The 126,940-nt window shown below is 41.8% G+C and overlaps 1 protein-coding gene across 2 annotated transcripts; it reads left to right on the top strand.

The window, feature by feature from the left end:
• The first annotated feature begins 17,097 nt into the window (after positions 1-17,097).
• Positions 17,098-116,383, top strand: LOC144502996 (sarcoplasmic/endoplasmic reticulum calcium ATPase 2). Of its 2 annotated transcripts, XM_078227465.1 has the most exons (21): positions 17,098-17,776; positions 18,513-18,530; positions 18,621-18,703; positions 28,757-28,861; positions 35,510-35,648; positions 63,233-63,313; positions 70,894-70,979; positions 78,706-79,170; positions 80,219-80,307; positions 84,236-84,338; positions 85,131-85,262; positions 85,353-85,478; positions 85,914-86,132; positions 90,278-90,613; positions 93,019-93,239; positions 101,955-102,157; positions 104,181-104,266; positions 108,095-108,228; positions 109,601-109,718; positions 111,095-111,215; positions 115,583-116,383. In XM_078227465.1, exons 1-21 carry the CDS (start codon positions 17,659-17,661, stop codon positions 115,609-115,611), a joined length of 3,012 nt encoding a protein of 1,003 aa, XP_078083591.1. In that variant the 5' UTR covers positions 17,098-17,658; the 3' UTR covers positions 115,612-116,383. The 2 variants fall into 2 exon arrangements, with proteins under 2 accessions (XP_078083591.1, XP_078083590.1); XM_078227464.1 differs by lacking the exon at positions 115,583-116,383 and having other exon boundaries at positions 111,095-112,245.
• Positions 116,384-126,940: the final 10,557 nt, after the last annotated feature.

The following is a 126,940-nucleotide window of genomic DNA, read 5'->3' as shown; positions in this document are numbered from 1 at the left end:
TTGAGCACCGTATGCAAGGACTTGTTAACTGTGGGTCAGTTGGTAGCATTCGAGCCGCTGTCTCAGAAGGTTGTAGGTCCAAGTTGAACACAAAAATCAAGGCTGACATTCTTGTTTATTACTGAAGGAGTACTACGTAGATAGATCTGTATTATTTAATGATCATTTGATCATAGCACAAAGTTTCACCTTATTTTGTTTCACTTGCTGCTAGTTCCTTGATAAAGTATTTGCACGACCACCTGGAAATGCCCCTCCAAGTCACTCACCATCCCGACTTGGAAATATATCGTCATTCCGTCACTGTTGTTGCGTCAAAATCCTGGAACTCTCTCCCCAACAGCACAGTGGGTGTGCCTACACCACAGGGACTGTGGCGGATCAAGAAGGCAGCTCACCACTAACTTCTCAAGGGCAATGAGGGATGGCAATAAATGCTGGCCTAGCCAGTGACACCCATTTTAATAGTATAACAATACTTCCAACAAACACAAATGCGACGTTGAAATGTGGGGAGTTCCAGTGTTCAGTAAGTCTGTTTTTTCACAACTTCTTGCAAAACAGATTGAAATTCTACCTGCAACGTCAAAACAAAATTGACCTCAGCAGGAGGTAGTGCACCAATGCAGAATTGGGCAATCTCCCTGTAGCGGACGCTGAAGCCATGGGGAGGGAAGGGTTGACTGTGCAATCTTTCAGGTGAGCAGTTCAAGAGTGGTGTTTTCAGAAGCTGAGCATAAGCCATTCAGTCAATCTTTCTGTTGGGGAATCATGTGAAGAGTTGGTCTCCCTGTTACTGGGATGAAATAAAGTGTAGAGAGCCTTGTGAAACAGGATTGATGCACAACAGAGTAACAGGATTATAGATGTTCAGTATCTTTCTCCCACATAATAAGTTCACTATTCCAGCTGTTACCAGTGCAAAAACATTTGGGCTCCTTAGCATTGCTGATGTCGGAGCTACAAAAATGCCAAAGGTAAAAGAACTGACATCTGGAACAGTTCCAGCCACCGCTGGTGCAGACCCTGCAATGTGCCCTGACTGCCAGGGCACTAATGCGGATGTGTTGTGCATGTGCCAGAAACACGCAGAGAGAGTGGGTAGATCGTAACGACAATCAGCCTCTTTGGCTGATTTTATGCCTGTTATGTATTTTGAACTGCCTTTGGAGCCATTAATGGCCCCTCCTTTTCATTCTCCGCTGAACTTGCATTCTGTTGAACATGGGAATCCCCCACAAATGATGTTACACCATAGCGCCAGCTACCCATCTTGAACGTATGGTGTTTCTGACATAATTTTGCCCAATGCAAACTTAAAGTTCTTGGAGGTGTTTTGGTCACTTTGATGGCCACTGGCAGGGCATGGCAACCAGTGCTGCAATGTGTGGGATCCTTGGTGATGAAGCCACAGATGTTGGTGACTATCTGTCTGGAGCGTTGTAGTCTTCTGAGGCACAGTTTTCCCATCCTGCCCGCCACGGGAATCGTAGTGGGCCGTGGGGGACAATGCAAAGGTGCATTGACCTCTGCGGGAATTACCAAACTTGGGGCGAGCCGGAAAATCCCTCTCTTTGGTGGTAGATTCTGTGGTGAGGATATGGCCCTCCTTGCCTTCCAGCCTTAAATTTCTCTCTCTTGCCCTGCTGCTGTTTGGGGTTCCATCCTTCCTGCAGAGAATGTTGCCCCTTATTGAAACTGGGACCAAAATCTTAGAATTATGCTGCCATTGCCAGCTGCAGCCGCCTTTTTGAACAGTTGGCCACTTTACAGTGATTGGCAGGCTTTCCTTCTGCCCCACGATTCCAGAGGGATAATGACCCCATTCAGTGCCTGACACTGAGTGCCCACTCTCCTTGCCGCCTGTGCAGCTCCAAGGGTATCTCACCAAATACCGAGTTCCCCTTTGCCTTGCTGACCCGCTTATGGGGCTGGGGTGAATCCCTCGGCAGGTTATGACTGGTCTCCACTCGGTACCGCCTTCCTTCAGCTGCTTAGCTAAAGTTAACAGTTAAAGTTTATTTATTAGTCACAAGTAAGGCTTACATTAACACTGCAATGAAATTACTGTGAAATTCCCCTAGTCGCAACAGTCCAGTGTCAGTTTGGGTCAATGCACCTAATAGCACGTCTTTTAGACTGTGGTAGGAAACCGGAGCACCTGGAGGAAACCCACACAGACACAGGGAGAACGTGCAAACTCCACTTTTCTTTTCATTTATTGTCACAATTGAAATGTTATATCTCTATTACTTTGAGAAAGCTTTGATTATGTGCAAGATCACTATTCATGCTTAAGATTGATCACTTAGCAACAATAGTGAACTTAGGTTATGACTGAATTACTATTGTTACCTTGACATCAGAGGTAGAATTTGAAGAAAAGCCAAACACAGGAGATGGATTTGTTTGTTAGTCATAATTCTATGAGTACAAGAACATTCGTTTAACAAGTTGTCCAAAGCATCAGGAAAAGGAAGCTGAATTATTGCCCCCTGCCCCCATTTTGGAATGAAGGTGGGGGAGCCCAGAAATTCCAGGCAACACTTAGTGTGTCAGTTTCAAGATGCCAGTCCTGGGGCTGGCAATGTTCAGCAGGCAGGGGAAAGATCCTGACTACCACCTGATTAAGGCTAATTAAATTACTTCAACAATTTGAATGACCCAAGCCGGGAATTGAACTCGGGTCCCTGGCTCTGTGAAACAGCAGTGCTAACCACTATGCCCCACAATGGACAATGTGTGTAAGCCGTACGCCCACTGCAGAATTGGAACTTCCTGCTCTAACAATCTCTTAATGAGTTGTTGAAGTAATTTAATTAGCCTTAATCAGGTGGTAGTCAGGATCTTTCCCCTGCCTGCTGAACATTGCCAGCCCCAGGACTGGCATCTTGAAACTGACACACTAGGTGTTGCCTGGAATTTCTGGGCTCCCCCACCTTCATTCCAAAATGGGGGGTGGAGGGCAAAAATTCAGCTTCCTTTTCCTGATGCTTTGGACAACTTGTTAAACGAATGTTCTTGTACTCATAGAATTATGATTAACAAACAAGTCCAGCTCCTGTGTTTGGCTTTTCTTCAAATTCTACCTCTGATGTCATGGTAACAATAGTAATTCAGTCATAACCTAAGTTCACTATTGCTGCTAAGTGATCAATCTTAAGCATGAATAGTGATCTTGCACATAATCAAAGCTTTCTCAAAGTAAAAGACATGTAACATTGCAATTGTGACAATAAATGAAAAAAATAGTTTATCTCTGTCAATCACAACTGTTAGAACTGGGGCGGCACGGTGACACAGTGGTTAGCATTGCTGCCTCACAGTGCCAGGGACCCAGGTTCAATTCTGGCCTTGGGTGACCGTGTGGAGTTTGCACATTCTCCCCATGTCTGTGTGGGTTTCCTTTGGGTGCTCTGGTTTACTCCCACACTCCAAAGATGTGCGGATTAGGTTGATTGGCCATGCTAAATTCACTTAGTGTCAGGAGCAGTGTCTGGTTAAGGAGATGGGGCCTGGGTGACATTGTTGGTGGTGCAGGCTTGATGGGCTGAATGGCCTCCTTCTGCACTGCATGTATGGAATGGTAACTGAAATTCTGGAATGAAAAGGTTGCATCAAATTTTCTCTTATGGGGTTACTTAATGGGAAATATAAAATATTTTTATTGATTGTTGATTGGGGAAGACCACACATGATGAACAGATGACTGGATCTCCCTCAAAATGTTGCATAAATAATTGCTGGGATTCTCCGATCCCACTGGAGTGAATGGAGTTTTGGCCGAGTGCCAAATTCTCCATTCCTGCTAGCAGCGGCGGAGGGGCAGACCAGATCGGAGAACTGTGACCAATATTTCACACTTACCCATCGAATATCCAAGCAATGGAGAATAAATGAAATATTACAAATGAACATTTTTAACAGTGATGTGAAATTCTAATATAGATCTCACTGAATGACAGAGCAGACTCGATGGGCCAAATGGCCTACTTCTGCTCCTATGCATGGGATTTTTTTCCTCTCTGCAGTGTGCGTCGCGGTGATGGGAGGCGGTCTGCTGCTCATTAGAGGTGGGATCTTATGCTCCCGCCATTGTCAACGGGTTTTCCCGTTGAACGCACCCCTCCACGGCAGGGGGTGCACTGCCAGCGGGAACGCAAGATCCCACCAACGTAAATCCCAGCAAGATTTTGGCATCTGTCTTATGGTGTGGATTCATTTTATGCTGAACCCATGGTGTTTGTTTCTTCTGTATATTTTTGTAGTTGTAAGCAAGAAACTTTATAATTCCACTTTGTGGGAGCGTGGTAGTGCTTGGGTAGTGTGCACAGGCAATGAGATTATAGGATGACACATTTATTCCGTAGTCTTTTCTAATTTTCTCAGCTGTAGAAACAAACGATACTTTCCGTTGTACAACGTGTAATTACATCATCTTGAAGAAACACTATTCAAATCTTATGGCTGTTGACATCACAGGAAACAGTTCAGAATGATATTCTTGAAATGAGTTCATAATCTACCACTGGCATATTTCATATTTAAAATTAATACTTATATCTAACTGAAATTATTTCACACACAGTATGAATAAAAGAAGCTTGAGGAGATGCAGGATACAATTTGTATCTCATTCACGGTGATGGACATGACCCACTCTTATCTTCTGCTTCAGTGATCATTTAACAATTAACACTTAGAGAAGGAATAGAGCAGGAAAGTGATCCTGCTACCAGCTACCACCTGCTACCAGTAAGGCTACGTTGCAGCACTGACAATATTTCTATTGATGCAATATGAACAATGTCAAAGAGCTAGGGCAGTAAAATTTCAAGTAACCCTCGATTTAGAATGGTGTCGAATCAATATCCACCAACAATGTATAATTTCAATCCTTGCTAACATGACTTCAGGATGGCATGTGGAAACCTCTAGTGACAAGCATAAGCTGCTGCACAAAGTAAAAATAAGCAAACCAAACCCTATGTTTATGTTGCTTTTTATATCTTGGTACTAGAAATTATCGAAGATAAAGAATGCAAACAATCTATTGTAGAAAACTCTGGTGTAAGGACGTCAAAATAGGTGTGTCTAAATGACAACGTGGGGGCTACTGTGCCAAAAATAACTGATTTTGTTTAATTGATTTAATAATGCCATGAATAGAATGCACAACGAACCAAAAATATTGCATGAATAAAAGAAACCAATTCTCTTACATACACGAGGGGGAAATGTCCCTTACTTTCTTCCATTTAAAAGTCTCAGAATTTTGAAAAGAGATTTTCCTCTAATTTGTGTGTTCTGATGGGAACACTACAGAAAATATGGTCCTTTACAGCAGAATAAAATAAGGGGGTAAAATTTTCAGCGAGTATAGGGAGCCCTCATAGAAGCCACCTCCAGCACCTGCAGGACTTTGGCCTTAGTGGGGAGGCCAATGGTAGACGGGAGGGCCTCCACAGTGTCCCCAGCCTTCTCACAATTGGATACTTAATTATTCTATATATTGTGTTTTTGTTTGCTGGTTTGATCTTGTAGCATTTCATGTTGGGTTTGGATACCTGATATGCAGCCATTTACATCTCATCTGGATACACCTTTGGTGTCATAGAAACATAGAAACCCTACAGTACAGAAGGAGGCCATTCGGCCCATCGAGTCTGCACCGACCACAATCCCACCCATATCTTTGTAAATGATATCTTTACCATATCATTTACAATCTTTAGCATATCATTTACAATTTTCTTTGGTTGTTGTACCCTGAAACGTTTTGTCATTTATTCTCCCCTGCTCTCCACCCTTTCACAGACCTTTCCTCAGTCCCGATGAAGGGTCATCGAACTGAAATGTTAACTCTATCTTTCTCTCCACGGGTGCTGCCTGACCTGCTGAGTATTTACAGCATTTTTTGTTTTTATTTCATATATTTTCAGCATCTCTAATATTTTGCTTTAGTGTTTGACTTAATTATTCAAATTGGCTACCCCGTAGCTGCTGTCTTTGATGACCTGCCTCTGGCAAGATTGTAAGAAGTTTAACAACGCCAGGTTAAAGTCCAACAGGTTTATTTGGTAGCAAAAGCCACACAAGCTTTCGGAGCTCCAAGCCCCTTCTTCAGGTGATTGTCCAGAGGTGTGAGTGTGTTGGACCACTCGCCCAACGCCTTCAGATCAAAATTTCTTTCTGGGAAAGACTGCCTTCAAGCCCGCCTCCACTGAACTGAGAATATTCCATCAAAAGTGTTCCCAACTTTAAAATCTACTAATAGTTTAACCTTCAGATTCCACTCTATATACAATTCTAAATTTTGATTAAGCTTTTAGGTCATAGAACCACTCACCATGAATATTCACAAATCTGTAACAATTCAACAATAGAAAATTAAAGTTTTGGTTATTATTTAGATTGAATGTATTTATTCTAAACAGTCTAAGTTAGCAATGTTACATCTATAGACTAGACATTCTTATAACTATGTTCTTGGACAATTGAAGACATGACATAATAAACTGTGATGACTGCTAATCTTTGTATAGATTATTTTGCTACTGTCTCAAGTATTTCTGTTAAGAGCAGTATGGGTTTACAATGAAAAGCCTATACTTTTCTTGTCCTGCAGTTTAGCATTGCTTAAAAAATCCTAACCTGCACAATACAAATGCATTATAATCTACACAAGATATAAAGTGCATGCACATCAGTAAAATGGTGATCAACACATCAGGCCACTCCTGCAACTAGTGGTTACAGAATATTAATGTTGGTGATCTGGGAGGTTACTGTCCTCTCAGCTGTGTGATGGTACATGAAGCTGCACATCTAAAGTGGGAAGAAAATAACAATATGGAGCATGGTCACTACTTTCATAATTTAGTATCTGAAAGAACCTGACATACTGTGCCCTGTAATTTTGTACCAGCACCAAATGCCAGGGATGGAAAAGAAGCAATGATGCTGGCCGGTTTAAAAATACAAAATTATTGGACGAAGGCAGAGGACTGCCAGTAATTCAATCTGCAGTTCAACCTCACAGTTTATAATGTCATTCAAGCCTCTTGATTGGATTACCCTCTTGTAATCTTACTCTGATCCATCCAGTATCTCCTACGTAATTTAATACTTTTGTTACATGTTCGCTCTGGCACTTTAACACCGTCTTTCTTAAATGTGTTTAGCTTTTCTTGGCTTTCGTTTTATGTTCACAAAATAAAAAGATTAATGTCTGTGTTAAAATATCAGACAGCAGAATATCATACAAAATTTTGTAGCATTCAACTGTTTTCACCAATACCAATTTCTAGGTTGTGATGTACTAATTTCCCACACCTTTGTGTTAATCGTACATTTAACCAAATTTCATAGTCTTTCACCTGGCATTGGATTATTTAAGAAAGATCATACAGGCCGCTGTTGCATACCATGTTGTCACTTTGTTTTTGTCTCCTCAAATGCTGACATACTGATTAATTAGCTGTCCCCTGGCAATACTAAACCAGTAAGAAGTTTAACAACACCAGGTTAAAGTCCAACAGGTTTATTTGGTAGCAAATAAACCTGTTGGACTTTAACCTGGTGTTGTTAAACTTCTTACTGTGTTTACCCCAGTCCAACGCCAGCATCTCCACATCATGAATACTAAACCATCCAGGGAGGGAAGGTTGTTTGGGGAAAATAGGGATACAAATGGGATATAAAGCAAGTGCAGTTGGAGTACCAGCATGCAGTGTCATCATGCCTTTCCTCCTCATCTTTTGTCTTAGTTGAAGGTCACTTGAAAATATATATATTTTTCCCCCGTGGTAGTATTAGTGCTCTTGTGGCATCTCTAATAGGGGCAGAGGGTGGTGGGCAACACAGATGACATTTTTCTGCTCCTCCTTGACTCCCAGTAGCTCCATGAAAGCAACATGCACCAAGAGTTTGAGGATTGCATACAGACTCTACAAACGTAACAGTATGGCAAGAAAATGATGGTCCTAACATAATTGCAGCCATCTCATGCCGTTTTTAAAAATCTTTTTTCACTTAGTTTAGGCATTTTCACAAGGATATTTAAGAATAAGCTTGTTATGGAGTCTCAGATAATCAAGTATGCCTTTAAGTGGCCATCGTAATGTTTCTCTGAGCATTCACCAGGGATAATTACATGAGGCATCTGTTGTCGTAGTTATCTCTGGCTGCATCCTGTTGTTATGCCACCTAAGATGCAGACCAAAAAAAGTGCATAAGAGTGTAATTACAAATGTTAATTACATAGCAAGGCTGTTGAATGAACTGGGAAAGTACATTTTAAAAAAACTGAAAATGACCTGGTTACAAGTCAGTAAAACATTAAATGTCATTCCAACCTAAATAGCTGATAATCAGCAAGTGGGTTTGGGGGCCTGAAGTATACATTGTAATTTAACAAAAATGTGCTTGACAAGCTGACTTATGATCTGCATTGGGGAAAGAAAGCCCAAAAAAGTTTGTATGAAAAAGTAGGATTGTGAGCCTATCGTACAAAATATATGACATACAGTGACTTTTCACAATCTATTAAAGACTATTTATAATTTTCTTAACTATTTTGCATGAAAGCTGCTGCAATTTAGAAAAACAACTGATGTCAATTCTTCTCTTTGGCTGCAACGATACTGTAACTACTGTGAATCTAAAGAAGGCCTCACAACTCCCCAAGGGAAGAGATAGTGAAATTCCCTGGAAGTGGGAGTTTCATTTTGCTTTGATCTGAATTTACTGTAGTCAGTGATTCTGGATTTACATTACAACTTCTTAACATTACTGCAAAGGAAAACCACTTTACACTGATACTGCAACTGCAGTGCAAATACTACAGACCAGAAGCTCTGTAGGAGAGAAACCATAGTAGCACTGAGTGGAACTTTGAAATCCACAACTTGGATCATAGAATCTCTACTGTGCAGAAGGAAGCCATTTGGCCCATTGAATCTGCACCAACTCTTGGAAAGGGCATCCGACCCCCCCCCTTTGAAACCCCACGTATTTACTCCGCTAATCCCCCTAATTCACAGACCCTGAGACACTAAGGGGCAATTTAGCACGGCCAATCCACCTAAGGAAAAGGGAATTATTTTAAATAAAATTGGGATTATAGTAGAGAATTATACTATATGATCTATTTTTAAGGGAGATTTAAAAGTATTGATTCATGTTGACTCTAAATATGGTTTGCTGTAGTGCAGCATTTAAATAAACTATTTGTTGAGTAAGTAGACTTTGTTTGTTGTAAGATAGACTGTTTTCTGAGCCCTGCCATAAATCCCATCATGCCTCCAACTCATTGACTCATAAAGTCATGCCAATAGACACCAATGATTTTATTGCCAATATATTATGTAAAAAGCCAAAACTCTTTGGGTACATTTGGAAAAAGTACATTTTCTCTTTCCTCAACTTGGTGAATCATCATGAGGTGTGATTTCAAGAGTGCTGACACCTCCCTGGCAGGTTATCCATGTGATTGATCTTCATAGGTGAGGCCAGACAGTAAATGTTAGTCGGCAAATGGATAATGTGGGTGGGCATCCATACCAAGCCGAATCATGTCCTCATTGGATGTCTACACATAGGCCGGGATTCTCCAACCTCGCCTGTGGCTGGGATTCTTCGGTCCCACTGCAGTGAATGGAGATTTGGCTGAGCGCCAAATTCACCGTTCTCGTTGGCAGCGGTGGCAGGGCGTATGAGACTGGAGAATTTCGGCCATAGACTTTTCAGCAGAGCTTACTGAACAGCAACTAGTGGCAGGATACCATGCTTGATATTTTCCATCTCCCTAACTTGCAGATTCTGAAGGAAGTTGCAATGTTGCCACCCCTGCCCCAGCCAAAATCCACCAACACAGGAAAAAGGAATGAAGTCTGAGACCTCAAGACTTTATTGCTGAGAAATAAGCACAGCATAGTTGTGCATGTACCCAATGTACAGCAATGAAACAACACATTCTTAATTATGTACAAGTGTTTGATGTTTTACTTTGATACAATCAATGGAAGATATTTTGCCATCTGCTACATAACTTAGAAGGAAACTTCTAGCCTAAAACTTCTAGCCTAAATACTAACTTAAAACCATCATGTAATTGTTATTATGTATGATCAAGTTTCAGAAATGGAAAGGTTTGTCAAATGCAGGTAATCTAAACCCGAACACTCTGCTGTGAATATCATGTTCTCCTTTACATGTTTGTATTTTTAAGGATATTCTTTGGGTCTGTGATGCTGTTGTAGTGAATGTACAAGTGAGAACTGCAACATTCTAGCTGTGTGACTCAAGGTCAAAGCATGTAATTTTGTATTATTTTTTAATTTACTGAATACTATATCCTAACTATACCACATCTTTCAGTACTTGGTTTTAAAAAAAATCAATTTTCAGTGGCACTTTTAAATAATCCAACAAAAAAGACTGGCAGCTGAATAATATCACTTTTATTAAATGCTTCAAAAATACTGTATTGCAGTACAGCTATAATTGGCTGTAAAATGCTTTGGGGAGTTCTGAGGTTGTGAAAGGCATTATATAAATGCAAGTCCTTTTTTCCAGAAAGTTCACTTATGGCAGTCAGGTGACTCTTGTCAAACAGCCAGCGAGCACTCACTGTCCAGAATCCATTTATCAATTTTTTAGAGCATAAGAACATATAGACCATCTTATATAGAACATAAGAACTAAGAGCAGGAGTAGGCCATCTGGCCCCTCGCACCTGCTCTGCCATTCAATAAGATCATGGTTGATCTTTTCGAGGGCTCAGCTCCACATACCCGCCTGCTTACCATAATCCTTAAATCTATTTATCTTTGCCTTAAAAACATTCAACAAGGTAGCGTCAACTGCTTCACTGGGCAGGGAATTCCACAGATTCACAACCCTTTGGGTGAAGAGGTTCCTCCTCAACTCAGTCCTAAATCTGCTTTCCCCTTATTTTGAGGCTCCGCCCCCTAGTTCCAGTTTCACCTGCCAGTGGAAACAACCTCTCTGCATCTATCTTATCTATTCCCTTCATAATTTTATATGTTTCTATAAGATCTCCCCCTAATTCTACTAAATTCTAGTGAGTATAGTCCCAGTCTACTGAGTCTCTCTCCTCATAAGCCAACCCTCTCAACTCCAGAATCAACCTAATGAATCTCCTCTGCACCCCCTCCAGTGCCAGTATACCCTTTCTCAAGTAAGGAGACCAAAACTGTACATGGTATGGCCTCACCAGCACCTTGTACAGCTGCAACATAACCTCCCTGTTTTTAAACTCCATCCCTCTAGCAATGAAGGACAAAATTCCATTTGCCTTCTTAATTACCTGCTGCACCTGCAAACCAACGTTTTGCGATTCATGCACAAGGACCCCCCCAAGTCCCTCTGCACAGCAGCATGCTGCATTTTTTTACCATTTAAATAATAATCCATTTTGCTGTTATTCCTATCACACTTACCAACATTGTACTCCATCTGCCAGACCCTCGCCCACTCATTTAAACTATCTATATCCCTCTGCAGACTTTCAATGTCCTCTGCACACTTTGCTCTACCACTCATCTTAGTGTCATCTGCAAACTTTGACACACTACACTTGGTCCCCAATTCCAAATCATCTATGTAAATTGTAAACAATTACAGTCCCAACACTGATCCTTGAGGCACACCAATTGTCACTGATCGCCAACCAGAAAAACACCGATTTATCCATACTCTTTGCTTTCTGTTAGGCAATTAGTCCTCTCTCCATGCTATTACATTACCTGTAACGCCGTGCACCTTTATCTTATGCAGCAGCCTTTTGTGCGGCACCTTGTTGAATGCTTTCTGGAAATCAGATACACCACATCCACTGGTTCCCCATTGTCCACCACGTTCGTAATGTCCTCAAAGAATTCCAATAAAATTGTTGAACATGACCTGCTTTTTATGAACTTATGCTGCATCTGCCCAATGGGACAATTTCTATCCAGATGTCTCACTATTTCTTCCTTGATGATAGATTCAAGCATTTTCCCCACCTCAGAAATTAAGCTACCAGCTTATAGTTACCTACCTTTCGTCTACCTCCTTTTTTCAACAGTGGAGTCACATTTGCTGTTTTCTAATGTGCCGGAACTGCCCCAGAGTCCAGCACATTTTGGTAAATTACCATTCATGCATTTGCTATTTCCCCTGCCATCTCTTTTAGTACCTTGGGATGCATTCCATCAGGGCCAGGAGGCTTGTCTACCTTTAGCCTCATTAGCTTGTCCAACATTATCTCTTTAGTAATAATGATCGTTTCTAGGTCCTCACCTGTCATAGCCTTCCTGTCATCAATTTTTAGCATGTTATTTGTGTCTTCCACTGTGAAGACCAACACAAAATACCTGTTAATACTCGGCCATTTCCTCATTTCCAGTTATTAAATCCTGCTTCTCATCCTCTAAAGGACCAATAAGAAGTCTCACAACACCAGGTTAAAGCCCAACAGGACGAGCTTTCAGAGTACTGCCCCTTCATCAGGTAAGTGCAGGATTGGGTTCACAAACAGGTCATATATAGACACAAACTCAATTACAAGATAATGGTTGGAATGTGAGACTTAACAGGTAATCAAGTCTTTACAGGTGCAGACAATGTGAGTGGAGAAGGGGTTCAGCACAGGTTAAAGGACCAATGTTTGCCTTAGCCACTCTTTTTCATTTTATATATTTGTAGAAACTTTTGCTATCTGTTTTTATATTTGAGCGAGATTACTCTCATAATCTATCTTACTTTTCTTTATAGCTTTTTTCGTGGCTTTCTGTTGACCTTTAAAGATTTCCCAAACCTCTAGTTTCCCACTAATCTTTGCCACTTTGTATGCATTTTCTTTCAATTTGATGCCCTCTTTTATTTCCTTAGATATCCATCCCTTTTCCTACATGCAAACTCCACATGTAGTGGTACTGGTATATACTTTTGCTGAGCACTGTGAAAAATCGCCTTGAAAGTCCTCCACTGTTCCTCAATTGTCCCACCATAAAGTCTTTGCTCCCAGTCTACCTTCGTCAACCCTTCCCGTATCCCATTGTAGTCTTTGTTTAAGCACAAGACACTGGTACTGGATTTTACCTTCTCACCCTCCATCTGTATTTTAAATTCAACCATACTGTGATTGCTCCTTCCAAGAGGGTCCCTATTTGAAGAACAGTCTGTTAGGTAAGTACTGAAGGGCTGCTAATATCTGTAGCAGTATACCATAATATGATTCACAACCTTAAAGATTTAAATAGCTGTTACTGAGGAAAAGAGAGAAAATATAAATTACATAATCTGAAATAGCTAAATTGCCAAAATCACATGGAGTCTCCAAAGTCTGTAAAAATGTTATGGCATTACATTATACAAATAATCACTGAGTAGATTAATTTTATGAATGAAATAGGCTGGACGAAAATCAATTCCACTGCATTTTAAGATAAGAGAAAGACTTTAGAGCCAAAGGGTGGTACAATGGTTAACATTGCTGCCTTACAGCACCAGGGACCCAGGTTCAATTCCAGCCTTGGGTGACTGTCTGTGTGGAGTTTGCATATTCTCCCTGTGTCTGCAAGGGTTTCCTCCCACAATCCAAAGATGTGCAGGTTATGTGCAAAATTGCCCCTTAGTGTCCAAGAATGTGTAAATTAGGTCGATTAGCCATGGGGTATTGTGCAGGGTGACAGGGAATGGGCCTAGGTAAAATGCTCTTTTGAAGAGTTGGTGCAGGCTCGATGGGCTGAATGGCCTCCTACTGCACTAGAGGGATTGTATGATTCTTCTATGAGTACTTTAGAAGCACAGTCACTGTTGTAGCGCAGAAGCCAATTTGTGTATAACAAGTTCTCACAAACAGCAGTGTGATAACAGCCTGATGATCTGTTTTTGTTTGGTGGATAAATATTGGCCATTACACTGCAGTTACTCGACTCCCCTACTCTTCCTCAAAATAGTACCATGGGATCTTTTACATCCACCTGAGATAGCAATTGGGGCCTTGATTTGCCTTTATATCTGAAAGACAGAAGCTCAAACAGTGCAGCACACCCTCAGTACTGAATTAGAGTACATATCCTGATTTTTGTACTTAAGTCTTATATGGCAAGCATAACTAGGTAGAATTAAAGGAAAGGGAACCTTTGCCAATTTTCCTCCATAGAGGGAGTGCCAAGTAGGATATCACAGCCAAGCCCAATCCTGCTGTCACACAATGTCCAAAGTTCACACTTTTTTTTAGCAGAGATCACAAGATAGGAATCAGGAATAGGGATTACATGTGATTTTACATCCCCTTTTCCTTATCAAGGGCAATGAGGCCAGCTGCTGTATATTCGGCACAGACTAGGTACATAACCTTCTTATCTGTATGGCTCAGTCCTTATATTGGGAGTGCCCGTACTCACTAGGTCAGCAGAATTATAAATTAGTTGCAAAAGCTTTTTTTGCATTTCAATATATAGGCTACATGGAGACTTTTTAAAAAATTAATTCTTAGGACATGGGTGTCGCTGGCTGGCCAGCATTTATTGTCCATCCCTAAATGACCTTGTTTAGAGGGTAGTTGAGAGTCAACCACATTGCTGTGACTCTGGAGTCACATGTAGGCCAAACCAGGTAAGGATGGCAGATTTCCTTCCCTAAAGGACGTTAGTGAACCAGATGGGTTTTTCCGACACTCAACAATGGTTTCATGGTCATCAATGGATTCTTAATTCCAGATTTTTAAAATTGAATTCAAACTCTACCATCTGCTGTGGTAGGATCTGAACCTGGGTCCCCAGAACATTAGTTGAGTTTCTGGATTAATAATCTAGCAATAATACCACTAGGCCATCGTCTCCCCTCATGTTGGTTGCATTTTAATACAGCAGATAATTAGGATTTGGTATATTCTATTATGTTGTGGTAACATTGTTGTTAAGGTAATGGAACAACAATTGCTTGGATTGTCGCAATGGTGCCATTGGAAGTGTGTGACTACCATATAATACAAGAGAACAGTGAACTCACTAACTTATTTCACAAGGAAGGAAAGGACCTGTTGACACCTAAGTAACAAAGTCTTAAGCAGGTGTATATTTTATGAACAGAATTAAGAATAAATTCAAATTCTATTGTTTCACATTCCAGAATCTTTACTATAAGCAATATAGTAATATATTTTTGATACATTGAGAATAATCACCTAATTATATTTCTCTTCTGAAACCTACATGTTATATTGGTGGCCATTTTCAAACAGGATGAGAGGGAAAACAAAGGCAACTGCAGTTTCATTGCACTTACCCCATTCCACAGTGAATCACATTCATTGAACTGATGATCAGATATATACCAAAGGATTATCTTCAAATTAATAACCTAGTAATAGATATCATTCAATCCGAAAGGGAAGATTCTGCCTGACCAATGTTTTTGAGGAAGTATCATCGACCTGAAATGAACCCATTTCTCTCTCTGCATATTTTCCCAAACCTGCTGAGCATTCTCGGTATTTTCTGCTTTTCTTTCAGACTTCCAGCACCTGCAGTATTATGCTATTCTAAAATGTCTCTCAATCCACTAATCCATCCCTTTCTCTGTTATTGCTTCCACAACCCTCTGGAATCTCTGCACTCCTCCAATTCTGGCCTCTTGCACATCCCTTGGTCTGCCATTGATGGCCATGCCTAGGTCATAAATGGTCATATACCCTAATAGCTGCTGTGGCTCAGTGTCACGTTATGTTTGATAGTGTTCCAGTTAACAATGACTTGCACACATAGTGTTCAACAAAGTGGAATCTCTTAAAGCACTTATTCCATTGGAGCATCAGTGTCTTTCACAATTTAGGTTCCAAAATGCTTTATAGTCAATGACGTAGTTTTGAATTGCATTCATGGCATTAACAAAGGGAACGCAGCTGCCAATTTGAACACAGGATGCTCCCACAAATCACAATGGGATAATTTTACTTGCTGTTAATTGAAGGATTAATATTGGCCATGACACCAGGGCTAACTCAACTGCTCCTCTTCAGAATAGCAGCATGAGGTCTATCTGAGAAATCAGACCAGACCTCAGTTTAATATCTCATCCAAATGATAGCACCTTCAGCAACACAGTTACTCAACATTGCCTGAGTGTCAACCTAAGTTTTTGTGCTCAAATCTCAGAAATGTGATCAATTCCCAACCTTTTGACTTATAGAGTAAGTGTGCTGGAACTGAGCCATAGCAGACACTCAGTACCCTAGCAAAGTCTGTGAAAAGAAGAAATTACATTTAATACCTCACTAAATTCTTGGATGTCCCAAAACATTCTACAAACAATGGATTCATTTTGACGTCCACTCCGTTATGAAGTAAAATAACCCACAAATGAATGAATGGCAACCTCAAAAAAAGGGTCACAGGTGAAGGAGGTGTATTGGCCAGGAGATTTCTCCCGTGGAAGAATTATCCTCAGAAGTTGGGGGGGGGGGGGGGTGCAATTGATGAGAACAAAATCGAGTTGGATATTCTTTAAGTCAGGGCAGTTACAGAGGCTGTTTTCAGTTGAGCATGGCGCAGAGAGAGCAGAACTCCCTGAAAAATGCCTGAAAGTAACAAAATCGCTGCATTAACCAGGAAGTAAGAAATCTGACATGAATGAAGTGTGACATTTCCGGTTACAAAGTAGCAGGGTCTTTGCTTTTTTGTGTGTCTCTGCTGGGATTTATCCAGACACCTGTTGTATAGAGGAGGAGCAGGTTCCGAAGTTCTGAAACTTTTGAACGAAAATAAAAGTTGTTTCACTCTTAAGTGACACGTTTTTTTTTTGGGGGGGGGGGGAAGGAGTTGGATAATGTGAGCTCTATTTCAGCATGAGCCCTGTTGCATTTTACACAGTGGTGGTGGGTGAACGTCACTGGTTTTCTCAGGCTGGGTTGCACTCTAATCCCCCCCCCCCATCTCTCCTCCTTTTCCCGGGAACTCTGGAACATGAGGAGGAGCCGCCGGGGAGACGTCAGGCTCTGCGGGGTCCTGACGGCTGTTGGGCTGCTCCAATGAGCTCTCTCCACATGCGGGCCACTCCAGGTCTCGCCGTGAGAAAGGCCGCTGCCACTCGGCTATTATAAGCGTGCTGCCGCCGGTGGCTGGTCGCTCACACTCACTCACTCAGCGGAGCTGCCTCTGTTCCCCTCCCCTCCCCCGGACCGCTCCCGTTCTCCTGCCGGCTTCCAGAGCACCCACAACCCGGGGGCTCCTGTGTCGCAGTCCCTGCGGGCTCCACATTAAAACCTTTCACACCAGGAGAGAGGAATAGAACCAAGAATTTCTGTTTGAATTAATTCACGAGAGAGAGAAAAACACATTGAGTGTTTTTAAAAAAAAAAATCATTTATATTTAAAGAGGTCGAGAATCAAAAATCATTTATAATATTTAAGATTGAGAGTGTTTGAAAGATCATTTATTTTGTTTTTTTTTACAAAAAGACCCCTGTTGGAAGGTTGACCTGAACCTTTCCTCCATCCTACTTGTCTTTTCTTCCCCTCTTCCTTGTGAGTGAGTGTCAGCTTGTTCCTGGTGAGGAAGGAAGACTCTCTCCCTGTCTCCCTCCCTCCCTCCGGCCGCGGACAAGAAACCGCAACCACTGAAGCGGGGAAACCTGGAGTGAGAAGCATGGAGAACGCGCACACCAAGACCGTGGATGAAGTTCTCGCCTATTTTAACGTCAACGAGACAACGGGTCTGAGTTTGGAGCAAGTCAAGAAACACAAGGAGAGATGGGGACCGAATGGTAAAATGTGGCTGGGATGCTTCCTGTCCCCGATGCTGCTATTTTTGTTTTTTTTAAAATATTTTTTTTCCTTTCGGTGTGTGGCGCGTTTTTAATTTTATTTTTGAGGGGGGTTGTTGAAGTGTCTCCCCTGTCTCTCCCTCTTTTGTGTGTGTGTGTGGTGTTGGGCCTTGTGTGTGAAGCCGGCATCTCTGTGAGGCAGAGTGAACATGGCTGACTCACCGCCACTCTGAAGCAGAAATTGTCTCAAAGTCACATTTTGTGTGTGTGGGGTGGGGGGGGGGGGGGGAATGCAGTATCGCCTCGATTTTACAATATCCCCCCCCTCCCTTCTGCTTTCCAAATTAATAAAAAATAGAAATCTTGAAGGTGGCAAAGCCTCTCCTCATGTCAGAAAGCAACATCTTAAACCGGTTGCAATCATCCAGTTTTAAGTTTATCCTGCCGTCATGCAGCGGAAACATTGTAATTTGTATTCCAACATGTAATCTCCGGAGTAGTTGTAACGCAGTCAGTTGGGAGAAGCATCGGTTTTATTCTATTTTTTAAAACTCTGCTTCCTCCTGGTGTGTAAACTCTTCGTGACACCGTGATCTCAGGATACTCTTAGTCTAAAATGCTTCCCTTTTAAAAAAAAATTCGAGCGTGACTTTGTCTGGAAGTCCAGTGTATTTGCATGTTTTAACGCAGTTTTCTTTTTCTCGCATATTCCATGGCGGCGCCACTCATTCAACAGAATTGCCAGCAGAAGAAGGTACAGTGGCTCACTTGCTCTTGGCAGTACATAATTTTTTTTCGAGCTGTGATTATTTTTAATGTTGAACTGAGCTTCCTCCTGTTTCAGGCAAATCGTTATGGGAGCTTGTGGTAGAACAATTTGAAGATTTATTGGTCAGAATCCTACTCTTGGCAGCTTGTATATCATTTGTGAGTATTTTATCTTATCGAACTGAATTTGTATCAATGTCAAGTTATTCTGCCAGTTAAGGTGATTATTATTTCTTGTAGGCCCATTTATAGATTTATTAGGAAATTGAGTACTGAGCCGAGTACAAACTAATCTCTACCCTTACACAGTAACATGACAGGAATGGTGTGTGGTATTTCAGTCCAGTCTGTCTTGATAAAAGTAAGGTGACAATTGCAGCTTTTTGACGAGGGCAAGACTGATGTCTGCAAAGATGATACACTTCTGTTGACCAAATTTGGCCAGTGACCTTCATGGGGACATGTGGTATCTCTTCTCTCCTTGACTTTTAAGGTTTATAGCATGCCAGTTAAAATGGTTTTGGGTCGGCATGACAATAATAGAAAACAATGTTCAGTCCTGGATTGGGTTACACTACTTAACGCAGTAGCTGTGTTTGTTGTAATGGTTACCCAATGGCAGACAGAAATAAATGTTCTCGGCACATGTTTGAGTACCAAATGTTCTGCTAAATTGAGTTTTAATTGAAGTAGTTATCAGTTGCTGCTTTGACGTGTAAAGCACCATCTTCATGAGGTTATTTGCATTCATGTGTAAGTAGTATTAAGTGCCACTTACAAAAAGAGAAATGCTGACATACTTTGGACATCTTGGTGATAACCTGTTCAAACCTGTTTTGTACAGTTGTCACAATTCTGTAGAGAACATGAATCATTTGCAGGAAAACTCATTTTTGTGCGTGATTGATTTGGATATGAAGTAAAACTCCCCTCATTGGAATGAATAGGCTTCACATGATATTAACGCACAAGTTTTCATTTATCTGCACTGTTGCCATAATGGATGGCACTCTTATCAAAGAGCTGTGGTTTACCCGTGAATCTCGCAAGTTGCATTGAGGTATAGAAATTCAGGTACCAAGGTTGTCTAGCTTATCCTGGTTGAGAGTTTTATAATCTCCGACTAACTGATTCTAGGTCACTTAGTTCCAGTAAATTTTTTAACAGGGCCTGGGTGCTGCTAGCTAGGCCAGCGTTTTTATTGTCCTTGAGAAGGTGGTGGTGAACCACTGTGGTGCATGTGTTGAATTAATGGGACACCTCTTTTCTGTCCAAGTTTTGTAAAAATACGAATTCTAAAGAATAATAATGCTTTGCAAACATGATCTTCAACTAGTTTCAAAAATTACATGAGTCCTTTGCTGTAATGTACAGTAATGACTGTCAGGAAACTTCCAACAGTAAGGAATGCAGCTTGTATATCATGGGGATTGGGATGCCGGATATCTAATAGTTTTGGCAAAGGAAGTGTTCTAATTGGTTGGGGTACAATGGATTGAGGTTCAAACACAAGTTAATTAAACCTTTTTGAAAAGAGGACTAGAAACTGCGAGTTATTTATAGTCTACATTATCATACATGAGTTCAAGGAAGGTGGTGCAGTGTGCAAGAGTCTCTGAACATCTTGGGAATTCTCAAAATCACACAAATGAAAATCCAATACAATGTGGGTGCAGTGAAGTACAGTCCTGCAAAAGATGGTGAGACAGACATGTGCTGTGAATGTACATGTACTTCCAGTTTCTCAAGGGTGTGGCAACTATGATACGTGTCGTACTTTCAACTAATAAACGAACCGGAGTTTAAATTGCATTTTCTAATGCCAGAGGGAGTCAGAGTCATACAGTACTGAAGAGGCCCTTCGGCCCACTGAGTCTGCACTGACAAAATTACACTATATCTACATTAATCCCACATTTCGAGCACTTGGCCCATAGCCTCAAATGTTATGACATTCAAAATGTTCATCCATGTACGTTTTGAAGGTTGTGAGGTTTCCGGCCTCTAGTACTATCCCAGGCAGTGTATTCCAGACTCCCACCACCCTGTGGGTGAAAAACCTTTTCCTCAAATCCCCTTGAAACCTCCAGCCCATCACCTTAAAATTATGCCCCCTTTTTATTGACCTTTCAAAAAAGGGAACAGCTGCCTCCTATCCACCCTGTCCATACACCCAATCAGGTCCCCCAATTTTGTACATCTCAATCAGATTTCTCTCTCTTCCCCACCTCAATCAGATTCCCCCCGCCCCAACTACTCGAAAGAAAACAACCCAAGCCTATCCAGTCTCTCTACATGTCTCAAATGCTCCATCCCAGTCAATATTCTGGTGAATCTCTTCTGTACCCTTTCCAGGCAATCACCTCCTTCCTATAGTGAGGTGACCAGAACCATGCACACCACTCCAGCTGTGGCCTAACCAAACATTTTGTGATTGTCCTTTATTGGTGAAAAACGCTCCCTTTATCCACCTTTCTCCATGTATTTTTCTTCTCTTATGAACATATTAATTCCATGCAGGGTGATGTGATGGTCATCCTCCAATCTATTTCCAAAGTAGCCAGTCAAGTGTGAGCACTGGCAGAGCACAACTTCTAAAGCAACTACAATGGAGCTCAATGTTGCTCTTGTTAGTCAGGAGGGTTGACACGTGTACTTATAGGAGGGATTGCTGGGTTAGGAAACCAAAGCTGGCTTTACCCTATCTCACCCTGAGGCTCTTTGTAGCACTTCCATGAGTATTGCAGTTAAACCAACTATTATGTTGAGTCTGTGTATCTGCTGCGAGTTTGGATTCAAGCCTCCTTGAGAAATGAGATTAGCGTAGTGGGCATTAATGGAGAAAAAAGCTTGAATTTAAAAACAACGGAATAGAACAAATGATAAAATAATCAAAGTAGCTCCTTTTAAACTTCAGGTCTTTGATTCAAAGTACGATAGTAAACTAGTGCTTTATTTGAAAGAGACTGGGAAGAAAAAAAACACAGGTTATGATTTTGGGTGTGGGTGATTAGTCAGGACCAAAAGGGGGGAACAATTTACTGGAGAGAACCAAGGGAATGGGGAAATAGAATGACTAAAAACATTATTTGCCTGAAAAGAGGTGGAAGTTGTTGGAAAATCTTGGTGAGGCAGTTGACATTAAAGAGCAACAACAGAAAAGATAGCTGACTGAGCTGGTGAAACTTCAAGAAGAAATATTGCAATATTAAGATGATGCAGCAGCCTCCAAAAACAAGACCAACATTGGAGACCCTTTGATATAAAGTGTGTTCTGATGAAGGGTCTACACCCAAAACACCACTGCTCTCGTTCTCTCTCTCTCTCTCCCACCCCCTCCCCCCTCTCTCCATTGATGTTTCCTCTTTTTTTTTGCACTGCCCTCTCTTTCACTCTATTTCCCCACCATTTCCTTGCCTTCCCTCTCTCGCTGCCTCTTGTTTTTCTGTTGCTCTGTCTACACTCAAATTATTAACTTGTTTTTTCTCTCCAGATGCTAATGGACTTGCTGTATACATTTTGAATATTTTCTAGTTTTTATTAAATTTGCAATTTCTTTATTTTGGTACCAATGATGTCTGCTATGACCCACACTTGCCAGCACATTCCATCATTGGTATGTGTGGCTCCTGTCTTGGTAACAGTGGAGTCTAATGCAAGGCTCCTCCAGTTCTGATCATGATGTTACAACTCCTTTAAAAATAAATTGGATCAGACTGTATAATTTTAATACCATACAAAAGTAATTTTTTTTGGCATTGCTAGCATTGTACCAGATAATGAGTAATTTGTTTTACCTGAAATAAGTAACCTGGTGATCAATTACTTAGACTTAACCAGGTGAGTTGCTGGGTCAAAATCCTAGGATTCCTTTCCTAACAGTAGTGTTGGCGTAACTATACCACATGGACTGCAACGGTTCAAGAAGGCAACCCACCGTCATCTTCTTGAGGGCATTTGGGGGGTGGGCAATAAATGCTGGCCTAGCCAGCAAAGCCCACGTCCTGCAAATAATTTTTTAAAAAAAGTACAGGAGGACAGCAACAAGAAAATGAATGAAAGGATAAAAGCAAATAAAATTGGGATTTGTGAGGAAATAATTTGGTGTCCTTCTTTCTGCATTGCAAAGCTAAAGACAAATCTATGGAAAACCAAGTGCTTGTATCTAAACCTGCCTGTAGAAAAAAAATTAACACTTTCTTTTGTTTGAGGCTATGTCAAAGCCGCTTATCAATGAAAGTACACGTTATGTTTAAGGTTAAGAGATGCAGTCCCCGTAGCATACAAATGCTGGGAAGGTATTGTGGAACGACCTGTTGTAGTTTCGGGTTATCTTTGTTCTTGGAATTGAAGTATGCTGTAATCCTGCACTGCAGCCTCCAGGAAGTCATCCCATTAGATTTCAAGTCAAGTACAAATGTTTGGCTTGTAATAAACTAACCCAATTTTATCGTCCTTTGTGTGCAGTGAGTTCATTGCTGAAGCACACGCCAGTGCAGCTTATTATGGTTGTCTGGAACTCAACTTTTGTGCACCCAGATTAAGGAAACGATGACAGGCTGAAGTAATGTGATTAATTATTTGTTTCAAAGTTACTGCATTCTTTTTCCTTCAGCCCAAATGAAGTGTTTTTTTTTAGTTCTTACAACTTCAGGAACTTGAATGTTCTGTTTTTTTTTGCAATGCAGTAAGCTGCTGATCGTTTCAGTACAGTGAAGGCGCATGGAGGAGGAAAATTGGTGTCAGTTGCATCCGACCCTCTCACAATGTCTAGCAGTTGGATGCTTAAGAGATATTGATGGAGATCTGGTAGCAGGTTCACCTGATTGTGGAGGAGGCGCATTGTGCCAGGAAGATGAGAGTGGGGAAAGAATGCTGTGCCTGTATAATTTTTAAAATTGTACTTCCCAGTGGTATCTAAGACGGTATCAAAAGAGTATTTTTGTACTCCACATTTCAGATTTGTAGTTTGAACCATTTCATAGAAACCCTACAGGACAGAAATAGGCCATTCGGCCCATCGAGTCTGCACCGACCACAATCCCACCCAGGCCCTACCCCCATATCCCTACATATTTTACCCACTAATCCCTCTAACCTACGCATCTCAGGACACTAAGGGGCAATTTAAGCATGGCCAATCAACCTAACCCGCACATCTTTGGAATGTGGGAGGAAACCGGAGCACCCGGAGGAAACCCACGCAGACACGAGGAGAATGTGTAAACTCCACACAGACAGTGACCCGAGCCAGGAATCGAACCCAGGTCCCTGGAGCTGTGAAGCAGCAGTGCTAACCACTGTGCTACCGTGCCGCCTGTATGACTAGCAAATTCATGTTCAATCTGTTACCTCCAGTAGGGATGGGAAGCTGCTATCCTAATGTGGTTGGGTGTTTAAGAATAGTGGGGGGGGGTTTTGTATACCGAATACTGATGTTTTCACATTTTCCTGTACCTTTCTGATGGTATGTGTACATGTATTGAGTGGTTATTGGTGCATTTAATCTATGTTGGCTTTACTTTTTTTAAGCCACCATTTACTCCTGTGGTTGTAGCTTGGTATAATGTAATATAAATTGTTTAACCAGGGAAACCAGAATACAAACTTCTCTTTTTATGCTTCAGCTTTTGGTCTCGGGCCGGGGTTCCATCCAGCAGTATCTGTTACGATTATGTGGCTATAATTTTTAATTCTTCTGCTCATCCAGTGCTCTGTATGTGGATGGTTAAGTGCATGTTGTTTCTCAGCAGTTTGGGTTGAAGTGTTTATGAAGTAAAGGTGATAGGTTTATACTTGCCACATTTTAATTAACCCCAGATAGTTTTAAATAGTGTCCTGGATGCCTCCAGGATCTTCCTTTAAACTTGTTTTCTACCATAATGGAGCTGTACTTGGATAGCTGAAGGGATTTAAACAGACTGCAATCGACTGTTCCATTGTTTATACGTGTTTTTGGCTTTGTTTTCACTTGTTACCTTTTTAGGAAGTCAATTTTTCCAGGGAGCTTTTCTCCACTTCAGTCTGCATTCAGTACAAGTCCTGATTCTAGATTTGAACCCACTTTAAGTTGTGGTATAAATGTACGTTTGGAACAACTCAATTGCTCTGTAGTGTTGAGGTATTGGTGAGCCTTTTCCCCCAAAATATACTTTATTCATGAAAATGTGTCAAATTATATTCCATAAAGTTCAAATTGGACATCTCTGCAAGTGCAACACAGCTAGAGTTATTTTCATACATCATGTGGTACTCTCAGCTGCTTCGATACAATTGCAACTACACAAATTTACAATGTACATTCCATGTCACAGATACTGCCTGAGGGTTTTGCACAATTTCCAGCATTTCAGTTAACTGTGGTAGGTGAACCTTAGACAATATCTCCTCCTCGTTGAGTCTTTGCAGCAGCTGTCAAATGCTTTAGTGCATCCCTCAGCATGTGGTCCTAGACCTTTTGAATGCGCCAGTCTGAAACATACGGTTGTAGACAGCTGGAAGACCAATATGTTTCAGGCAGGCCGAAGTGTCTTTCACTCAGTTAATGGTCCTCCAGCAGTGGTTGATGTTTGTCTCGGAGTGCCTGGGAATAACCCATAGAGACGTCCATCATGGAACTGCTTGGGGTGAACCTCAGACACCCCTTCATCTCTTTACAGACCTTCCTTGCCAAAGTTTATCCCAGAAGGAGATGGGTGATAGTCTGCTTTGAGGGCAGTGTGACGAGCGATGAGACTCTAGGCGTGCAGGAAGGATCTGATGCTGAGAGTCTCTCGTCACCAGGCGAGCTACATCCTGGTGCTTATTTGAAATTTGTGGCAATGTAAAATTTTGCCAAATAATGGGCCATCTGCTCAGGGAACTATCCGATAGTTTTTACTTTTCAAATGTAAGGTGCTTGATAAGTTGTGATCTTTGCTGCCTGAGAATTCCTTCATGTACTTTTAAACCTGGTGGAAAAGGCCAATGTAACTGAAGCAGCAACAACAGTTCCACACATTCAGATATTATGCTGGAATGCGTCAGTAGTTCCTTGAGTGACGAAGCCCATATGGGGTTAATTTAATAGCACTCCTTATAGTGTAAGATTGCATTCAAATCTGACATAATTATCGTTAAAACATGTACCTCAGGAAAATGCATGCATCTGTAGTGTTTGTGCATCAAACATATACCCAAGGAGAATAAATACTGTCAACAATAGTGCTTGAGTATCCAAAGGGATTAAAACAGTTAACGGAGTTTTACTTTCGCATTGTTTATAATCTAATGTTTTGGCTTGTTACCTTTGTGGAAGTAAACTAAAGGGAAAAGTTAATGAGTTGGTGCAGCTGCTATTCAGAAATAACATATCAAATGAAGCAATGTTGAATCAACAGTGGGTATGGCACTGAATAAAAACATTTTGAATGGAACAATGTGAAGCAACTTGGCAACACTTCTTCCTCTTTTGCCCCCAAAGTTAAACAAAGTTAAGAAATAAACTATTTCATACCACATGCTCCCAGATTCTATACAGAGTTGGAAGTTGGATTGGAAATGGAAATCTCTGTCAGTTTGGAATGGCTAAAATGGGAGTTAAATAAAGATGAACAGCCAAGACAGTGGAAGCACCACTGAAGTTGGATTAGCAGTAAGCAGATCTGAAATGCATTCATCTTCTGGGGGGGTGGTGTGGATGTGTCAGTGGTGAGATTTATGTATCTATGTTCACTGGAAAAAAAGAAAGCAGTTAGTTTGGACACAATTCTCCCTGTGTAACAAAATGAAATGTTTGTTTATGAAGAATGTGCTTGTGACCGAGTTCCCTCGGTGTATTGCCAGGAAAAAAAATCCAAAATGGGCTATTGTTTTGAGGACTGAAGTAAACTGAACTAAAATGATAAAAATTGGAGCTGAAAGTGTGGTCAACCTAGGTGTGTCTAGTTCCGACCTTTTTGTGTAAGTTTTAAAATTATCTCTAAGCTTTGCTATGGGAACTGAGATTGAGCCCTAATAGAGAATGTAGACAACATGAAGGGTAGGGAATTTCTAAACAGGTCTGTTGCAAAAGGCGGTGGGCATAAATTATACGGTCTGTTTCATTTAGATTGTACTTTTCATGTAGATTGTACTCTTGAGGTACCCCATGAATCTTTAATTGATATGCTCAGAGCTGCAGTAGCACTTGCACATTTTCATTTTATTTGTGATCTAGATGTATGTACATTCACCTGTACCCATATATTCCTGTCATGTGTCCAGGTTCCTCTTGCACTTTCTTTCCGATTTTTGTTTGGTTATGACCCACTTTTTGGCAAGTGACCTACTCATGGTGTGATTCATCCAGTTTTTTCTTTTGCTGGTGAGATGTGTTTAATGCCATAAGATTATGACTGGGCTATGATTATACATTACCACACTGTGGTGTATTCTAGTGGTTCCTGCCCAATCGTCTTGCCTGGTATTTAATGCCTGTATTTCTCATAATCTACATGATTGACAAATCGCCCTTAACCAACAAAGTTGTAGGCAACTTCTCTGAAGTTGTGTGCCGGTTTGCTTTCTTTTGTGAGGAAGTAATATTTGGCATTTTTTCCAATGTTTGATTGAGAGAAACTCGACAATTAGGAACCCTAAACGGAGCTTCTAGTATGTTGTCATCACACCTGCCATTATGTGATTTTAATAGCTCTCAGTAATACTTCTTGCTTTTGAGTTTGTTATTATACATTTGGCATGACTTTATTTTGGAAAAGTGCACATTTTTAGGGGAAATAGGTGGTACAGGTGGTTGGCAAATTCTGGAATCTGGCTTCAAGATCTGCATCAAAATCCGAGTGAACAAGACAAAATTGACTTCCAACTACAATGGCCAAAATAGGGAATGTTATCATACTGTAATATCACTGTCCTCTTTGAGTACAGAATAAGGTAGTTTTATTTTTTTAATCTTGCTTTTCTGTAAATGGCTGAGGAGTCATGGGTATGGAAAGTAGGGAAGTGCTGCATGCTCCAGCATGGTAGCACAGTGGTTAGCACTGCTGCTTCACAGCTCCAGGGTCCTGGGTTCGATTCCCGGCTTGGGTCACTGTCTGTGTGGAGTTTGCACATTCTCCTCATGTCTGCGGGGGTTTCCTCCGGGTGCTCCGGTTTCCTCCCACAGTCCAAAGATGTGCGGGTTAGGTTGATAGGGCAATTCTTTTTAGCATGGCCATAGTGTCCTGAGATGCCCTAGGTTAGAGGGATTAGTGGGTAAATGTGTAGGGATATGGGGGTAGGGCCTGGGTGGGATTGTGGTCGGTGCAGACTCGATGGGCCGAATGGCCTCTTTCTGTACTGTAGGGTTTCTATGGTTTCTTTGCCTGAATCAGTGCCAAAGTTAACCAAAATAATTACAACTGCATAATTTTCAAGCTGAAGTATTCCTCCTTTGGTTTGCTGCATAACTGATTCGTGCAGTACACGTGTTGCTCCACAACATTTTCCCATTAAGGCTTGAAATTTGTTTCACTCAGGAGAATATGTTTCTTTAAGGATCTGTTGTTGGAAGAATTTGGAATCAAAGTCAATTTGTGCACTCCTTATATGACATTCAAAGAAATACTGATTAGTTTTCTATTTTAAGAGTGTATTTAATTTTGAAATGACCATATTGAGTTGATCTGATAATTCGCAAGTGATGCTTTTAAGCCCTATGATTTTTGCGTTTTAACTTTGTTTTCCACACATTTAGTAGACACTGCAAATTATAAGCATTTTTAAAATCCTTAGGTCTTACATTTCAATTCAGACAATTACAAATTGGATGTGATGGTTTTGCCACAAAAGAAACCTCATTTTATAAATTAAATGTATTCTCTGTTCCCCTTTCATCCTTTTAATTGTTTTTAATTAAATGCACTTTTATGAAGGGAAAATGCATTTGAGAAAACACTATTACAAAAGTTCTAACAGTTCATTTGCAAGTCTTTGAGCTTAGAGTTCTGCAGTTTTCACTTGTTGAATGTATTTGACCACAGTAAACGAGTGTGAAGAAAGGGCACTTAAAAAAAAAAATCAACAGGTGCTCCTAGCATTGCTTGATAAGGTAAACCAATACAGTCTGAAGATGCTTAAAAGACAAGTTGTGTAAGAAAAGCACTGACATGAGTTAAATGCATGCAAATGTTGTGATGCCACCTTATTAAAGTAAACCGTACGCTTCACAAAAATTTATCTGATTGTTTGCAGGTTCTGGCCTGGTTTGAAGAAGGTGAAGAAACTGTAACTGCCTTTGTGGAGCCTTTCGTAATATTATTAATTCTAATTGCAAATGCTATTGTGGGTGTTTGGCAGGTAAGTTATTTAAAAACCACTTTGTCATGGATGTTAGGAATACTTAGCATTGCATTTTTTAAAATTAAAATTTACTTCATGCAGTAAAATCATTTGAGGAGAGTCCGTACAATTGCATTTTTCCCAGTGATTCTTTCATGGATTTGGGCATCACTGACCAGGCCAGCATTTGTTTCACATCCCCAATTGTCCTTGAACTGAATGACTTGCTAGGGCATTTAAGAGTCAACCACCTGACTGTGGTGCAGAGTCACATATAGGCCAGACCAATTAAGGAGAGCAGATTTCCTTCCCTAAAGGCCATCAGTGAAGTAGATGGGGTTTTTATAACAATTGATTCATGTTCGCAATTACTGAGACTAGCTTTTAGTTCCAGATTTTATTAGTTGAATTTAAGTTCCACCAGTGGTGGGATTTGAACCCATGTCCCCAGCGCATCAGTCTGGGCCTCTCGATTACTAGTCCACTAACATTGCCACTATTGTCCCCTTATCTGAGCATGCATGTGTGTGAAATTAGAGTGGGCCCACCTTTTCCATCCCTGCTCTTCCTGTTCAAATTGGTATGTGCATTGCCACCTTGGAGGGACAACCTGGCAGCAGAAGTATTGCTAATATTGATCTTATCAACTTGAGGACAAAGAATCACTCTGTATAAAACAACCCTGTTTCTTTTTTCCACTTTCAGGTTTTTTTCATAATTCTTTTAACATTATTTTGCTAACTTTATAAACTGGATTCCAAAATTGAGCACATTTTGGTCTCTCGGTCCTCGCAGTAATTCTAACTTGAAGGGTGGGGTGAAGGACATTATATAGAATTAGATCGAAAACAGTTAGTGAATCAGGAAGCGCCTTTTCACAGTACTAGCAATCTTTCTCCCCCATAAAGGCTGTGCGCTGTGGCGTCAGTGAAATGGATAGGTTTTTGTTGATGCTGGTATCCAGCGATGTGGAGCAAAGACAGGTAAATGGAGCTGATTTTTGAATTGACCGCGATCGAATTGAATGGCAATGCAGGCTGGAGGGGCTGAATGGCCTGCCCTGTTCCTATGTTCCCATTATGCAGAGAAAGCAGAAGATACTTCACAGCAAAATAACATGGCACACAGTACTGTGTTACTAAGATACTGGTTCTAGGTTTCTACAGCAATGAGGTGCAGTTGAATTATTGTACTTTGAGCCAAAATCTGCATTCATCAAGTTCATGAAGGATGGCTGGCAGCTCATTTTAAATTGGGAGTCTGTCTTGGGGAGGAGAAACGCCAAAGATGTTCAGAGAAGAAAGGCATCAGAGATTTTCTGTCCAAACCACCAAAGGTGTTCAAAACCAGTTCCATGAGGTATGTCACCCAACATCCCACCTGCACTCTGCCAGGCTCAACCCTGAAGTTTGTTCCAGAGGTCAGTGATCTTCTGAAATAAAAATTACTGATTCAAACCTAGGTCTCTGCTTAGCTATCTGCATAAGTGGAAGGATAAGATGAGAAGTTATACGTCACTAAGATGAGCAAACTACCGTGGGTGCTGGAATCTGAAAGAAGGACGGGCGATGCTGGAAAAGCTCAGTAAGCCTGGCAGCATCTGCAGGGAGAGAAAACAGTTAACATTTTGAATCTGACTCTTTATCAAAACTAAACACTGGGAAATGTGCTGGATATTAAACTGTAGCTGGGAGAGGTTGCAACAAGATGTAGCAACCTCAAGGAAGTTGTAGAGACAGTAGGCCTGGTGGAGGGAGTGGGGGAAGGCAGAGAGGCAATAAACGTATGAGATTGTTTTTTTTAAAAAAAAGCTTTTATGGCCGAGAAGAATCATCACGGTCTAAAGTTGATGAACTCAATGTTGAGTCTTGAGGGCTGTATCGTGCCTAATTGGAAGATAAACAACACCAGCTGCAAGTTTCCTGCCAAGCCATTCACCATTCTGCATGTATCGCTGTTCCTTCGCAGTCGCTGGAATTCCCTTCTGAACAGCATTGTGGGTCAACCCACAGCACGTGGACTGCAACAATTCAAGAAGGCAGCTCACCACCACCTTCTCAAGGGCAACTAGGGATGAGCAATAAATGCTGGCCAGCCAGCACCGCAAATGGATTAAAAAAAAATTAGATGCTGCTGCTGCTGCTCCTCCAGTTTGTGTTGGACTTCACTGGAGCATTGCAGCAGGCTAATGATGGACATGTGGGTCTATTTGCCTTCTCAATTGCTGATAAACATGAGTTAATAACATAGCTTGAAATTGGTAAACATTTATGAAGACCGGGACAGTTGGTGTGAATTTGTGAAAGGTCAGTTATGTTTGATTGAATTTTAACTTTTAATGGCATCTGTATTTTTCATTTTCTGAAAACATAATTGAGACATCACAAATATTGAGGCATATTGAGTGGGGGGGGGGGGGGGTGCACAAACCAAAGCTTGGTGGTAGGTAGGCATTTTTAGGATTGATTGGAATGTAGGTAGTGATGTGCCTCAGGAAAGAGTCCAATAACGAGTTTTGTTTTCAATTTACATATTGGTTATTGAAGTATTATCGCAAATGGACATTGAAGCAGAGACTATGATTTTCTTTAAGGAAAATTGATGAGAAAGAGAATATAAAGACTTTGGAAGAAAAATAAGCTTGGACTAAATAGGTTTACAGAAGAATGCAAACATGAGTTGAGTGGCAGCCTCAAAACTGGAACTTCATTGGAAATCTACAGCCATCAGCTGAGATCTTGCACCATATATTATCCTACTGGTTCTCCCAATTTATTGGAACAATTATACCTCTGCATAGTTATTTTAAACTTGCTCTTGAAGGTTAAGCAGGGAATGGTAGATTTGCTGCAAATAACAGGACACTGCTGGGTCGTGATTTCCTCTCCTTGCGTTTTGTCTCTGCCTCTGATCTACACTTGCTTTAGAAGGGGGCCACAGTTTTTATTTGTTTGTGCTGAGTGAACTTCCTGCAGGACTCAAGGCAATATCAAAACTCTTGAGTATTGCCTCCTTGTTAGCACTTCCTTTGACCACCATGAGAGCGCACCCCTCAAGATCCAAGTCGTGGAACCTTCCGAGCGCATGTTGGCCTTGGCAGTTACCTAATTATCCACTGGAGCCCTACCCAATACCTCAGATGATGAGCATGGTCATCTTTCCCTCAAAGGATTAACAAGAAGAAATTGAATGACTTGAGTATTAAATAGTGGTGAACCAGCAAGGCACAGTCCTAAAACAAACTGAGATGCACTAATTTGAAAGGCAAATACCTTTTTGCAAGATCTAGAAGGGTTCAGTTCAACATTTTCAAATCGCTTATGATTTAAAACATTTGTGCAAATAAATTTTTTAAAATGGGGATACGTGGTTCAGTGTTGAACCCTCGGATTTGCTTTGAGAAAAGGTAATGACTTGTATTTGAAATGGTTTATTTTTCTTGTAACGATTAATGACAAAGATAGGTTTACTGTGAGCAATGATCTATTGAATTTATTTTGGCTCTCGCATTGCCACTGTTGCTTGCCACTACACTATATTAGGGTCCTCCTTTCACAGGATTTGCCACGTGATCCTGTTAGCTGGGAGAATAGTTCTAATTATCATAATCCAGGCTTCTGACTCAGATTTAAGTAGATGATTTTGATGACCAGAAAATATGCAAATTCGCTGGTGATTTGCTTCAAGTGGTTTTCAGTTGGTTGCTATGGTTTGCTGTTGCATTAAAAATGATTACTTAATTATGAAATGTGGAAATTGAGCACACAAACGCAAATGTTTAACTGTTGCACCACTGTAACCCATTTTTATTACTGAATTTATAGGAACAAGAATAGGTTGTTTGTCCCTTGAGTCTTTCGATTTTGTGACCATTTTTTAGGTAGCAATCTTTCAGGTGTTTGATGTTGATTTTGTTGCAGTGAATTTAAAATAAGTCTGACCACTCCCGAGTTGTGTGATTGTTGTCAGTGCAGGCTTGATGGGCTGAATGGCCTCCTGCACCAGGGATTCTATGATTCTAATTGTATCGGCACATTTTGAGATGTACTTGTGCTGTACGATAAAGCCAAATACCAAATTATAATGTTGCCAAGCCTAGTAAGGTGTCTATAGGATATTACGGAATTTAAAAACATTAGCACTCTCTTAGTATTTGGCATAGAAAGACAGGCGAGTAACCAATGCATACTGTGCCAACAGTTTCATCTCTCATTCGAAATAAAGGGCCAGAAAAAGGGGACTCGCTCTTTCAGTTCAAAGAATCATCCATTTTAGTTCAGTTCGCATCACCTTATTGTGCATATTTGAGGAGTCTCATTTGTATTCACAGCAAGGTTGTCCTGATGTCCTTTTTGACTGACCTTATTGTTTTATTAGTAGGATTGATGACGTGCTCTGACTAGCAAACTTTCATTCGTGGCAGTTTGTGGATACTTTTGTAAAGGCACCTAATTGTTTTTAAAGGGAAAGATTTTGGAATATATAAAACATACCAGTGTTGCTTCAATTAACTTGACTGGCACTGATTCTGGTTCACGGTTAAATTCGTTCCATTATGGCAGTTTAGCCGGGCAATGCTGAAAGCAAATTATATACATGTGGCGCCCTTTCTTTCTGTCTCTTCCCCCCCCCCCCCCCCCACCGCCCTGGTCTGTCTGTCTGTCTGTCTGTCTGTCTGTCCCTCCCCCCCCGCCCTGTCTGTCTGTCTGTACCTCCCCCCCCCGCCCTGTCTGTCTGTCTGTACCTCCCCCCCGCCCTGTCTGTCTGTCTGTATCTCCCCCCCCGCCCTGTCTGTCTGTCTGTATCTCCCCCCCGTCCTGTCTGTCTGTCTTTCTCTTCCCCCCGCCCTGTCTGCCTGTCTGTTTTTCTCTCTCTTCTCCCCCCCCCTGCCCTGTCTGTCTGTCTTTCTCCCCCCCCCCCCGCCTGTCTGTCTGTCTCTTCCCCCCCCGCCTGTCTGTCTGTCTCTTCCACCCCCGCCCTGTCTGTCTGTCTCTTCCCCCCCCCGCCCTGTCTGTCTGTCTCTTCCCCCCCCGCCCTGTCTGTCTGTCTCTTCCCCCCCCGCCCTGTCTGTCTGTCTTTCTCTCCCCCCCGCCCTGTCTGTCTGTCTTTTTTTGAAAATCGATTTTGTATATTGAGTTTGTCTTTATATGCCCTGTTTGTGAACAGAACTCCCACTTACCCGACGAAGGAGCAGCGCTCTGAAAGCTAGTGGCTTTTGCTACCAAATAAACCTGTTGGACTTTAACCTAGTGTTGTTAGACTTCTTACTTTCTTTCTCTCCCCACCCCGCTCTTTCCTTTTTTCTTTTCTCTCCCCCCCCCACCCCCCGCCCCGCTCTTTCCTTCTTTCTTTCTCTCTCTCTCTCTCTCTCTCTCTCTCTCTCTCCACCTCCCCCACTCCATGCCTCAGCTGAAATTTGGCACATTCGATGCCTCTTACTGAGTTGTTGATCGGGCAGAACTGTGAAACGTCATAACTTTCAAAAGGTTTGCACGCAGCAAACCATTTCAAGTATCTGCTTGTTCACAAAGAGATAAAAGGCCATTTGGAAACTTTCCCTTCTGCATAATTAGCTTACAGCAAAGGCTTGGTGGCTGTAAACTGTCTTGCCTACCTTTTTTAAGCCTTGCTTGTTACATATGGGCACTTCTGGTGGAAAGCGAGTGGAATCACTGGCCTTTTTTTCCTCTCAGCTGCTCTCCCCATGTCTTGACGGTCAGGCCACTTTATAGTGCTTCTCTCTACCCATTGCCACTTCTTCCATCCCCCGATCGAGAATGAACTAGACCGAGAAGGAACCCTCCTGGTGTAAGTGACTCAGTGCCATATCAATGAAGCAATTACTCAGGCAGTCACTTCAACTTTATTTGTAATTATTTGATGACGCCAGAGATTTCATGGTGTCGTCAAGTGAATGGAATAAATGGTCTGGCAATTGGAAATGCCATTTGCAATCCAATCAATTTTTAAAATCTAATGTAACTAGGATCTATGTTGCAATGCATTTAATAAGGGGTAAATATTAGGCATAACTTGAGGGATAATTAGTACATGGGGGGTAATTCCTGCTCTTTCTGGCTATTCCAAAGGGCAGAAGGCATGTCTGTTTAATGTCTAGTCCAGAAGACTGATTGAAAAAAGTATTAAGAATAAACAAAATTTTTCAACTTCAGTGCAGTCAGTGAAATTAAACACATGTCATGAAGATGGTTTTGGACATAACATTGAGTCAGGAAAGTTAATATTGTTTTGACAAATTAGGAATTTTTATAATCTGTTCCTACGAGTACCAGTGCTTCAGTGGTCCTGAGAAGTAACATATATTTGAGCCCTGTTTTGATTGAAAGTTAACCTTTGCCAGATGTTATTTTTAGGTTCAACAGGATGTCATTTGTACTATTCCCATACTCTCAAAGATTTTTCTTCGTTTTCAGTGGCAATGATGGACACAGCCAATGATGCATTTTGTGGAATGGGCTCCTGTGTTTATTTCTTTTGGCACTATTCCACATTGTAGGATGCTAAACATTGGCCCCAAATCTCTCTGGCTTCTTTCTGCAGAGAAAAACTGTGTTTTGCAGTATTGGTATGTAGTATGTGCTGAAAATCTGTTGTTGACTAATTTTACTAAGTAATGGACAAATTTTCTCTCCCTACCCCTTTCAGGAAAGGAATGCAGAAAATGCCATCGAAGCCCTTAAAGAATATGAGCCTGAAATGGGGAAGGTTTATCGACAAGACAGGAAGAGTGTACAGAGGATCAAGGCCAGAGAGATTGTCCCTGGAGACATAGTAGAAGTGGCAGGTAAGTGATGTTCAGTACGTTAATGCGAATGCTGGTGTATGGTTTGCTTAAAACTTTATAAAATCAGATAACTGTCACTGTATTCTGAATCACATGTAACATTAGCATGTGTTTATACAGGCAGATCAATATCAATCTTGCAGCATTTGAATATTAACAAGTCTTGATTTTGTGTCTACAGGTGTACACCTAAATCGGTGCAAGTCTAAGTGTTTCCAGTCTTGCTATGTGCCAATATGATTTTGTACAACAGGTATCATAACTTAAGATAGGCAACAGAAAGTTGTGTAGATAACAGCAGGAAATTACAAAAGGATGAGGGTAGGCTTGAGCAAATGGGCAAAATTGTGACAGGTGGAGAAGAGTGTCACCTCTTTAAAAATCAAAATATTTTCTTATTGGCAATGATCTAGGAGCTTGGTACTTGCTAAGTTCTCTTTCTGTAGTCTTCCACCAGGGGATTTCCACATGCGGTGAACAAGAGTGCAGTCAGAAGTCATTTTGATTTTAAAAATATTTCCCTTAAATGAATCTTTGGGAGGCATGGAAGTTAATGTTTGTGGAAGATTGTTCCAGTCTTTGATTGTTCTTGGAAAAAAGAGTTGGGGAAGGAAGCGCGTTGGGTTGTACACTCTTGGAGCAATTGGTTGTTAGCTCTTTAAGCTAAGGGCTTAGGGCAGAAAATGCTACTTAAAAATATTTAATTGGTCATTCAAAATTTATTGAAGTATGTAGTCCTGTGGGCTTCAGTTCTGGAGACTGTCAGCCTAGTGAGGTGACCAACTGGGACACTAGAATCTGGAGTTGTTTGTAACAAAGCTAGCTGCCTGATGTTGAATTTTCTCAAGAAGGGGAATGTTTTTAGAAATATGAGTCCCAGGCAACTATGCTCTGCTCTTAAGTATAGTCTAACCAGTGTGTGGTACAGCATTCCCTTTATATATTTGAAGAGTGATGGAAGTTCCACTTCATGAACCCAAGAATTTCGGACATGTTGAGTGCTGTGTATTGGCATTGCATATTCCACTTTACACTATTTTGGATATGGATTCCTAAGTAATAGCATTCTTAGCTGTGGAACAGTAAAAAAGATTTGGGTGTCAATTACTGAAAGCCAGTGGACAGATATAGAAGTCCTAAATAACAACTAATGGAATAGGAAATGAGGAAGTGATGCTTCAATTATGCAGAGCCTTGGACAGACCCACTTAAGATATTCTCGATTATGAAGACTGGACATATAGAAAGGTATATTGACATTAAGCAGCAGAAGTTCACCAGAATGAAACTAGTGTTTAAAAGATTAAATTATGATGGGAATACATAAACATGATTTGTACTCTTTCGACTTTAAAGATTGATGTGTGATCGAGCAAGTCTTTAGAATGTTAAAGGGGTTTAACAGAGCAGGAGGATCCAGAATAAGGGGGAAAAAATCTTTAAAATAAAGCATGGCTGTTTCAGAATGAAATCGGGAAATGTTTTCATGCAGAGTGGAAATCTTCAACTTCTTTCCAGGGGAGTTGTGGATGCTGGGTCTGTTGACATTAAGACAGTGGTGAATAGATTGTTGTTAGGTAAGGGTGTTAAGGGACATGGAACAATGCTAGATAGAGTTGGGCTGCAGATCAGTATTATCTAATTAAATGGCAGAGCAGGCTCACGAGGCTGAATGATTTGCACTTAATCCTTTGTTCCCATTTTAAGTACTGATGTGATTTCTGCTGGATTAGCTGCATCATTAATTGGGAATTGGAATGTGAGCAAAATGTTGCTGAAAATCGACAGGCTGGTGTGTCTGTCGTTTGGTATGCTTGTAATATAGGCTATACATTAACAATGCCAAACATTTAAATTTGTTAAAAATTGGATCAAAAATTTTAGTGCAGGTTACAAAACAGTTTAGCAGCTGTATTGTATAAGTTAGCTCATTGGTTAGCTTGCTGTTGCTGTATTTTTTTTTACCAGTAACTGTAAAGTATGACTGACAGGCAAAGCTGCTTAGAAAAAGACATTGCGGCTGTGTTCTAGGAGAAGTAAGTCAAACTGAAGGTTGAGGGCTAAGAGAACATAATTGATCAATACTGGTTTATACTAAGAATAAACATCTTAAAACTTGGAACTATAATCTTCGTGTTCACTGAGCTGATTCAAAGTGGAACGAGCCATTTATTCAGTTAATTTGGTGAGGGTGGGAGGAGGAAAGTTACCATAGATCTTGCAAAATGCTGAACTGTGTTTGTGGTTTTTTAATATCGGCTAGTGTGGGGAAGGGAAGCTGTGCTGATGATTTTGAGAATATTTAATTCCACCTAATGGAAATTTTTCCCCACTGGGGATTCAGTTTTCAATCGTCCTGCATCATTTATCCTTTGCTGTGATGGAACTGTGCGAGTACTTTGCTTGGTTAGAGGACATTAGGTTATTGATATTCAGTGTATCCTTTTATTGCGTATGTGATGAGAATGTGTAGTTAGTGATTGAAATGTGATGGTGAGTGGGAAGGGAAGAGGGAATGGGGAAACCAAGCTTGGGATTTGGAGGATATTCGGGAGCACAAAAACAAGAAATGACTATTTAAATTGCCCTAATTTGTTGCATTTGTCTTATTCTCTCTGCTTTCTTTTCTGTGCTCCATATTTGCATTTTTCAAACTTGATCTGAGTTATTATCCCTAAACTACGTGAGAAATGGAAGAATGACTTTGCACACGAGTTATTTTGAAGAAATTGAAATTAAACTCTTGCTGGTGAAAGAGACAGTGTCGCTGTCGTGAATGCTAATACAGCAGAACAAAAATGTCAAAAAAGAATTGTAACATTTAGAATTGCACTATTTACTATAAGTGATCAAGTTCAGAGTAGATATAAATTTAAGTATTTGCCTTTGCAAAATAGTTTGATATTGATAAGCTTCACCTTTTAAGCGTTCCCAATTTAGATTGAGGAGAATTGAGGCTAATCTGCATTTCCTAATTACTGTAAATCACCTTATTAAGCATAGTGGCTCTTAGTTTCCCTTTCCCCATTTTTAACTCGAGTCTTTCTGGGTTGGGTCGTCTCATCTTCCTTGAGAGCATCTTCAGTGCTTGATGCTTCCCATAGTGGTGGTGCTAGCATAGGAGGCTCAGATGAATAATGGATCAAATTTCCCCCCCTCTGTTGTGTGTCATTGGCAAGTAGAACAGGACAAAAAGCAGTAGAGGGGAGGCAAACAAGATGGGCACCAGAATAACAACAAAACTCAGAATATGAACGTAAGGAGACAATCAAATGTCTGTTCCCTAACTTACACATTTAGACAGTGAGCTACACAGCATCTTTTTTCTACTTGAGTTTGACTCTCTTGGAATTACCCAAGTGAAAAACTGGTTATGTTTCATTGAGATGGCTGTAGACACTACATTATTTCCCAGGCTTCTGGTACCACTGGTCAAGATATTTGCTTCACATTGGCAGCTGAAGCTTTTGACTCCTGGTCCAGTGACCGTGTACTGTGTTTTTGTTTGTTTGTTCTATTCCCCTGCCTCCCCTAGCTGGCAAGCATTGAACTTTCTTTCAGCTGTTCAGAGGGTGAAGCTGCTAAATTTCCCCCCTTTTCCCTCATTCATCTTCCCTCGCATGATGGATGTATGGGGATGGAATAAAGACTGATGAGCTTATAATTTAAAATCAGCTTCTGTTTTGAGGCACTGCTCAGATGTCAAAAGCTTTGCTGAATAACCAAGTAGATTTATATCAGCCATGTTCCAGTTTGATGTGTTGTTCTCGTGTCCCTCAAGTGATTGATTTTGATTAAAATTTCTGCCAGCACAATGTCAGTACAAGTATAACAAAAAAGACAAATGAGCAGCATTTTAGCCTAGCACACTTGTTTATCTTTGCATATGGATAATACACAAGGAATGTAAAATATAAAAGCTTGCAATTATATAATGTCTTTAACATAATGAAATGTCCAAAGGTGTTTCACAGGAGTGCAATCAAACAAGTCATGTAGAATGTTTGGACAACTGACCAAAGTATTAGGCACAGAGGTACATTTTACAGAGCATCTATGAGGAGAGGCAAGAGGTGCAGAGTTTTGATGAGGGAATTCCAGGTAGTAGTGTTTTGGCCTGACAAGGCCACTAGTTAATCGCGACCGTCCTTCCAAATCTCTAATGTTTCCTTGCCTTGATTGGGTAGTAAGTGAATTTTGCTGCTTTTTAAAAAAAAAACCCTGCCCTGACTTTTGTCCACAATCTCCTAATGGTCATCTGTTCCATACACCTGCCTTCCCTTTACTAAAAATCAAAGTTGCCTAAACTTCCCAATTTCTTGGCTTCCTTAACAGTGCATTGTACCTCCTCGAGTCATTGTAATTGTACTGAACTTTTCTGGATCCGTCGTCTTGGGTGACTCCTTTTGTGAGCAAAATCCTGCCATTGATGGATTTTCTTTGGTGCCAAGCCCTCTAAACTCAATCTGCTTGCCCTGGATTCCGCAAATAATTCTATATCTATCCTGTATTGCAGAGGCCTTGCGCAAGTCAAATCCAACTTGAATTATCTTTAAACTTGCAAGTCATGCTATTCAAATGTTTTGTTTTGCTTTGTTCGTTAAAAGCACGATTCAATGTTCATAGTTAATGGCCTATTCAGTTCAAAAAAAAATCTTCCATCCTGCTCTGTTGTCTTAAGCATTTAGCCATGTAATATGTAACATACATTCTGATGACTTCTACCGAATCTGACTTGAAACAATCTGTGTGGGCCTCCATTTTCCACCTCTGCTCTGTCCATTAACCTTGTCGGTCCAGATCCCTTTTGTGTAAATGCCACAACCAACATTTCTGATGACGGCAGTCCATGAGAACGCTCATCAGGTACAACTTTCATCAAATCTTTTCAAACTCCTTGTATGGTAATGGTAGAGTTGCTGAATGTTTATTTAAGCTCAAACAGCTGTTTCCCTTTTATACACGCTGAAGAAAATCCCACTGTAAACAAACATTGCTCTAGCAACTGTACTGCCACCAATAAACAGACCAAAACTGATCAATTAAAATAATCCCTGCTGATTTAAGCAACTTTTTTCTCTCTCATAGTTTTGTACATTGTCTCTGCTATGATAAGGATGTTATTCTATTATCCCAATTTGGAATAAATCTGCCATGTCTTTTCTAACTTGTATTTCACGGCTTATTCTAAACTCTTAACGTGCCTGTGTTTATGTTTGTGCCTTGGGCAGCGTAGAAAGAAAACTAACTGTGGGCCTATTGATGCTGTATTTATCTGGCGGTTTAGCCTGGCATTTGGCTAGCAGTCAAATAGTGTTTTTTTTAAAAAAGTTACGTTGTTCATTGGTTTGACATTCTTTTGTGTCCTTGCGGCAGAGCTGACATCACAACATTGTAAAGAGTAACAAAGTTTTTCCATTATTAGTATGCATAAGTAGAAAATTCTGTTTAGAAGGGAGGCACAATGGGTGATCTTTAAATTTAAATGTATGCATATAAAATCTCCTGTAATTATGTGCACTCTTGCTTCGTCTTGGGAGATATCCTCCGCTCCTTTTTCCTGACTTAAATGGCAAATTTAACACGTTCCTTTAATTTTTCATGTTGCTGGTTAGGCTAGCATTTATTGCCCTTGAGAAGGTGATGCTGAGCTGCTGCCTTGACCTGCTGCAGTCTATTTGGTGCAGGTACACCCACAGTGCTCTTAGGAAGGGAGCTCCACGGTTTTGATCCAATGGTGTGGGTGGCACAGTGGTTAGCCCCACTATCTCACAGCGCCAGGTTCAATTCTGGCCTCAGGTCACTATCTAGTGGAGTTTGCACATTCTCCCAGGGTCTGCGTGGGTTTCCTCCACAATCCAAAGATGTGCGGGTTAGGTGGATTGGCCATGTCAAATTGCCTCTTGGTGTCAGGGGGATTAGCAGGGTGACCTTCTGCACTATTAAGGATTCTATGATTCTATGTTAATGAAGGAACATCGATTATAGTTCCAAGTCAGGATGGTTTGGGGCTTGGAGGGAAACTTGTAGGTGGTGGTGTTCCCAGATGTCTGTTGCCCTTGTCCTAGGTGGTAGAGGTTGTGGGTTTGGAAGGTGTTGTTAAAGGAGCCTTGGTGAGATACTGCAGTGCGTCTTGTAGATGGTATACAATGCTGTCACTGTGCATTGGTGGTGGGTGGGGTGCCAAGCAAACAGGTTGCTTTGTCCTGGATGTTGTTGGAGCTTTACTCACCAAGGCAAGTCAAGAATATCCCATAACACTCCTGACTTGTGCCTTGTAGATGATGGTTGGCCTTTGGGGAGTCAGGAGGTGAGTTACCATCCATAGAATTCCCATCCTCTGACCTCTTTTAACCATGGTGTCTATATGGCTAATCTCGTTCAGGCTTTGGCCAATGGATGTAGATGATAGGGGATTCAGTGATGGTAGTGCCATTGAATGTTAAGGGGCAATGGTTACATTTTTCTTGGAGATGGTCATCGCTTGTCACTTATCAGCCCTAGTCTGAATGTTGTCCAGAATTTGCTGCATTTGGAGATGGACCTCTTCAGTACCTGAGTGTCAAATCGACTTCTGACCTTATAATGGAGGGAAGGTCATTAGTGAAGTAGCTGAAGATGGTTGGGCCTAGGACACTCCCCTGAGGAACTCCTACAGCAGTGTCCTGGGATTAGGATGATTGGCCTCCTACAACCACAATCATTTTCCTTTTGTGCAAGGTATTAACCCCAAGCAGTGGAGAGCATTTCCCCTTGCTTCAGTTCTGCTTGGGCTCTTTGATGCCACACTTGGTCAAATATTGCCTTGATGTCGAGGGCTGTCACTCTCTCATAACCTCTTGAGTTCAGCTCTTTTTAGTCCATGTTTGCTTGGACCAAGGCAATAATGAAGTCAGGAGCTGAGTGACCCTGGTGGATCCCATATTGAACATCAGTGAGCAGGTGATTTCGAAGCATCCTCTAGATAGCACTGCTGATGACCCTTTCCATCAATTTGCTGATGATCGTGAGCAGACTGGGGCGGCAATTAGCAAGGTTGGATTTCTCTTGCTTTCTGTAAACAGGGCATGCCTGGGTATTTTCCATATTGCTGGGTCCCTATCAATGTTCTAGCTCTGCTGGGACAACTTGCTTAGGGTTGTGGCAAATTCTGGAGCATAGGTCTTCAGTACTATTGCCAGAATGTTGAAGGCCCAGAGCCTTTGCAGCCATTGTACTGGCTGTTCCAGTTAATGGTAAACCTCAAGATGTTGAAAGTGGGAGATTCAGCAATGTTAATATCATTGAATATACACACAAAAGGCGGCCATTTGGCCCCTCACACATCGGCTCCTTTTGAAGAGTAATCTAGTTAATTCCATTCCCCAGATCTTTCCTGATGTATTTATCTAAAACCCTTTTGAAAGGTGCTGTTAAAGATGAGCAGTGAATTCCAAATCCTAACCACTCGCTGAATTGCAAAAGAGATTTTAATTTTGCTTTTGTCTTTTTAAGGTTTTAATAATTTTATAGGAAAAGGTTTACTGTATTTTCTGCTGAATTTCCGTTGTGTAAAATTTGTTTTTTTCCCTACCAGTGTTGGTTAGTTTATCTCTAGTTGGTGTTTGGTTTTGGTATTTGCAAAGTAGAATTCAAAACATTTTTTGTCAAATGTTTATGATCCTGAATGACATTGTAAACTATTTGTGCTACATCTGATATTGAACACCTAACGTTTTGAAGTTTATTCATAGTTCTGTAGAAGAGCTCAATATGTGCATTTTTCCTATTGGTGGTTCAGCTCCCAGGTTCTGACAGATGCAGTTTGCTTGAAGCATTCACTCAGGTGCATGTCAGACAGACAATCCTATTTCTCAGAGGAATAATGTTTCAAGGATTTATTAGTTGAATTTACTTCACCAAATTTGGGTATTTGGAGCAACATCATTGTGGCCAGAATTCCATGTGCCAAATGTGGGCACACCCGACCCGGAAGCGTGTGAAATCGCATGAAGATGTTGGGCATGCATCCCAACATTACACATAATATTTCAGTTGGCAGTCACATGCGCGAGTAGGAAGCGTTCCCTCCAATAGTCAAGCAATTCAGCCCATTCAAGGACCAATTGACAGATATTTTATGTGGTCCATCAGCCTTTGCGGCTGATGGCTGGGCCCATTGGACAGGCGACCTTTTCTTTTAAGTTGCAGCAGGACGAGGTGGCAGTTCAGAGCTGAAATGTATCTGGGGAGAGGTTTGTGTACGATTGTGCTGCCTAGATACTCTTTGCATTGTTTTTCCATTGCTATTTATTTTTTATAGGTCTGCAGCCCCCTGAGACAGTCTGCAGTGGGCTGTACCTCTGAGGGAGCGCTATCCCACATCCTCCATTTCTCAGCACCTGCCCTCATCCCACCTTGGAGTGTTAAGTATTTCACATTGGCTGCCTGTTAATTGGCCGACCACGTGAAATTTTATTTTGTGGCTGGAAGCGTACTTTGCACCCATTTTTGTGCCCACAGTGTGTGACTGATGAGTCTATGTTCGTTGCAGGATTTGCCATTTCACATTTCTCAAAATTCGCTATCTTAATCTCTTGAGATCTAATGTTGACACTTTGATACGCTGTTACAAGCGTCTGGGTGACTGACCAACATGAAAGTGGGATTATCAACTCATGAACACATCCTGGTAACGCTTCCGCCTTCAAGAATGTGATCCCTTGGGATGTCCAATGGAGCTATGGCCAAAGTGTGGAATTTATTATCCTCTACTCGTCACAGATCTTCCCTCAAGGACACGTGCATCTGGAAATTTCGGTATTGGCTTCAAACCTGTGAAGGTGCTTGTTGCAAATTTTCAGATGTGCAAGCTGATTTTAAATAGTTTTGTGGCAGCTTGGTCCAGACAGTTGGGGCATCAATGTCTCTGTTTGTTTACGATGGATTTATCTGCCTAGCTGTGAAGGACGTGGAGGCTTTGAAGAGAGCGGAAAGAAGGTTCACCAGGATGTTGCCTGGTCTCGAGGGTATTGGATATGAGGAGAGGTTGTATAAACTAGGATTATTTTCTCTGGAAAGACACAAGCTGAGGGGAGACCTGATAGATGTCGACAAAATTGAAAGGCATAGACAGGGTGGACAGTTGGAAGCATTTTCCAAGGGTGGAAGTGTCAATTACAAGGGGGCCCAGGTTCAAGGTGAGGGGGGAAATTCTAAGGGAGATGTGCAGGGGAAGTTTTTCAGGCAGAGTGTGGTGGGTGCCTGCCAGAGGAGGTGGAAGCAGGCACATTAGCAACATTGAAGAGACATCTGGATGGGTACGTAAATAGGGAGGGAATAGAGAGATACGAACCAAGTAAGGGCAGAAGTTTTTAGTTTAGTTAGGACATCATGATTAGCACAGGTTTGGAAGGTCGAAGGGCCTGTTCCTGTGGTGTACTACTTTTGTCCTTAGCCCTCATCGACCGTCTCAGCTCCTTGTGTTCTTGGCACTTTGCTGAACCAAATTCTGACGCAACTGTCCTTCCTTGGCCCAGTGCTCATTTAAATCAATAATGGCTTCATTTCTTTGGCATTGTTCCCTGCTCTTCAAAACTGCTGTGCTCACTTTGCTGTCCAAAAGGCTGATGCTTGACCCATCTGCTCTTTACAGTTGCCACCACTTTTCTACAGGGTTCTTGGTTTTGTTACTGCTATGTGGCCTGGCACTGGTCTTTGCCATTATCCTTTATTTTGGATCTCTTGATCCAGTTAGAGTTGGATTTGAGCGCGTGCGCAGCCCAGAAAACAGTGTAAAATGTGCCGTTTTAGAGGACCATCTATGATGAAAGACCAGCCCTCTCCCACCACCAAGCTGCTGTTACACTGCCAGAAAGGCTTTCAACTTGGATGTCATAGATAATACCGAAACAAAGCATCTGTATCCAGCAACAATTTCTCTGAAGCCGACTGCACTGATTCTATTAAATTGTGGCCGTCAGTGCCGGACATTAACTTTGCTGCCTTAGCCAAAATCTTCTATGCACATGCTCTCCTTCCTGCTTCAGATGTTCTTCATGAATTTCTCATGCTGAAGATTGCTGCTTTCATCTTGCCATGATGTGGAGATGCCGGCGTTGGACTGGGGTAAACACAGTAAGAAGTCTGTCAACACCAGGTTAAAGTCCAACAGGTTTATTTGGTAGCAACTGGCTTTTGCTACCAAATAAACCTGTTGGACTTTAACCTGGTGTTGACAGACTTCTTTCTTCTTCTTGCCATGCAGAGCTTGATGCACCAGATGGCAACATAGAACCATCTTCATTTTATCGAGACTGTGTCATTGAAGATCTGACTGGTTGCCGCACATGGGGCAGGACTTTGGGTTTAGGATTGACACACTGGTGTCAGGGACAAAAGGGGGTCATGGAACTGCACTCCATGTGGGAGATAGTCACCAGGTGGTGGTTTTCCCTGAATTAGCCAGTTAGTGGCTAAATGGTGGGCTCCTTGTCTAAGGAAAGTGGGTGGGCTCTCTCTGAGCTGGAGGGTCAATTGAAGGAATGGTAAGCTTGCCATTCAGATGAGAGAGGGGTGTCCCCCTCCAACTTTCAAGTTAAGCAAGAACACTTCCATAGGATGGCCTGTGGCTGCAGCTGTGGTGAGGTAGGAGAGGAGGGCCTAGAATGCTGGCTCCCTGGGAGGCCTCCTACAGGCAGGCTGCCTCATCCACGATACTTTGGAGATCCACAGCTTGACAGGAAAATTCCAGTTGATTTCTTCAACACTTGCCAACCTAGCATGGGGCAAAAATTCAGCCCTAATGTCTGTGGAGGAAATTCAGGAAGAGTAACCAATTTAGCAAAAATCTGTAAGATAGTTCCCTCTTTGTTTAAGTGGCAATTAATCTCTCAACTAGTTTAATGTGAGAATTGGACTTTTGTCATACCCATTTATCCATTATAAGCCTCAACACTAGCCTAATCTACTACTTTGGGATTTTTAAAAGAATTACTTAATGATGGACCTGATATGCTCATTCTGCACAGTTATTTTACAGTTGTATATGAGATGCCTGAACAATATCACTCTTGAGATGGAGGTAGTAGAGAATGGCAATAATTTATTCCAACACTGAAAGCTGTAGAAATATTCAAATTCTTGATTGAACTACAGAAATGGGAGTTAAGATTGCTATGCATAGATATGTTAGCCTGTGCCACTGTGGATCTGCTGTCTGACTGTAGTGGTGAAAATGAACATGTACAGCACTTTGTTGCCTTATTGTTTAAGCAGGTGTTAGTGTGGTGTGACATCCCTTGTCTTAGTGACTGTAGACAGCTTGTCCATGTAGGGAAATGGCACAGGACCTAGCAGCAGGGTGCATCTTTGAGCCTGGGATTCCAGGCAGACATCCAATGACATGTGTGTCCTGGTGAATATCTTTGTCACCAGAGACACTGCCGGAAGCATTTGGCAAGTTGGGTTCCTTTGTGTGTCATTGCAAGTAATTGCAAACTCTGTGCTATCTTGGTAATTGACTGACAGAAAAGTGTACAAAAATAGCAGCAATGTGTTGCGTCAATTTAGAGTATATGACATTTGTTAAATTAAGATCAAAATCAATGAGGGGGAAGATTGATCAAATAACGGCAAGAGGGTTGTATTGAAGTGTGGGGGCGAGGGGTTGTTTGAAGTATTCTTGACAAATTAAATTGAGGAGGGATTAAAAATCTCTGCCATTTGAATAACAGTCATAACTTTCAGTTTTTGTATGTTCAATTAGATTAAGTTTTGCCTTGATGAAAGAAGCTGATTTGGAATCTCATTGTTGGGATTAATAGAATACCTGACCTGTACTTTCAAATGGATCTGATGCCTCGGCAGGGATTTATTTGTAGCACGTTGAGTGCTACACAAAATGTCAGGGTACTAAAATACAAAAATACTGCAACAATGATGCAGGAGACAAAATTTTCTTGTACAGTATTCAAATCTGAAGATGATATGGAGGTGGCAAATCAGAGCTGAGTGCAGCTGGAAGGTTCAATTTGGAAACATTACCTTTTGGAGAATTACTGAGTGAGCAAAGACTATTCCAGTGTCCTTTTGACTATTCCCTTAAACATAAAAACAATTTTGGGAATGGGTTGGCTGCAATTTATAACCACCCAAAAGATTGGAATGTAACATTTAGTTTTAAATTAACTGCACGCTCATGGATTGTTGGGGAATGTGGGTTTCCATTTCCCCTTTTTCCTCCTGAGTTGTGTTCAAATTGATTGTTGCGCTATTGTTTTATTCATGTGCAGCCCCCTCCCAATCTGACACCTTTTTCAACTAAAAATCCCGGGACGACTTCTGTGGGTTTAATTTAATGCAAATGCATTCAATTAGCACCTTGATCACAAGTTGCGTGAGAGTGCATTGTGTCGCAATTTGTCAGAGTACCGTCACAGAATGGTTTACAAGTTCATGTTTTCAGTTCATAATCTATTTAAAGGATGTTAAACTCAGGAACGGAAAAGTAGTGGTTGGGAGTTGCTCAATCATCCAAAGCTGAAGTAACCAGTAAAAGAGGTTGTATCCAAGAGTCACTGTCTTCAAATTGTGTTCACCAACACTGTTGTCAATGGTGTAAGAATTGCACATCTGTAGTTGATGCCCCCACTCCCACCTCACCTCATATGTTTTTCATTCTTGTCTGGCTGTCTGAGCCTTCACGTAATTGGAAGATGTGGACAGACAAGAACTACTTTATAGAGGAGCTACTCCAGATTGTATCCCCCCCCACTTCATGTCAATAATGTTGTCTGATAGGACGTAGCTCCTCCTTGAGGGTTTCCATGTCTTTAAAATGCTTTAATTTACAATATTTGTATGGCGAAACTGACTACTGACAAACATGTTCTTATTCCAGATCATTCCCCAGGTCCAATTGTGTGTGTGTGTTAATACTCAAAAGATCAAATACCTGAAATTGATTTTTATTTTTGGATGCATTTGGCTTTGTTTGTTTGCTCTTGAACCATTCTTCTCCCAGCTCTCTATGGTTCTCTCCTCGATTCTCCTTGCAGACACTTGCCTCTCTTTCTCCCCAAACTCTCAGCTGATGCACCACGATGCATCCTTAGTCAACAGCAGGAACAGAAGAGTAAAGAGCTACGGGTTGGCCAGCCCTTTTTCCTAGGTGCTGATTCAAAAGTAAGATTGTCAGAAGTCTGCTAGTGGAATGTTTTCTGATCTTTTGTGTTATCTGTATTTCCATGGCTTGTATGGATCTTGGCTAACTTTTAATCCGATCACAAATGGGATTTGCAGTGCCAGTCCTGTATAAAGAACAAAGAAAATTACAGCACTGGAACAAATCCTTCGGCCCTCCAAGCCTGCACCGACCATGCTGCCCGACTTAACTAAAAACCCCTACCCTTCCGGGGACCATATCCCTCTATTCCCATTCTATTCATGTACTTGTCAAGACGCCCCTTAAAAGTCACTATCATATCCGCTTCCACTATCTCCCCCGGCAACGGGTTCCAGGCACTCACTACTTTGTGTAAAAAAAATCTGTCTCATACATCTCCTTTAAACCTTGCCCCTCGCACCTTAGACTTGTGCCCCCTAGTAACTGACTCTTCCAACCTGGGAAAAATCTTCTAACTATCAACTCTGTCCATGCCTCTCATAATCTTGTAGACTTTTATCAGGTCACCCCTCAACCTCCGTTGTTCCAGTGAGAACAAACCAACCTCTTCTCCTAGGTAATGCCCTCCATACCAGGCAACATCCTGGTAAATCTTTTCTGTACCCTCTCCAAAGCCTCCACATCCTTCTGGTAGTGTGGCGACCAGAATTGAACACTATATTCCAAGTGCGGCCTAACTAAGGTTCTATAAAGCTGCAACATGACTTGCCAATTTTTAAACTCAATACCCTGGCCGATGAAGGCAAGCATGCCGTATGCCTTCTTGACTACCTTCTCCACCTGCATTGCCACTTCCAGTGACCTGTGTACCTGTACATCCAGATCCCTTTGCCAATCAATACTCCTAAGGGTTCTGCCATTTACTGTATATTTCCTATCTGTATTAGACCTTCCAAAATGCATGTAGTTAAATCGAAGTTGGTCTCCAAGCTGAAAGGTTGAATTTTTGTCCAGCTGTGCGCTACAGTGGGCAGATTCTAAAGGCAGCACAGTTGGTACCAATGATTGTCACATAAAGGTCCAGTGTTCTAGATCATCTGTGAAACAAGTGCAGTAATGAGACCAAATGGATAGAGGGTGAGGGGAAAAGGAAGATTCACAGTTGAAGGAATTTTTTGGAGCTGTAGCTTGAGCCAGTTTTTAGAGGAAATTGGGCTTTTGTGCACAAACTACATTCATGGTAAACCTTTTCAGAGTTTGAATATATTATGGGCTTTTACAATTGGTGAATTTCTGTGACTTATTCTGAAATATTGCAAACCAAGAAGCACTGTGACTTAAAACTTTTATATGCGATAAGTTTAAAATAACTATTGAGCAGAATCAACCAATCTCAATTGCCAACAGCAAACCTTTTCAAAAGGGGAATTAAATTGTAATGCGTAGGAAGGCGAAAATCCTGGCTAACTTGTCTAATGGCCTGCTGCATCCTGGCTGATGATGAAATGTTCTGGTGATGATTTGCATTGAATTGATAATGTGTTGCAGGTAACCTTTATCCAGATGGCTCTTTTTAAAATACCTTTTTTGTGTCAACAAGGGAGTAATTTTTTTTAGGTGACAAGTTTTTCATTTGCTGAATATGAAGATTTTTTTTTCAGCACTTGTTATTTTACTGTAACTCAGATTTGTGTCAGCCAAACACGCAACTGTCTTTACACAAGTTCGTGTTCAATTTACATGTTTAGTTTGGCATTTAATACTTGGTTCTCGAATGCGGTTGTCAATGAATGTTGTAGGTCTTGTGTATTTGTCGTCTACAATTGTATTAAAGCTATTTTGGAAATCTGCTGTCCTGTTGTGGAATGTCATCTCATCCACACACAATAGAAACATAGCAGGAGTAGGCTATTTGGCTCTTCGAGCCTGCTCCGTCATTCATTTTGATCATGGCTGATATTCAATATCCTGATCCTGCCTCTCTCGCCGCCGCCCCCCCCCCCACACATCTCTTGATCCCTTTAGCTCCAAGAGTTGTATCTAATTTCTTACATTTAGTTCTCTCCTCCAAACCATTAATATAAGTGAACAGTTGGGGTCCTAGCCCAGATCCCTGCAGTACCCCCCTAGTCACTGCCTGCCAATTGAAAAAATATCCATTTATGCCAACTCTTTGCATCTTATCTGCTAAGCAGCTTTCGACCCATCTCAAGACACTACCTGCAATCCCATGCACTTGTACTTAGTAGTCTGCAATGTGAGACCTTGATGAAAGCCTTCTGAAAGTCTAAATAAACTATATCCACCGGTTCTCCTTGGTCAACTCTGCTAGTTACATCCTCAAAGAATTCCAATAGATTTGTCAAGCATGATTTCCCCTCTATAAATCCATGTTGACATTGTCTGATTATACCACTGCTTTCCAAATGCTACGCTATGAAATCCTTGATGATGGACTCTAGCAACTTCCCCAGTACTGACGGTAGGCTCACTGGTCTTTAGTTCCCTGTTTTCTCTCTACCTCCCTTTTTGAATAGTGGGCTTACATTAGCTACCTTCCAATTTGTAAGAGCCAGTCCAGAGTCCAAAGATTTTTGGAAAATTACCACCAATGCATCTACTGTTTCCAGGGCTACTTAAGTACTCTGGGATGAAGATTATCAGGCCCTGGGGATTTATCCACCTTCAATCCATCAATTTCCCTAAAACCATTTGTCTACTAATAATTTCCTTCAGCTCCTCATTAAAACTTGTTTCTCTCAGAAATTCTGGTATGTTATTAGTGTCTTCCTTTATGAAGACTAAAGCAAAGTATGAATTTATTTCCTCCGCCATTTCTTTGTTTCCGGTTATGAATTCTCCCTTTCTGACTGTAAGGGGCCTACATTCGATTTGTCAATCGTTTTCTCTTTACTTACCTGTAGAAACTTTTACAGTCAGTTTTTATGTTCCCCACCAGCTTACTTTTGTACTCTCTTTTTTTCCCCTTCTTAACCAATCCCTTGGTCCTCCTTTGCTGAATTTTAAACTACTCCCAATCGTCAGATCCTCTACTCTTTCTTGCCGATTTGTATGCTTCTTCCTTGAATCTAATCTCTAATTTCTCTTGTAATCCATGGTTTGGTCACAGTTCCCTTAACACTTTTGTGCCAAACAGGAATAAACAACTACTGGAGTTTACCTACTCGTTCCTTAAATGGCTGCCATTGTCTGTCCACTGTCCTTCCTTTCAGTACGTCAGGACCATGTACTGAATTGATGCTTCTCCGTGTGCTACACTTAACCCTTCATTTTCTGCAAAGATTGTTACTTATACATTTTGATTTGATTTATTATTGTCGCGTATTAACATTGTGAAAAGTATTGTTTCTTGCGCACTATACAGACAAAACATATTGTTCATAGAGAAAGAAGTGAGAGAGTGCAGAATGTAGTGTTACAGTCACAGCTAGGGTGTAGAGAAAGATCAACTTAATGCAAGATAAGTCCATTCAAAAGTCTGACAGCAGCAGGGAAGAAGCTGTTCTTGAGTGTCCTCAGACTTTTGTATCTTTTTCCCGACGGAAGAAGGTGGAAGAGAGAATTATGCTGGCTGCTTTGCCAAGGCAGCGGGAAATGTAGACAGCATCAATGGATGGGAGGCTGGTTTGTGTGATGGATTGGGAAACATTCAAGACCTTTTTGTAGTCCCTTGCATCTTGGGCAGAGCAGGAGCCATACCAAGCTGTGATACAACCAGAAAGAATGCTTTCTATGGTACATCTGTAAAGGTTGGTGAGGGTCATAGCTGACATGCCAAATTTCCTTAGTCTTCTGAGAAAGTAGAGGCGTTGGTGGGCTTTCTTAACTATGCTGTCGGCGGACCAGGACAGGTGGTTGGTGATCTGGACACCTAAAAACTTGAAGCTCTCGACCCTTTCTACTTCTGCCCCGTTGATGTAGACCGGGGCATGTTCTCCTTTATGCTTCCTGAAGTCGATGACAGTCTCCTTCGTTTTGTTGACATTGAGGGCGAGATTATTGTTGCCGCACCAGTTCACTGGATTCTCTATCTCATTCCTGTACTCTGTCTCATCATTGAGATCCGACCCACTACGGTGGTGTCATCAGCAAACTTGAAAATCGAATTGGAGGGGAATTTGGCCACACAGTCATAGGTGTATAAGGAGTATAGTAGGGGGCGGAGAACACAGCCTTGTGGGGCACCGGTGTTGAGGATGATTGTGGAGGAAGTATTGTTGCCTATCCTTACTGATTGTGGTCTGTTAGGAAGTTCAGGATCCAATCGCAGAGGGAGATGCCGAGGCCCAGGCCACAGAGTTTGGAGATGAGTTTCATGGGAATAATAGTGTTGAAGGCTGAGCTATAGTCAATGAATAGGAGTCTGACATCGGTGTCCTTGTTATCTAGGTGTTCCAGGGTTGAGTGCAGGCCCAGGAGATGGCGTCTGTTGTGGATCTGCTGTTCTTGGGTACTGGGATGATGGTCGTTGTCTTGAAGCTGAGAGGGACCTCAGATTGTTGTAAAGAGAGGTTGAAGATGTCTGTGAATACCCCCGCCAGCTGATCCGCGCAGGATCCAAGTGCTCGTCTGGATACCCCATCCGGGCCAGTCGCTTTCCGTGGATTGACCTTCGAGAAAGCTGCTCTGACATCTGCAATGGTGACCCCCAGATAAAGGTTCTTCCAGGGTGGAGGGCATGCTCTCGCTGACCTCTTGCTCAAAACGGGCGTAGAATGCATTGAGCTCATCAGTATTGTTAGGGGAGTAAAGTTTGTCCAGGAACAGAGAGCCTAATTAAAATCTCCTGAATGTTTTACGAAAGTATATTAACAGCTTGTCTGGGACAGTCACTCGTTGCAATCAAAACCTTCCCAGAAACTTAGCTGGAATGAAAGGGTCAGATTTGAAGTGTATAATGGCAGATTTCTTTGTTCTGTAAGAAATTCGACCCTGAGCTAACTCGAGTTAGAATTGATCCAGATTTTCAGTTGTACCTTTTTGGCTTTGAGATCTTTGTGGGTCTCTGGTCTTGGACTTTTCAGCTGATGTCAATCTAAGTAGGCTGATTTTCTCATCCTTTTTTTTTGCATAGTTTGGGATATCACTGTGACAACAAAATACTCTCTGGTTCTGTCCAGCCCTTTTGTTTTATTTTCCAAATGCTTCAGATCAAAAAATTCTTCAGCAATGCATTGAGAATTTAGCTGTTGTGTAGACAGATGTAGTGGCTGTTCTGTGCACAGTTAAGGACATGAGTGATTGGTTGTACCAAACTGCCCATCCATCCAAGAGGTATTAGTTAAGCAAACACTGTTGGTCAGAATGTTGTCAAATCCCCCTCCTGAGTGGTATTGTGGAATCAATAACATCCACCAGCACATCCAAGTATAAAGTTCCACCTGGGAGTCAGCACCTGCTGACCTTGGCGTTCTTGGTTTTCCTACTTGATATATGGCAAGTTCCAAAACCAGCTTTTGGTGAATGTTTTGCAGTGTAAATCTCATTCATGTATGTGAAGTATTTATATGGAATGTCATGGTGAGTGGAGACTTCCATTGGAAAGGAAATACTAGCGTGGGACTCGGACTGAATTGGTGTGAAAGAGCGCATCAGATGATGTTGTTCTGGTCAAGACTCAACCAGCTGCTGTTCTAATTTTGTTATGGCAAGTAACCATTTCCACTTATGAAAGTCTTGCAAGCATGCTTGCAGCCTTTTTGTGAAAAGCAATTCTATCTCAGAACTGTTCCTGTCTCAACTGTAGAGCACATTTTGGTGCTTTTTCCAGATGGATATTGGTACAGTTCTTGGATATTCAGACTGTCACATGCTTTAAGTTGCAAATATTTTTGTCTGCTGAATAGATTCCTATAAATGTACTCCTTTTGAGAACTGTGTGGGATCAATTTGAATCATCCTTTATGGATTAATTTCCTTTTGAAATTCCATTTTGTTGAGGGGAAGGCGGTATTCGGTTTTCCTGGTATCCAATCCAAAACTGGATTTAGATTCTGTTATACAAAAAATTCAATCTGATTTTCCAAGAATTGAGTTATTACATATCTTTCCCTTCTCTCTCTTTCCCTTTCTCTCTCTCTCTCTCTCTTTCCCTTCTCTCTCTCTCTCTCTCTCTCTCTCTCTCGCCCACCTCCCCCTCTCTCTCTCGCCCACCTCCTCTCCCACCTCTCTCTCTCTCCCCCTCTCCTCTCTCTCTCTCTCTTTCCCCCACCCCCTCTCTCTCTCTCTCTCTCTTTGGGATTTTCTGGTACCAGGGATTTCCACCTGAAGTCAACAGACCTTTTGCTGGTCCATCAAGTTACGATTACATTTCCCCCCCCCCGCCCCAGCAAAAATTACAAAATAGTATCTGATCTACAGTATCACAAGTGCAGTGAGATGAAGATAAATTTATTTTTAATTAAAATCCATCTTTTTCTACATTCAACTTGCCTCTTTCTGTATGCACGATGCAGCTGGAAAATACTTTTGGAACAATTGTCACTGAGTTGTGAAACTATGCAGCAAGGTATTATCCCAATGCTCCTGTGGAGTTGTGATTTGCTGGAAACCAGCTGCTATCAGATGTCCACATTTAAAGCTCCTCACTACATCAGGGGAGCACATTCAAATAGTTTTCCCATTTTTGGCCTTGCTCATTGTCTGAGTATTGCTATTTGCTCTCTGCTCAAGGACACAGAAGCTTAGCTTACTTTTCATTTGGTAACTGCCATCAAAGAAAGAAGACTGAAATATGTTTTATACTAAGATGCATTATCTGTATATGATTAAAGTTATGTTGCACTTTATTGCTTTTTAATTCACTGTAATCTCCTCAGAAATCAAATAGCTGATATTTTGACTAGAAATTGCTGTGAAATGATGCTTATTTGTTGGCTTAATAAGAAACCTTCCCTTATTGGGGAAATTCCTTGCAGGGTGTAGAACTGATTGGTAGATAATTCACCCTTGAATCTTGAGTTTTGTAAATCAGATATTTATAAAGCAAATGATTCACTGATTACAGCATTATAATAGCAGTCTGTAATGGAAGCTGCTTTGTGGTTTGTGCCTACGTGGATTGGTTATGACATAGTGCAAATGTAATTTTGTATTGCAGATATAACAGCTGATCATGCTAATCTTCTAGTGTGACATTAGAATGTTCACTGAACTCTGTCCCTGATGTAGTTTAAAAGTTTAATCATTCCGGTAATATTATCCACTCTCTATTTGACAAAATTAAAATTGCACAGGTGGCCATGTCCCGCTATTTAACAACGCCATGTTCATATTGGAGCGAGGGGTGGTGGGGGTAGGAGTGGAAGAGGGCAGAGGAAGACAACAAATGCTCTCCTCACTGAGTGTTTCTCGCTTATTTTTGCATCTAAGGATTTAACTCGCACCGTTTTAGTTCTTGCTGGAGTTGGGTGTTATCAGGAGCAGTCACCAGAAAGCTTGAGTGGTGATTCAGACACTTCTGAAACCTGTTTAATTCTGCTGTGGACGGAGGAGCGTCCATCCACTTATTTCTGAGATGAGAGCTAAATTTTGAAAAGATCTGCTCTTTTATTTGGCATGGAAAATTATGTCCTCCTAAAAACATGGAAATTAGGAGCAGGAGTAGACCATTTGTCCCTTTGAGCCTGCTCCTCTGATCATGGCTGATTTTCTATCTCAGCAGCAAACTCCTGCTCTCTCCCCATGCCCCTTTATACTTGAGTCTAAAAATCATATCTGTTTCCTCCTTAACTAACTATATTCGGTGACTTGGCCTCCTGTGGTAGAGAATTCCACGGGTTCACCACTCTCCAAGTGAAGAAGTTTCTGTAGAATGCCAATACTGTTTTAAAGTCCATAACCAGTGGTCCGAGTCCACTTTCCTCTATAAAATGTTTTAGTTGTCAGTGTGTGAAATCTGAAGTTTGAAAGTCAAGATAAAGCAAAATTTGTTGCTTGGTGTGCTGGGATTAAAATTGTCATTTGAAATTGAGTTAGTGTTATGGAACCCGTATCTTTCCATGGGTCTCTTTACAATTAGAGTTACAATCACTAATGATGGGTGACTACATTCAAGACCATGAGCGAATGAAATTATTGCTAGACATGGCATTGAACAGCTGATGGAGCTGTAGAATATCAACTCTCATGTCTGCTCCTAACTGATGGCAATGAAGACCTGGTTTTTGTTGCTGGTATCACTGCTTCCCACACTATGCTCAGTAAACCTACTTAGCTGGATCATCATGTTAACATTTCTGTGTTAAGCTGTAACCTTGCATCTTCACGTTGTGCCTTCATGTAAGGTGCCTTAAACCGACTACGTTTTTTAAAATTCCTTTATTGTACTTGGTTTTTGAAATGGAGAACCTTTGCTACAGGCTTGTGACCCCACATCAAACTGTGCACCAACTCATTGAGAGGAAAGGTTTGCAGCGTTTGTTCACTGTTCATGGTTCATTTGATCTTGAGGCAACAGGCATGTAAACTATTGATGGAATTTTGTGTTTGCAAGGAGGCAGAAAATGCTTTTTGTTGAATTCCAGTCCGGCATCTTTCTCTGGCAGCTGCAAGAAATGATGTATTTTTAGATGTGAATTTCAGTTGACCAAATTCCCACCTGTTGACCGCCTCTGGGCATGTGTCCAGCACAGGTACCGACGTCAATCTTTCATTGGTAGAAAACCAAATTCACATTTATCCTGAACGTTTTAATTTTATAGATTTTTCTTTTTATTTCCCTGGCGTTGAGGTGCTTAAAATTTCTGTGATTTCTAAAGGAGGGAGCTCAATCAATGTAAAGCATGCTTAATGCTGTATTTGAGAAATGGTTCTGGAGCAGTTTCTCATGAGACTAGTTAAAGATGTACCGCACCGTTAATATATTGGAGTAGCTGTCGTGCCAGCTGGAAGAATCAACAGGCGTGTACAATTAACAGAAGGTTCTATCAGCAGTACCTTCCATAATATGGCAGGGATGTGGAGGCTTGTATGAAGATAGAATTATTTCCCTGTCCTGTACTTGTGTGCTGATTCACTTCCCTTTGGTAACAGGAAACACATCATCTCCCAGGCATATTAACTTGCTCCCTAGGACTTCTCTTCAGAGTTATTTTAGTCTCCGGCAGCCATGTTGCTGTGTCAGTTGTTAGTGACAGATGGTAAGGTAAAACACTATCGGGACTCTATTGGTTACATGATGTCGAATTTTAATCCAGTATTTGGGTAGGTGTTACTAATCAGGGTATAGACTCCAACTGGGGCAGTTTTTCCTTCCTTACCCAGAGCCAGCAGTTTTTATTGGAATGCGACATGTGAACCCAAATGTATTTTGGGTGCAAGAAGGATGAAATAGTGAGAAGTCAGAAATCTGACAAACTCTCTCTCCCAAAGATTCCTCCAGTTATCTGTTAACCTGCAATTTCTGTGCAATGTCCTTGCTTGTTTATTTCTTCCAAAAGGTCTACCTTGATCTCTTCCATTCTCCATTGTCCAATTCTGGGGCTGCAGTTGGTTTGCATTCCTACCTATATGCAACAGTCGTGTCTCTGACAAAACTGCCTGATATAGTCATTGTCTATATATAAAAACAAGTCACAACTCCATCCAATTGAACCAAGGAATTGTATTCAATCACAACAGTAAACTCCATTCTCTTGCCATTAATTCCATCCCCTTCCTTGAATGATTGTTAGTTTTTAGTTTAAATTTATTTATTAGTGTCATAAGTAGGCTTACATTAACACTGCAATGAAGTTACTGTGAAAATTCCCTTAGCTGAACTAAGCTGGTGCAAAATCTAGGCAAATTGTCCAACCCAGAGCTGAGTATCTGACACTACATACCCTCTATTATGAAGATATTTATTTCCACATTCATAGCATTATACATCCATTCCTCTGAAATTGCTACTCATGGTTTTGTTACCTCGACCCTTGATTTCTTCAATGATCTTGTTGCTGGCCGCCCTTGCTTCACTTTCCAAAAAATGTTCCAACTTAAACACGATGCAACTGTTGAATTTCTGTTCTTGCTAGTCTGTACTGCCTACCCAAGCCCCAACATGTTAAAATTAAAATCGTCATCTGACTTCATCTTATCCCAACTGTGGTTTTTTTTTCTACCTTGTATCCATAGTTTGGTCTTCTGATCCTAAACTTTTTGTACAATTTTCCACTCTCTCCTCCCCATCATTGGTAATAGTCTTCAGTTTCTTTCCGAAAGCCCTGTGCCTCTTCAACTTTCTCCTTTAAAAATCTTCCAAAACCATATTTCCACCAAGCATTTCTTCATGTGTCCTCATCTCTCCCTCCATGGTTTGACTGTTCCTTGACCTTTTTTGTGTATGTCATGTCTTGGCATTATAAGTATGTTTTTAATTGCTGGTACCCAAAACCTGAGTATTAAACAGTATATTTTGAGTTGTACAGGGCATTAAATGTCAAATTGTATTGGACTTTGTTTTTAAAAAAAAATTGCTTTGAATTATAATTACATGATACTGCACTGAAGTAAGATAAGATAATTACATGGAGTACTTCTGAATAGCTTGTAAATCAAACATCATGCTGCAACCACAAACCTTTTCTTTAGCAACATCAGTAAACCCAGAACTAGAACATATGCCATTTTTAGTCTTTGATATAATTGTATGCATTGCTAATGGGTGTGTACATGTGGATTAAATGGGGGGGGGAAACCAAGAAGGTTTTTGAAGAGGGTACAGAAGATTTACCAGGATGTTGCCTGATATGGAGGGCATTAGCTATAAGGAGAGGTTAGAGAAACTTGATTCGTTCTCAATGGAATGACAGAAGTTGAGGGGCGACCTGATGGAAGTCTACAAGATTGAGGGGCATGGGCAGAGTGGATAGTCAAAAGCTTTTTCCCAGGGTGGAAGAGTCAATTACTAGAGGGCATAGGTTTAAGGCATGAGGTGCAAGGTTTAAAGGAGCTGTACGAGGCAAGTTTTTTTTACACACTGGGTGGTGGGTGCCTGGAACTCACTGCCAAGGAAGGCAGTGGAAGCAGATACGATAGTGACTTTTAAGGGCGTCTTGACAAATACGTGAATAGGATGGGAATAGAGGGATATGGCACCAGGAAGGGTAGGGGATTTTAGTTTAAACTGGCAGCATGGTCGGTGCAAGCTTGGAGGGCCGAAGGGCCTGTTCCTGTGCTGTAATGTTTTTAGTTCTCCACTCCAATGTATTTTCAAACTAATTTATGAAGATTCAACAATATTTCTGAACTTGGCGAGGAAATTCCATTTCCCGGACTGGGCTGATGAAATGTATTATTTCTTTCTACCTTCCTTCCAGTGGGAATTCTAACTCTGACTGTCCATCGTGGAAGTTAAAATCAGTGAAATAGTCTACTTTGTTTTGTTGCTGTAAATAAGCAGAATTCTGGTGCTGGAATCTGAAACAACAACAGAGTGCTGGAAAAACACAGCAGGTCTGGTAGCATCTGTGGGAGCTCTCATGCCCGCATATCTGTCCTTGGCCTGCTGCAATGTTCCAGTGACAAAGTCCCACATAGAACATAGAACATAGAACATTACAGCGCAGAACAGGCCCTTCGGCCCACGATGTTGCACCGACCAGTTAAAAAAAAAACTGTGACCCTCCAACCTAAACCAATTTCTTTTCGTCCATGAACCTATCTACGGATCTCTTAAACGCCCCCAAACTAGGCGCATTTACTACTGATGCTGGCAGGGCATTCCAATCCCTCACCACCCTCTGGGTAAAGAACCTACCCCTGACATCGGTTCTATAACTACCCCCCCTCAATTTAAAGCCATGCCCCCTCGTGCTGGATTTCTCCATCAGAGGAAAAAGGCTATCACTATCCACCCTATCTAAACCTCTAATCATCTTATATGTTTCAATAAGATCCCCTCTTAGCCGCCGCCTTTCCAGCGAAAACAATCCCAAATCCCTCAGCCTCTCCTCATAGGATCTCCCCTCCATACCAGGCAACATCCTGGTAAACCTCCTCTGCACCCTCTCCAAAGCCTCCACATCCTTCCTGTAATGTGGGGACCAGAACTGCACACAGTACTCCAAGTGCGGCCGCACCAGAGTTGTGTACAGTTGCAACATAACGCTACGACTCCTAAATTCAATCCCCCTACCAATAAACGCCAAGACACCATATGCCTTCTTAACAACCTTATCTACTTGATTCCCAACTTTCAGGGATCTATGCACACATACACCTAGATCCCTCTGCTCCTCCACACTATTCAAAGTCCTCCCGTTAGCCCTATACTCAACACATCTGTTATTCCTACCAAAGTGAATTACCTCACACTTCTCCGCATTAAACTCCATCCGCCACCTCTCGGCCCAACTTTGCAACCTTCTTAACCAACCTGGCAGGTTGGTTAAGAAGGTTAAGGCTCCTGGGATACAAGGAGAAGTGGCTAGATGGGTGGGGAACTGGCTTGGCCATAGGAGACAGAGGGTAGTGGTCGAAGGGTCTTTTTCCGGCTGGAGGTCTGTGACCAGTGGTGTTCCGCAGGGCTCTGTACTGGGACCTCTGCTATTTGTGATATATATAAATGATTTGGAAGAAGGTGTAACTGGTGTAATCAGCAAGTTTGCTGATGACACGAAGATGGCTGGACTTACGGATAGTGAAGAGCATTGTCGGGCAATACAGCAGGATATAGATAGGCTGGAAAATTGGGCGGAGAGGTGGCAGATGGAGTTTAATCCGGATAAATGCGAAGTGATGCATTTTGGAAGAAATAATGTAGGGAGGAGTTATACAATAAATGGCAGAGTCATCAGGAGTATAGAAACAGAGGGACCTAGGTGTGCAAGTCCACAAATCCTTGAAGGTGGCAACACAGGTGGAGAAGGTGGTGAAGAAGGCATATGGTATGCTTGCCTTTATAGGACGGGGTATAGAGTATAAAAGCTGGAGTCTGATGATGCAGCTGTATAAAACGCTGGTTAGGCCACATTTGGAGTACTGCGTCCAGTTCTGGTCGCCGCACTACCAGAAGGACGTGGAGGCATTGGAGAGAGTGCAGAGAAGGTTTACCAGGATGTTGCCTGGTATGGAGGGTCTTAGCTACGAGGAGAGATTGGGTAAACTGGGGTTGTTCTCCCTGGAAAGACGGAGAATGAGGGGAGATCTAATAGAGGTGTACAAGATTATGAAGGGGATAGATAGGGTGAACGGTGGGAAGCTTTTTCCCAGATCAGAAGTGACGTTCATGAGGGGTCACGGGGTCAAGGTGAGGGGCGAAGTATAACTCAGATATTAGAGGGATGTTTTTTACACGAGGGTGGTGGGGGCCTGGAATGCGCTGCCAAGTAGGGTGGTGGAGGCAGGCACGCTGACATCGTTTAAGACTTACCTGGATAGTCACATGAGCAGCCTGGGAATGGAGGGATACAAACGATTGGTCTAGTTGGACCAAGGAGCGGCACAGGCTTGGAGGGCCGAAGGGCCTGTTTCCTGTGCTGTATTGTTCTTTGTTCTTTGAAATAGCAGCATCTCCTCTTCCGATGAGGCGTGTTACGGCCCTCAACTTTAGACTGTGAGCTTTCTTTGCCATCTTAAACCCGCTTTTTAAAAATAAATCCCAAACATGTATTGTCTCAATGCAAACTCCCCACCCCTCCTACTCTTTTGTTCTTAAAGTTGCTACATCTTCTAGCGATTTCTCAACTGCAGTTTATTGTCCAACACATTCTCCCTCTCTCTTGTTCTGATGAAAAGCCAAACAGGCTCAAAATGTTAACTTTGCTCCCTACAGATGCTGCCCAGACCTGCTGAGTCTTCCAGCATCCTTTGTTCTTGTGTTACTGTAATGACGAGTTGGTGGTTGTATTGTTGTATAGAAGAGTGTTAGATTTTAGATGCAAGACAGACTTGCATTATAAAGGCTTATTGCATTTCTTTAACCTCAAGTGCTGTAAGTTATAAGAGCACACAATAGTCATTGTGTATACAGCAAGGTCACGCAAACTGCAGTAGACTGAATGACTAAGTAATTTGCAGCCCAAAGATGTTTGGATTGGATTGATTGGCCATGCTGAATTGCCCTTTAGTGTCAAGGAGATTAGCAGGGTAAATATGTGGGGTGACGGGGATAGAGCCTGGGTGGGATTGTTAGCGGTGCAGGCCCGAAGGGCCAAATGGCCTCTTTTTGTGCTGTAGGGATTTTATGATTCTTTGCAGATGGTTGAAGGAGGAATGTTGGTCAAGGACAATTTCCTTTGAATATTACTGAGGGATCTTCAACATTGACCATCATTGAAAAATGAAGCTTTGATTTAACATCTCGCCTGAAGAATGAGATTTCCAGCAATGCAGCATTATCTGAGTGTCATTCTAGGTTATATGCTGAAATCTTGGTATCAAGTGTAGGAATGACGCAGTGAAACGTTCTTGATATTATTAGGCTAATGATACTGATCTGAAATTTAATGCTCTTCTCCTGTTTGTCTTTGTGCAGTTGGTGACAAAGTTCCTGCTGACATCAGACTGACTTCAATTAAATCAACAACTCTACGCATAGATCAATCGATTCTTACAGGTAACATGTTGAAGCAAGCCGATCAATCCATAAGACCATAAGACCATAAGACATAGGAGCGGAAGTAAGGCCATTCGGCCCATCGAGTCCACTCCACCATTCAATCATGGTTGATTTCAACTCCATTTACCCGCTCTCTCCCCATAGCCCTTAATTCCTCGAGAAATCAAGAATTTATCAATTTCTGTCTTGAAGACGCTCAACGTCTCGGCCTCCACAGCCCTCTGTGGCAATGAATTCCACAGACCCACCACTCTCTGGCTGAAGAAATTTCTCCTCATCTCTGTTCTAAAGTGACTCCCTTTTATTCTAAGGCTGTGCCCCCGCGTCCTAGTCTCCCCTGTTAATGGAAACAACTTCCCTACGTCCATCCTATCTAAGCCGTTCATTATCTTGTAAGTTTCTATCAGATCTCCCCTCAACCTCCTAAACTCCAATGAATATAATCCCACGATCCTCAGACGTTCATCGTATGTCAGGCCTACCATTCCTGGGATCATCCGTGTGAATCTCCGCTGGACCCGCTCCAGTGCCAGTATGTCCTTCCTGAGGTGTGGGGCCCAAAATTGCTCACAGTACTCCAAATGGGGCCTAACCAGTGCTTTATAAAGCCTCAGAAGTACATCCCTGCTTTTGTATTCCAAGCCTCTTGAGATAAATGACAACATTACATTTGCTTTCTTAATTACGGACTCAACCTGCAAGTTTACCTTTAGAGAATCCTGGACTAGGACTCCCAAGTCCCTTTGCACTTTAGCATTATGAATTTTGTCACCGTTTAGAAAATAGTCCATGCCTCTATTCTTTTTTCCAAAGTGTACGACCTCGCACTTGCCCACGTTGAATTTCATCAGCCACTTCTTGGACCACTCTCCTAAACTGTCTAAATCTTTCTGCAGCCTCCCCACCTCCTCAATACTACCTGCCCCTCCACCTATCTTTGTATCATCGGCAAACTTGGCCAGAATGCTCCCAGTCCCGTCATCTAGATCGTTAATATATAAAGAGAACAGCTGTGGCCCCAACACTGAACCCTGCGGGACACCACTTGTCACCGGTTGCCATTCTGAGAAAGAACCTTTTATCCCAACTCTCTGCCTTCTGTCTGACAGCCAATCGTCAATCCATGTTAGTACCTTGCCTCGAATACCATGGGCCCTTATTTTACTCAGCAGTCTCCCGTGAGGCACCTTGTCAAAGGCCTTTTGGAAGTCAAGATAGATAACATCCATTGGCTCTCCTTGGTCTAACCTATTTGTTATCTCTTCAAAGAACTCTAACAGGTTTGTCAGGCACGACCTCCCCTTACTAAATCCATGCTGACTTGTCTTAATCCGACCCTGCACTTCCAAGAATTTAGAAATCTCATCCTTAACGATGGATTCTAGAATTTTGCCAACAACTGAGGTTAGGCTAATTGGCCTATAATTTTCCATCTTTTTTTCTTGTTCCCTTCTTGAAGAGGCCATTCTTATAAGTAATGCGTTGAAAGCATGCTTTTCAAAGGGTTAAGTAGCTTTAGAACGTGACCTCTTGTCTGTGAATTCAACTGCTGACAGTAAATTCCCTTTGCTAACATTATTTTATAGTGACTTTTTTTAACCTATTTACGACAGTGAGCAGGGTTCAGTATTCAACAAAGATGTGTGTGTATGAAGACCCGGTAATACGAACACCTGAAACGAATCCCTACCAGTTCCTTTTGTTCTATATAATGTTCCAAATGGATGTTGGATCCACACGCTGAACTCTTGTTGTATTTAGAACAGCACTCCGAACCTTCTGAGCTTATTAATAGAATCCTAGAACACAGATGGGGAGACCATCGGTCTGTAATGCCCATGCTGACTTTCTGCAAGAGCAGTTTAGTTTGTTCCACTCCACATCTCTTTCCCTATAGCCCAACACATGGCTTCCCTTGCGCGTGTGTCCAATTCCCTTTTAAAAACCACAGTTGAATCTATCTTTTCAGGTAGTGTATTCCAGATCATAACTACTTGTTGCATTTAAAACAGAGGTTTTCCTCAGGTTGCTTTGGGTTAATTTGCCAATTGCTTTGAATCAATGACCCCTCAGTTTTTCTCAATCTAGTTTTGTCTTGACCCCTTGTGATTTTGAGCACTTCTCTCCAATCTCCTCTCAATCATCTTTCCTCTGAGGAGAATAGCCCCAGTTTTTCCAGTCTATCCACACAATTGAAGTCCTTTATCTCTGGAATCATTTGCTTAAATATTTTTCTGTTCCCTCACTAAACAAAAATATAAGAAATGGGAGCCAGACGTAGGCCATTTGGCCCCTCAAACCTATCCTGCTGTTCAGTGGTGTTGTAGCCTGATCGCCCCTTCATTGCTTGCCCACCATCACCCCCTCTGCCACGCAGATCAAAAATCTTCACAACCTTCCTAAAATGTGCCCAAAATTGAACACACTACTCATTTGAGGCTAACCCAGTATTTATAACGGTTCATCATAACTTTCTTTTTTGCTCTCTATCCCTCTGTTAATAAAGCCCAGGATCCCATTTGCATTACCTAGCTGCCCTGCACATCATTTGTGCACATGTACCCCCAGGTCTGTCTGTTCCTGCACCCTTTAGTTTATATTGACTGTCCTCATTCCTTCTACCGAAATATATCACTGCGCACCTCTGTTGTTATGATATCTGTGGAGACTTGGCGTTTGAAGAGAAACTTGAACAACTTGTGACTAACTGAAGATTTCACATTTTTAAACAAAAACAAGCTTTACTGTATATTCAAGTCAAACGAATAACCTAACATAGTTTGTCCAGACTTTGAGTATAAATCCAGTTCCCTCCTTACTCCATAATTCCAACCCTTGTACATCACAAAATTGAGAGTGCTCATTCACTTCTGGGACCAAACAAGTATACCACAACTCTGGAATTCACTTTGATTTCTCCTCAGTGTTCCAGATATTCGCCGAGGTACGAGATTTAATGCAAATCCTTCCATCAGTTGTTAGTTAAGCAATGCTCCAACTCTTCTTCAAAGCACCTTCAGGGGGGTTTAAACTAATTTGTCAGGGGAGTGGGAAAAGGAGTTGTAGTCCAGAAGTCAGTGTTGAGGATGGTGAGGTATTGGGGAAGGTATCAAGGTCAAGGGTGGGTACCGGTAGACAGGAAGGTGGGTTGAAGTGTGTCTACTTCAATGCAAGGAGCATCCGGAACAAGGTAGATGAACTTGGGGCGTGGATTGGTACTTGGGACTACGATGTTGTGGCCATTACGGAGACGTGGGTAGAACAAGGACAGGAATGGTTGTTGGACGTTCCGGGGTATAGATGTTTCAGTAAGTGTAGGGAAGCTGGTAAAAGAGGTGGAGGAGTGGCACTGTTAATCAAGGATAGTTTAACGGCTGCGGAAAGGCACTTCGAGGGGGATCTGCACACTGAGGTAATATGGGCTGAAGTTAGAAATAGGAAAGGAGTGGTCACGTTGTTCGGAGTTTACTATAGGCCCCCAAATAGTAATAGAGATGTGGAGGAAGAAATTGCTAAGCAGATTATGGATACGTGTGGGGGTCACAGAGTAGTTGTCATGGGGGACTTTAACTTTCCAAATATTGATTGGAACCTTTGTAGGTCAAATAGTTCGGATGGGGCAGTTTTTGTGCAGTGTGTGCAGGAGGGTTTCCTGACACAATATGTGGATAGGCCGACAAGAGGTGAGGCCACATTGGATTTGGTACTGGGAAATGAACCAGGCCAAGTGTTAGATTTGGTTGTGGGAGAGCACTTTGGAGATAGTGACCACAATTCGGTGTCTTTTGTTATTGCAATGGAGAGGGATAGGGCCGTACAGCAGGGCAAGGTTTACAATTGGGGGAGAGGTAATTATGATGCGATTAGGCAAGAATTAGGGGGCATAAGATGGGAACAGAAACTGTCAGGGAAAGGCACTAATGAAAAGTGGAACTTTTTCAAGGAACAAATACTGGGTGTCCTTGATAGGAATGTCCCTGTCAGGCAGGGAGGAAATGGCCGAGTGAGGGAACCATGGTTCACGAAAGAGGTGGAATGTCTTGTGAAAAGGAAGAGGGAAGCTTATGTAGGGATGTGGAAACAAGGTTCAGATGGCTCGATTGAGGGTTACAAGTTAACAAGGAATGAGCTGAAAAAGGGGCTTAGGAGAGCTAGAAGGGGACATGAGAAGTCCTTGGCGGGTCGGATCAAGGAAAACCCCAAGGCTTTTTAGTCTTATGTGAGGTTAGGGCCGGTCAAGGACAGTAGTGGGAACTTGTGTATGGAGTCAGTAGAGATAGGCGAGGTGATGAATGAATACTTTTCTTCAGTGTTCACCAAGGAGAGGGGCCATGTTTTTGAGGAAGAGAAGGTGTTACAGGCTAATAGGCTGGAGGAAATAGATGTTCGGAGGGAGGATGCACTGGCAGCTTTGAATAAACTGAAGGTCGATAAGTCCCCTGGGCCTGATGAAATGTATCCTAGGATTCTTTGGGAGGCAAGGGATGAGATTGCAGAAACTTTGGCTTTGATCTTTGGGTCCTCACTGTCCACGGGGAGGTGCCAGAGGACTGGAGAGTGGCGAATGTTCCTCTGTTTAAGAAAGGGAATAGAAATGACCCTGGTAATTATAGACCGGTTAGTCTTTCTTCGGTGGTTGGTAAATTGATGGAAAAGGTCCTTAGGGATGGGATTTACGACCATTTAGAAAGATGCGGACTAATCCGGGATAGTCAGCACGGATTCGTGAAGGGCAAGTCGTGCCTCACAATTGATTGAATTTTTTGAGGAGGTAACTAAGTGTGTTGATGAAGGTAGGGCAGTTGATGTCATATACATGGATTTTAGTAAGGCGTTTGATAAGGTCCCCCATGGTCGGCTTATGATGAAAGTGAGGAGGTGTGGGATAGAGGGACAGTTGGCCGATTTGGATAGGTAACTGGCTATCTGATCGAAGACAGAGGGTGGTGGTGGATGGAAAATTTTCGGACTGGAGGCAGGTTGCTAGCGGAGTGCCACAGGGATCAGTGCTTGGTCCTCTGCTCTGTGATTTTTATTAATGACTTAGAGGAGGGGGCTGAAGGGTGGATCAGTAAATTTGCTGATGACACCAAGATTGGTGGAGTAGTGGATGAGGTGGAGGGCTGTTGTCGGCTGCAAAGAGACATCGATAGGATGCAAAGCTGGGCTGAAAAATGGCAAATGGAGTTTAACCCTGATAAATGTGAGGTGATTCATTTTGGTAGGACTAATTTAAATGTGGATTACAGGGTCAAAGGTAGGGTTCTGAAGACTGTGGAGGAACAGAGAGATCTTGGGGTTCATATCCACAGATCTCTAAAGGTTGCCACTCAAGTGGATAGAGCTGTGAAGAAGGCCTATAGTGGGTTGGAGTTTAAGAGCCGTGGGGTTATGCTGCAACTGTACAGGACCTTGGTGAGACCACATTTGGAATATTGTGTGCAGTTCTGGTCACCTCACTATAAGAAGGATGTGGAAGCGCTGGAAAGAGTGCAGAGGAGATTTACCAGGATGCTGCCTGGTTTGGAGGGTAGGTCTTATGAGGAAAGGTTGAGGGAGCTAGGGCTGTTCTCTCTGGAGCGGAGGAGGCTGAGGGGAGACTTAATAGAGGTGTATAAAATGATGAAGGGGATAGATAGAGTGAACGTTCAAAGACTATTTCCTCGGGTGGATGGAGCTATTACAAGGGGGCATAACTATAGGGTTCGTGGTGGGAGATATAGGAAGGATATCAGAGGTAGGTTCTTTACGCAGAGAGTGGTTGGGGTGTGGAATGGACTGCCTGCAGTGATAGTGGAGTCAGACACTTTAGGAACGTTTAAGCGGTTATTGGATAGACACATGGAGCGCACCAGGATGATAGGGAGTGGGATAGCTTGATCTTGGTTTCCGATAAAGCTCAGCACAGCATCGTGGGCCGAAGGGCCTGTTCTGCTATGTTCTATGTTTTCACCTCAGCTGTGGACTCGGCTAAAGTTTGGGCCTTGCTGCATTCGTGCTAAGTGATTTAAAAATCAGGAACACCCCTGGTTCCTAATGGCCACTTATGCTCCTTGGACTGATGCCTCACTATTTTCTCCCACAGCGTCTGTACAACCATTGGTCCCACAACTTCTTTACAACTCCTGGGCAGATTACTCCTCTCTGATCAATACACTGGTCCCAGTCACAATCCTGGGAACTTCACTGTATACCCTTCTCCGGTTCACGCACCAGCCATTTACTCATACTGCCCTGTTTCCTGTAACTTAACTTATTCACGCTGTCCATGACCCGTGCCTCCTCTCTTCCCGAATCAGCCTTCCTCCTCCTTTTACAGAGCAACACAACGCAAGAGATAAGGGGCCAAAATAAGAACTGATCATGATGGACTGGAAAAGGCTCATTTTTCTCTTATTCCGTGGGCTTCAACATTGTTGAGTTGAACTACTTGTTTTCTATGAAAAATGCAACTGTACCTTCCCTGCATCACCCACCTCCATGGCAACATGGCATAATTTAAGGTGCTCCAAACAAAAAGATAAACAAATTATCTTCTGCTGTCAAAACAACCCATTGATTAGCTAATCTGGTTGCTTACGTTTAGCTTGTTTGATCTGGGAACTACATGAATAATTTAAATCCCTTATTAAAATAACTGTAGATCTCCTGTCCCTATCAAACTCAGATGGGTCATCCATTGTCTGACTCTATTTAATATTGTCTTTGTCTGTTTTCTCACTTCTGACTGACTAAATAGAGCTTGCCCTAACTAAATGCAGCTTGCTCTTTGACCTATATTACCCAAGGTTTGTTTACACGTTTCTCAACCAAATGCCTCAATTAATTTCTAAACAAAGTTATTTTCTAAAACACATGAACTATGAAATGAGGTATTCACAGCAATTTGCAATACATCTGTCACATGTCTATCTATTCCACCGGCCCATCAATGTACTCTTGAAGTTGATCATTATTCTCCTGACAGTTCGCTATACTTCCAAGTTTGGCAACATTTTCAAATTTTGAAATTGTGCCCTACACACCTTGGTATCAATGTGTTGATCAATACACTGGTCCCAGTAACAATCCTGGGAACTCCACTGTATACCCTTCTCCAGTCCAAGCACCAGCCATTTACGCATACTGCCCTGTTTCCTGTAACTTAGCTAACTTATTCACGCTGTCCCTATCTCTTTTATTTCATGGGCTTCAACATTGTTGACGAACTTATTCTATGACACTTTATCAACAAGCCCTTTGACAATCATCTGCTTCAAATTCACCTCATTACCCTCCTGAACCCCCTCTACTCATTAAAAAAAACTTAATTAATTAAGTTAAATATGATTGTCTTTAACAAGTCCATGCTGCTTTCCTTAATCTACATTCCTCCAACTTCACTTCTGAATGTTTTCCCACCAGTGGTTGCTGGGTTTAATGGTTGCAATTCTCCAGACCTCTGGAACCAGAGACGAAATCGGATACTCAACAGTTTCGTACTTAATTGTATGCTTAAAGTCAAGCTCATAAAAGCATCTTGTACCAGGATGGCAATGTTAAGTAATTCTTTCTCATGTGTTGTTCCTCTTGCCTAGGTGAATCTGTATCGATCATCAAACACACTGACCCAGTACCTGACCCTCGTGCTGTGAATCAGGATAAAAAGAACATGCTTTTTTCAGTAAGCAACTTGACTATGCGTGGATTTAACTTCAACTAGTGAAGTCAACGAGAATAGGCCATGCTGATGCAATCCAGTTGGAACCCTCATCCCCATTCAGTTATCAAATCAATGATTGATTAGAAAGAAATTCTCTCATTAGATGGCTAGTGACATTTTATCCCCAGCGCAATGTCATTTTGAATGGAACTTTAACTACCCTCAAAACTTCAGATATAGTTTTTAAAAACTTGGACAAATCCGATGTGTTTGAGCTTTCCTAATATTTTTGATCCCTTGCCTGCCTCAGCAGACAGAAATTATTGGCGTCAAAACTACTCCAGTACCGTTGCACTCAGTGTTACTGCTTACACCTACAAAGTGAAAACCACTCCGTAGTAAAGAGCTCTTAATTTCTTGGCGTTAGTCCCCGTTGTTTTGGCTCAGGGACTTTGTTGTCGCATTGACCTGCTGCCATAAGCTTCTGGACAGTATTCAAATACAATTGAAGGTTAACATGTTTTACATTTTTGTTGCATGTATAGTGTAGGGTTTTGTGCAAGTGCCACTTTTAGACGGGAGAACAGAATGAAAGCTACATTGGGAACAGAAGATGGGCGAGTTGAACAGTGGGTTATAAGGCCAGTTGAGATTAGAGGTTTAATTGCTTGGAATAGTAAGTTAACAAGAATAGGCCATGCTGACATCCAGTTAGAACCCTCGTCTCTATTCAGTTATCAAATTGATGGTTAGAAAGAAATTCTCTCATTAGATGGCTAGTAACATTTTCTCCCCAGTGCAATGTAATTTTGAATGGTTTTCTTTTAGTTGTAGAGTTATTTGAAAAGCTTGGGACAGTGTCGCCAGCTACTGACTCATTGGTCTTCCTCAGCAGTGGCAACACCAAAATAAAAGTGCCAGATTCAGCAACTTGAGAAACTGTTGAATGTTTTAAACAAAGGCTTTTTCCCAATTGCAGCCCTTTTTGTTTCATTAATTTTGCCAAGGAAATTCTGATTTATGATCCCATTGTTTCCTTGCTGATGGAAAATAATTTTCTTCCTACTTTTTGATATGATAGTGTTGCGCTACAACAATGCGGATTGGGTGCAGATTTGAACCCTCACTTGATTTTTGATCTTAATTTGCTGTCTTAGTGGATGCCAGGTGAGTGTGAACGATACAGTACATCTTTATACTGTGTGCCATTAAGTTGGGTCGTTAAGTATGTTCAAAGCTGAGACAAGACAGATTTTTTTAATCCGTAAGGGAATTCAGGGCTATGGGGATATGGTGGGAAAATAGAGTTAAGGATTATCATATCAGATCAGTCATGATCTTATTGAATGGTGGATCAATGGGCCGAATGGCCCACTTCTGCTCCTACGTCATATGATATTGTATACAATGATTCATTTATCCTACTAATCCCCTTGGCATCCCCCTAATACTAAGGAGCAATTTAGCATGGCCATTCGACCTAACTCTCATCTTTGGACTGTGGAAGGTAACCGGAGCACTCGGAGGAAACCTATGCAGACACTAGAGTGTGCAAACTCCACATAGACAGTAACCCAAGGCCGGAATTGAACCTGGGTCCTGACGCTGTGAGGCAGCAGTGCGAGCCACCATGTCGCTCCGGTTCAATGTTTTCTGTTAAAAGTCTAACAAACTTTAAATAGGTAAAGCCTATTTTCGTCCTTTACAGTAACATACTGTATATAATGGACTGGTGTCGCAACAAGATCCATGGCAGCCAAGTTGACTTAATCATGAGGACCCCCGTGCCAGTGTCCCGGCGGCAGGACTCTTTGCCAAGAGACTGACATGATTCCCTGTGGAAAATACATTCCGCTTATTGATTAGCTGACCACAATTTAGTGGTGGCTCAGGGATTAATTGGAGGGCACACAGGTCTTTTGCACCCTTGGAAGATTGCCCAGCAAGATTTGCTAGCAGCCTCTTCTGGTGGGGGGTTAGGAGCTCTCTCAGGCACTCCGTACCTGACCAAGGGACCCGGCATCAGGCAAGGGTGTGTCCACTTGCAAACCATCACTCTCCGAGCCTCTTGTCTTTGTACACAGGCTTTCTGCTAAGGACACCCCAATTGTGAGGAAGACCCAAGAACAGCTAGTTATGAGTCTGAAGGGCAGTTGATCCCTTGGGTAGTGCCCTATAGAATCAGGCAAAGTAAAGAGGAGGCAGAAATAAGTCCATCAATTTGAGCTTTTAATTGTCATGCATATTCACCTTACCTCGCCTTTGAAGTGATACTTTTGTACAATTCTAACTACTGTGTGATTTTATCGTCACATGATGCCTAGCAATGATAGTCCTTCTACTCTGAATTCTGAACAGAGTATACTAGAAATGTAAATCATCCTGGAGTTCAGTTATTAGTGGTGTACCGCAAGGATCTGTTTTGGGGCCACATCTAGGTCATTTATAAAAATGCAACAGCAGTTTCAGCAGGGGTGTCCATGTGCATAAATCCCTGAAAGTTGGCACCCAGGTTGATAGGGTTGTTAAGAAGGCGTGCAGAGTGTTAGCTTTTATTGGTAGAGGGATTGAGTTTCGGAGCCAGGAGGTCATGTTGCAGCTGTACAAAACTCTGGTGCGGCCGCATTTGGAGTATTGCGTACAGTTCTGGTCGCCGCATTATAGGAAAGATGTGGAAGCATTGGAAAGGGTGCAGAGGAGATTTGCCTGGTATGGTGGGAAGGTCTTATGAGGAAGGGCTGAGGGACCCGAGGTTGTTTTCGTTACAGAGAAGAAGGTTAAGAGGTGACTTAATAGAGGCATACAAGATGATCAGAGAATTAGATAGGGTGGACAGTGAGAGCCTTTTTCCTCGGATGGTGGTAGCTAGCACGAGGGGACATAGCTTTAAATTGAGGGGTGATAGATATAGGACAGATGTCAGAGGTAGGTTCTTCGCTCAGAGAATAGTATGGGCATGGAATGCCCTGCCTGCAGCAGTAGTGGACTCACCAACATTAAGGGCATTTAAATGGTCATTGGATAAACATATGATATTGGAATAGTGTAGGTTAGATGGGCTTTAGATTGGTTTCACTGGTCGGCGCAACATCGAGGGCCAAAGGGCCTGTACTGCGCTGTAATGTTCTATGTTCTATATGTGCATAAATCATTGAAGGTGGTAGGATGAGTTGAGAGCACAGTTAATAAAGCATGAAGTATCCTAGCCTTTGTTAAAAATGCAATAGACTACAAAAGCAAGGGGATAATATTAAACGTATAAGGCACTAGTTCAGCCTCAGCTGGAGTCCTGCATTCATTTCTGGGTGTCACATTTTAGATGCAAAGGCATTAGCAAGAGTGCAGAATAAAATCATGAGAATGATTGCAGGGAGCAGGAACTTTGATTCTGAAGGTAGATTAGATCATAGAACATTACAGCGCAGTACAGGCCCTTCGGCCCTCGATGTTGCGCCGACCAGTGAAACCCATCTAAAGCCCCTCTAATCTACACTATTCCAATATCATCCATATGTTTATCCAATAACCATTTGAATGCTCTTAATGTTGACGAGTCCACTACTGCTGCAGGCAGGGCATTCCACGCCCTTACTACTCTGAGTAAAGAATCTACCTCTAACATCTGTCCTATATCTCTCACCCCTCAATTTAAAGCTATGTCCCCTCGTGTTAGCCATCACCATCCAAGGAAAAAGGCTCTCACTATCCACCCTATCTAATCCTCTGATCATCTTGTATGCCTCTATTGAGTCACCTCTTAACCTTCTTCTCTCTAACGAAAACAACATAGAACATAGAACATAGAAAGCCACAGCACAAACAGGCCCTTCGGCCCACAAGTTGCGCCGATCACATCCCCACCTCTAGGCCTATCTATAGCCCTCAATCCCATTAAATCCCATGTACTCATCCAGAAGTCTCTTAAAAGACCCCAACGAGTTTGCCTCCACCACCACCGACGTCAGCCGATTCCACTCACCCACCACCCTCTGAGTGAAAAACTTACCCCTGACATCTCCTCTGTACCTACCCCCCAGCACCTTAAACCTGTGTCCTCTCGTAGCAACCATTTCAGCCCTTGGAAATAGCCTCTGAGAGTCTACCCTATCCAGACCTCTCAACATCTTGTAAACCTCTATCAGGTCACCTCTCATCCTTCGTCTCTCCAGGGAGAAGAGACCAAGCTCCCTCAACCTATCCTCATAAGGCATGCCCCCCAATCCAGGCAACATCCTTGTAAATCTCCTCTGCACCCTTTCAATGGCTTCAACATCTTTCCTGTAATGAGGTGACCAGAACTGCGCGCAGTACTCCAAGTGGGGTCTAACCAGGGTCCTATAAAGCTGCAGCATTATCTCCCGACTCCTAAACTCAATCCCTCGATTAATGAAGGCCAGTACGCCTTCTTGACCGCATCCTCCACCTGCGAGGCCGATTTAAGAGTCCTATGGACCCGGACCCCAAGGTCCTTCTGATCCTCTACACTGCTAAGAATGGTACCCTTCATATTATACTGCTGCTTCAACCTCAAGTCCCTCAGCCTTTCCTCCATAGGATCTTCCCACCATACCAGGCAACATCCTGGTAAATCTCCTCTGCACCCTTTCCAACACTTCCACATCTTTCCTATAATGCGGCAACCAGAACTGTACGCAATACTCCAAATGCGGCCGCACCAGAGTTTTGTACAGTTGCAGCATGACCTCCTGGCTCCGAAACTCAATCCCTCTACCAATAAAAGCGAACACACCGTACGCCTTAACAACCCTATCAACCTGGGTGCCAACTTTCAGGGATCTATGCAATGGACACCCAAATCCCTCTGTTCATCCACACTACCAAGTATCTTACCATTAGCCCAGTACTCTGTATTCCTGTTACTCCTTCCAAAGTGAATCACCTCACACTTTTCTGCATTAAACTCCATTTGCCACCTCTCAGCCCAGCTCTGCAGCTTATCTATGTCCCTCTGTAACCTGCCACTTCCCTCCGCACTGTCTACAACTCCACTGACTTTAGTGTCATCCGCAAATTTACTAATCCATCCTTCTACGCCCTCATCCAGGTCATTAATAAAAATGACAAACAGCAGTGGCCCAAAAACAGATCCTTGCGGTACACCACTAGTAACTGAACTCCAGGATGAATATTTCCCATCAACCACCACCCTCTGTTTTCTTCCAGCTAGCCAATTCCTGATCCAAACCACTAAATTACCCTCAATCCCATGTGTCCGTATTTTCTGCAAAAGCTTACCATGGGGAACCTTATCAAATGCTTTGCTGAAATCCATATACACCACATCAACCGCTTCACCCTCATCCACCTCTTTGGTCACCTTCTCAAAGAACTCAATAAGGTTTGTGAGGCACGACCTACCCTTCATAAAACCTTGAAGGGTAGGTCGTGCCTCAGATTGGAGAAGTTAGGACAGTTTTCCATTTGGGGGGGTGGGGGGGGGGGGCACAGATTTAAGGTAATTGGCAAAAGAAATGAAAGTGGCATGAAGGAAAAGACTTTCACGCAGTGAATAGTTGGGCCTGGAATGTGAATGTGGGGGAAGGCCGGTTCAGTCGAGGAATTTTAAAGGGAACTGGCTGTTGTTTGAAAATGAAAAATTGGGGCATGGTACTGGGTGAATTCTTCATTGGGAGCCGGTACAGGTATGATGGGCTGAATGACCTTGTGCGGTGTAACAGTTCTGAGTTTCTGCAGGTAGTTATGTTGCTGAGCTGCCTGTTCGTAGGGAAGGCATTATCTTAATGCAGTGGTTTTGCACAATTTGGAGCACTGCAGACCACACAAAAGTGATCTTTTTAGTTGACGTCATGGAATTGTGGGGATTGGGCCTGAGTGGGATTGTGGTCGGTACAGACTTCATAGAATCCTACAGTGCAGAAAGAGGCCACTCGGCCCATTGAGTCTGCACCAACCACAATCCCACCCAGGCCCTATCCACATATCCCTACATATTTACCCACTAACCCCTCTAACTTATGCATCCCGGGATACTAAGGGGCAATTTAGAATGGCCAATCAACCTAGCCCGCATATCTTTGGACTGTGGGAGGAAACCGGAGCACCCGGAGGAAACCCACGCAGACACGGGGAGAATGTGCAAACTCCACACAGACAGTGACCCAAGCCGGGAATCGAACCCAGGTCCCTGGAGCTGTGAAGCAGCAGTGCTAACCACTGTGATACCGTGCCGCCCCTTGTTGGGATTCTATGACCTCTTTATTTTCCTTCAGGTTGTCAATTCTGTGACATTTTGTCTGTTCACAAGCCTATTGCTGATGGCCTAAGTTCAAAATTAAATTTGTGCAATTAAAAATATATCCCCAAGCTAAATTACATACTTCAATTAAAAATTAACATGTGAAAATCTCTTGGTGAAATTATAACACTGCCTTTTGATTTTTATAGGATTATCTTTCATTTGTTCCTGGCTATTTGTATGAGAGTTTTAATGTTTCAATTTTTTAGACCTACCAGTGTGGAAAGTTCCTCATTTAGTTAAGATGTATCCATCAGTAAATAGAGCAGTCTTTTCCAAACTACCCGACCTGCCAACCTAAAACAAGAGAGCCTAGTAGGGGTAAAAATAACAAAGTTTAAAGGAGAATGATTTACCAGGGCTTTGTAGGTCAGGTAGCTGCAGCTTTAAGGGTGCCTGTGGTCCACGGATGATTTTTGTGGTTACTTTTTTTTGTACAAGGATATTTAGTTGCTTTGCAGTTCGGTGTATCTCCATCTGGTGCAAGTGATTTGTTATTGAGAGGTCACTTAACAGTAATCACCACTTCATGCCTAGAGCTACAAAGTGACTCACCCATCTCGAGGCTTGGAGGGAAGTGTGCTGTTTTCCAATTGAGTTCTGATTAAAACTGTAGAAGCAATTCATAATCTCTGAGCAACTGACACAAATGCTGAACGAGGATAGTGGCAGAAATCTATACGTTGTCTTTGGTCAGTGGCTGCTACCACTTTTGTAGTCTTGGATATCATGTCCTTTGGGAAAATAGGGACCAAGAATATCCTGGTATTGTTCTATGACCTAACTGTGTATGTAAATGGTCATTGAATTTTCTGGCTAATTATAGGAAGCGATGTGTTTGGATTATGTTTTTGTGTTTTACTTTCCATTTTTAAACCTACGTTATTGCTGAATAAAATTTTGATCCCAGGAAGAATTATGAATATTATCCCTCTTGCTTATTACTGTTCCTTAATGACCAGTTTAATCCTCATCTTAACACAAATGTTAGTGAGACTGCATTTTTTTTTTTTTAACTTTGCCTCTGTGATCAAGTAAATGAAAGTCCTTGAAGGACCTTGAAAAATCATTTTAATGAGGGCAACGTCGCTTTGTGCTCTTCAATTGATTTGAATGAATAGATTTAGATACTTTTGAGAATTGAAGTTATTGATGTTTTTAGTTATTCTCTATGAAGAAATCAGGTGACATGGTATTGTATATGCAGTCAAATTGCTGGGGACAACTACATGTGCTTGTTAAATGGTAGAGAAGAGAGAAAATCTCTGAGAACTTGAAATGAGCATTAACAAATCAAAAGTGCAAAAACAAAATAAAGCTGTTCTGATGTAGAGTTTTACCAGAAAAAGATGAAATTCTATTGAACTGTATATTTTCAAAGCTTTGGCTGATTTATTGTGCAATTAGCAGTGTAAGTAAAAGTTGCTAACTCGTTTTGGATGACCATATTGCTTTTTGTCTCAACTTCAGGGTACAAATGTTGCAGCTGGTAGGGCAGTTGGAGTTGCTGTTGCCACTGGCACAAGCACAGAAATTGGCAAAATTCGGGATGAAATGGCAGCAACTGAACAGGAGAGGACTCCGCTTCAACAGAAGCTTGATGAGTTTGGTGAACAGCTCTCCAAGGTTATTTCGCTCATCTGTATTGCTGTCTGGATCATAAACATCGGCCACTTCAATGACCCTGTGCATGGTGGCTCCTGGATTCGCGGTGCCATCTATTACTTTAAGATTGCAGTTGCTCTGGCTGTGGCTGCGATTCCTGAGGGTTTGCCGGCTGTCATTACAACTTGCTTGGCCCTCGGCACCAGGCGTATGGCAAAGAAGAATGCTATTGTGCGGAGCCTGCCGTCTGTTGAAACGTTGGGTTGTACTTCTGTTATCTGCTCTGACAAAACCGGCACACTCACTACGAACCAGATGTCCGTCTGCCGGGTAAGTGGTTTTACATTGGGTTTTTGGATTAGTTTCAAATCTGCTTACCTTCTTACATGACTTGCCTCAACAAGGTTGGCCTCTTTAATGGCTTGGATTGTTCAGCTTGGAGCAAGGCAGACTTTTCATTTCTCTGCTAAAGCAGCACTTTCTTTCCTGCATAATACTTACCCCAGCCGTCTTGTGGTAATCGATCTCAGCGGCGCGCATGAGAATTGTGCAATGTCCTGAGGAGAATTCAATTTAAATGACCATGATGCAAATGAGTAAAATCAATAATATAATCCATTTTAAATATTTATCTGTTGTACAATCAAGTTTATATATTCAAAACAGATTAGTTCACTTAATTTACGCACTGCAGTGTGTGTGTGAATATATTGCTTGTATGGATTTATTTGCTGATACTTGCATGCACGTTGTAGCATATTATCCAATTAGTTGGTGGTAACTTTTTAAAAAATCTATTCTTGCGTATTTTAGGAAGGCAAGATTTAAGCTTGTGCTAAGGACTGACCCATGTTAAAACCTTTGCAAGAGTTTAAACAAGTTCTATATATTTGTCCTTCACGTGTCTTCTTCAGCTTGTTGGATATGTGCAAGATTTATGTGTGCTGTCAGACAGTCAGAATTGGCTGCTAAAACAACCTGATTGTTTGCCTCATGGACTAAAAATGGACCCCTCTGGGAGCATGATTCTCTACTCCAGCACGGAGAATCTCTTGAGCTAGACAGAGAGGTTCACAGTATTCTTTGATCTCTTGGGGCACTTGCATAGATTTTAAAATTTGTCCCTGTATTCGTTTTTTTTTTAAAGTTGAGGTAGTTCATGAAGCTATTTCCAGGTAAAGACTTTGTGCGTATAGCAACAGACCTAAATTCTGATCTGATAGTCAATCGGCTGTACCCTGTTATGTAAAGGAAACTTTGTTCATGTCAGACAATCTTCATGTCTGAAACTTGAGTTTATATCTTTGATTTGCATTGATCAGCGTCTGATATGCTATTCTTCACCTAGACTGTCTGCTACTTTGTGTTATTCCCACAGATGTTCATTGTTGACAAAGTTGAAGGTGATCAGTGTTCTCTGAAGGAGTTTTCAGTAAGTGGCTCCACCTATAGCCCTGAGGGACAAATGTAAGTACACGCATTCATTCTTTTTCAACCTACATTTGCAGTGCTCCACTTAAAAGTATGGGTTGGCTGTCTGTGCACTGCCATCTATATTCCTTTTTTTTTGAACTGTGTGAATGCATGTAGTATGTATCATTTTTTTTAAAAAATTGCTTTCACTACAACTAACTTGTTTGATTTACTCTCTTTTTTTGCCCCAACATGCCATGGGTAATCAGACCTAGGTGTTTTAGAATGTATTGATGTCTGGCACTTGGGGAAAATTTGCCACAATTGCACAGTGCGATTACTGCTAACCTAGTGCCTCTTTCTGAAAGGATGAAGGGAGCGAAAATCATTTTTGCTATTCTTTCCAAGCAGACATAATGGGTGTCCTAGATATCCAATAATGGCACACATTGTCAATGCACATGGAAAAATAAACAGGATCGAACATCTTCACTAGTGAGCTATCCAGTAGAAGGTAACAGAAATGACAAGATTAGGACATGACCAGATATTTTTGTAGTCGTGCAAATATGTCCGTGACCTGCTTTCTCCTCGATTGCTTCCCTGACCTGCATCCTGACTATAGAATCCAAAAACCTCTCTTTGGGCTGTAAATTTCATCAATGCACATGAAATGAAGCAATCAAATGATTTCCAGATTGGTGTGTACACATCCAGGAATATGAATACATAAATCCCAAATTGTGGTGGCACAGTGGTTAGCACTGCTGCCTCACAGTGCCAGGGACCCGAGTTCAATTCCGGCCTCGGGTCACTGTCTGTGTGGAGTCAGCACGTTCTCCCCGTGTCTGCATGGGTTTCCTCCGGGTGCTCCGGTTTCTTCCCACAGTCCGAAGATGTGCGGGTTAGGTGGATTGGCCATGATAAATTGTCCCTTAGTGTCAGGGGGATTAGCAGGGTAAATATGTGGGGTTATGGGGGTAGAGTCTAGGTGGGATTGTTGTCGACAGGCTTGATGGGCTGAAAGCACTGCAGGGTTTCTATGATTCTATGAAATTTCAGTGTGTCCTCCTTGAAATCCCATGCTCGCATGTTAACACTCAGCTCCAATCCAGGAAGGTGATTAATTTTTGCATATCTGGTTTCTAGTCAGTGAATTAAAATTTAGTTGTCTTTCTCTTGACTCCATCATTGATCTGGAAACACCTGTAAGAGACATTCATTTTATCAAAGGTTATCATGTAAAATATTTGCAAAGTATCTGGAGCCACCTCTAGACTTTCAGATGTTGGTAGCAATGTTCTGGACTATGCTACACCATCAAAGATTAAGCCACCCGTCTTTGGAACAATAGCCGTGGATAGTAGAAGGGGAACAAATTACAAGCATATGAAATCACTAGGCATCTTCTCGCTGCATACCTACCATTTCGTTTGAATGTTGTCTCATTAGAGTTTTTAGTTTTTGGTGGCAAAATTTTTACAGATGTCTAAGCAAAAGAAAACAAGTTGTGAATAGAAGATGCAGTAATTTCCACCCCCCCAAAATGATCTACACAATTGAAAGACCTGCATTTGTATTGTGAATTTCACAACCTCAAGATGTCCCAAAGCAAAGCAACCACGGAAATACCGAAGTGTAGTCATTGCTGTTATGTATCAGCAGACAGTTTCCACCACAGTAGTCACAACCCGGCAATGCAAAAGGAGGCCATTTGTCCCATCGAGTCTGCATCGACCAAACTCCCACCCAGGCCCCACACACACACGCACACACACACACACAGCAACAAGATGATGCCAAGATTACTTTTATTAATTCCAAGGGATATGCCAGCATTTATTATCCATACCTAATTGCCCTTGAGAAGGTGGTGGTGAGTTGTCTTGAGTGTTGCAGACCATGTGATGTAGGTACACCCACAATGCTATTAGGAGGGAGTTGACTTGGTGACTGTGCAGGAACAGCGATATATTTCCAAATCAGGGTGGTGATTTGGAAGATAAATAGAACACCGGATGATCACTTGTTCAAACATGGAAAGCGTTGGCCTATCTTGTCTTCAAGTCTGTGGAGTGGGATTTGAACCCATAAGCTTCTGATTCAAGACTCTGGATCTCATGGCTGCTGATATGGTGCAGGAAGAGGAAATTGAAGGTACTTTGTGCCCTTGTAATAGAAAAAAAGTATCCAAAGCTGCCCAGCAGCTATCTGTGGGATTTTATTGCCATTGTTATATACAGGGAACAATATTAAAGAGTGGACAGATAGATCTCTGCACCTTTTCCAGAACATCCTAATGTCAATTCATAAATCTTGAACAGTGAGGATTTGATTTGACTTATTATTGTCACATGTATTAGTATACAGTGAAAAGTATTGTTTCTTGCGTGCTATACAGACAAAGCATACCATTCATTGGGAAAGAAAGGAGAGGGTGCAGAATGTAATGTTACAGTCATAGCTAGGACGTGGTAAAAGATCAACTTAAGGTAAGTCCATTCAAAAGTCTGACGGTAGCAGGGAAGAAGCTGTTTTTGAGTCGGTTGGTATGTGTCCTCAGACTTTTGTATCTTTTTCCTGACGGAAGAAGGTGGAAGAGAGAATGTCCGGGATTCAAGGGGTCCTTAATTATGCTGGCTGCTTTTCCGGGGCAGCGGGAAGGCTGGACAGTGTCAATGGGTGGGAGGCTGGTTTGTGTGATAGACTGGGCTTCGTTCACGACCCCTTGTAATTTTTTGCGGTCTTGGACTGAACGGGAGCCATATCAAGCTGTGATATAACCAGAAAGAATGCTTTCTATGGTACATCTATAAAGGTTGGTGAGAGTCGTCACGGACATGCCGGATTTCTTCCTTTTTTATGTTAGTTTTTAAAATTAATTGTTTGAATCTTATTTGATATTTTCTATTTCAGTGCTAAGTGTTAAATAAATACAGCATTAAAAATTACTTTCAAGAATGAAAAGTTAAATATGAGCTGTGTGTTCAAACCCTGCTCTCTCGGAATGCTTTGTTATGTTAGAAGTTTGAATGAAATAATTCTGGTCATGTGAACTTTAATAACAATTACCAATGCAGATGTGATCTACAGCATCTACACTTTACACACCTAGAGCAGTACATTTTCATTGGCTAATGAGGGGGAAATGTCTAAATAAAAATATGCATTAGTCCAAAGTCCACATATGCACAGTCCAAAGATGTGTGGGTTAGGTTGATTGGCCATGCTCAATTGCCCCTTAGTGTCAGGGAGATTAGCAGGGAATATGCGTGGGTTATGGGAATAGGGCTTAGGTGGGATTGTTTTCGGTGCATGCTCGATGGGACAAATGGCCTCTTTCAGTATGGTAGGGATTCTATGATTATTGATCGTTGCAGGTTGAAGAGTTTTGGCTTTTAACAGCTGATGTTCCACTGACCGGTGCATTTTTGACTTTTAAAAGTAATATCAGTTTTTAAAAAAATGTTGTTTTGGAATTCAAGGGCCAGGTTACTATTTGATCTCTGGTTTAATTGTTGTGCGTGCGTTTGAACTCTTTGTCATCAATATTGAGTGGTGCAATCAAGGCGGTGTACCCACTGCTGCCCAAAGTGCCTGATATTGCACCAAATGGCTCTGATAACTGGGGCATAGCTTGCATATCATTAACTGGAGCAGTGTGACTGCCACCTTCAGCAGCGCTGCAGTGCCAGTACCTGGATTGCAGTGCTGCTGCTTCAGAAGCTGAAGCAGAAATGTTAACCCAACTCAGACGCCAGTGAGATCCCCTCCAGCTGCGTAAGTGGTAGTACAATAACATGATCCCACAGCAGGAATAATGCCTTGCAAATCACAACCGGTTTCCAAAATAAAAATTCAAATTTGTGAAACTGAGTCTCGCCTGAGGCAATTGTCGCTTGGACTTCCTACAAGTGATTCCTTCATGCAACAGAATATTCTGGCCTGAAATTTTTAGTTATGTTTAACTTCTGTCTTTCAGAGAATTGGATAACAAAACAGTGAAGTGTTCGGACTATGATGGTCTTGTTGAACTGGCAACCATCTGTGCACTTTGCAATGATTCCTCTTTGGATTATAACGAGGTATGAATCATCAAATATATAATTGCTCATCAGTTTTCTTATGCTGTAAATGGGAGACAAGATCAAGTATATGTCAAGCAGGGTTCAAAGGTCGGAGGTGGAACTGTGGGAGAGAGCAGATGCAGGAAGAGGATGGGTTGTGGGGAAGAGGAAGGTGAAAGGGAAGACAGTGGTGGAGGAAATGGGTCATCAGGACACTGGGAAGGGTGGGTGGCTGTTATTTAATGGCTGGAGGGGGATCGGCATTGGGGGCAGATTCGGTTTTAAGTAGTGGTTAATTTTTTTTCTGGGAGGAAGTTGCAGAGAGCAGGTTAGTATTTTGTTTGTTTATAGCAAAGGTTCATCATTTATGCTTAGTTTTGATAATGGTGTAACTGCTGTGATTTGATGTGTGCAAAGATGGAAGATGATATCTCATAAAATAAAGAAAAAATGAATATAGTGGTGAGGTGAGATGGTGAAAATTTCCACCCTTCAAAAGTCTGGCTAAACTTGGAGCTAGTTCCCAGTCAATATTGAGTATTCTAGTGTTGTGATCCAAATGCATCTCTTTGGTATTTGTAACTGAACAATAAATCTCACTTAAATGTTTTTCTGCTAACTTGGAACACATTGTGCTGCATTATAATTTAAAATTTCAATGTGGCTTTGGCTTTGACTTTCTGAGAATTGGTTGCAACTTGTTACATGAACAATGGATGAAGTACCCGGGTTGCCATGTCTAGTGATGTCAGAAATTATTCAAAGAATGTGTTTCTGGTCTCTGCTAATAATTTTAATACTCATTTTCAGACTAAAGGTGTGTATGAGAAAGTTGGGGAAGCCACGGAGACTGCCCTCTGTTGCTTGGCTGAAAAAATGAATGTGTTTGACACAGATGTGAAGACTCTACCCAAGATTGAGCGAGCCAATGCTTGCTGTACTGTAAGTGTTTTTTTAGAATGCTGAAGCAATTTGCTCTAATTAAGGAAATATTAAATAGGAAATTTAGCATAAAACATGTTGTTTCTCTAGGTCATCAAGCAATTAATGAAGAAAGAGTTCACTTTGGAGTTCTCCAGAGACCGGAAGTCAATGTCTGTGTACTGTTCTCCTAATAAACCCACTCGTTCATCTATTGGCAACAAGATGTTCATTAAGGTAAAAAGTCAATGCATTTCATTTTGTTCTCCATGGCTACTGTTCATCTTTTGTGGTTTGACATTGGAGAAAGTAGCATTTTGTACTTGGGGATATAGATTGGTAAGTATATTCCTGAGTAGTGCCATAAACATTTCACTGTTTTCCAGCAATGTACTGTCCTAGCAATGGTTTGGGGCAGACCCTGGCTGAGTGTGTTTTGTGTCCCCAACCGTTATCTCCTGTCAATGATTAACCTCTAATGGATTGAATTAATGTTGAGCAGGCTGAGAATTGAGTTTACCAAATCCATGCTTTGAACTGGTTTGCTGAAATAAATCCATTATCAGAGTGCAGATTCCCAAAGTACCATCAAGATTCCCAAAGCACCATGGGGTCATGTGTGGTCAAGATGTGATAAAGATACTGTAACTATGGTTTGCTTCATTTCAATAGGGTGCCCCTGAGGGTGTGATTGACAGGTGCACGTATGTTCGAATCGGAACCAATAAAGTACCCCTCTCAGCACCTATCAAAGAGAAGATTTTGACTATTATCAAAGAATGGGGTAGTGGGAGAGACACTCTGCGCTGCTTGGCACTGGCTACACATGATAACCCTATCAAAAAAGAAGATATGAACCTGGAAGAATCATCAAACTTCATTAATTATGAGGTTAGTCTCGGGCACAAGAAAGAGCCTTAATATGCTGATGTAAACTTTACACGGGTAACTGCTGTTTAAAAAGTAAATGCTGTCTTTTATAATGGGTTGGCAGTCAAATATATCCTAGTTGGAACATGAGGGCAAGTCCACTTCATAACACACACATTCTCTTGCATCATTTTCAAGCATTCAATAGTGTTTGTTCCATGCATTCCTGAAAGAATTCCAACACCCCCCTTTTTTAAAAAAAACATGACATTGTGCTATTTGTCGACTTGTCTGAGAATCTAATGTGCTTCATTAACTAGTTGGCTGGTAAGTGAGATATGATTTGTACAGTTTAGATCTCAATGGCATGATTGGGAGATATAATGGACATGTGCCTTATTAGTGTAAAATACTCTGGTACCTGGAGGTTGTATTAGATGTTGGACACCAGGTCCGTGGAACCACACAGGAAAGGGTGTAGGGCATTTGGCAGTTATTGAAGACAACTGAGAGAAAGATGAGAAAAGCCAACGTCTACCATCAGATTATAAGATGTGTCTAAACAATTCTCCATGGCTCAGATTTCCCAGCCTTTCAATAGACAAGCTCTTTGGCCACTGTCTATGCTCTAGGGTCAAACTAGATGGTAATTTTGTGGCTAGAAAGGAAACTGATGTATAGAACATAGAAAGGTACAGCACAGGAACAGGCCCTTTGGCCCACAGTATTGTGCTGAACATGATGCTAAATTAATCTGATTCCTTCTGCCTGCCCTTGGTCCATATCCCTCTATTCTTTCCATATTTATGTGCTTATCTAAAAGCCTCTTAAACACCCCTATTATATTGCCTGCACCACCGCCCCGGAAGCATGTTCCAGACACCTACCATTCTGTTTTTTTTTTTTAATTGCCCCTCGCATCTCCTTTGACCTTCCCCTCCCCCCTCACCTTAAGTGCGTGCCCCCTAGTATTAGATATTTCAATCTGGGGAAAAGATTCTGACTGTCAACCCTATCTGTGCCCCTCATAATTTTATAGATTTCTATCAGGTCTCCCCTCAGCCTCCGCCGCTCCAGAGAAAACAAGCCTAGTTTGTCCAGCCTCTCCTTATAGCTCATACCCTCTAATCCAGGCAGCATCCTGGTAAACCTCTTCTGTACCCTCTACAAAGCCTCCACATCCTTCCTGTAATGTGGCGACCAGAATTGAACGCAGTTCTCTAAATTTAGCCTAACCAAAGTTTTATAAAGCTGCAACATGACATCCTGACCTTTGTGCTCAATGTCCCAACCAATAAAGGCAAGCATGCCATACACTGCCTTTGCCACCCTATCTACTTATGTGGCCACTTTCGGGGAGCTATGGACTTGAACCCCAAGATCCCTGTGTTCAGGATAGAACATAGAACAGTACAGCACAGTACAGGCCCTTCGGCCCACGATGTTGTGCCGAACCTTTTCCGAAACCAAGATCAAACTATCCCACTCCCTATCGTTCTGGTGTGCTCCATGTGCCTATCCAATAACCGCTTGAAAGTTCCTAAAGTGTCCGACTCCACTATCACAGCAGGCAGTCCATTCCACACCCCAACCACTCTCCGTAAAGAACCTACCTCGGACATCCCTCCTATATCTTCCACCATGAACCTTATAGTTATGCCCCCTAGTAACAGCTACATCCACCCAAGGAAATAGTCTCTGAATGTCCACTCTATCCCCCTCATCATCTTATCAACCTCTATTAAGTCACCTCTCAACCTCCTCCGCTCTAAAGAGAAAAGCCCTAGCTCCCTCAACCTTTGCTCATAAGTCCTACCCTCCAAACCAGGCAGCATCCTGGTAAATCGTCTTTGCACTCTTTCCAGTGCTTCCATATCCTTATTATAGTGAGGTGACCAGAACTGCGCACACTATTCCAAATGTGGTCTCACCAAGGTCCTGTACAGTTGCAGCACAACCCCACGGCTCTTAAACTCCAACCCCCTGTTAATAAACGCTAACACACTATAGGCCTTCACAGCTCTATCCACTTGAGTGGCAACCTTCAGAGATCTGTGGATATGAACCCCAAGATCTCTCTCTTCCTCCACATTCCTCAGAACCCTACCTTTGACCCTGTAATCCACATTTAAATTAGTCCTACCAAAATGAATCACCTCGCACTTATCTGTCACTATCTGTATACTTTCAATGTTTGATCTCCCACGGTGCAGCACCTCACACTTGCCTGTATGGAGGAAGGACTCTGGCTGACTGACCTATGTCATTGAGTCAGACTGTTTTAATTTTGGAGATCTTGAAGTCAGCACAAAACTTTAGCAAAGTATTTGGTGACAGGTTCTAGGGTTTGGATGCTTAGAATGTCCAGATGGCATGCAACAAATTGTGTTTAAAGAGTAGTCATCCATCACTTTTAAAGTAGGTGTCAATTGCAGAGTTGATTCGGAAAGTCTTGAGAGTTTATGATAGCGTGTTATCTGGCAGCTGGTTATGAAGAGACTGGTTGGTTGTGTAATCATGGTTTAATGGTTACCGTGATTGACTTACAGTTTCTGCTAAAACTCCATACTTCCACCTAGTGGAACTACCATCCACTTTACCTGGGTGTGTATTGATTGTTACCTGGGTGTGTATTGATTGTTGTGGTCTTGAGGTTAATGGATGCATTTTATGTTAAGTTGTGTTGCTCACTGTACCACTTAAGGAACTTCTGGTATCTTGTACCAACTTGGCAAAATCTCAGATCTGCACTTTTTCAAACGTCTGATCACAAATTAATGACCATCTACCATGGATACCTGTGATGGAAAATTAAACAGTCTCTTTGAAGTTAAGATGATTCCATGATGATAAGTCAAGCAATAAAGTTGGAACTGTTCAAGTTGGGCAGTTCTGTAATTGTTCAGGGTGCTGCTGCTGATCCATCATTTGGGGGTGGGACTCTTCCCATTCAACACTACATACAGTACAGTATAAAGCAATCGGTTAAAGCATTTTGAATTGTTACTAATCTATTTTACAACATCAATTTCATATGTCCACCAACACCCTCCCCAAATATTTTTCAAATCACTGCACCGATGTTAGTATTGGAGTGGTCCTTGCTTGATGAGCATTGGATCATTTAAGTGCCCCGTTCTGCTGAATGGTCTGGTCCTGGTTGCTTAGATTCCAAGACTATGTCTTACACTTAAACGTTCCAGACGCTTGGCTTCTGCCAACCTGTCCTCTAAACTCTCTGGTTCTGCGTTAATGTGGTATCATCCTATCGGGACAGAAAGTGTAATCCATATTGAACAATTAGGATTTCTACCTGTATAGCTTTCTTGGTTTGAGTATGGTGATGGGGTTCTGTGTGCCAGACATCTCCAACCAAAATAAACACTGGTGGATTTCACTGCACTGATGTCAGAAGATTTACAGCAAAATGAGTTGCGGTAAAACAGTTTTACATGCAGTAAACCTGCCAATGTCTGCCAAGCTGAAGGTGTTCCTTTGTAACCTTTTTAACCTTTCTTTGCCCTTGTTGCTTTGTAGAATTCTAATTTTGTGTAACGAACAGATTTAAAAGTGTTTAACTTTAGAGGTAATTAAATCCTTTTGTATCAAATGAATGCATTTCAGTTGATCGCAGAATCCTAGAATAGTTAGCACAGAAGGGGGCCATGTGTCTGTGGCCGCTCCGTGAGAGCTACTCAGCTCGCCTCACTTCCCCCACATTTTCACTGTCACAAAATTGCTCAATTCATTGGCCACCGGGAAGTAATCAGGTCTTATAGTTGCCCCCTGCTTGGGCAGGAGCAAATTCATCCAGGGCACTCTCAACTCAAAAAAACCAGCTAGCAACACTCATCAGACCACATTCTCACAGGACAGGACCAGCTGAGATCTCTTTGATTTTTATTTAATGGTGCAGTTACACAAGTCAGGCCCTATCAGACAAGTTCAACAATGCCATTGCATTAAGTTAGGATTTTGAGCTAGAAACAGTTTGGGAATCCAGTTAACCTTAGTGTGCCTACAGCAGGAGTTAGAAGTATATTTGTAAAAATATTCCCTTAGTTTGAACATGTAAAACTTCTAACGTATTAATATGTGCTGTTGGTAATTTCTTGAGAAATGTTGCAGAATGTTTTTTAAAGTGATAATACTGTCTCCCATTCCAGGTTGGCCTGACGTTTGTGGGGTGTGTTGGCATGCTTGACCCACCACGGACAGAGGTAGCTGCTTCAATTAAGATGTGCAGATATGCTGGCATCCGTGTAATCATGATCACCGGTGATAATAAGGGCACCGCTGTAGCCATTTGCCGTCGTATTGGTATATTTGGAGAACGGGAAGATGTCTCTAAAAAAGCTTTCACTGGCCGCGAATTTGATGAACTTGCTCCAGGGGAACAAAGAGAAGCTTGTTTGACTGCCCGCTGTTTTGCTCGTGTAGAGCCATCTCACAAGTCTAAGATTGTGGAGTTTTTGCAAGCGTTTGATGAAATCACAGCCATGGTAGGGACAGCTTGTTCTTGACGTACTTTTTGCTCTAATCATGTGTTAATTATTTCTGTGGGTTTTTCTGAACTCCTTTTGGGAGTTCTGACAAAGATGATTTCTGCTCTGGTTCCATGGGTCAATGTTTTCCTTGTTGTCAAACACTTAAATGGCACTGTGTTCATGGATAGGAGAAATAATTTTAAACGAGGTTTATTTATTAATGTCACAAGTAGGCTTACATTAACACAGCAATGAAGTTACTGTGAAGATCCCCTGGTTGCCACACTCTGACACTTGTTCAGGTTACACTGAGGGAGAATTTAGCATGGCCAATACACCTAACCAGCGCGTCTTTTGGACTGTGGGAGGAAACCGGAGCACTCTGAGGAATCCCATAGGGAGAACATGCAGACTCTGCACAGACAGTCACCCAAGCTGGGAATTGAACCTGGGTCCCTGGCGCTGAGGCAGCAGTGCTAACCCAACCACAATTGATGATTTTCCCATTAAACTGCAAGTTATTAGGCTTTATCATAAAAATAAAGTATGTTTTTCCTTCCCTTAAATATGCATTGCTGAGCAAAAACTGGCCAATGCAAAGCAGCTTTCAGCAAAATATATCTTTATATACACTAAAGTAATATTCAGAATGTGTTGGCTGCTTCACAATGATGTATCAGTGTATTTACTCAATGTGACATTATTAGTTCATGTGCTTTCTAATGACTCAGCTAATTGAGTGAGCCACAAAGACTAGGAGGATCCTTGGCCTGTGTATGGTTAGCATGTCACAGCAGGTGTTGGCTCCAGTGCCATGTGATTAGGGAAGAGAAATTTGGCCAAAGTTCCCATTCCTGATCGCTAAGCACCGATTCCAGATTTTCAGGTATTGTGTAAAGGCAATAAAGGGTTCAGTTCTGAAGCCCCCTTGGTAAAATAACTAGCACTTGCAATCAATTCTTTGAAACAACACTATAGGGTGAAATATCTGCTGCATTTCAAGTAATTGCTCTTTTTAGAGGTATTTCATTGTGCAATGTTTTTATGTTAAAGCCTATCGGTTAGCTTCCTGCACCAGAATTACCTGTCAAGCACATAATTGTCTGTTTTAGATATTTTCTCTGTTCCTCAGCTCTTCAGTTGCCTTTGGAGGGTTGTGGAGGTTGGAAATATTGCAACCTGCTGGTGTTTAATTGTGATTGAAACATTAATTTATTGACACACAAATAAATATGCTTGAAAAATAGTGCAGTTGGTCACTGTTAGTCGTATGCCAAATGCAGAAAAGTATTTCTGCATCAGCTTCCTAGAACATATTTTTGGGACACCTGGCCACTAAAATAACTCCTTCCTCGGGCACTGAGGTGCAATTAAGGCATTCGGTCAAAAGGAAAGCGAATGCTTGTTTGGCACACCCATCCTTGTGCCTCCCACTCCTTGGTAATTGACCACTTAGCATCTGACAGCTGGTCTCCATGAGGTTGATTCTAAACCTGCTGCCTTGGTGTTAAACAAATGTAAAGGATTGATTGTCCACTGAAAAAAAAAATCCAATTTTAAATATCTCGTGTTTTTAGTATTACCCAGTCTATCAGCAGTACAATTAAATCTTCCTTCTGTTTCTTAAAATTGTGAGATATCTATCTAAATCAACTGGCAAAGAAATAAATTTAATAATTACCTCTGAAATTCAGTGATAAAATTTGTTATGTGTCAATAAATTGTCTAAATCTTTTACTTGTTACAGAATTATTTTCGTTGTTACAACGCATCTCTGGCCTAATTGAAATAAAGGCAATAATATGTGATTTATTTCCATATCCTGTTTGCTCAGATATTTTGCACCAGTAGCTGCCTTCAAATAATCATGATGTGGAGATGCCGGCGTTGGCATCTCCACATCATGATTCAAAAAAGGAACATCGTTGGTTCAAATAATCAACTTTGTCTTTTGGGTGCTAACTTGAAATTTTCAAGCAGTTAATATAAGACCTTAAGACATAGGAGCGGAATTAGGCCACTCGGCCCATCGAGTCTGCTCTGCCATTCAATCATGGCTGATATTTTTCTCATCCCCATTCTCCTGCCTTTTCCCATAACCCCTGATCCCCTTATTAATCAAGGACCTATCTATCTCTGTCTTAAAGACACTAAATGACCTGGCCTCCACATCCTTCTGCGGCAAAGAGTTCCACAGATTCACCACTCACTGGCTGAAGAAATTCCTCCTCATCTCTATTTTAAAGGATCGTCCCTTTTAGACTGAGGTTGTCCTCTGGTTCTAGTTTTTCCTACTCATGGAAACATCCTCTCCATATGTATATTATGAAATATGTATTGCATTGCAAAAAAGTTTTCAACCACTTTCATGTACCAAGTATGGCTTTCACCTTGTATCTTTTTTTTTCCCTGGTCTTTAGACCGGTGATGGTGTGAATGATGCTCCTGCCCTCAAGAAGGCAGAAATTGGAATTGCCATGGGATCTGGAACCGCTGTAGCAAAATCTGCCTCGGAAATGGTCCTAGCTGACGACAACTTTTCCACGATTGTAGCAGCGGTGGAGGAAGGCCGTGCTATCTACAACAACATGAAACAATTTATTCGCTACCTCATCTCTTCCAATGTTGGTGAAGTAGTCTGGTAAGAGGTCCTGCTTGTATGCAGTCATTCCCACTTCTGATTTAATCATTTCTTGTTCAGTTGATACATCTCGATCTTAGAAAATTAAATTTGTGCACCATTTTAATGCTATTGTGAACTTTGCTTATGCATTTCTACTGAAATCACAAAACTTATTCTTTCAATTGGTGGGTACTGGATGGAGCGTAGAACCTTAAATGGCAAAGGCCACTAGGCCCAAGAAGCCCAATAACAATCCCACCAGGCTGGCTTCTCAACATATATTTTATCCTCTTCCTTACAGATACACAGCTCGCTGTGTTGAGCTTATTTCTATAATTTTGTTCAGTGCCCTTCTTAGATGGCCTACTTCACAACTTAATTTTATTTTAACTTTATTTTTGTTGCTTAGTACTTGAACTATTTGTCATATCTTTCCCAGCTGAATTTTTAGTTTGCTTCACAACCTTAAAAACTTTGGATCACATCAAAAGATTCCGCTTTCCCAATGAAAACAAGCCAACTTCAAATTGTTGAGATAATTGATATTCTGATAGTATTGCATTCTCTTTGGTGTTTGTTCCTGGTTACAAGGGCACTAAATCACCTTCCTATGATTGGGTTGACAGAACTTCGCTTAGTTCTGTGATCATTTAAGTTGAGAAATGGCTTTATAATAGCGTAATCCTTTGTCCATTGCACAGGTTTGCGTCCCTTCCACAATACCAAAGTGGCCCTTGTCAAATCACAAAAATGGCTGATAGTGGTGAACTATCTTTCTTTATCCTTCTCTGCCTGTCTATCAACTTTTGACATGATTTATCTCACTATCCTCCACCAAAAGGTTCCTACTGTTGTCCAGTGGGATGGGGCTACACTCTCCTAGTTCCATTCTTATTTATCCAGTCATAACCAGAGGCTCACCTTAAAAGACTTGTCTTCCCACTTGCGCCATTATCACTGGTGTTCCCCAATGTCCCCCCACTCCCACTCATTCTTGCTCTACCTGTTCCCTCCCGATGACATCATCTGGAAGCGCTGTCCATTTGTACATGTACACTGACACTCATTTGGCTTCCGCCTCTCAATCGCCTCCACTACCTCTGTCTAAAATAGTGCCAACCAATACAGGAGCTGTAATGGATTAATAAAACCAGCATAGACTAAAAGAGGAAGGTCTTACTTAACAAACCACTTAAACTACTTTGAGGGTCTGACAAATATGTTATCTTTAGTCTCATTGACAAAGTCCCATTTGAGATCCTATTGCTAAAATTCAAATGCCTGGTAAAAGCACCAGAACAGTCCAGCAATGTGGGTAAAGACGAGTAGAGTGGGACAGTTCAACACACATTGCACATTTGGTGAATAAGGTAAATGCAGGAATTAAAGTTTTGTTCAATAAAAATAGATTACTAGTTCACAAATAATATAGATAACTAGTGGCACTTTTCAGAAAGATGGAATGGTAAAGGAGGGGGAGTAAATGATGACAAGGGGGTGTTAGTGAGAGAGGATAAAGCCCCAAGATCATCTGTGGCACCAATATGGGTGGAAATTAGGAATAGCAAAAGTCAGAAAACGCTGGTGGGGAGTAGCTTCGTAAGAAGTCTCACAACACCAGGTTAAAGTCCAACAGGTTTATTTGGTAGCAAATACCATAAGTTTTCGGAGCGATGCCCCTTCGTCAGATGGAGTAGTTATCTGTTCTCCAACAGTACACAGACACAGAAATCAAGTTACAAAATACTAATTAGAATGCAAATCTCTACAGCCAGCCAGGTCTTAAAAGGTACAGATAATATGGGTGGAGGGAACACACGCATATACGCGCGCACGTGTGTAATATATATGTGTGTGTGTATATTTATATATATATATCACGCACGCACATATATATTTTATATATATATATATATATTTTATTTATATATATACGCACACAGACACACACACACACATCTGCCCGTCCACCAGTGTACCCACTGTGAGGCATTGCATTAAATGCTGTCCATTATGTACAGTCCGTTACTGGGAAGGAACAAAGTGCTATTGGCTTAAGTCTGGTAGACTACGAATAGAAAACATTGAACAAATCTTTGTATATAATACAGGGACATTTATTTCACACCCATCTGGCATCCACAAAAACAAAGGTCAGAAATCAAGTGAGGGGTCAAATCTGGACCCAATCCACAGCACAAAATATGACTATATCAAAAACCAGAAAGGAAAGTAGTATACCCATCTGCAAGGAAACAATGGGATCATAAATCAGAATTTCCTTGGCAACATTGATAAAACAAAAAGGGCTGCAATGGGGGAAAAAACCTTTGTTTAAAAGATTAAAGTTTTTTCTCAAGTTGCTGAATCTGGAATTTTCATTGGTCTTGCTCAGCAGTGGCAACACCACAATGTGTCAATAGTTGACGATACTATAAAAATAGCTCAAGGAAGCAATTTTAAGAGAACCATATTTCATTCCCCATCTCCCTTCTAAAAGTGGCACTTGCACAAAACCCCATACTCTACATGCCATGAAAATGTCAATACTAAAAATGTTAATATTTAATTACTTGAATACTGTCCAGAAGATTATGGCAGCAGGTCAATCCTACAGTATACAATGAGCCAAATCTCCAAGTCAAAACAATGGTGAGTTACGCCAAGAAATTAAGAGCTACCCTCTTTACTTTTTGCTTTTGTATGTGTAAATAGCAACATTGGAGTGCAACCCTACTATTTAAAAATTCATGCATTGAATGGGGACTTCAACCTGCATATTGATTGGCTGACTCAAGTTGGAAGGGGTGGGATGGAGGAAGAGTAGAATGCTGTCGGGATAGTTACCTTGAACAGTATGTCACAGAACCGACGAGGAAACGAGTTATCTTAGATCTGGTAATGTGTAATGAGGTAGGTAGAATTAAGGATGTTCTTGTGAAGGACCCTCTTGGGTCAAGTGATTACAATATGGTCGAATTTCTGATACAAATGGAAGAGGAGAAAGTAGGGTCCCATACCAGTGTCCTCTGTTTGAACAGAGGGAAGTACGATAGGATGAGGGCTGAATTGGCTAAGGTGGACTGGGAGAGCAGACTGGTAGGTAGGACAGCTGAGGAACAGTGGAGGACTTTTAAGGAGATCCTTTGCAGTACTCAGCAACAATATATTCTGGTGATAAAGAAGGGCTGTAAGAAAAGGGATAACCAGCCGTGGATAACGAAGGAAATTAAGGAGAGTATTAAATTAAAGCCCGATGCGTACAGAGTGGCCAAAAATAGTGGAGAATCGGAAGATTGGGAAAACTTTAAGAAACAACAAAGAACGACTAAGAAAGCGATAAAGAAAGGAAAGATAGGTTATGAAGCTAGGCTAGCTCTAAATATAAAAAATGATAGTAAAAGCTTTTACAAATATATAAAAAGGAATAGAGTGGCAAGAGTGAATGTTGGACCCTTGGAGGACGAGAGGGGGGATTTAATAGTTGGAAATGAGGAAATGGCTGAAACTTTAAATACGTTTTTTGTGTCGGTCTTCACGGTGGAAGACACAAATAGTTTACCGAATACTAACGATAAGAGGGTTGGTAGGAGGAGAGGTTCTCAATACAATTAATGTTACCAGGGAGGCAGTGCTTGGTAGACAAATGGGACTGAAGGTGGACAAGTCCCCCGGCCCGGATGGAATGCATCCCAGGGTACTGAAAGAAATGTCAGAGGTAATAGTGGATGCGTTAGTGGTTATTTATCAAAATTCGTTGGATTCTGGAGTAGTGCCGGCAGATTGGAATACGGCTAATGTTATGCCGCCGTTTAAAAAAGGAAATAGACAAAAGGCGGGTAACTACAGGCCGGTTAGCTTAACGTCTGTAGTTGGGAAAATGCTGGAATCCATCATTAAAGAAGAAATAGCAGGCTATCTGGATAAGAATGGTTCGATTAAGCAGACGCAGCATGGATTCATGAGGGGAAAGTCGTGCTTGACGAACTTGTTGGATTTTTATGAAGATGTGACTAGTGTGGTTGACGGAGGGGAACCGGTGGATGCGGTGTTTTTGGATTTCCAAAAGGCGTTTGATAAGGTGCCTCACAAAAGGTTGCTGAAGAAGATTGGGGGTCACGGAGTTGGGGGTAGGGTGTTAGAGTGGATTGGGGATTGGCTATCCGACAGGAAGCAGAGAGTCGGAATAAATGGGTGCTTGTTTGGTTGGCAGATGGTAACTAGTGGCGTGCTGCAGGGATCGGTACTGGGGCCTCAACTATTTACCATTTATATAGACGATCTGGAGGAGGGGACTGAGTGTAGGGTAACAAAGTTTGCAGACGACACAAAGATAAGTGGAAAAGTGAATCGTGTGGAGGGCGTAGAAGGTCTGCAGAGAGATTTGGACAGGCTGAGTGAGTGGGCGAGGATCTGGCAGATGGAGTATAACGTTGACGAATGCGAGGTTATTCACTTTGGAGGAAATAATAGCAAATTGGATTATCTAAATGGAAAAAAATTACAACATGCTACTGTGCAGAGGGACCTGGGGGTCCTTGTGCATGAGACGCAAAAACCCAGTCTGCAGGTGCAACAGGTGATTAAGAAGGCAAATGGAATGTTGGCCTATGTCGCAAGGGGGATAGAATATAAAAGCAGAGATGTCTTGCTGCATCTGTACGGGGCATTGGTGAGGCCGCAGCTGGAATACTGTGCGCAGTATTGGTCCCCTTATTTGTGGAAGGATATATTGGCCTTGGAGGGAGTGCAGAGAAGGTTCACCAAGTTGATACCAGAGATGAGGGGTGTTGATTATGAGGAGAGACTGAGCAGATTGGGTTTGTACTCGTTGGAATTTCGAAGGCTATGGGGGGATCTTATAGAGACCTATAAGATAATGAAGGGGCTGGATCGGGTAGAGGTGGAGAGATTCTTTCCACTTAGAAAGGAAACTAGAACTAGAGGGCACAGTCTCAAAATAAAGGGGGGTCAGTTTAGGACAGAGTTGAGGAGGAACTTCTTCTCAGAGGGTGGTGAATCTCTGGAATTCTCTGCCCACTGAAGTGGTGGAGGTTACCTCGTTGAAAATGTTTAAATCATGGATAGATGGATTCCTGATCGGTAAGGGAATTAGGGGTTATAGGGATCAGGTGGGTAAGTGGAACTGATCCACTTCAGATTAGCCATGATCTTATTGAATGGCGGGGCAGGCTCGAGGGACTAGATGGCCTACTCCTGCTCCTATTTCTTATGTTCTTATGAATGTGGGTGTCACTGGCTAGGTCAACATTTATTGCCCATTCCTAATTGTCCTTGAGAAGGTGGTGTGAGCTGCTGCCTTGAACCACTGCAGTCCATGTGATGTAGGTATACCCATCATGCTGTTAGAGGGAGTTCCAGCGAAAGGTGAAGGAACAGTGATATATTTCCAAGTCAGCATGATGAGTAGCTTGGAGGGGAACTTCCAGGTGATGGTGTTCCAATGTACCTGCTACCCTTATTCTTTTTAGATTGTAAAGTCATGGGTTTGGAAGGCACCATCTAAGGAGTATTTAGAAGTGCATTTTGTAGATGGTACACAAGGCTGCCACGGTGTGTCAGAGACAGAGAGCATGGATGTTGAAGGTGGTGGATGGGCTGCTTTGTTCTGGATGGTGTCAGGCTTTTCGCGTGTTGTTGGAACTATTGTGTGCCGATAATTTTTATCTCCCCAGGCAGGAAAGATGTCAAAAATACTATTAAAAAAAGTTAAACAAATCCAATTTGTCCGTCTTTTAAAACTGAAGTTGAAGGGCAAGTTAAAGTTCCATTTAAAGTTATGTTGCATTAGGAAAATAATAACACTAGCCATCTAGTGAGAGAATGTCCTTCTAACCATTGATTTTGATAATTGAGAAGTGAAAGTAACTTTAAAAAATATACATAATTGAACAATACAGCACAGGAACAGGCCCTTCGGCCCTCCAAGCCTGCGCCGCTCATGTGCCCAACTAGACCATTCGTTTGTATCCCTCTATTCCCAGTCTGTTCATGTGGTTATCTAGATGAGTCTTAAACGATCCCAGCGTGTCCGCCTCAATCACCTTGCTTGGCAGTGCATTCCAGGCCCCCACCACCCTCTGTGTAAAATACGTCCCCCTGACATCTGTGTTGAACCTTGCCCCCCTCACCTTGAACCTGTGACCCCTTGTGTTCGTCACCTCCTTCATAATTTTATCCACCTCTATTAGGTCGCCCCTCATCCTCCGTCTTTCCAGGGAGAACATCCCCAGTTTACCCAATCTCTCCTCATAGCTAAGACCCTCCATACCAGGCAACATCCTGGTAAACCTTCTCTGTACTCTCTCCAAAGCCTCCCCGTCCTTCTGGTAGTGTGGCAACCAGAACTGGACGCAGTGTTCCAAATGTGGCCGAACCAACGTTCTATACAGTTGCAACAACATATGCCAACTTTTATATTCTATGCCCATCCAATAAAGGCAAGCATGCCATATGCCTTCTTCTCCACCTGTGCTGCCACCTTTAAGGATCTGTGGACTTGTACACCCAGGTCCCTCTGTGTGTCTATACTCCTGATGGTTCTGCCATTTATTGTATCGCTCCCCCTTACATTAGATCTACCAAAATGCATCACTTTGCATTTATCTGGATTAAATTCCATCTGCCATTTCTCCACCCAATGTTCCAGCCTATCTATATCCTGCTGTATTCTCTGACCATGTTCATCACTATCCGCAACTCCAGCAATCTTTGTGTCGTCCGCAAACTTACTGAAATGAAGATGAGGGTTCTAATTCATTTATCAGTTTGAAGACATGGCCTATTGTGATAACTTTGCTATTCCAAATTCAATCCAGTTATAGTCAGTGGGCAGCACGGTAGCACAGTGGTTAGCACTGCTGCTTCACAGCTCCAGGGACCTGAGTTCGATTCCCGGCTTGGGTCACTGTCTGTGTGGAGTTTGCACATTCTCCTCGTGTCTGCGTGGGTTTCCTCCGGGTGCTCCGGTTTCCTCCCACAGTCCAAAGATGTGCGGGTTAGGTTGATTGGCCATGCTAAAAAATTGCTCCTTAGTGTCCTGAGACGCGTAGGTTAGAGGGATTAGTGGGTAAAATATGTAGGGATATGGGGGTAGGGCCTGGGTGGGATTGTGGTCGGTACAGACTTGGTGGGTCGAATGGCCTCTTTCTGTACTGTAGGGTTTCTATGATTCTATGATAGTCAAGTTGCTTCGAGAAAAAAGCATGTTCTTTTTATCCTGATTGATGGCCAGGTACAATGTTGGTGTGTTTGATTCTTACAATTGTAAGAATAGATTTCCCTTGTATGATGATGGTGCTTCACCTTTCTGGTGGAGATTGCACACGTAGTTCAAGTCATTTCTGACTACAGTAAAATTATTTTCCATTCTGGATCCTTGGCTTGATCCATCTGCTGCAGGAATGTTCATCCTTGCTTTTTCACTTCCAGTCTTGTCTAGTCCAGATTGCTTAAGGCCGGCCTCCCCCGGCTGTCGTGAAACTAGAACTTGTCCCAAAATGAACCCGTACCCTAACTCACGCCAAGTCCTGCTCGCTGCCCATCATCCTTCTGCTGGCTGATCTGCATTGCCTCCCAGTCCACCAGCACCTCCAATTTAAAATCATTATCCTCTAGTTTAAATCCCTTTCCTTTCTCTATAACCCTGCCCTCCCCAAAAACTTTGCATTCTGATAATTCTGGCCTTTTGAGCGTCCCCCACTATTGACTTCTGTGCCTTTTTTCTATCATAAATTTACCTCTCTTTATCCACAGAAGTCTTATATTTTGATCTCCTTTTTTCCCATTTTAAAAAAATGTCTACTTTTCATTCTTGGACCTAATTTGAATGTTCGCCGTTGCTGAGAAAGCAGTTTGGTTACTTTTCTAACAAGTTAATTTTAACATTGCTTTTTGAGCCATTTTAGTCCAGTGTCCTTATCTTGTACCCTTTTCTTTAAACAGAATCATATTATGGTCAATATTTCCAAACTTCTTCACTCACATCGGGTATTTGCCCTGCTTCATTTTCCAGAACTAAATCAGACAATGCTGCTTTCTTTGGACTAGTAATCAGCTAATCTAGGAAGCAGCCCTGGTTGAATTCTGAGGAGGCACTCCTGTACTTAGACTGAAATAAAGGTATTGTACTTGGTCAAGTTTGGAAGCTAAGATGACAAGATTTTTTTTGTTCTTTAAGTGTCATCTAACTTTCCCCTCATCTTGTTGTTTGCACATCAAGAAACTGTCATTCAATTTTCTGTTTGTCAACTCCATTCATATAGATTTATCCATTTGTATGGATTTTGCCCTTGAGACAATCTCCAAACCATCCATGTGCTCTAGTGGCATTCCTAATTTTCCCGAAGGATAATTTGAAGGCAGGTTTGCAGAATGCTAATTATTTGGCTGGGCTTGATTCCAAATTGCAGCATTGAAAAATGGGTAGGAACTGGAACAGATATTGTATTTGCCCTTCAAAGAGCCCTTACAAACAGTGTGGAAATGTATTTAAAATGTGGACATTCTGCTGAGTTACTTTGTATTCCCTGTAAAGGTGAATCTTTCAGGTAGTCGCGTTTGCTGTACTCCTTCAGAATACTATCTTTTCTAGAACTAGGAGCAAGGATCCAAGATAAACTTTAGCCTTGGCGTTGTAACGAAATTCGGGTAATGAGAATGTGGCGCTAATAGAAAACATTACTGATCTCTGATCACCTTTTCCTTCCTCAGCATTTTCCTAACAGCAGCTTTAGGCTTTCCTGAGGCTCTGATCCCCGTGCAGCTCCTCTGGGTGAACCTGGTAACAGATGGACTGCCGGCCACAGCACTAGGTTTCAATCCACCTGATCTAGACATCATGGACAAACCACCTCGCAGTCCTAAGGAACCCTTGATCAGTGGCTGGCTCTTCTTCCGCTATATGGCTATTGGATGTGAGTATTTGTTTTGGAGTTAGCCAGTAAGGTGCTCTAAGATTCTTTAATCACTTTTGGGTTCAACTATGACCGTGCAATGTACTGGTGAACCACCTTCACCTTGGCATAAGCTTAATGTCAAGTCTGAGAAGCTTTGACTGCTAACTTTTTTAAAGAAAAGACACAAGTGTATTCTTCCATTCTGATTTGTGTATTTGAAGCTTGTTTGGTCAAGTGCCTTGTAGACAGTCTTTCACTTTTTTTCTACTCCCCTTTTGATTTTAAATCATTTCATAGATTCATATAATCCCTACAGTGCAGAAAAGGCCATTGAGGCCCATTTAGTCACCAAGGCTGGTATTGAACCCAGATCCCTGGTGCTGTGCAGCAGCAGCACTAACCACTGTGCCACCCATAAAATATTAATGAACCAGGTGGGCTTTTCATTTTTACGGCAATCAATGATTTCATGATCACCATTACTGAGATTACCTTTCATGTTGCCATGGTGGGATTTGAACCTGTGTCCCCAGAGCTTTAACCTGGGCTCTGGATTGCTAGTCCAATGACATTACTGCTACACTACTGTTTCTCCCACTCTAAGAGTTTTAACAACACCAGGTTAAAGTCCAACAGGTTTATTTGGTAGCAAATACCATAAGCTTTCAGAGTGCTGCTCCTTCGTCAGATGGAGTGGAAACGTGCTCTCAAACAGTGCACAGAGACATAAAATCAATTTATAGAATACGGATTAGAATGCGAATCTCTACAGCCAACCAGATTTTAAAGATACAGACAATGTGGGTGGAGGGAACATTAAGCACAGGTTAAAGAGATGTGTGTTGTCTCCAGACAGGACAGCCTGCAAGTCCAGGAGGCAAGCTGTGGGGGTTACTGATAATGTGACATAAATCCAATATCCCGGTTTAGGCCGTCCTCATGTGTGCGGAACTTGGCTATCAGTTTCTGCTCAGCGACTCTGCGCTGTCGTGTGTCGTGAAGGCCGCCTTGGAGAATGCATACCTGAAGATCCGAGGCTGAATGCCCGTGACTGCTGAAGTGCTCCGGGGAGCACTTCAGCACTCACGGGCATTCAGCCTCGGATCTTCAAGTAAGCATTCTCCAAGGCGGCCTTCACGACAGCGCAGAGTCGCTGAGCAGAAACTGATAGCCAAGTTCTGCACACATGGGGACGGCCTAAACCGGGATATTGGATTTATGTCACATTATCAGTAACCCCCACAGCTTGCCTCCTGGACTTGCAGGCTGTCCTGTCTGGAGACAACACACATCTCTTTAACCTGTGCTTAATGTTCCCTACACCCACATTGTCTGTATCTTTAAAATCTGGTTGGCTGTAGAGATTCGCATTCTAATCCGTATTCTATAAATTGATTTTATGTCTCTGTGCACTGTTTGAGAGCACGTTTCCACTCCATCTGACGAAGGAGCAGCGCTCTGAAAGCTTATGGTATTTGCTACCAAATAAACCTGTTGGACTTTAACCTGGTGTTGTTAAAACTCTTACCGTGTTCACCCCAGTCCAACGCCGGCATCTCCACATTATGTCTCCCACTCTATCCATTTGTGAACAGAGTATAATGACTATCTACGGTAGGGATAATGTCTGCGGAATTATTTTGTTCAGTCTTTTCTCCAGGCATGTGCTGTTTTGGAGTGATTTCAGAGGGGATCAGAGTAGGTTCAGTGTAGGTTCCCCAACAAGGTGGAAACAAACTGAACATTTTCAATCCGAATCCAAATAGCTAATATGATATTTTTAGGGTCTTGGGTTACCAAACAACACTGCATAAAATCAGACACATTTTATCTGTATTTTTGTGCATTTAGCTGCAGAGTGGTTTTTGTGTATGCAATTATCCTTGATCAAAGGGATGGGATCTTGATGTTGAAATGTAAATAGGATGTCATGTATCTTGGCTTCAGTGCCTGCGATAAGCTATTTACAATGTAGATTTAAGGACTAAATTTTGTATCCCTAAAATAAATGAAATTAATTTATCCTGTCATCCATTATCAGGTTATGTAGGCGCTGCTACAGTTGGTGCTGCAGCTTGGTGGTTCATAGCTGCTGAAGATGGACCGAGAGTTACTTACTACCAGCTGGTAATGTTTCACGGAGTTATATTTTTAACGTGAAAGCATTTGTGTACTCATTCCCAAAAGGCTAACTTTGGATATCCTGTGGTGCTTAAAATGCAAATATATGCTGGACAGTGAACTAAAACTGCTGTATGTGGAGAAAACATCAAGTAATTTACCTGACCTGCATGTAATGACTAAGTTTAATGCTCTAAACCTAAAGAGGCAAATGCTTGTCCTAACAAAGGCATTGCTTGATTTTTAAAGTTCAGTTGCACCTTTTATTACTGAAATTGGTGTATCGTTGATAGCTGTTCCACAGGCCCGAGTAACTTGCCAATAACTCACCTAAATGGGCCATTAACATGCACTTTATATCATAAATGCTGACAGGCTCTCATTTGTGGAGTGTATCACAGTTGAGGCTGTGTCCAGTTTTTTGTTGTCCAGTTTCTGTTTTGTAGAGCAGATCACTGAATAATAATTTTCTCCCTCCAAGCCTCGGAACACTGAGGCCTGTGTCCCCATTGTTCAAATCAGCTGACACCACTTGTGTCACAGATTAAATCTGGAGCTTTCCTGTTCTATTTGGAGAAGTACCACATGACAATTGCGCACTCATCCCACTGAACCATTAGAAGAGTCTTTAGAAACATAGAAAAACTACAGCACAATACAGGCCCTTCAGCCCACAAAGTTGTGCCGAACATGTCCCTACCTTAGCGATTACTAGGCTTACCTATAACCCTCTATCTTACTAAGTTCCATGTACTTATCTAAAAGTCTTTTAAAAGACCCTATCGAATCCGCCTCCACCACCGTTGCTGGCAGCCCATTCCACGCACCCACCACCCTCTGAGTGAAAAACTTACCCCTGACATCTCCTCTGTACCTACTCTCCAGCACCTTAAACCTGTGTCCTCTTGTGGCAACCATTTCAGCCCTGGGAAAAAGCCTCTGACTATCCACTCGATCAATACCTCTCAACATCTTATACACCTCTATCAGGTCACCCCTCATCCTTTGTCTCTCCAAGGAAAAAAGGCTGAGCTCACTCAACCTATTCTCATAAGGCATGCTCCCCAACCCAGGCAACATCCTTGTAAATCTCCTCTGCACCCTTTCTATGGCTTCCACATCCTTCCTGTAATGAGGCGACCAGAACTGAGCACAGTACTCCAAGTGGGGTCTGACCAGGGTCTTGTATAGCTGCATCATTATCTCACGACTCCTAAACTCAATCCCTCGATTGATGAAGGCCAGTACACCATACACCATCTTAACCACAGCCTCCACCTGTACAGCTGCTTTGAGCATCCTATGAACTCTGACCCCAAGATCCTTCTGATCTTCCACTCTGCCAAGAGTCCTACCATTAATATTATATTCGGCCATCCTATTTGACCTGCCAAAATGAACCACCTCACACTTATCTGGGTTGAACTCCATCTGCCACTTCTCTGCCCAGTCTTGCATCTTATCTATGTCCCGTTGCAACTGCTGACATCCCTCTACACTATCCACAACACCTCCAACCTTTGTGTCATCAGCAAACTTACCAACCCATCCCTCCACTTCCTCATCCAGGTCATTTATAAAAATCACAGAGTAAGGGTCCCAGAACAGATCCCTGGGGCACTCCACTGGTGACCGACCTCCATGCAGAATATGACCCATCTATAACCACTCTTTGCCTTCTGTGGGCAAGCCAGTTCTGGATCCACAAAGCAATGTCCTCTTGGATCCCATGCCCCCTCACTTTCTCAATAAGCCTTGCATGGGGCGCCTTATCAAATGTCTTGCTGAAGTCCATATATACTACATCTACTGCTCTTCCTTCATCAATGTGTTTAGTCACATCCTCAAAAAATTCAATCAGGCTCGTAAGGCATGATCTGCCTTTGACAAAGCCATGCTGACTATTCTTAATCATATTATACCTCTCCAAATCTTCATAAATCCTGCCACTCAGGATCTTCTCCATCAACTTACCAACCACTGAGATTAGACTCACTGGTCTATAATTTCCAAGGTTACCTCTACTCCCTTTCCTGAATAAAGGAACAACATCCGCAATCCTCCGGAACCTCTCCCGTCTCCATTGATGATGCAAAGATCATCGCCAGAGGCTCAGCAATCTCCTCCCTCGCCTCCCACAGTAGCCTGGGGTACATCTCATCCGGTCCCGGCGACTTATCTAACTTGATGCTTTTCTAAAGCTCCAACACATCCTCTTTCTTAATATCTACATGCTCAAGCTTTTCAGTCCGCTGCAAGTCTGCACTACAACCACCAAGATCCTTTTCCATAGTGAATACTGAAGTAAAGTATTCATTTAGTACCTCTGCTACTTCCGGTTCCATACAAACTTTCCCACCGTCACACTTGATAGGTCCTATTCCTTCACGTCTTATCCTCTTGCTCTTCACATACTTGTAGAATGCCTTGGGATTTTCCTTAATCCTGCCTGCCGAGACCTTCTCATGGCCCCTTCTGGCTCTCCTAATTTCCTCCTGATCCTTCCTATTAGCCGTATACTCTTCTAGATCTCTAACATTACCTAGCTCCCTGAACCTTTTGTAAGCTTTTCTTTTCTTCTTGACTAGATTCATTACAGCCTTTGTATATCACGGTTCCTGTAACCTACCATAACTTCCCTGTCTCATTGGAACATTGCTATGCAGAACTCCAGACAAATATTCCCTGAAAATTTGCTACATTTCCCTGAGAAAACCTCTTTCCAATTTAAGCCTCCAATTTCCTGATAGCCTCATAATTCCCCTTACTCCAATTAAACACTTTTCTAACTTGTCTGATCCTATCTCTCTCCAATGCTATTGTAAAGGAGTTAGTGATCATAATTCTATCTCCAAAATGCTCTCCCACTGAGAGATCTGACACCTGCCCAGGTTAATTTCCCAATACCAAATCAAGTACAGCCTCTCCTCTTGTAGGCTTATCTACATACTGTGTCAAGAAACCCTCCTGAACACACCTAACAAACTCCTCCCCATCTACACCCCTTACTCTAGGGAGATTCCAATCAATATTTGGGAAATTAAAATCTCCCATCACGACAACTGTTATTATTACACCTTTCCAGGATCTGTTTCCCTATCTGCTCCTCAACATCCCTGTTACTATTGGGCGGCCTATAGAAAACATCCAGTAAAGTTATTGACCCCTTCCTGTTCCTAACCTCCACCCACAGAGACTCCGTAGACAATCCCTCCATGATGTCCATCTTTTCTGCAGCCGTGACACTATCTCTGATCAACAGTGCCACTCCCCCACCTCTTTTGCCTCCCTCCCTGTCCCTTCTGAAACATCTGAAACCCGGCACTTGAAGTAACCAGTGCTGTCCCTGAGTCATCCAAGTCTCTGTAATGGCCACCACATCATATTTCCAGTAGTGATCCACACTCTAAGCTCATCCACTTTGTTCACAACACACCTTGCGTCAAAATAGACACATCTCAAACCTTCGATCTGAGCGCTCCCCTTCTCTATCACCTGCCTATCCTCCCTCTCACACTGTCGGCAAGCTTTCTCTATTTGTGAGCTAACCTCCTCTCTCCCAGTCACTTCAATTTGATTCCCACCCCGCAACCATACTAGTTTAAACTCTCCCCAGTAGCCTTAGCAAACCTCCCCGCCAGGATATTGGTCCCCCTGGGATTCAAGTGCACCCGTCCTTATTGTACAGGTCACACCTGCCCCAAAAGAGGTCCCAATGATCCAGAAACCTGAATCCCTGCCCCCTGCACCAATCCCTCAGCCACGCATTTATCATCCTTTAAAAATTTTTGATTGTAATTAATGCCAGTATATATTTTGTCTGCGTTTCCACAGAGCCATTTTTTACAATGCAATCCAGAAAACCCAGACTTTGAAGATGTTGACTGTGAAATATTTGAATCGCCTTACCCCATGACCATGGCACTCTCTGTCCTGGTGACTATTGAGATGTGTAACGCTCTTAACAGGTTAGAAATATTGCAATCGCTTCCCTTGAAATGCTGTGCTTCGAGTAATTTTTGTTTTGTGGGACAAGAAAAAAAACCAACTCACTACAGAGAGGCAGATGGTTGAGCAATGGATTTATCGATGATTAATCTATAGATGCTCATTGAACTCCTGTCAAAATGTATTTACATAATTCAAATGGCAAGAATGATCATTTTCAATGACATTGATATGTTGTGTGGATAAACTGCTACAGTTATGGGTTGTAGAATTTTAAGATGTTACAACTTTCAAATACCCAAATACTATTGTTCCCATAATGAGAACCCTCTGCCCAATCTGCTCTGAATTTTTACGCTGATACCAAGTTCACTTACCTGGTGTTTGCAATGTTTTTTTTACTCAATTTATGCCAGTGTGGGTGGTAAAAACATTGTGTTTCCAATTTTATGTGAAATTTAATGTTGAAGAATTACTGCTGGGAGCTTGTAACTCTCCTTTTGTGGTAATAGGTGTTCCTGATGTGTCATAATGTGGCAGATGCTGATTCATCCTTGCTGGAAATTTCCACATTTGTTTGCACTGATTTGTGAGGGGGCGCAGTCGTTGGGTGGAGCCATCAGGCTGTGTTTAGGTGTTTCCAAAGACTGTTGATACTTACAATTAGTCAATTTTTGCATTTCTTCTTCACCTCCCAGCAGCTGGCTCACAAGTGACACTTGGAGCAGATTTTTTTTTTGCAAAAAGCTTGAGGAAGAAGCTGTTTTCCTAGTCAGAAAATAAAGTATGAGGCCTTCATTTTTCTTGCTGAAAAATATTTAAGAATTATATTTCGCTTATCGCTCTCCTGTCTACAAGAGCTCCATGCCTTTGCAACGTGATTTTCTTTTCTTTAAACAGGTTTTATTTTGGGTGGAGGTTAAAATAAAGTGCTGGAAGCACTTAACAGGTCAGGCAATATGAATGAGGAGTGCAAAATAGTTCTGACGAAAGGTAATCAGCCTGAAACAACTCCAGCCTCCCAGCCATGTGTTTCCTGGTGGTTCAAGGCGGCGCACTGTTCATTGGTGGTGGGATTCTCTGGTTCCACTGCTGTCAATGGCATTAATGTCACCCCCATACCGCTGCAAAAACCCGCGGTTGGGGGTGCGCTGCTGGTGGGACTGGAGAATCCTGCTGACATGAACGGCCAGAGAATTCTGGCCATCAACTCTCTCTTTCTCTCCACAATCCTGCCTGACCAGCTGCATATGTCCAACATTTTTCTGGTTTTGTTTCTGAAATCTGCAATATTTTGCTTGTGTTTTGGTTGATTTAGCAACTCCATTGGGATGGAATTGATTTTGACAAGCAATTGCTTTTGGAGCAACCTGTTTCCCTTTTATCTTTCAGTTTATCAGAGAACCAATCATTGTTGAAGATGCCGCCCTGGGAAAACGTTTGGTTATTGGGTTCAATCTGCCTGTCGATGTCTCTTCACTTCCTCATTTTATATGTGGAGCCACTACCAGTGAGTCAGATCACCTGCTTTGTCCTGTACAGCACCTAGAAGTTTTGCATTCCACTGTAGAATCCATTCAGTGAAAATTATCTTGAATACTATGCCATTGCTTTTGCTAGCAACTGTGTGCGATTTTAATTTCGTTATACAAGCTATTCTACATTCCATGGGGCTGGATTATGCACTTATGGGTGTGCTCTCTGCACCCGAGCATAAGCAGTGGGGGAAAACCAGCCTCCATTTAGCTGGCTTGCCTCAATTAAATTTCTTGGGTGACAGCCCTTTAATTAGCATGAAATGAGACTTCTGTCCATCTCCAAAATGAAATCCTGCCTTGCAGAGCTGCTGGCCAATTAGAGGCCAACAACTCTGCACACTGACAGCAGCAGCATAGAATCCCTATGGTACTGGAGGAGGCCACTCGGCCCATCAAGCCGGCACTGACAACAATCCCACCCAAGCCCTAATCCTGTAACCCCATGTATTTCCCCTGCTAATGCCCCTCACACTAAGGGACAATTTTAGCTCGGGCAATCAACCTAACCCACACACCTTTGCCTCTCACTTCTTCTCGTTTCGTTCTCGGTTTTTGGAATTTGACACGGTGTAATGTAAAAATCCTAGTTTAAACCCTGCCCAAGCTATCAATAAAATATTATATATGATTTTAAAGAGAGAAACTAACTAAATTTCACAGCACCAGGGACCCAGGTTCAAATCCCTGCTTGGATCACTGTTTCTGCGAAGTTTGCACATTCTCCTCGTGTCTGCGTGGGCTTCCTCCGGGTGCTGCTATTTCCTCCCACAGTCCAAAAATGTGCTGGTTAGGTGGATTGGCCATGCTAAATTCTCCCTCTGTGTACCCGAACAGGCGCCGGAGTGTGGCAAATGGGGGATTTTCACAGTAACTTCATTGCAGTGTTAATGTAAGCCTACTTGTGACAAAACTTTAAAAACTTTAACTAAAGGGCCTAATATAGGAACTGTTCTGTACTTTTCTGCATACTTTGGGTCATTGAAAAGTAAAGTTGATTTTTATTGTGCTAATTGGTTCATTCTGTAGTTCGTTATGGTGGCACAGTGGTTAGCACTGCTGTCTCTCAGTGCCAGGGACCTGGGTTCGATTCCCGGTTTGGGTCACTGTCTATGCGGAATCTGTACGTTCTCCCTGTGTCTGTGTGGGTTTCCTCCAGGTGCTCTGGTTTCCTCCCACAGTCCGAAAGACGTGCTGGTCAGGTGCATTGGCCATGCTAAAGTCTCCCTCAGTGTACCCGAACAGGGCCGGAGTGTGACGACGATAGGATTTTCACAGTGAATTCATTGCAGTGGTAATGTAAGACTCTTTCTGACATTAATAAATAAAACTCTCTTCTGACTTTTTGCAGCTCATCTTCCAAATTACACCTCTAGACGTAACACAGTGGCTGATGGTGCTGAAAATCTCTCTACCTGTCATTCTGCTGGATGAGACACTCAAATTTATTGCTCGTAACTACCTTGAACCGGGTAAAGAGTATACTCTGCCTAGTGACAAACTGTGTGGTTTCTCAGCATGTACAGAGGGGATTTCCTGGCCTTTTGTGCTCATTTCTGTGCCCCTGATTTTCTGGCTTTACAGCACAGACACTAATTTTGCTGAAATGTTCTGGTCTTGACTGACATAGAGCTGTCGTTGGCATAGTGAAGACATGGCATTTGATTAACTTCGACCAAAATTTTTATCATTTAAACACTTGATTCCAAGAGTCTGTTTCTGCTGAATTTCATATGAACCCATGTATGGATGAAGTTAATATTTTTTTCCTGAACTCCAGAATGAAACAGGATTGATTTTTACACAATTTTAAAAAAAACTTTAAAAAAAAACTGTGCATTGGCGTGTACAGAGATTAATACTATTTTCTGCAATATTTTGTTTTTGTAGATGAAACAGCATGTACAGATGTGTTCTGTTTACTAATTTGTTCATCTTTTGTGTATAAATTGAGAACCAATGAGCTGACGGGTGTATTTTTTTTGGCTAAAGAAATTGAATTGAATGTTAAATTCTTTTTGGAAATTTTGAAAAAAAAGAGGATTGCATGGTATATCACCGCATGGCTACTTTGGTTGGGTTCTATTTTAGACTTTATTTTGTGCCTTCTGTCAAATGGTTTTTAGTTCCGAACTCCTTATTTTCTGCACTCAGCAGAACATTGCTACCTCAACCAGCTTGTTAGTATTGTTTCCTGTAATCATTTCTGTGTCCTTAACTCTGTCATGTTTACAGACCAACCTTGTTTGAGGTATGCGAATTACTGCCTGTGCAGAACACTCTATTTCTCCCTGCCCACCGCCACCCCCCTCACCCCATATTGCTGTTTATCCTCCGCCAATAAGTTTAAATGGTATTTATTTAAAGTGCTGATTTGTATTTTGTTGTAACGGTCTTGATGGGATTCTTTACTTTTTTTTCTTTGCCAGTTTACCTTGGATGTGTTCTACATCGGGGGTTAATTCACATGAGTCAAAAATAAAATGTTTTGGTCTCAACAGAGAGGAAATTCTCAATGTCTCTCTTTTAACCAGGCTGCTTCATGTAGTTTCTTCAAATGCAATACAAAAAACCCTGCAGGATCAATTGTTTTTAGGTCTTATTTGTTGGTCTCTTAGTTGTCACACAAACTTGGACATGGTTTGAAGAACTATTTATTACTCACATGTATTTGAAAACACTTAAGTAGCTGGAAGCTAATTGTTACTTCTAGATGCTAATGCTGAGCACAGACATGCAACAATGATATTTTAAAACTAGAAAATTTAGGTGCAAGCTGTAAGTAGCACATTACCAAATACTCATTTGACATGTATAGAACTAAAAGTAAATTTTAACATACTATCATCTTACTAACTGTTTACAACTGTAATAATCTAAATGTTGGGTAATAGTGTTCTAAAGCATGTTTTCTAAAGTGACATTTAAGTGAGGTGATTTTTACATGTGTTAACAAACCTAACAATGGTGTTTTCTTCAACGCCTTCCAAAATTCATCATCTAAAGTGAGTATATTTACATTTTTGTAATTGCCTAATTCCAGTTCCGGATGTCGGACACACTTACTCTCCTGAGTTTAGTCCAGGATTCTGGTATGTTAGATCAACGCAAGTGTTTTTATAGAGCTGTCAAAACTTGCAGGATTTTTTTTTAATCCAATACCTCTTTTGCTGTTAAACTTTTATGAATATTTCAGGCCTTTTTTAGGGTTAAATAAAACTGGAGAAATCTTCACTAAAATGTTGGCATCCCAAATTTTGAGTGTTAAACTGTAATTTGTATATTTTTTGAATCTACAAGTGACCATTGTATCTGAATCCTGGATCAGACTACTTGAAGCATGCTTGTATAATAACACTCTGCTTTCATACACATTAATCCAGATAGAAAAATAAAATGAAAGCAGTTGAGAATTTTTTTACTGATTCAAAATCTATAGATAAAGGTGATTTTTTTAAAAATGTGATTTTAGAAGTAGAAATTACTGAAGTAGATTTAATAGCAAGATCTTTATCTTAACATTCCACAAGGGAACAGATATTTCTTCAGCTGCTTTCAGCATTAAGAATAACGTGTATCATGGCATGTATCACTAAATGACCCACAGTGCTTAACATTAGGCTTGTTTGAGATCTTTTAAAATACTGTTGACTGGCCATCTTCTCATTAAAGCACATTGTATGATGCTTGTTTTTACTTGGTGTGGCCAAGTGTGCATGTGAGGTTCTAAAGGATTGACAGTGGCATCCATTTCTTGATAAGATTATCCCTTATATCTGAATACCATCTGCATCATGCAACAGCAGCACTGTCCTCCTGTCAACTGGGGATGTATTTGAGTTCAATTTGAGAAATTCTGGACTGGATCATTGAGAACATTTATTCAAAGGCAACATTTCCCATTTACAATATTTTTTTCTTGAAAACAATTAGATGGGCACACTTTTTATTTTCTTATTTATTGGCTTTATCCCTTCAATTTTCAGGAAAAAAGGAAGGATATTCTTCTAGTTTCACTTGAATTGCTAATTTTATTCTGTACCAGGTTGATACCGGAGATGAGGGGTTTGGATTATGAGGAGAGGCTGAGGAGATTGGGTTTGTACTCGTTGGAGTACTTCTAGATGCTAAGAGGGGGGATCTTATGGAGACTTATAAGATAATGCGGGGGCTGGATAGGGTGGAGGCGGAGAGATTCTTTCCACTTAGTAAGGAAGTTAAAACTAGAGGACACAGCCTCAAAATAAAGGGGGGTCGGTTTAAGACAGAGTTGAGGAGGAACTTCTTCTCCCAGAGGGTGGTGAATCTCTGGAATTCTCTGCCCACTGAGGTGGTGGAGGCTACCTCGCTGAATATGTTTAAAGCGCGGATGGATGGATTCCTGATCGGTAAGGGAATTAAGGGTTATGGAGATCAGGCGGGTAAGTGGTACTGATCCACGTCAGATCAGTCATGATCTTATTGAATGGCGGGGCAGGCTCGAGGGGCTAGATGGCCTACTCCTGCTCCTATTTCTTATGTTCTTGATTACAATCCAATTTAAGTAATCTGCTTAAATTGTCATAGCTTTATTTTTTTTAAAAACTTCTACCATGAAAATGGATGACATCAATGAAAACAAGAATTGGCCACCTAGTAAAACAAGCTAATTCACTGAGGTAGACCAGTTTCGCTCGGTATTTAGAAATGAAGATGACATGACCAGGACAAAATAGTTATTCGTAACAGTACAGGAAGCAAAAAGGATCTTGCTCAGAGTTATTGTTTTGTTGCCATTGTTGGGAATTCACTTGGGAGTGCCTAGGTTTGCTTAGCCAGTTTACCCAATGAATAACCAAATAGACTCTGATTAATTTTGATTTAATCTCACTCTGCTCTGATCTCAGCTGTGGTGGTAGCAGGTGCTACAATTGCCTAGTGGGACAGAAAATCAACCAGATTCAAAGTGATTCATGCCATAAGTAAGAACCTGATATTGGATCAAAACAAGATCAGATGTGACAATGGCATATACCCTCTTCAATGTTGAAGTTTGCATATAAATTATGCTCACTTGGGTGAGAAACTAGAGGATGCCTGCCATCAAACGACTTGTATCCAAGGAATTGCTTCATTTCAGAAGAGTGAAAATTGAGAAGGGGGAAACAGGTAGGGTAGCTCACTGCTTAAACCTGAGCGATAGGGCCACAGCTCAAAACTTGATTGGCACAGGGGGAATCACTATTTTAGATTTGTCAAGAAAACGTACACAAGAGATTCTGTCAGGAAGGGAGAGGTGGCCAGATGATCAAACTACTCATACAGCAGCCCAGCAGATTGACTGCGTGTGTCATAAAATTAAAAAAAACAAATGTCAGTGTGGGATGGGTGTACACAGTTTGAGAATTGTGGGTGAAAAAAATGGGGAAATTGTCATGCTAAAATTGAACCAAAGTATGTCCCTTTCCCATGGGATAGGAATATAAACAGCAGTGTTTGCAATTGGTGCCAGTAGTCTGTCATTCTTTTTCCCACAGTTTTAATGAAAGTTTGTGTGTGCATGTTTTATTCACTCCTACTGCTTCTTTAAAACAGTTCTGGTATGTAGTAACTATCTGTAGCACTGTTGCTTTAAGTGTTTACAAAACGAAAGTTGCCTGTTTTATTTTAAGTGCAGTTCATATTCTTCAGAATGGCTTGTGTATTACCCTCTCTTGGAAGTGCTTTCTGTCACTGTCAGCAGGCGATGTCCAGCACTCTGCTCCCTTTCACTTCTCGAGCAGATTGTTTAGTTTGGATGCTCAAAAAAAAAACCGTTATGTGAGCAACCGGCTAATTTTTCCTTTTCCTTTCTCAACAGTTATGGATGATGAAGAGGAGAACAAGTAATTCCCTTAACAATTTTCAGAAAACTAAGGTTCTTTTGTTATCGCGTGCATGTGTGTTTTTAAAGCACAACTACCAAGACCATTGCATGTATAATGTGCAACAATAGTATGCTATTTGGAGGAAAAGTGTGTTTAAAATTTAGGACTTGAGAGAATCTGTACATTTGTGCAATACATCCTCGTGAACTTTACAAAACTCCAGAGAAGTCGGGTTCTTTGCTAAAGAGATAAACGTCACCAACTGTTGAGGACTCACAACTCTGTAAAATTTCATTTGAATTTATAAATTGTACATTATGAAAAATGCATGCCTTCTGTTTTAAGTAACAGAATCTGTGTATTGGGTCATCAAGACAAAAGAAGAACTACTTTATAAAAAACAATGGCTATGTACAAAATGCTACTATATTTATGAAAAACCTAGATGAAAGATACAAATCATGAATGTAAATTACATCCTGTAGGTTGATGATTTCATAACTTCAATGTATTTTTTCTAAGGAAAGTTTGTTTTCTCTTTTGGTGTGAGACAAAATGAGAGAATTCCCTCTTGCACTGTAAGTTAACTATTTTAAGTTGTAGCGCATTAACAGAAGCGTTGGTGCAATAAGAAAATTGCGATGCAGATTTAAAAAGAACCTGTCAGTTGCCAGAAAACAGCATGTTTAATGTTGAAAACCTGTAAATAAGATCCTATGTTTATTTCAGTGATGACATTGTAACATGCAGATTTCATAAATTCAGGTAAATAAAGTTACCCACATTACATCCTCTGATGTTTCCTTTAAAATGCAAATGTTTTTCACTTAAATGTAACCAGACATCTGTTGTTCTTGCTGTGAAATTAAATACTGTTTTGTGTGGTATCGAAAGGATTGGAAAATTATAAATGATTAATTAGTTGTACCCCCATCTAACCAAGAACTCTGCATATATAAGATACTTGCGTATGCCACCGAGAATGTATTGCAGTTCAATAAGCTTATCCCTGAAAGCTTCCATTTATTCTCAAAAGTTGGTTTAAGACTTCATTTTATAATTAGTACTGATTTAATAAGGATGCCCGTGTAGTAAATGTTTTACTAAATTATAAAGGATGCTACTTTACTCTTACTCCACAATCTCAGCAATATAATCATTTGAGAAAAAATGTCTAACAATCTACAAAACTGCATTCTACATTGTCTAAGGTTTAGTCAGATAAAGATGGACTTCCAGATCCTTGAGACCCTGAGGAATTTTCACTTCAATTTTTTCTTTGTTTTCCTCCCACATATTGTACTGCAACTGATGTCAGTTTTGAAAGTAGCTAGTGTCGTTTTTGAATCCCCCTCATTGACGTGGCTTCATCTACATGGAGTGAAATTTTATGTGAAGTTGCATTAGGAGAAGCAGAGCACAGTTATAAGCCATCAGCTGATTTTAACTTGAGGAATAACTTCAAGTTAGCATAACTAGGCATGCACAACACTGAACGAACTATGGGTGGAAGCTTTCCAAAAAATAAATGTGTCATTTTGAGTGAGAAGAACTGGTGTGGTTCGCACTGCCATTTCCGACGCAAATCGGAATACAATTTTCCCACACTTAGTCATTTTTTGGGAGAGGGGCGAGGTTTGCACAAGTTCTGAGGCGGGGTAGGGCCTAAACACATCAGCAAGTCCGGCTGCACAGAAAATGAACGCCATTTTTTTAAAGGGTGCCCTGATCTGTGAAATTGAAGGACCCCCCCCCCCTCCCTCCATGGACATCTGCACCCCCCCAACCCCCTTTATTGAAGACATGTTTCCCCCACTCCCAACATAGATCATCAGCACTGGCTGCGCCCCCAACCCCCCCCCCCAACCCCTTCATGACTTCCCACATGTCCACCTGACTTGACACCCTGGCACAGTCAGGTGGCTACTGCCCAGCCATATCTGTAACCACCCAGGGGCTTCAGTGGCCTCGGAGTTTATTTAAATATGCAAATCTGGGGGCAAGAACCAGATTACGTGTGGGTGCGGTGACTGGGAGGATCACAACAGGGTTTTGTGCCAGCATTGAATGTACTAGACCCCTCACCCGTGATTTTCCGACCTCACTCCACTCCAGTACAACCTGCGTTAGGCACAACACAGCCAGAAAAGCACAGCCTATCTTTTTAATTTGGTTCTGTCAAATCGTGATGCTGTTGTTTTAGTCCATAAAATGGTAGATCTGCAGCATGGTGCTTTTCTATGGTTCTTTATTCCTACCCACATTCAGTGACCGAGATGTGAACTAAACAACATAAAGGCAAATATCAAATCACAATTTTATATGTAACATATTTTTGTGGTGAAGGGAATCAGACCCTATTGAATGCTCTTTTGGTGTGCAATTTATTTTTCCAAAATTACTTTTGTCTAACATTACCTGCCTTGTTTATGCATGTTCTCATAATGCATATGTTTTCTCATTTGCCTATTGTGGTTGTCTTACTTTGGCTCCCAGTTGCCTGATGAATCAATTTTTTAAAAAATGTCAATGTTGTCTATTGAGTTTTTACCCCATACAGTCTCTTCTCCACAGCAGTAACCCACATTGCCTCTGTTCCCCACCCCCCACCATAAATCATCTTCCTCCTGATTCAAATCTCTTGTGTATCTCCACCTCCATTCACATTTTGCCACCATGTCATCAGCTGCAAGAGCCGCACACTCCCTAAACCCCTCCCACCACCCAGTCTTTTTAACACACAATCTCTGGCCATGCTTTTGGTCATCTTCTACTTTTGTCTCAGCACTCATGTTTTCCTTGTGCTATCTATATCCCTGAACCTACGAACAAGAAACAGCCTCAAGGCAAACTATTGAATTGGTTGAAATATTCAAAAAGGAATTGAAATATACGTTATGCAGATAAGAAAAATAGATCCTAAGCATTTGCGTTCAAGTGAACTTGACATACAGAATAACTTTATTCATTCTTGTATTTGTGAAGTTTGAATTTGGATCACTAGGTGAGTGTCCCTTTTTGTTTAAAAAAAAAACTTCTCTATATACACACACACACGCATACACACACACACATATACACACACACACATATACACACACACATATACACACACACACATATACACACACACATATACACACACACATATATACATATACACACACACACACGCATATACACACACACACATATACACACACACATATACACACACACACATATATACACACACACATATACATACACACACACACGCATACACACACACATATATACATATACACACACACACGCATATACACACACACACGCATATACACACACACACAGATATACACACACATATACACACACACACGCATATACACACACACGCATATACACACACACACGCATACACACACACATATACATATACACACACACACGCATATACACACACACACGCATATACACACACACACACAGATATACACACACACACATATACACACACACACACATATACACACACACATATACACACACGCGCACGTGTTGCCATCTTCTATTTCATTTTAAATGTGGAACTAGGTGGGGATGTAATTTGAACTTGGATTCATTGGCTTTTTGAACCTTTTCTTGTCTGTTGTGAGACCAATCGCTAATGGTTGTGGGAGTTGCTGATGGATATTTGACTCTGTCATTGAATTTGGGCCTCAAATTCTAATTTGGACCATTAGAACTGTGGAAGGTGACTTTATCCATTTCAGTAACAGTGGGTTCTCTCCAATAAGATGTTTTCAGGAAATTAATTTTCACTAGGAGTTCATGTGCACCAATATTACAGAGCACTGCGCACACTGCAGCACTATTCTAACTGGATTGCATGGTCTATGATTGCAGTGTTCCATGGATTTCCAGGAACTGCAATTGTGCCATGCTGAGAGTACTGGGAGTTAGTGTGCATTGTGGTGGGGAAATGCTGTTTTTCACAGCGTGTAGTGCAATGGAGTAAAGTTAGCAATGAACAAGAACGTGTTCTAAAAAAATGTGAACAGGCAATAGTGTGGCATCTCAAAAAGGCAGAAAGCATTTTTTAAAAATAAGAACATAAGAAATAGGAGCAGGAGTAGGCCATCTAGCCCCTCGAGCCTGCCCCGCCATTCAATAAGATCATGGCTGATCTGAAGTGGATCAGTTCCACTCTTTGTGATTTTTATTAATGACTTAGAGGAGGGGGCTGAAGGGTGGATCAGTAAATTTGCTGATGACACCAAGATTGGTGGAGTAGTGGATGAGGTGGAGGGCTGTTGTAGGCTGCAAAGAGACATTGATAGGATGCAGAGCTGGGCCGAAAAATGGCAAATGGAGTTTAACCCTGATAAATGTGAGGTGATTCATTTTGGTAGGACTAATTTAAATGTGGATTACAGGGTCAAAGGTAGGGTTCTGAAGACTGTGGGGGAACAGAGAGATCTTGGGGTCCATATCCACAGATCTCTGAAGGTTGCCACTCAAGTGGATAGAGCTGTGAAGAAGGCCTATAGTGTGTTGGCTTTTATTAACAGGGGGTTGGAGTTTAAGAGCCGTGGGGTTATGCTGCAACTGTACAGGACCTTGGTGAGACCACATTTGGAATATTGTGTGCAGTTCTGGTCACCTCACTATAAGAAGGATGTGGAAGCGCTGGAAAGAGTGCAGAGGAGATTTACCAGGATGCTGCCTGGTTTGGAGGGTAGGTCTTATGAGGAAAGGTTGAGGGAGCTAGGGCTGTTCTCTCTGGAGCGGAGGAGGCTGAGGGGAGACTTAATAGAGGTTTATAAAATGATGAAGGGGATAGATAGAGTGAATGTTCAAAGACTATTTCCTTGGGTGGATGGAGCTATTACAAGGGGGCATAACTATAGGGTTCGTGTTGGGAGATACAGGAAGGATATCAGAGGTAGGTTCTTTACGCAGAGAGTGGTTGGGGTGTGGAATGGACTGCCTGCAGTGATAGTGGAGTCAGACACTTTAGGAACATTTAAGCGGTTATTGGATAGACACATGGAGCGCACCAGGATGATAGGGAGTGGGATAGCTTGATCTTGGTTTCAGATAAAGCTCGGCACAACATCGTGGGCCGAAGGGCCTGTTCTGTGCTGTACTGTTCTATGTTCACTTACCCGCCTGATCCCTATAAACCCCTAATTCCCTTACCGATCAGGAATCCATCTATCCGTGATTTAAACATATTCAACGAGGTAGCCTCCACCACTTCAGTGGGCAGAGAATTCCAGAGATTCACCACCCTCTGAGAGAAGAAGTTCCTCCTCAACTCTGTCCTAAACTGACCCCCCTTTATTTTGAGACTGTGCCCTCTAGTTCTAGTTTCCTTTCTAAGTGGAAAGAATCTCTCCACCTCTACCCTATCCAGCCCCTTCATTATCTTATAGGTCTCTATAAGATCCCCCCTCAGCCTTCTAAATTCCAACGAGTACAAACCCAATCTGCTCAGTCTCTCCTCATAATCAACACCCCTCATCTCTGGTATCAACTTGGTGAACCTTCTCTGCACTCCCTCCAAGGCCAATATATCCTTCCGCAAATAAGGGGACCAATACTGCACACAGTATTCCAGCTGCGGCCTCACCAATGCCCCGTACAGATGCAGCAAGACATCTCTGCTTTTATATTCTATCCCCCTTGCGATATAGGCCAACATCCCATTTGCCGCCTTGATCACCTATTGCACCTGCAGACTGGGTTTTTGCGTCTCATGCACAAGGACCCCCAGGTCCCTCTGCACAGCAGTATGTTGTAATTTCTTTCCATTTAGATAATCCAATTTGCTATTATTTCTTCCAAAGTGTATAACCTCGCATTTGTTAACGTTATACTCCATTTGCCAGATCCTCGCCCACTCATTCAGCCTGTCCAAATCTCTCTGCAGACCTTCTATGCCCTCCACACGATTCACTTTTCCACTTATCTTTGTGTCGTCTGCAAATGTCGCAATGCAGTAATGGTTGAAAAAAAGAATTGGAATCCTTCAAGTTGGAGCAGTCGTTTTGTTAATCACAAGTTTGGATTTAGGCAATGGTGTCCCAAAATATTGCATCTCAACAGGGTTACACTGTGAAGCCCATGCTGTAAATACTTTGATTTTTTTCATTGAGTCACGAGCTGAAAGTGAAAATTTTCTTTCCATTTAGAATGTGTAATGACATTTTTCCCCAGATTTGCACGCATAGGTGAAGGTTCTTTGGTGTTCTAATGAGTTGCTAATTATAGATCATATTTTCTATAATTGACCCAATTATACTTGAAATAATTAAAATTTGTGGGAAATGAATAATCTATTTCCTACTTTACAACCAGATATGTGAAAATAACATGTTTAGTTTTTTTTATTCATTGATTCCAATGTGGAAATTTTTTTCTTCCGCTTGGAAACACGAAGTACGACAAGCAATAAATACGTTTGATTTGAGATGCCAAGAATTATTTCTTCCATTTTGAATTTGGTAAAACATATTTGAAGTTTTTTTATAAGTTGTACTGTTCAATATTTTTACATTAGGAATTGTATATTTTTTCAAGCCTACCTTTTTATGTGTGAATATAATGCTGTGTTGGCTGTATTGTCACAACATCAAATTCAAAGTTCAGAGTCATCTGCTCAGAATTCAGAATACAAAAGGCACTTACTTTGCTTCAGCTCAAGTGCAGCCCACTTGCATGATTCAAACCTTGGTGACTCAGTGACTAACTTGTATCATATTAGTGTAATGTTTGAATTGGTTGGCAACTGATAAATTATTAGTCAGGTAACTTGATAAGAATATTTGCACAATATACAAGGTTTGGCTTACTGTTTGGTTTAAGCTATTCATTTGCTTTACAATTATATGTACATGAATCTGAGGGTTTCACATGTTCCATCTAACGATAGCATTTTTTAATATTAATTGACACTCTGGGAGTTGCTGGCATAGCCCACATCCCATCTCCTATCTTAATTGCTCTCCATGACAGCAGTGAGTGCTGCCTTGAACTGCTAGGATGAAGGCTCTCCCACAGTGTTGCTGGGTATGGAGCACCAGCAACAATAAAAGAATGATGTATTTCCAAGTCATGATGGAATCTTGGGGGTGGCAATGTTCCCATGCACCTACTGCCCATGTCATTCTAGCTGGCAGAGGTTGTTGGTTTTGCAGGTGTTGTCTAAGAAACCTTGTAGAGTTCCATTGTTTTGCTGCAGTGCATCTTGCAGATAATAACGCAGTTCGCCGGTCATGGAAACAATGGTGGATTGGATGATAATCGAGCTGGCTGGATTCCAGTGTTGAGCTTCTTGACTGTTGTTGGAATTGCACTCATCCAGGCAAATGGAGACTATTCCACTGCCCTCCCAATTTGTGCCTTGTAAATCGTTGGAAAGAGTTTTGGAAGTCAGGAGGTGAGTTACTTGCTGCAAAATATCCAGCTTCTGATCTCTCGTTGCACCCACAAAGGATGGTCATTGTCTAGTACGTGTGTGGTGTGAAAGTTATCAGCCTGAATGTTATCCAGGTCTTGCTGCATTTGGACACCGATTTATTTATATTTGTGGAGTAGCAATTGGAGCTGAACACGCTGCAATCATCACTTCTTGTCTGATGATGCAGGCTAAACCCTTGAATAAACAGCTGATGGTATTTGGGCCTAGGATACTGCAGGGATGTGCTGGGGCTGAGATGATTTACCTCCAACAACAACCATCATTCTTGTGCTAGGTATATAGTGGAGAATTTCCTCCCTGATTGCCATTGTCTTCAATATTACTAGGACTTATTGATGCCACGTTCTGCCAAATGCTTTCTTGTTGTCAAGGGCAATCACTTTTACCTCATCTCTCTTGTCCATGTTTGTCGAGGCTATTTGAGTTTTGGGGCCACGTGGTCCAGGTGGAATGCAAATTGTGCAATGGTGAGTAGGTGTTGCTGGGATAATATAGTTGACGACTCCTTTAGTCACTTTCCTAATGGTTGAGAGTAGACTAATGTGACAATTGCTTGTGTCAGCATCGCAGACTAACTATCCCTCTAACATTTATATGGTTAGTGTCAGTTAGACCAGACAAGACCTGTTGATATTGTAGTCCTGATAATGAAAAATCAGGAATGTGGAACCCAGGTACAGTTTTGGGGTTATGTATTTGCCTATTGGAGAATTTGATTACAAAAGTTATTTAGTGTCTTCTTTTTGTCATTAATGCACTGTCAAGTGAGTTTGAATTGGTTGAAGACTTTTGTGATGAAGATTTCAGGAAGAGACCAGGATGGGTTATCCATTTGACATTTCTGGCTGTGGATTGTTACAAATACTTGTCTTTAGCATGCACCTGCGGGGCTGTGCGATCATTGAGGATGGAAATGTTTGTGGAGCTGCCCCCTCCTATTGTCTATCCATCTACCATCATGCCCTGGTTCAATCTACCAAAATGCATCACCTCGCATTTGTGGAGTTTAATTTAGGTGATGCATTTTGGTAGATTGAACCAGGGCAGGACTTACTCTGTTCTGTAACCCTTCCCAATGTCCTACCATTAACTAAGAGATCTAGGGGTACATGTTCATAGCTTCTTCAAAGTGGAGTCATAGGTGGACAGAGTGGTGAAGAAGGCATTCGGCATACTTGGTTTCATTGGTCAACATTGAATACAGGAGTTGGGACGTCTTGTTGAAGTTGTACAAGACATTCTAAGGCCACACTTGGAATACTGTGTGCAATTCTGGTCTCCCTATTATAGAAAGGATATTATTAAACTAGAAAGAGTGCAGAAAAGATTTACTAGGATGCTACCGGGACTTGGTGGATTGAATTATAAGGAGAGGCTGGATAGACTGGGACTTTTTTCTCTGGAGCGTAGGAGGCTGAGGGATGATCTTTTAGAGGTCTTTAAAATAATGAGGGGCACAGATCAGCTAGATAGTCAATATCTTTTCGCAAAGGTAGGGGAGTCTAAAACTAGAGAGCATAGGTTTAAGGGGAGAGATACAAAAGTGTCCAGAGGAGCAATTTTTTCAGTGGTGAGTGGAACAAGCTGCCAGAGGTAGTAGTAGAGGTGGGTACAGTTTTGTCTTTTAAAAAGCATTTAGATAGTTACATGGGTACGATGGGTATAGAGGGATATAGGCCAAATGCGGGGTTTTAAAAAAGAAAGGGTGGCATGGACAAGTTGGTTGAAGGGCCTGTTTCCATGCTGTAAACCTCTGACTCGTGTGGCAGACTACAGAGCGGTGTGATCTGATCTGTTGCCTGTGGGGTCACGTGGCTCTGTGTAGCATGTTGCTTTCCCGGTTTAGTATGCTTTTCATCCTGGATTGTAATGTCAGCAGGTTAGCACTTCCTATTTAAACATGGCTGGCATGCCCATATTCCAGCAAAAAACAAGGATTGTAAGAAAAGGGAGAACCAGCCGTGGATAACGAAGGAAATAAAGGAGAGTATTAAAATAAAAACAGCTGCGTACAGAGTGGCCAAAAATAGTGGAGAAACAAGTGATTGGGAAAAATTTAAGAAACAACAAAGAGAGACTAAGAAAGCGATAAAGAAAGGAAGGATAGACTATGAAGCTAGGCTAGCAATTAATATAAAAAATGATAGTAAAAGTTTTTATAAATATATAAAAAGGAATAGAGTGGCTAGAGTGAATGTTGGACCCTTGGAGGACGAGAGGGGGGAGTTAATAGTGGGAAATGAGGATATGGCTGAGTCTTTAAATACGTTTTTTGTGTCGGTCTTCACGGTGGAGGACACAAATAGTTTGCCAAATATTAACGATAGAGGGTTGGCAGCAGGAGAAATACTTAATACGATTAATGTTACCAGAGAGGCAGTGCTGGGTAGACTAATGGGACTGAAGGTGGACAAGTCCCCGGGTCCGGATGGAATGCATCCCAGGGTATTGAAAGAAATGTCAGAGGTAATAGTGGATGCGTTAGTGATTATTTATCAAAACTCGTTGCATTCTGGGGTAGTGCCGGTTGATTGGAAAACGGCTAATGTTACGCCGCTGTTTAAAAAAGGAAGGAGACAAAAGGCGGGTAACTATAGGCCGGTCAGCTTAACGTCTGTAGTAGGGAAAATGCTGGAATCCATTATTAAAGAGGAGATAGCAGGGCATCTGGATAGAAATGGTTCGATCAATCAGACGCAGCATGGATTCATGAGGGGAAAGTCGTGCTTGACGAACATGTTGGATTTTTATGAAGATGTGACGAGGGCGGTTGATGGAGGAGAACCGGTGGATGCGGTGTTTTTGGATTTCCAAAAGGCGTTTGATAAGGTGCCCCATAAAAGGCTGCTGAAGAAGATTAGGGCACACGGAGTTGGGGGTAGAGTGTTAAAGTGGATTGGGGACTGGCTATCCGACAGGAAGCAAAGAGTCGGAATAAATGGGTGTTTTTCCGGTTGGAGGAAGGTAACTAGTGGCGTGCCGCAGGGATCGGTACTCGGGCCGCAACTGTTTACCATTTATATAGATGATCTGGAGGAGGGGACGGAGTGTAGGGTAACGAAGTTTGCAGACGACACAAAGATAAGTGGAAAAGTGAATCGTGTGGAGGACGGAGAAGATCTGCAGAGAGATTTGGACAGGCTGAGTGAGTGGGCGAGGATATGGCAAATGGAGTATAACGTTGAGAAATGCGAGGTTATACACTTTGGAGGAAATAATAACAAATGGGATTACTATCTCAATGGAAACAAATTAAAACATGCTACCGTGCAAAGGGACCTGGGGGTCCTTGTGCATGAGACGCAAAAGCCCAGTCTGCAGGTACAACAGGTGATCAAGAAGGCAAATGGGATGTTGGCCTATATTGCGAAGGGCATAGACTATAAAAGCAGGGATGTCTTGATGCACCTGTACAGGGCATTGGTGAGGCCGCAGCTGGAATACTGTGTGCAGTATTGGTCCCCTTATATGAGGAAGGATATATTGGCATTGGAGGGAGTGCAGAGAAGGTTCACCAGGTTGATACCGGAGATGAGGGGTTTGGATTATGAGGAGAGGCTGAGGAGATTGGGTTTGTACTCGTTGGAGTTTAGAAGGATGAGGGGGGATCTTATGGAGACTTATAAGATAATGCGGGGGCTGGATAGGGTGGAGGCGGAGAGATTCTTTCCACTTAGTAAGGAAGTTAAAACTAGAGGACACAGCCTCAAAATAAAGGGGGGTCGGTTTAAGACAGAGTTGAGGAGGAACTTCTTCTCCCAGAGGGTGGTGAATCTCTGGAATTCTCTGCCCACTGAGGTGGTGGAGGCTACCTCGCTGAATATGTTTAAAGCGCGGATGGATGGATTCCTGATCGGTAAGGGAATTAAGGGTTAGGGGGATC

The sequence above is a fragment of the Mustelus asterias genome, chromosome 13 (genome assembly GCF_964213995.1).
Source record: "Mustelus asterias chromosome 13, sMusAst1.hap1.1, whole genome shotgun sequence".
Taxonomy (NCBI): Eukaryota; Metazoa; Chordata; class Chondrichthyes; order Carcharhiniformes; family Triakidae; genus Mustelus; species Mustelus asterias.
The sequence above is the reverse complement of the archived record's forward strand: the minus strand, read 5'-3'. Positions and strand labels throughout refer to the sequence as shown.

What these genes read in the sequence shown, in the direction of transcription:
- LOC144502996 (XM_078227464.1), top strand. Translation starts at nt 17,659, where the DNA reads ATGGAGAACGCGCACACCAAGACCGTGGATGAAGTTCTCGCCTATTTT. An exon ending in TGGCAGCTTGTATATCATTT is followed by an intron (nt 18,704 to 28,756) that starts GTGAGTATTTTA and finishes GATTGTTTGCAG; the next exon opens with GTTCTGGCCTGGTTTGAAGA. An exon ending in GAGCCAATGCTTGCTGTACT is followed by an intron (nt 85,263 to 85,352) that starts GTAAGTGTTTTT and finishes TTGTTTCTCTAG; the next exon opens with GTCATCAAGCAATTAATGAA.